This window comes from Desmodus rotundus, chromosome 1 (genome assembly GCF_022682495.2).
Source record: "Desmodus rotundus isolate HL8 chromosome 1, HLdesRot8A.1, whole genome shotgun sequence".
NCBI lineage: Eukaryota > Metazoa > Chordata > Mammalia > Chiroptera > Phyllostomidae > Desmodus > Desmodus rotundus.
This window is the reverse complement of record NC_071387.1, coordinates 184698768-184842946: the sequence shown is the minus strand read 5'-3', so window position 1 is coordinate 184842946 and position 144179 is coordinate 184698768. Positions and strand designations below refer to the sequence as shown.

Here is a 144179-nt window from a genome sequence, read left to right as displayed (position 1 = left end):
CAACCCACGTCGCTGCATTGTGATGCTGTAAGTGGGCGAGGGGCCCAAGAGAGAACAATGGCGCTTGCTCCACTCTCTGCTGGTTTTCAGTCACTCCCTCTGCTACCCACAATCAAATTGGGCATTTCTGGTGCTGCTTCCTGAGTGGGTGGGTGAGTGTACATTCTAGGACCCTGTGGGTCTCTCCAACTAACTCTCCTGTGAGGTTGGGAGTTTCTCCTGCTGCCGCCTCAACCCCCACAGGAGTTTTCAATCAGTGGTTTGAGGCTTTCTTTCCCCAAGCTGGAACTCTGGGTTGCGCGGTCTGTCTTCCGGTCCACCAGCTGCTGCCTCGCCGACCAGCTGCAGCATGGCCTGCCCCACTCTACAATCTGCCACCTTGCTGATCCACCAGCCACTGCCTTGCTGCACGTCCTCTCTGCCCCGACTGCCTGTCTCCACCCCTCCTACTGGTCTGGGTGAGTGTTTCTTCTTTATCTCCTTGGTTGTCGGACTTCCATACAGTTCGATTTTCTGTCAGTTCAGGTTGTTTATTGTTTTTAAATTGTTGTTGTCCTTCTTTTGGTTGTGTGAGGAGGCACAGTGTGTCCACCTACACCTCCATCTTGGCCGGAAGTGATTATTAAAGTTTTAAAAAGTATATCCAAACTGCAAGTCTAAAGAGGAATCCTCCTCAAGGAGCCAGAGTCAGCCCCCATATGGTAATATTGCAGTTTCTCTTTCAAGAAAAAATCCTCCTCTAATTTTTTACATTTCCAAATAAGTGTGATATGAAAAAATAGTATGCAAATTGATAAGTAACCCTGCACTGGATGTATCATCTATACCTAAGGAAAGCAAAGGGTACAAAGGTCAAATAATACAGTCTCTTAGAAATAATAGCAAAAACAATTCCTGTCTTAGCTCAGTTGCCATAACAAAATACCACAGACTGGGAGGTTAAACAACATAAGTTTACTTCTAACGGTGTGGAGACTGGAATTTCAAGCTCAAAGCTTTGCAGGTTTGGTTTCGTCTGAGGCCTTTCTCCTTGGCTTGCAGACTACCTTCACACTATGTCCTCACCTGGCCTCCTCTCTGTGTGAGCCTCCTGAGGTCTCCTCCTCCTCTTCTAAGGCTACCAGTCATATTGGATTAGGGCCCCAACCCTATGACCTCATTTAACCTGAATTACCTGCTTAAAGACCCTATATCCAAATATAGTCATATTAGGGGTCAGGGCTTCATCATAGGAATTTGGAAGGGAAAACTATTTAGTCCATAACAGCTCTTTATCAATTAGAACACAGTTCATGAAAAAAAAAGAAGAAAAACACTCTCACGGCACTTTCCTATATAACTCAGGATCCAATCTCCTGGGTGTGAGGTCCTCTCTCCTGATCTTCTGGGTATTGGATGACCACACCACTTGGAGAAATCAGCTCCCTCAGACCCCAGGTCCTTGACAGCTCTGCCCTATTCTTTGAACTTTTTTCCTCTGGTCTTTTCAACTTTTCTGAACCATGTTCTCCAGCCCCTTCACCTTGTGTTGAAGATTCATCAGTGTTTGGGGTTTTTTTCCAGTTCTGGGGTCTGGACTCCTGAGGGCTCCATGGCTTCAGTGGGGCATGGCCCTTCTAGGGACACTCTTCAGTATCATTTTCCATCTCCTGGAGAGACGCCAGCCCCTGTCTCTTTCTGTTTCTGGTTAGGCAGGTAACTAAGTTCCTGTATGTTACCTCAACTATGTCTAGAGTAAGAATAATGAATGAGCAGGGAGCCCCAAAGATGCACAACCCTTACTGGTTCGGGTGGCCACCAGCCTAGTTTTTCCTTGGGTTTCTGGGCTTCCTAAGGCATTTTGGTGCATGCATATGCACAATCCATTATATGCTCCAGGACTTTCCTTATTTTACATTAAAACATTGAGTGGAATGGGAAGGGGATATGAATGTGACTTTTTGGGTCCCAACAACATTCTACTTCTTGACCTGGGTGCTTGTGGCACACAGGGGCTCAGTTTGTATAAATTGACTGTACACTCATGACTCACACAGCTTTAATATGTGATACTTCAATAACAAATTCCCTCCCCAAAACACACACAACACTCAAAACAATTTAGAAAATGACAAAAAAAAGTACCCATAATACCACTATATTCACCCTCTGTTCACTCCAGATTCTGTGCAAATGTATTTCTATTTTTATGCCCACCATCCCAATTTTCCCACTTAACATTATGTAATAAACACTTCCCTGCAAGCTGGATGTTACAATTTTAATGGTTTCATGTTTTACTCACAGTGCGGTACATTACACATGAGGGCAATATGGCAGTTCTCAGTGAGAGCAGAAGGCTGCTCTGAGGCTGACTTGAGTGGGTCTGGGGAGAAAGCCAGGCACTGGGGCAGCTCCACCTCTCCTAGTTCAGCCCCTGGGAACAAATAGAGAATTGAGGCTCACTCTGGGGAAATATGGGTCTCCCCAGGAAAAAATCAATTTTTTATGAAGCAGTGTTTAGTGTCTGACACTCTAGGATTTTAATCTTCTCATAAGTCACCTACTAGCATGGATTCCCACTGTACAAGAAGAACGTTACCTCACAAAGTTCAGGATTGTATGTGCTAACACGGAAAGGTGCTCAAACATCCTTAGATGAATGGCTGAGGAGATGAAGATCAGTAGAATCCCCTTCAGCACACTTGGGCATTGCATCAGAGAGACCTAAATTCCAATATCTTCTCTCCATCTCTCTCCATTTACTAAGGGCTCAGCCAAGCTCACTCAATTCCCAGTTACGAGAGTGTAGGCAAGTCTTTCACCTCTTTGCACTTCAGTTTGGGGTAATAAATGCCTAATAATAAAGTTGTTGTGAGAATTAATCTGTATATCTAGAGTGCTGGGACATTGCATCTCTGGATAGTAGAAGATAATGAATGGTATTTTGTGTACTATTTAATTCTCTCAGGCAGGATATTACAAGTGAGATATCAGCTTTGTTCTTGCTGTGTGACATTGAGAAAGTTATATAACATCTCTGAGCCTCAGTTTCCTCACAAGGGAAGTGACAATAAAAATTATTATAGGATATATCACAGGGTGTATAATAATCATAATCTTAGTTAATGGATGCTTTAATAACTAACTAAATAGAATATTCCAAATCTTGATATCACGCCTGGCACATGGTAAGTTTCAATAAATCTTTTTTGAATGAAGCAGGAAGAAATAAAACAAGAAAATAACTGAAAGTTTCATACCACTGATGAACACCATGGAAGCAACTGTGTGTAGAGGCACAATAATATGTTACTTTAACAACAAACAAGTCAGGGATCCTTTCACCGAAACAGACCATTTGTGCTCTTTTCTGAGTGTGTCTCGCCAGATCTTTAAAGCTCTCCGCCTGGTGAGGGCTCTTTGAGTCTGATGGCCTTTGAGTTGTTTTTTATCATTCGAGATGGAAGTCCTCCCCTCAGAAAAACAGGTGAGGAAGAAAAGCGACTGTCCTACTCTAACTGAAATCCCTTCCTATAAACAAAAGAGGAGCCAGCTCAGCTATTAAACCTCAATTCCATTTTCAATCCCTCCATCCTCTCTAATTCTTCCAACACAAACCTGTGCCAGATTCACCCTCCTAAAGCCCAGCACCAAACAAATCTTTCCAACAGTGTTCCAAATCCTCCAGAATCAGGCCCCCATTCCCCTCGCTGGCCTTACCTCGCACAAATACTCCATTGCTTAAGGATCCTGGAGCACTTCCCTGAGAGTTCTCATCTCTATGTCTTTTTCTTTTTAAGATTTTATTTATTTTATTTCTTAGACAGATGGGAAGGGAGGGAGAAAGAGAGGGAGAGAAACAACAATGTGTGGTTGCCTCTTGTGTACCCCCTACTGGGGACCTGGCCTGCAACCCAGGCATATGCCCTGACTGGGAATCCAACCCATGACTCTGATTCGCAGGCCAGCACTCAATCCACTGAGCCACAGCAGCCAGGGCTGATCTCTTCGTATTTGATTATACTGTTTTCTCCACCTCACCCATCTCCCTCTGCTACAGTTCTACCCATTCTTCAAGAGCTACCTACTCTTGGGAGACTTCCCCTATCTGTTGTGTTTTCTCTTTCATTTCAATCCAATTAACTCTCAATTGTTCCTTTCTTTGGATACCTAACTATAATGGTTATTTTTGTGTTAATTTTTTCCCCATGTCCATACTCCTGCAGGATTATCATTTCCTTTTGGGTCAAGGGGACCATGACTAGCCTGACACTTTGCAGTGTACAGGGGCAAATACTTGTTGACTTCAGGTCAAATTATACTTACCTGGATCCAGCAGCCATTATTTTAGTCCAATGATTATTTTTAAGTGATTCATTAAAAATCACTTTTAATGATTTTAAAATCCAATTCAAATATTCATGCAGCATTTTTTGTCTATATACTTTTTAGATGGCATGAGCTATTTTATTTTTCCTCTGAACAAGATTTCCTGCCTGCTACAGGGGCAAAAACAGCTCATACTACCTGAGGTGGTACACACGGAAATGATGACCACATCCATCCAAAAGAGGGTCAAATAACAGCAGCAGGTCATTGTATGTGAGAGAGAGAGAGTTTGTTCCCCAATGGACCTGAATCATTGTTCTCTAGTATTAGAAATGTTAACAATGATTATATTTCTGTCAGAAAACTCATCAACATCCAAGGAATCTCAGAATTCTAGGAACTTTTATGGGAATCTTTAGGAAAGTGAGAATTTAACTGGGTTAGTTTCTATTAAGGCCTGTCTGTGAAAGCTGGACCCTTCTTGATAAAACCCACAAAATCCACAAACCAGAGCAAATCTCACTGGGAAGGCTTCCTAAATTAGCTACATAAATGAATACACTTGTATCAGAGAAGCCATTTATGATGGTAATAATTACCAATTACAACTAATTTCGAAAACACTTTATCCAAGAAAAACTAAGGAAACCCTTACCCTTATGAAAGATGGCCTCTCTTACAGGGTGGTAGACTTCATCATTGCAGAGCAAAATGCACGTGAGGAGTGCGAGTCTGCATGTATTTCTGCATTAAATAAATATTTTTTAGAATTCTGCTTTAACATATCTATTGGTTTTTTAACTTTTTCACTTTGCACTTTCAAGTGGTTGTCACTTGAGAGTAGAGATTAGAACATACATTTATCTTTTCACAACCTACTTATTTTTAATGGTATGCCACTTCATCAAAAACATAAAGAATCTTACAGACTGACAGGCTGATGGATCCCTGTCCTCCACCCTATGCTACAGTTGTCATATGTATTACATCTCTGTACATTGCAAATCCCACGATACTGCAATATATTTTTTGCTTTTAATTACTCATGTATATGTTTATTTCAAATATCTGTGATTTGGAGAATACACATTCCCAATTAATTGACCCTTTATCTGTAATGAAACATCCCTCTTTTAACATGGTGGTACTTTTGTTGTGATGTCTGTTAGCTGACACAACCTAGCTGTCCTGGTGTCCTTACGCTGTCTTCCATGGTGCGTATCTGGACACACATTTACTTTATCCTATCTACGTTTTATGTTTAAAGTACATCATGCCTTTGGGGGACTGGGTTTTGTTTTTTTCTTCATTCTGACAATCTCTGCCTCTTAATCAGAGTGTTTATTCCGCTTACAATTTAGTATATTTTTTATATAATAGGATTCAGGTCTGCCATTTTACTCTGCTTTCTGCTGGTCCCATCTGGTTTTGGTTCCTCTGTCCCTTCCTTCCTATTTTTTTGGTATTAATTGAATACTTGTTAAAAATCTCTGTATTCTGGTCATAAATGTCATCCCTGGTTCCCTGTCACCCTCATTGTCTCTGGCTCTCTGATTCTTAAAATTCTCTAGCTGGAGCCATAAAGTACATCAGAGTCACAGAACTGAGGGCATTTACACTCTGTGTGACCTAGTTACCTAGTATATTCAGCTTGTCAGCCCAAGAAATATCTGAGCACCTGCTGTGCTCCATGCACACACCATCACACGGAGTGCTTTCTTCCAATCAGTTAGTTCTGGGTCTCAGGACTGAGCTCAGACAGTGGATATTTCACAAAGCTCTCCAGGTTATTTTAACAGGCAGCCAGGGCTGGTAACCAGTGAATTCATTAGTCTTTGTTCTCAGCAAAGGCCACAACATTCCAGAATCCATCTTGTTCCTGATTTCCTCCCCATCTCCTTTTCCTCTTTTCCCATTCATCCCAGCTTTCTTTGGGGATTTCACTCAAGGAACACAGGGGTAGAGTATCTACAGTCATAGTTTTTAACTGGGGAAAATCCCCTCACTCTTCAGGGAACATTTGGCAATTTCTGAAGGCATTTTTGCTTGTCAATCATGGAGAACAAGTAGATAAAAGCCAGGGATGCTTCTAAACATTCTACAGTAAATTAGACAGGCCCCTCCCACAACAAACACAGGTAGGGGACAGAAGGGACTGTGCTGAAATCTGAGCTCCAGTCCAATGCATCAGTCACCAACTATGACCACTGGAGCCCATCTGCAAAGAGTTTGCTTGTGTTCCAGATTGACTAGCTGATCTGCTCTTATCAAAATAAACCAGACATGAGGAAGGGCTAAAAGCATAAAAAACTGAAATTCCTGAGAGACCAGGGGTGGCAAAAAAAAAAAAAAAAGGAGAGTGATTGTTATTTGCAAAGTTCATAAACTCAGCAGGTACACTGTAGCTATGAAAGACCATTAGCCATGAAAAATTAATTCTAGTTTGCATTCAGTAGTAACTGACATTTAAAAAAAAAAAAAAAGAAGACTGAGCAATTTTGAACGGCATCATCCTGGCCAGTGCCAGCTGTTTGACTATCTGGGAGAAGGTACTGTCAATCACTGAGTCTCTGAAGCAGAAAAACAGTAATTTCAGAGAGCTTGCAAATCACCCAAACAGCAGCCTGTTTTCAGTTCTTTTTTTCCATTTAAAGGCATTCAAGAATCAGCTAGATGGAAAGCACTTCTCTGAAAATTTGAAGATAGGTTTATTGGTTTTCTTCAGACCAAAAGAGGGAAAATAGGGTTGTGGCCACAAAGAAAATGAAGTGTGCATTTCTCTCACTCCACATCTAATGAATGGAATAGTCAGAGAGTCAACCTCCACTGAGAAGGGAAAATGAGCTGTACATCACCCGGTTTACAGGCTGTAAGTCATGGGTGCCAGAGCCAGAGAAAAGGATGCCGATTCCTCAACCAATAAAATTAGCCGCCTTTTAGAGAAAATGTCTATGTCCACTAATACAGACTGAAAGTATTGCTATGAAGGCAGGACATTTAATTCATAACAACCACGAGCATTCCATTGCCACATGGAGCTTCTAAATTAGCGGGGAAGAAACTTGGTTTTATTTTGAGTCAGGATCTTTCTGGTTTGACAAGTGTTAACAGAAGCTAGAGAATATTTTATGAGGAGCATATGGTGGTTAAGGTATCACCACTTGAGTGAAAGTGTGAGCCCCTTCCTATAAAGTAAATTTTAAAGAAGAGTCAAAAACTCCTTCATGCTCTTTGTATCTCCACAATGGAATGCACCTAAGGAAAAACTCTGAGTTAAAAGCAGCTGGGAGCTGTTTTGTTTTTTGTTTCTTTTCTGTGTCCAAGTGCATGGTGTCACTTTCTGAAGCTTTTTGTTCTCATACCATCCTACCAGATTTCATTTGTTCTTGAGACTACAACAAAAGAAAAAAAGAAAATTGGTTGGATATCAGTTTGGTGCTAAAATGCCCACAGTCGTCCACATTTATAACCATCCTAAAGCGGAAATCCATGGATGCATCATGTTACTTGGTCTGACCTCAACTCCACTGCACTGATTCTGGGTGTTCTCTAGGTCAGAAGGAACAGGACCCAGAATTCCTGGATTCTTCTTTCTATCTTTCTTCTTAATCCTCATCCAAGGACATGATCATTGATTTCTGAGAGTGGGGAAGGGAAGGAGAGAACCATCGATTGATCGGTTGCCTCCCATACTCTCCTGACCAGGACTGAACTTGTAACCTAGGCATGTGCCCTGACCAGGAATGGAACCTGTGACCTTTCAGTTTACAGGATGACATTCCAACCAACTGAGCCACACGAGCCAGGGAAATTACCTGATTCTTAATCCAAAATTCAAAGTGAACATTTTTCTCTCAGCTCCCCCTTGGTTGAGAAGGCAGTTGGCCAGAGCTGGTACTAAAGATGGGTTCTTCCAATCCAACCTAAAACCTGATGTGGGACAAAGAGCCACCTTGAGGAGGTGTTCTCTGGAATTAGTTATCTACCCTGTGGCCTTGGAACCAAATTAAATCAATCTGATCTGGGTGAAAGTCAAATCCAGCCTTGGGCACATATAGGGTTTTAGATAAATATTTCGCCCACAGGTAGATGGAAGAGTGTTGGATGAATGAAAAAATAAGCAAATTAATGGGCCAATGGATACTTGAAGGAATGGGGAGATGGCTAGATGAATGGATGGCCATAAATAGGGACATAAAGATGGGGCAATTGTATGGTTACATTGTTAAGGGACCACAGACAAGAGTGCTTAATTCTGTTTGGCAGAGGGCAATACAGAAGACTTCAAGATAAAGCCATTAAATGTTATCAGAGCAGATCTTTAACAGACACAACATTTGGAGCTTTTGAAGAAGAGGGACCAATGTGAGAAAAAGCAGAGTTGAAGGCATTGTCAAAAAAAGATGATCAGTGGCAGAAGATAAAATAAGGAGAGATGAAGTTTTTTACAGGAAGGACAATGTGCTGGCTACTTCCATCACCACTTGAATAAATTCTGTTGTTTTTTTAACCCTTGCACAACCATATTGGCATTGCAAAACCATCCCATTGGATTCTGCATTTCCTTCTGCAAACACTTCTATATCAGCTTATGTTCCAAGTAGTGGGGGACCTGTGAATTAATTAACAAGAGATTAACAGAAGAAAAGTTGATTTCGCATGAATGCAGGAGTGCTCTCCGAGTAGCCCCTTGAGGAGTCAGGGGTAAAGCTTTATAAGCCAGTTTGATGAGACTCAGGAGGGCTGAGGAGTTTACAGCTTCAGTGGGAAAGTGTGGATGGTTCTGACAAGGCCTGTAAAGATCAAGAAGACTTGTATGACCTGAGATCCCTGTGAGGAGAATTTAAGGTTCAGACCATTGAGTCCTAAGGGTTTTGTTATCAGAACTGTACTATGCCATATAAGTTATTTCCATTCATTTCTGTTTGGGACCCAAGGAGTTCCCCGGGAAGGATGATTAACAGGTTCCTTGGAATATTCCCACAGCAAACAGCAAACTTGCCATCAACTACCAGTGGCTACAAGTGATTCCATTGCTCCTGAAAACCAGCTCAGGGGGTTATTTTTACACTGCACACTTATTAGAAATCAGCAAATAAGAGGAGACGAGGGTGGCAATATTTATTTTCTCAGCCTTTCAAGTCTCAGATCATTCCTTCCATTCTGCCAGAAACCTCGGGGAAGCACATCTGTCAGGAGCCAGTGACAAAAATCCCCAAATAACCAAAATGTCTTTTTATATTTGTGTCACTTAACCTGCAATTCAACAGCCTTTTTGAGTGCATCAGCCAGCACTCACAGTTAATTGTGACATTCCACTGAAGGCACACGACACAGAGCCTGTCTGTTTAAAAGGCCATCCCATCCAGCAGGTGTGCAGGTTAGTCTGTCAGATGACAGGGCTTTGCCCAGCCCAGAGACGGTGGTGTCGGCCTGTCCCTCGTATTCTGACACCTTCCCTGGCAGCAGGTGTGTTTCCAGAAGGGAGGATGTCTGTCTGCATTGCTTCTATTTTCAGCTAAAAAATGAAAAGAAGTTCTGACTCAGATCTGAGTCGTCCTCTTCTCACCCTGATCATGCCCCGCTCTGCCTCACGTGACAGCAGATGTCTTTTCTGATCCAAATGTTTGAAAAAATGAAGCGAGTGTTTAGAGCAGTTCTCAGTCATCTGACAGCAACGTTAGGGGCATAAGACCACCAGGCATCCAACCTGGGGAGGGGGCTTCTGATCCCCCATAGGCACCTGGGCTTCCTCTGCTTCTCTTCTTGGTGTCCCAGAGCAGGTCATTCCCAGGTGCCTCTGCTTCACTGCCTTCACACCCATCACTCCCTTCATTTGAGATGAAATATTTATTGAGCAGCTGCTTTGAGTAAGAGCAGGCCTTGACCTCTTGCAGAGCTGCACTTCCAGTTTGAGAGACAAGACAAGCACCTTTGAAATATTTAGTAATGATACAAAGGCCAAAACAAGTGATTCAGAAATAATAGCAGCCATTGGTACAGAGAGGAGGAAGATCGATAAGTGGACAGGAGGGGATTCCTAGCAGATACCAGACTGGGATACACTTAATAGAGACCAAAAGCAGGGGAGAGACTGTGGAGGGAGGGGCACATAGAACAGGCCAAGATGAAAATGAGCAGATGGGGTTATGAAAAAGGCTTGGGGAAGCATCAAGGTTATCTTGAGCCCGGGAGAAATATGCCTGGATACTACAGGAGGAGGGATGCTGTGGAAACAGTCCGATACCCACAGGAGGAGCCTCCTTCCTCACTGACGGAGGCCCACCCCTCACTTCTCTCCTGCAGAACCTCTCACATGACCTTCTACCTCAAAGCTATTACTGACTTATTTCCTCTGAAGATCTAGAAAAAAGATCGAATAATTTAATTAGGATTAACTTAGGCACTTCATCTTACTGGGGGAAACTAGAACTCAAAATAACCCTTTAGGAATAGCCTGACCAAGACAGAATTATCCTAATGGTACAGATTTGCTCCAAGGCTCTCAGATGAAAGAATTCATGTTCTTTATTCTCCCTAAATCAAATTACATGTAGTTAAACAGAATAGAGGGGCTAGAAACAAACCCACAGATAAGCGGTCATTTTGCTGACAGAGGTGATGGTACAGTCATGAGGGAAAGATAGTCCTTTTTGTGAGTGGTGCAGGGTCAATTGAATGGTTACATTTTCAAAAATGAATCTTACCCTATCACATCATACATAAAAGCCAATTCCAGGTAGTTATATACTAAAAGATCACATAAGATGATATCAGTCTGACCTTGGAAAAGGCCAAGATTTCATAACATAATACAACAGCACACTGACAATGAAGAAGAAATTTGATAAGTCGGAATTGATTAAAATTAAGAGCTTTTGTTAATGCCCCAGCTGGTGTGTCTCAGTGGATTGAGTGCCAGCCTGCAAACCAAAAGGTTGTTGGTTCAATTTCCTGTCAGGGCACATGCCTGGATTGTGGGCCGGGTCCCCTGCTTGCGGCGTGTGACCAATTGATGTTTCTCTCGCACATTGATGTTTCTCTCCCTCTCTTTCTCCCTCCCTTCCCTTCTCTCTGAAAATAAGTAAATAAAATCTTTTTAAAAATTAAGAGTTTTGTTAACTAAAAATCACGTTTAAGATAGTGAATATGAACTCATAGAGAGGGAGACAATTTTCAAGGCATATACCAGTAGCTAATAAAGAAGCTGTATCCAGAATATGTAAAGAACTTCAAATCAATAAGAACAAGACAGGCAAACCAACGGCACAATAAGAAAAAGATGTGAACAGGCAACTCATTCATTAAGAGCATAACCAAATGGCCAATGAACATATGAGAGTCACTCAAATGTGCTAGTGATCAGGGAAATGCTCACTGCAAGTACCAGGAAAGGCTGTCATATCATCAGAATGGATAATATGGAAAAGATGCAGGGCCATGTGTTAGCAAGAACGTGGAACAACTGCACTCTTGCGGAGTGCTGTTGGGGGAGCAAATTTATACAACCATGTCTGACAGCCATCCGGCACAACCTGCTAAAGCAGGCCACGAACAGACCCATGACCAGCAACTCCCATTAACCCCAGTGTTTACCAAAAAGAAATGAAAGTGTATTCACACAGAGATTTATATTCCAATTTTTATAGCAGCTGTATTCATAATAGTCAAAATCTGGAAACAATCAGAAGTCTACCAATAAGAAAAAATAAATAAACAAATTAGGGTATATTGACCTGATGGCACATTACTCAGCAATAAACTAAGTACTAATGTATAGAGGTAAAGAAATACACATATGAGGATGGACATTGCTTTGTATGGCAAAGGAATTCTGGAAATAATCTAAATGTTTATATATTCTTAAAAAGAAATGTTAAACAAAATATGGTACATTCATTCAATGGAATAGCACATGACAGTTAAAAGACATAAGAAAAAATCAGATGTGTTAATAAGGAAAGAATACCAAGATAAATAACTGGAAAGTTCAAGTACAGAATAACATGTATAGCGTTTTCCATTCACATGAAAAGTACCTATTTTATATGGGAACACTTTCTGGAAAGAACAGGTAACTGTGGTTAGCTCTGGGCAGGGGCAGGGGCAGCAGTTCGGTGACCAGCTGCCACCGAGGCCAACCTGGTCTGGAGTGAAATGCCTACTCACTTTTCTTTGTGTGCCATTGGTGCTGCCTGAACATTTGTATCATGAGCAAATCAGTTTCTTAGTTTAAAATATTTAATTAAATGAAATGTAAAATTCTCTATAATTACTTTTTTTAGAAAAAGGACACAGTGGTAATGCTGGTCAAATTTAATACTTTGCATTCTAAGATGTGGTAAACTAAATAATGGCCCCCAAAGTATGCAACTCCTAACCCCTGAAACCTGTGAATGTCCTCCACGGTGAAAACAAAGGGACTTTGCAGATCAATTAAGTTAAGGGTTTTGAGATGGGGACATTATCTGGATTAGCTGAGTGGATTCCAAGGGTAACCAAGGACCCTTATATGAGGAAGGCAGAGGAGGAGAAGGGGAAGTAATTAATAGCAGATGTGGGGACTGGGGTGATGCACTTTGAAGACGGAGACAGGAGCCACGAGGCCACAGACGGGGGATAGAGGGGCCACTAGAAACAGGAAAAGACAAAGAAACGAATTCTTCCCTGCAACCTTCAGATGGAGTATGATTCTGCCCAAATTTGATTTCAACCTGCTGAAACCCCTTTCAGACCTCTGGCCTCTAGAACTATAAGAGAATACGTTTGCATCATTGCAAGCCAAGTTTGTGGTAATCTGTTACAACATTCACAAGAAACTAATACATAAAAGATTTTCAAATGCTAGAAAATCTTCCTAGACATGGCTATGTGGGCAAAGCCTTGCCACGCAGAGAATCCGACACCTGATATAAAACTAACTCCCAAGGCCTGGCTACTGCGAGATCATGCCGCCTATTTTTCCATGGTGGGGATTTTATTTCTACGGCCCATTTCCTTCACCACCAATGTTTAGACTCTGGGTGCAAACTTTTGGAACTCAAAGATTGAATTCTGCCGCTGAATACAATTTCTCTGCTCAGGAAACAATTCAACCCAGGCTCATAAATCAACAGATACACACAGCGACTGGAGATCAAACTTTGGCCACTGTCTGTGACAGGTTAGATCATTAACAAATGTGGGTTTTAATGAGGTTATTTTTTCATATCAACTAAAATCCCCTCTGTGTTCAGACTGAGATCTCCTTGTTTTATCACCATTTGCACTACAAGTTAATGAGAAATAAGGGGCAAAATCTTCAAATATGTGGGAATTAAGCAGTTGTACATTGCTAAAATTACTCATTTGATGGAATAGATTAATTTGAGGGGTGCTAATCACTGTCCAATTTGGAACTTTTACCCTAACATAAAGTTGTCCAGAGGTGCAATACCTACACACATTTATCCAAAGCATTTTCTCAGGTGTTATGGGTGGGGCGATGCATAAAACGGGCTAGGATTTTCCTACCAACTTAGTTTGTAGATTCTCTTTTTAAAATGCCATGTTTTAGCCACTTTAACAAAAGTTGAATCTAGGAATGAGAGAGGCTTAAAAAACCAGACTTGCTAGTGATGAATTTTACCATTTTCTCAGTGATTAATTTTCCAGCTCGCTCTCTCTCCCTCCCTCTCTCCCCCTGTCATGGGTGGTGTAGTATTTGCAAACTTCTCCCAGAGGAATGAGGACATGTGACTTTCCGGGCATCCCCTCTGGAAAGGCTCTGATCTTTATAAAAGGGAAGCAGAGGAGTATGTGTAAGGCAGGGTTAACGAGGGAGAAATTTGCCAAGAACTTCTTCCACCAACACTTATGACATCCGCTATGAGACTCAGGACAGGTGTGTTGACAAGTTTTGTGCAAGAGTTTTAATTTTAATGCAGCTCCCACAGATGAAATAAACTTCTCCTGCGTCTGTTCACCTTCTAGGGTCTTTATTGTTCTTATCTCCAGAGCGAGACCTTTATACTCAAGCTAAACCCCTATACAGGGCCACTTAATATTTTATTAAATTTATCAGGGTGACATGGGTTAATAAGATAATATAGGTTTCAAGTGCACATTTCTATGACACTAGATCTGTATTTTGCCCTATGTGCCCACCACCCAAAGCCAAACCACCTTCTGTCACCGTGTATTAGGCACCCCCCTCCACTCCCAGCACTCTCTGCCCTCTGGCAGCCACCACATTGCCGTCTGTGCCCACGAGCTTCAGTTTTATATTCCGCATATGAGTGAAATCGTATGGTTCTTAGCTTTTTCTGACTGACTTCACTTAGAATAATATTCTCAAGGTCCAACCATGTCATCGCAAAGGGCAGTGTTTTGTCTTTTCTTATGGCCGAGTAGAATGCTGCTGTGTATAATCTGCATGTTCAGACACCAGTCTTCAGCTGCAGACAGGATGGAATGAGGTCATGCAGCAACAACAGCAGCAGCAGCAACACTTGTATCCTGGCCTCGGAAAGTCTGTCTACTTAACATGCTTCAGTGGGCATTGTCGACACTATTTCTGACAGAGAGAAGTATTTTTCAAATAGTTCCCTAACGTACAGGGCTGTACAAAGAAGGAAGAGGAGGAGGAGAAGGAGCAGAACTGGGGAGAAAGCTGTGCTGAGGTGAGAAGAGTTGTTAATGCTGACTCCTGTTTCCTGATCCAATTCAGCAGGGCGATGCTGAGGGGAAATCCCGTGGACACCGGGGTATTTCCCCAACACCCCAAACTGTTGACCCTTGACGCCTTCATGGTAGAAGCTATCAAAATAATCACAACCCTCTGACCTGGCTCTGGTCAGGCACCCCCTTCTCCCCTCCACACACCCACATCCACGCATGCCCATCTTCCGCAACAACAGACTCAAAGAACTCATTTCAATCTCACTTCCAAGAAGACTACATTTTTTTAAGCTCTGTTTTTCCCCAAAGATTTCCTTTTCCTTTCCTGTTCCCAGCCCTAAAGTCTTTGTTCATGCAAGCTTGTCTAATGATAATGCCTATCATTTATGAAGCTCTTATTATATACCAGTTACCATACTACAGCGACATCTCTTTCCACCACCCAGCACAGGAGGCATAATTATCTCCTTTTTGCAACTGAGAAAACAGATTCCTTAGATTAAATTTACTCAAAATCAGACAGTTTGCAATGGACGGGCCAGTGCTTGCTCTGTCCTGAAAATGCGGGCCTTCACCAGATGGCTTGTATGGAAGAGTTGATACACTCGTGCTGCCCGTTGATTTTTTAAATTTTTATAGCATTTTTGTTAGTTCACTTCTGAATTCACACTAAACTTCCAACAAATTGTAAAGCTGTAGTTAAATTCAAGGTGGGAAGGAAGTGGGGGTGGTGGGGAAAGAGAGGGGGAGGAAAAAGTTTAGAGTAATTATTATTTTAAACCCAGAGAAATTCTACAAAGGATTCGTTTCTACCCAACTTCCCCTAAAATGGATCACTAATTCTGCTATCGAAATGGATCACTAATTCTGCTTCCAAATTCACTGGATGAAAGGGGAATCATCTGTTGTAGGTTTTCCCATTGACTTTACATCTCTGAAGCAGAATCTGTGAATTTGGCAGAGGATCTATTTTTTTTATGGTTTATTGAGCTGGGGCAAATGGACTACAGCAAAGGAGAGCATTAAATCAAGGCAGCGGCCAAACTCCAACAGCACTCCGCAGCAGCCAGGAGGGTTCGTAAGTGCTGAAAGACTCCAGTAGGACCAAAGGGGCTCCATCTGATTCTGGCCCCTGATCTCCAAGGGCCAAAAGGTAAAATAACTATCTGAGAGGAGAAGTTTCTGATTGACCACCTTTTTTGTATATCCACATAAGGGAAAACAGCTGCTTTGAAGAAATTTTTATATTCGGTTTAGGAGGTAGGTTTATAAAACAAAGAACTCTGATAGAAAACAGAATAGTAAGATACAAGCTCTGAAAACTCTCCAGGGGGCCAAATGAAAGCCATGAATCAAAGGAAATAGAGGAATAATCTGTCATGTAGATATTTAAGTATCGCTTCCCATTGGCACCAACCCCCCTCACTGGGGCCACACAGAGTATCATTAAAGGTGCTGATGAGCAGGAGAAGGATGGAGTGATGCTGAGAAGGTGCTCTCAAGGCCTGTTTTGAAAGACAATTATAAGTTGAAAACATAATGTAATTACTAACATACTAAAACATTTGACAAAGTATTTTCACTTGCAGTATAACAGTAAATTCATTCAACCTGTTATGTGCAATTTCTGATGCATGCAGCAGCTTCAGCCCCTCCCAGGATTCCCATTCTGATATATACTGTGGGTTCTCTCCCAGGACACTCTGAGCCAAGGATTTGGGGGCAGTGATTCATTGAGGTGGGCTTGGTGTGGGTGGGGCCAGTCAGGGAAAAGCAAAAGCCAAGCAAAGGGGCAGATTCAGGTGAAGTTGCTGACTCAGCTTGATTCCAAGACGGCTCTGGAGAGCACATTGTACCTCAGGGTTGGTTCCACGTTTCAGCAAAAGAGAGCGGTTTTTGTATGAGGGGCATCCTTGTGGGAGGTGAGGGAAGCTTAAACATCCCACAGCATCCATCTTTGTTGAACAAGGAAGGCAGGTGCTGGGGGCCATCATCTGAAGGTCACTGACAAGACTTAGCTTTGAAGGACAACATAGCTGACAATGGGGCTGCCAAGCTGAGTAAAGGTCCTCCCTCCTGCAGAACTCCTGCTCGCCCTTCAACACCCTCTCCAGGTGTTAGTGACACAGTCTCTGATAACTGGCAACCCAGCTGGGGAGCCTGTTCTTTTCTGCTCCTCCTCCTTGTAATATCCTTTAGAGTAGCACTCGTCATTACAAGCAAAGGCCTCTTTCCCCTGGAGACAACAAGGCTCTGTATTAATAAGTTTGAGCCCAAGGAGCACATATTAACACATCTCTCCAAGACCCTAATTATCCCCAGGGAAGCAATGGGGCAAAGCTAGCCCGCCAGCTGTGGTTTACTAATGTAGCGCTAAATGACTGCCAGATACACTCAACTTTGTTTGCCAAGTCCTTCTTCTGAAGATACAGAGGGAACCATATGAACAAGTTCCTAAGAAAATTCTATTTCAAAAAACAAAGAGCATTGTTCAGAGAATAACACATTATGCATCAAGAATTTTATAAAGAAAGTTTCTCAAAAACTTGGGCTTTTCTTATTTTCATAGGTAATTGGGTTGTGGTCACATCTATTGTGGGGGTGCTCTTGGGATGTTGGGGTTTTCTAAAGAATATAAAACACCAAAGATTAAAGCTATCGCATGGGCAAGGAAATTCTCTCACTTTCACTCCACACTTAGGTGTACAGTCCACTGATGTTCAAAGAGAGACACATTTAGCAAATAATTCTGGTCTTTGAAGAATTTCTTTTCAATTATATCAGGCAAGTTCACAGATGTGTTTTACCAGGCACACAGAGAAAAGAGATCAATTCCACTGCTGAGAGAGAATCTGGGTCAATTTTATAGATTCACACTCACGTGAAATCCACATAGGTACCAATTTGGGGAGAGATTAGTTAAAAGAAAAATTATACCAACTATCAAAATAAGTTAAATTGATATCCGTTGACAGTTCAGTAAATGGAAAATGTCCCAGGTCTTTACCCAAATCAATTTCTCTGGCGTCCTACGGAAGTTGCCATGGGATTCTAGCAGTACTTAAAAAACAATCTTATACAACAGTGATCCTCAGGAAAGGAAATAAAGACTGGCGGCCCAATTTTCCATTTTTGCTCATTAAGATTCCGATCACTCTCACCTGAACAAGCTCTTTCATTTAATTCACACTGATTAATCGTAGCCCAATCACTGAAAACTTCGCAGTTCTGGGAAATGGGTTTTGATTGTCTTCATAACGTACCTGGAAGGTCACCGGGGAAACCGAGCACAAGTGTTTCCTACGCACTGCGGACGCAGGAAGGCATGTGGGACGACCTCAGAAATCGTAACCTCCAACAGACCTTCTTTGTGTGCTCTTTCCTCTGAGAGTGTTTCTCACTATTTTCTTTTCCTGTCAATATTTGTGTAGATGTTAGCTACACCCTTACCTCTCTGTAAATACTGCTTTTCTCCAAGGCTCAAAGATGAAAACAAAATTGCAGTCAAAGCTGTGACAATTTTTATCCTCCCTCTATTTGTAGAAAAGATGGGACTCGCATTAAAATTTATCAAACTTCCAAAAAATTCAGTCATCAAGATAATGTCTTAGGCAGCCATTTGTAAAAATAAAAAATGAGTATAAAAAAACTCATGATAAATAAAATATTACAATTTAAATGACAGGCTCACATGCCTCACCCAAGTCCCTACCCTGTTCGGGGCTCCATGGTGGTCCTAAGTGGACATCCAGTGCCTCCAGACACGCGGTGGGATTGTGCTTCCTGGCTCCCTGGTGGACCTGGGTAGGGCCACATGACCCGCTCTGGTGATGGGTTCTGAGGACGAGTGGTGAGTGCCTCCTCTGGGCAGGAGCATGTGATTGCCAGCTCTCTCCCTTACAAAAACCAGCAACTTTCCAACAACTATATTGACCGGATCCCTGAATGACTATGTTAAGCAGAATCCATCTATAAACCTGCAATGGACATGGAACATGAGTGAGCAATAAACCTTTGTGATTTCAAGATTTGGTAGGCTGTTTGTTACAGCAGCTAACCAAGACTTTCCCGACTGATACATACTATAAACAAGGTTCCCACTATGGAAATCATCAGTTTTTCAGTTGACAGAAACAAAGCTGTCTCCAACATCCAGTACTACAGCTTCTTGCCTTGAAAGAGCAAACTGCTTCTTCTCTTCTTCCTAATTTTCCTATAGATTTTATTCTTAAGGCTGAGGGCTTTGTAAATGAACAGATACAGATTTGAAAATTTGTTTCACTTCTTTCAAGCACCTAGGATTTAACACAGCCAGACCCATAAAATAAGGTTAGGAATACCATCCACATAGGACAGTTATGGAATTAAATGTGATAATACATGAAAGTACCTGGAACAGTGTAGATAACTGATGCATTTCAATCTAATTGTACTCAACTCATACCTGAGATCCTTGTTAAAATGCAGATCACTACATCATGCCCAACTCGGGACCCAGTATGCAGGAGTCTGCATTTAAGCAGTGCCCTTGGGTTTTTCAGCAGACACCACTTAAGAAGCTGTGGATTCTTCCCTCCTGATATCATTATTTCTAGACATATGAGGGGGGACCCCATAAAACCAGAATTTTTTATAAAAAATTGTGCATTTATTCTTATGTGTTTAAACTTCAGTCACATTCAAAGTGCTCCCCATTTGAATGCAATACACCTATTGAAACTTTTTTTCCACTGCTCAAAACAGTTTTTGAACTCATCAATTTTGATTCCTTTTAGTTTTTTGTTTCGCCTCTTCCACATTGGAAAACGTTTTCCCTTTGAGGACTTTTTTTTATCCAGGGTAAGAAAAAAAAAAAAGAATTGCTCCAGGCGAGATCAGATGAATACGAAGGGTGGGGCACAGGCGTCAAAAAACTGCTGAACACTCAGTGGGGTGGGCAAGTGTGTTGTAAATCACCCGTCATGAAATGGGCAAATGCATTGATTCTTCAAAAAAAAAGTCACTGAAGCCGAATGCAGCCTCTCACAACAACATCAGCAGGTATACTGACATAGATGGGTTCCTAGAACACTCACCTAGTGGGGGAAGCTTGTATTACAAGGGGCCTGCCCTCCAGAAGATAATTCAGGGTTTTTTGAGGGGTGCCCCCTTGTACACATCAGGCTGGGCTGTGTAAATTCACTTACTTCTCTAAGCATGAGTCTGGGAGGAGAATCACTATAAGTCAGTCTGCAACAACCTAGAAAACTGGAAGAAAAACCAGCATGGGTTTGAAAAAAAAATTCGGCCAGGCTATCATTGTCCCTGACCAATCTTCATGCATTTAAAGTAAAGGTAGATTAAAAGTTCCTGAGATTAGCAAAATGAGTTGTATGGTTTGGTTGGGTGAAAATTCTCATTCTCATTAAGAAACCCACAAAGCATGTCCATACAACTAAAAAGGTTGTTGCCCACCTATTTGGAGCAGTGTGCTGATACAAAATTACCACCTTTCTACCTTGAACAAGGAGAATGAACATCCTGATGGATCTGAGCAGCAAAGGGGCATCCCAGGATCTGCAGACTTTCCTTAGAAAGCATTACGTGAATCTTATTCTCATATGGGTAATCATATGCCTGACATCATTTAAACAAACCCACCTGGAATATATAAAGAGGACAAGAACTGACATCTATGTGGATGTGGCACAATAATCATGACGAGACATGGGGCAGCAAACTGGAGAGAGGAGGTGCTATGAGTTAGGTGGATATTGGAAATGGGGAGCCAGAGACACCAACTTAAGTGATGGAGAAGTGGTACTGAGGAGCAGTAGAAAGCCTTACTGCCAAGTGTTGGAGTCATCACATTTCATTGGCCACTTCAGTCAAGATTAACTACAGAAGAGTCCGTGACCCCAGATACCCTACTTCTAGAGACTTTCCTTACAACTTGTAACTCAGGAGTACAGGTTTCGGGGGCATTTGGAGATCTTCTAAGGTTTAAGCCTGGGAAGCACTACCTGCTCCAAGAAAAAAGTGGTCCAAATATCTGTGTCCACTACCTGTAGAATGCACTATGTGGGCCTCTCCAACTGTCCATGTTGGAACCATGGTCATCCTCTGAATTCTCCTTCCTCAGAGCTTCAGCTACCAGTGTGTCCAATCATACTTTGAGATCCCACCAGGAGCCTGCAAAGGAATCCTGTAAGTTCAAAAACAAAACAAAACTTCGTTCTCAGTCCTTGGCATGTAGATCATGCTGCTCAGCATTGCATATGCACCTGGGCTTTTACTGTAACACTGTCTGCTTACTGTAAGAACAGCAGCGTATGACTGGGAACCTGTTGAGACAAACAAAAATGAAAAGCTCCTCTCAGGAGCGTCTACTGAGGGATTAAAGTCGTGTTACTCACATTGCAGTGTGGTGACCAGCTTAGCACGTTAACATGGGCTTTTGGGCAGCTCAAGCAAATCAAGGCACCTTTCAAGTTCAGGGGGAAGGCCCACCAGGTACCCCTGTGCATGAGGGACTAAAAAGCTCCAGAAACAGAGCTCAAGTGTGTGGAAGAGAGAGCCAGGGTATAAAATCTGGATGAATGGGTCAATATGAGAAGTAAGCATGCTTGTGTGAAAATTGTCTCTGTGACTCTAGGTGTCCCTTAACCGAGGTCCCCATGGACTCATGCCTGAGTCCTGGCTGGAGGACCACATTAAAGGGCAAGTGAAATGTAAATGAGCTATTTCTGCAATATCTCTGTACAACAGTGAGAGCATAAAGCGTAGCTCTTAAGTATTTCTGCTCAATGAAAGATGCCATAAACAAGTACAGATGGCCCACTCAAAGAAGATAGTTTCACTTTATAAAACAAGGGATTAATGTCTAGAATAAACAAAGAAGTTCTTTAATTTTTTTTAAAAAAGATACCAGTTGGTTTGCAAAATGGGAAGCACCAATAACCAACAAGTACAAGCGGAGATGCTGAGTGATTAGCAATGAAGGAGAAAACAAAACAGTGATGGAATACTAACATCAGGATGGCAAAAACCCGGAAGGGAAGACCTTGCCTGGTGTTGGAAAGGGCGTGGGGAGACAGGTGTGTTGCTGCTGGGTTTATGCAGCTCCTGGGGAGCAATGTGTAGGACTCGTGGAGCTAAGTCTGAACATGCCTGGGGCTCAAGATCCACTCCCAGCTGTCCATTCTGAGAAATCATCGCATGAGTCCCAGGGGCCACGTACAAGGATGTCCATTAAGGTTTTGCCTGTGGTCACACAGAAGAAGCGGCACTAGGGAGGTGACTAGTTAAATGTGGTGGCACGCACTATGAAATACACTCATGAGAAAGAAGCAGCAGGTTGTTAAAGAACTTATGTAAAGCAGACTGGGTGAGTGAATGGAAAGCATGAGGAATAGACCTTGGGTAGACAGGGCTACATGGGAAGGGAAGGAAAGTCTGTGAGTTCATAGAGCAACACACTTCAAGTCTTCTAAAACACACATTAACACACACAAAGCAACACCACACATTCAGTGTGACACAGTCTTAATTGGAGTCACTTAGAAGCAGAGTCTGAGACAGGATTCAGGGCATTCAGGGCTTTCAGGGCTTTCAAGCCCTAAGAGGGCTTTCAGGAGAAAGGGGGCAAAGAAGTGGGATAGGCAGGGGAAGGAGCTCACATAGAGTGTGGGCTTGGGAAAAGTCCAGAAAGATCCCTAGCCTTTGGGGGCTCTGTGGCATAAAACACACCCCAGCTTAACCCCACTGTCAGGCAAGGGATGGACCTTGTGTACCTTTTATCTGCCAGTCATTGTCTGGGTCACCCCTACCCCAGGGGTGTGTAAGTCTCAGCTAGGAAGCTCCCTGCAGTGAGTGACTGTCACCACTCGGAGCTGGGCCAGCTGGAGCTGTCAGCAGCCACCAGCAGTAGGGGGTCAGGTACACCCACTGGGAAGGGGTCCGGGAAGGACACCATTAGCATCTCCTGCAGATACCGACACTGATTGAGCAGGTCATAGTAGGAACATGTGGAGGACAAGGAGATGGAGAGAAGGTGGGTGAGGAAAGGCCGCAGCTCAAACAGAATGACAATGAGAATGTGCTGGAATAGGAATATGATTAACTCAATCCTGAGCCTCAAGCCCCTTCTTTGTGACTGGTACAAGAGAGGAAGCCACAGAGAGGGATACGCCTAAGATCTGTTATAAAAAGAGAAGGATGGACATCCTGCCCCCTGCTGGTGAACTGCACAGCACAACGTAGGCAGCAGAGGGGTGGTGTTTCCGGGGCCAGGTTTGCCTGTGAACAAAGAATCAGAAGCTTCCCAATTCTCTCTCTGAGAAGTAGAATATCTGTAGCCACAAAACATGATCAGAGGTGACTAGAACAACAAAAGCAGGGAAGGTTCAAAATTTGCTTCCGTGTAACTGGCATGGAAAAGGCAGAGATGAAATGCCGGACTTTGCTGGGCAGGGAGCAAGCAAGGTTGCGAACGGTAAACCCTGGAGAGTCAGGAACTGCAAATCAGGAGGCAAGGGGTGTCCTACAAAAATAGACTGCTGCACAGCTGAGTGAAAAACTCAAATAGAAACAAAACCGTGTGTGTGTGTGTGTGTGTGTGTGTGTGTGTGTGTTGGGGGTGAGGCTAGCTGGGACTGTGTATTGGAAGCTCCTGCTGCTGCTAGTGGCTCTGTTTTGCACAGATAAAGCAGAAAGCACTTCACAAGCCCATGACCAAATGAGTGTGCACACAGAGCACACACATACGCACACAGAGCACACACATACACACACAGGTGCACAAGTGTGCATGAGAATGTCCTGCTCCTCTTTTCTGAGTCACACTTTGTCTCCTCTGCCCAGTAGAATGGCTAGGGGACCACTCTGTCTCTTACAAGCTTCCAGGCAAACACCTCCTGGGCCTGAGACACAGACCAAAGCCCAGAAACCAACCTTTTCAAACGCACCAGCCTGGCTTCCTCCACCATCAACCCATCACACAGACCCTTTCCATTTTTGCCCAACCTCAGAAATCACACACGAAATTAATTTCTGCTATCCTGTTCCGGCACGCTTGCCCTCTCAGACCATCAGTCCTGCCCAGATGCCACAAGATCCCATCAACCACGTAACTGAGGCCAGGGAGTCGCACCGGGTTGTCCTTGGATCAGTAGAAGCAACACCAGAGAGCTTGTTAGAAAGGCCAGTTCTCAGGCTCCACCAGACTCACTGGATCAGAGTGTCTGGAGTTAGGCCCAGGAACCTGTGTTTCAGTAAGTCTTCAGGTGATCCCCCTCTGTGCTAAAGGTTGAGGATTCCTGCTTAGGTCATGCCTTACTCAGAAAGCAAAGAGTGTCTACCCTCTGTGAGTCATAATCTGGTGTCTCAGTTCACTTCCCAGGAAGCCAAGCCTGAGGCCAGGCAGAGGAGGACTGGAGAGCTATACTCGAGAATGGGGAGGAGGGAAGCAGGACCAGCTGGAGGACGCAGACAGGGGCACGGTCTCCCCTCAGTTGGACCCAGAGGCAGCCCCAGAAACCAATAGCACCACAGAGCCAGTCCCCTCAACGCAAGGGTAGCAGCTTTGGTTTCCCAGGTCCGTCAGAGGCTGTGGGCTCCCCTCCCCACGCTCTGGGTGTGGCCACTCCCATTCCATGGAAAGCAGTCCCCAGAGAGGAGAGGATATCTGGGCGAAGATACGAGAGCTGGTGCACTTACTCGTCAGGGACACAACTGGGCTGTGCAGTCAGGGGCAGTTCGGGCAGCCCAGGCTGGGGACTAGAGGGCATGGCTTCAGTTTCCAGAAGCTGAGCTAAGAGCTGGGTGTGGATCGGGCCGGCAGTAATGACTACTCAGTTCCAGTGAATCAATCACAGAGGTCCCCATTCTGGTCAGAGGTCGGCTCTCAGGCCAGACGTGTTGTCTCCTGGCTACAAATGCTACAGCAGAGATCACCCCAGCGGAAAGGTTAGGGAGGAAGGGATTAGGAATCCTGAATTAACTAAGTATTTCCCCCAAAAGACACCAGGTTTTAAACCACGACTGACAGAATTGCCTGGAATCAGCAAGATGAAGTTCTCCGCCATTAACAGAAATGAGGACTTGTGAGCTAAATTAAACTCAATTATAAAACAATAAAGAAAGTTACATTTCTACACACCGGAGTTTTATGGTTGTGAAATTTGTACCCACCATACAAGAACTGTAATTGCAATTCAAGGCAATATGTGATACATGCCGTATCAATCGTAGAAACAAAGTGTTTTATGATTTCAAGAAAGGAGAACATGTGCTCACTGGAATTTTAGAGCCTGTCTCTGTAACTCAGTCTTTCCATATGGGTTACCTGTCACCTTTCCTCAAGTCCGGCCTCCCATAACTGTATTAGTTATGATTCTTGCTTCTGCAGGTGACAAAATCCCTAACTCAAACCAGTAAAAAAAAAAAAAGGGGGGAAAAAATGTATTTGCTCACAAAACTGAAGTATCCAGAAGGAGTGCTTGATCCAGGCTCAAATAATTTCATTGGGGTGGAGTTTCTGTCTCTGGATTTCTCAGGTCTGCTTCCTTGGCACTCAGTCCTTGCTCCAGACCCAGGTGCTCAGATTTCTGCCACAGTCCCAACCCCCTTATCTTTTCATGTGCATGCCAACAGGACAAACAATTGTGCTTCCCGATCATAGCACAAGCCTGGACACTGCATCTCCTCAGCTGCGACCGGTGGAATGTATGTCCCGTGACAACCAGAAAGGCAATTACTCTGCTCAAAAGGATGGAAGGTGCTGATTGGCCTACGCATGGAGTCATTGTGTAAATGACCCCCAAGTTCATTGTGAACTTGACCCCAAATTCATCCTTGGAGAATGGCAGGGCAAAGGTTCCACAGGGCAAGAAGAGGAAGCTGGGGCAGAAACAAGTGTCCAGTATTCTCTCTCCAATGACGGCACACAGTCTTGTCACTTTTACCTCTGAGACAGACTGAGTCACCCTGGGGCCAGCAGACACTCCATTTGTTTTTCCACCCCAGGGCTGTGAGTACAGATGAGCTATTTCGATTAGTTAATCTTATTGGTGCAACTAATACAAACCAATTTCTGTTAGTCTGTTTGGGCTGTTTTAACAAAATACTTTGTGCCAACCTCAGTCCTAAGCACCTTACTCAGAATAGCTTATTTAACCATCCAAATACTTAATTAAGTAGACGATAATTTGTAAATGGAAATCTTTTTATTTCCCAACAATATTTTAAAGGCTTTGAGCCTCACTGTTCTTTAGGAGTGTGGATTGGGGAGCAATGAGTTGAACCTTGGATGTGGTAGGCACAGGATGTGTTAAGAGACAAACTTACCAGTTGAAGAAAACTTTCTCCGGGCCCTGACCAGGTAGCTCAGTTGGTTAGAGCATCGTTCCAGTACACCAAGTGTGTGTGCTTTATCGCCAGTCCAGGCACATAGAAAAATCAACCAGTGAATGTGTAAGCGTAACAACTAATTGATGCTTCCCTCTCTCTCCCTTCTGCTTTCTCTAAAATCAATAAATAGGAAAAAAGGGGGAAAAAAGAACTTTCACCATTTTCACAATCTCTTTTCCCCTACAACTTTTAATAAAATTTTCAAATATACAGAAAAGTGTGAAAAATAGTACATCTACATACTAAGTTCAAGAATACATGTGTGTGGCACATGTGTGTTTGCTGAATCACTTGAAAGTAAGTTGAAAATACGTTGACATTTTATCCCTGAGATGCAGCATGTATGTCCTTAAAATAAGGGCAGTCTCTTACATAACCACAGCATTGTTTTCACACTGAGAAAATGAACCATCAAACTGAATGCCGCTTGCCTTTTCCTCCCGTTGCTATTTGACCAACAAGAAGGCAATAGAAAAACATTTTGTATTTGAGTCCTAACAATCTAATATTTCAAATCTTTTGGTTATCTGTAAATGCTATAATTAGCTTTTCTTCTTGCTTGGAAAGTCTTTTCTCCTTTGATGGGGAAAGAGACAATTTTTTAATAAATACTTTCAAGGTTGGAACTCACTCTCTTAATAAGGTAAATGGGGGCATACCCATGGCTTCACTGGGGAAACTAAGGCTGAAGTTATAGATGAATAGTTTTAGCCTCTATGGATTAGAACTCTGGATTTTTAAAAAAACAAAAAAACTCCAGTTAAATTTAGAGCTAGTCATTAATGCAGAGATGCAACCTGCCACCAGGGATTTCACAGTCTAATGAACGAGAAACCACACACAAGTCCAAAACGTAACAGTTTGTACAGGGGCCTTCAACCTCCATTTCCAAGGGTGTGCACTGGCTAAGGATCCAATTACTTCAGTGAGCTAGTGGCAGTGTGTGGCTCTCTTTTCCCATTTATGAAAAAATCACTATTTTTGTGGACCACAGAAAACTGTAACTTTAAAAATCTTGAAAAATGGCAAAAGAATATATGTACCCTTATGTTCATTGCAGCATTATTTACAATAGCCAAGATTTGGAAGCAGCCCGAGTGTCCATCCGCAGGTGAGTAGATAAAAAAGCTGAGGTACATTTACACAGTGGAATACTACTTAGCCATAAAACAGATGGAAATCTTACCATTTGTGACAGCATGGATGGATCTGTAGAGTGTTATGCTAAGTGAAATATGCCATTCAGAAAAGACAAGTACCATATGATTTCACTTATATGTGGAATCTAATGAGTAAAATAAACTAACAAAATAGAGATAGACTCATAGATACAGAGAACAGACTGACAGCTGGGTGAAAAGGTAAAGGAATTAAACAAACAAAAAAACTCATAGACACAGGCAACCGTATAACGATTACCAGGGGGAGAGGCAGGTGGGAGAAGGCAGATGAAGGTAAAAGGGTGACAAATGGTGATGGAAGGAGACTTGGCTCGGGGTGGTGAACACACAATACAATATACAGGTGATGTGTTATAGAACTGTACACCTGAAACCTGTATAATTTTACTAACCAATGTCACCCCAATAAATTTAATTAAAAGAAATAAAAAAGAGTGTACAAACTTTGCTTCATGTTTACTTCCTTCAAGCCAACTAGTGTTTCAAGACTTCTCATGCTGCTATAGTTTTCTAGAACTCTAGATTTTCCTCCAGGTATTTGGTTATGCTAGATTAAGTTGTCTGACAATTTTGTTGTGAATGACAGAACTTTTTTTATTACTCTGATAATAATGACTAATAATACTTTGTCTATGAGACAGGAGTAATGTTTGCTTCTTCAGTTTCAGGTTTGGAACTATGTTTGGTCATTCCCAGCTCTGTGGGTAGAGGAAAATGTTCTGTAACATACAAGAATACTCAAATAACCAAAAAACATGCAATAAACCTATTGTTTTAATATTCAGGGAAATATTCATTTTTGCTTTCATGGAGAGACTGAACTATTAATGAAAGCAAGAGGTGTTCCAGAGGGAAATAATGGTCTTTGTTAAAAAAGCTACCACAAGATGTAAATTTTAGAAAATAAGAACTAGATTTTAAATGTGCTTAAAATATCTAATGTGAAACCAAGCTGCTACGGGTTGAATTGTGTTCTTCTAAAGTGCCATGTTGAAGTCCTAAGTTCCAGTACTTCTGAATGTGACCTTTTGAGGAAATAGGGCCTTTACACAAGTAATCAAGTACAAATGAGGTCATTAGGGTGGTACCCTTACCAAAGGAGGAAATTGGACAGAGTCACACGCACAGGGAGAATGCCATGTGAACATAAAGACAGAAATCAAAGTGATTCTCCTGTAAGCCAAGGATTCAAAGATGACCAGCAAACCACCAGAAGCTTCAACAGAGGCATTGGAACAGATTCTTTCTTGCAGCCTCAGAAGGAACCGGGCCTGCTGACATCTTGACCTCAGACTTCTGACCTCCAGAAGTCTGAGATGATAAACGCCTGCCATACAAGCCTCCCCATGTGTGGTATTCTGGTACTGCAGCCCTAAGGGACTAGCCCAGGCCAAGATCTTGAGCTGATGCATGAGGTGGGGTGGAAGGAGGTGATGTTTTCTTAGTGACTAGGTTACAACTAATGTTAGTATAAAATTTCCTTTGGGGAAATAAAAGGGTTCCTATATTTATTTAAGGGATCTTTTCCCTTGAGGTTTTGGCTATTTTATTTTAAATTAAATTGTGTGGATGCCCACAGGAAAATTTAATTAGAGAACACAGGTGATTAGCTATTGACCACTGAAATATCAGCAATGATTATATCTTTCTCCTTTGGGCACTGGAGTAGAATATTGTTGCTCTGCTCCATATCTCATCTCAGAAACATTCCTGAACCACAGTAGAATCTCCGCTCTGTTCACGTGCTGTGCGTCAAGCTGACTATGAATTCTAGACAGCCCCAGGGAAACCTAATAAGAGTTTTCCATTTCCCTGGTTGTTTGATTGGTTTAGCAACTGACATATAATCCAAGCTAGTCCAATCAGAGCATCCCCCAGAACTTGCCAACATTGTCAGAAAATACAATGCTCTTTTTATCAGATATTAGAAGTCCTAAGGTCAATGGAGACTTCTGTGTGGGGATGGAAGCCTCAGTGAAAATGATGGAGCCCAGCTACAGCAGGGAATATGGGGTCAGTCAAAATTCTTATTCCCTGATAAACTCCTACCTGAATTCAGAAATAGTCCTTGGAATTTTCACTTATGTGAGCCAAAAACTTCTTTTTTTGTGTCTCAGGCCAGTTTCAGTTGGGTATTTGACACTTGTAATAACACGTGTCTTTGTGCATCTGCAAAATAGAATCTTTTCTCACTGTTTGCTCCCTCGCAGCCTATGGAAGACTTGGATTGGTCCTGTGCCAGAACTTTTTGGAGCACAGTGAGCCCTCCATTTTTATTCTACATTGTCGGAATAAAACCAATGTCCAAATTAAACAACTGACCCTAGGATGGTTTTCTCTATAACGTGGGATGGTCACAGTCTACTCACCAATGTCATTGTGGCAGGTCATGTTTCCAACAACGGCTGCGTGAATACATGTGTCCCCATATCTCTTGTTACAACACTGTTGCTTGTCTTTCCACTGGGAGGTGGCATCTGTGTTTCCTCCCAAGTAAACTGGTGAGGCCAGGACTGCTCCAACCAAGACAAAATGATGGGAATGGTTCTAGGTGACTTCGAAGGCTGGGTCATATAAAGAATGTGGCTTTCCCTTGGCGCTGACTTGGATGTTTGCCCTTGGAACCCAGTTACCTTTCTGTGAAGAAGATCAAGTAAGGAGATGCCTGTGTGGGGAGGAGCCGGGCCCCTGGCCTCCAGCCAGCATCACCCCCCAGACCTGCGAGTGAACGAGGCTTCAGATCGCTCCAGCCTTCAGGACTTCAGACGTTGTGGAGCAGAGACGGACTGTGGCTGCTGAACCTCATCTGAATTCCTGACTCACCGAAGACATGAGCATGACAAATGGTTATTTTACAATGCTGAGTTTCAGGGTAACTTATCACACAGCCATGGTGAGGTCTGTTTGCAGGGTGTCAGAATCTCCTTCCCTGTATGTTTCCAGTCAGGGTGTGCCACAAAGGAGATATTCTTGGAAGATTGGGAAGGTGGCAAGCATTTGTAGCTGACTCGCATTGTCAGTCCAGGCTCATTGCCCTGAGGCAGCCCTGGGGCTGCATCTGCTATTTTGAGCCAGGGTGTGTTTTTCTCCATGATGAAGGGTCAGACTTCTTCAGGACACCTCTGTCACCATTAAGGTCCGAGGCAATAGGAACTGACACATGACGGGATCTAGTCTGCGCTGTGAGCACAGCTTGACATTGCTCCCTTCCAGTCTCTAACCATCTTCTCTGCCTGACGGCTGCACAGTAGACTTCAAGCTCCAGCATCAGACTCCGGGACAACAGCTTTACAGAAGCTACTTATCCTGCTCCCACAACTGCATGAGGTCAAATCCTTGTCTATAATATGCAATATATTATGTATAATGCCCAATATATAGTGTGTAATTTTATAACTTAATATGTACAGCATAATGTAAAAAGTACAATATGTATGCTATAAGGCATGATATATGGCATAACATAAATGACATGTAATATTTTACAGGTATATATACTCACACAGACATATATACATGTATGTATATACATCTCCTAGGTTCTGTTTATTTGGTCGAACTTTGACTGATACACAAAGGACCGAAGAGCCAAGCTTTCTTCTTCTGTCTTCATTTTATCCCCCTCCCATTTGTCATGCGACATTGCGCAGCCACTTGCCCCTGCTTGTCATCGCTCACAGCATCCTGCACCTGTTCCCTGTTTACATTAGCATTGCTGCAGTCCTCACTGATTTGCACATCTGAGTACGTTCTGATGATGTAAATAACCTTTAAATGCAAGCTGTGTCTGAGAAAAACTTTCCCAATTATATAAGAATAAACTTATGTCCAGATTGGACCTACAAATATTCACATTAAGGAAAGGCTTCTTTCTCATCATTCCTTGGATGGCCCTTCATCCAACTTTTTAGGCCAAGATGTCTTAGTGTGTTCAAACTGCTACAACAAAACGCACTGTAGATTTTGTGGCTTAAACAAAAGATGTTTATTTCTCACAGTTCTGGAAGCTGGCAAGTCTAAGGTCAGGGTACAGTATGGTCAGTTCCTGGTGAGGATCCTCTTGCTGGCTTGTGGACCACCACCTCCTTGTGTCCTCACGTGGCAGAGAGAGAGAAGGCTCTGAGCTCTTTCTCTTCCTATGATGACACCAATCCCTTTGGGGGCCTTCACCCTCATGACCTCATATACATCTGATCACCTCCCAAAGGCCCCACATTTAAATACCTTCACATTTCAAGTTAAGTCTTCACCACAAGTGGACACAAATATTTAGTTCATAACACAAAATAAGAAAAAAATCCAATTAACCTATAAGGACTTCTGCAAAAGGAGTTACATGTTTATGCATGGTTGGGTGTGTTTGGAATTTGACAATTGAAAAGTACACTTTGCCCCTGGACACGCACTAGGAAGGGCAGACTTGAGGGGGACTGTCAACAGTTCCTCCACAGTCCCCACGGCTGATGGAAGTGGCCCGTTCATTGGTCGTTGCACGTGTTGGGGCTTCCAGTGTGTGCTGAGAAACTCCTCACCAAGAAGGAGGCTAAGGAAGCCAAGGACACTGGTGGATGACATGCCGATGACCCAGAGTAAAACATGGTACCCCTTCAGAGAATGACAACTGTATTCTCTTCTAGTGGAGGTTCCCTCAAAGGGAGAAGTGCTTCCACAACCCAGGATGTTATATTCTTAGTCCCAGACATAGCAAGGTGCATCAGTACACACAGAACATAAACTAAGTGGGTCGAATTCCTCTTTCCACCCACATGCATCTAAGCATTGACACATTGGGGTCAAGTGCATATGGCATACATATGTCTGCCTGACTTTCAGTGCCCCCCTTCCGCCAGCCCTGCCTTCACCCATGATGGTATTTCCAAATCCCCTGGAAACAGTTAGATAGACTACATATGGCCACATGACCCAAGCTGGTCCAATGAGATTATTTTTCTTGGGAGTTTAGATTTTCACTAAGAGCTTACTCAAGTGATGTGTGTTACTAGAACAGTGTTATAGACTGAACTATGTCCCTTCCAAAATTAATATGTTGCAGCTCTAACCCCCAATGTGACTGTATTTAGGGATACGTCCTTTAAGAAAGTAATTAAGATGAAATGATATCGTAATGGTGGGGCCTTCATCGCAGAGGGCTGATGCCCTAAGAGGAAGAGGAAAGGACACCAGAGGACTTTCTCCGTGCCTGCACACCAGAGAAAAGGCCTGTGAGGACACAGGGAGAAGATGCCATCTGGAAGGAAGCAGCTCCTCTCCAGACACCGGATGTGCTGGCACCTTGATCTTGGAATTCTCGGCCCCAGAAATGTGAAAAATAAATGTTGGTTGTTTATATGCTCCATCTATTAACCCCTCTGAGCCCTCCACACTTAGGAGGCCATGGGGATGTGAGCCCAGGTTGTCTGATCCTACCCCCTACTCTTCTGGGGGGAACTTTGAAGGGAAAGTCAGCGTGTGCATTGCTGGGGCCTCACACTCTAAACTTCCAATTTAAATATCCGGAACATGATTATAATCTAGCCATGAGATGAATTCCATCTGTGAGCTGTATTAGCTGAATAACCTTGTGTGAAACTTTTAACATTTCTGAACCTCAATTTTCTCATTCTTATTTATCACCCAGATTACTATGTTGATCAAAGAAGGTATATGAGAGCACTTTATGAATTTTAATGCACTATATGTTATTGGTTTTATTCTAAATGGCCAATTCTCCAAATACTTACAGAGAAAAACTAAATAGAGAGCCATTAAGAATTTTACTCTCTAACTCAGCATGTGCAACAGGCCTCCGCTGACTGAGGGCTAACTACAGGCCAGGCACTGTGTCCAGCATTTTCATGTATTATCTCAATTTTACTTTCAAAACAGTCCTATGAGGTGCGTGTTGTTGTTGTTCTCATTTTAGAGATGAAGAAGTATATAAATACCTCATCTAGGACCACAGAGCTCAGACCTCAGCTGTGGGGGGCCAGGCTTTGCCCTCAAGTATGCAGGAGTCCACAGCCAGCCTTCTCCCCTGTTTGCCTCCTCTAAGGTTTGAGTCCCCTGGCTGTGCATGTAGATTGATAAGAACATGATTCATTTTACTAAATCTCTGTCTCACAGAGTCACCCCTCCAACCACCTCAGATGAGTGACAACAAACATTCACTGCTGAGCACCAGGGCAGTTGTGTGGTTGTTACATGCCATTGCTGTGGCAAGAGAGAAATGCTGGCCCAGGACCTTCCAACGAGCAGCCAAAGGGGAGAATCTCTGCTTTAGGTTCATCTGGTGTCCCACACACATCTCTTTATGCCCACTGCAGACAGGCTAACTCATACCCAACACCACCGCATATACCGTCCTTCAGGCTCTTGGTCTAAAGATTACTTCGTCTAGAATTATCGTCCCTTCTGTCTTCTCTCCCTCAGCTCCCCACCCCTCCGCCTCCCAGAGCAGCTTTAAGGCTTCTTTTCTGTGCTCTCAGGGCACCAGATACTTCTCACAATTAACACTTCTTCTAATCTGTTGCCTAGCAGAGGAAGAAAAGCTTTATTCATAGGCGGTGCCAGGAGAATTCCTTTGAAGAGAGCCTGGCTTAGTCAAAAAAGAACTTTTGCTAAGCCAAGGGGCTGAGTACTAAAGCAAGGCAAAAATTGGAAAGAGGGTGTTTAGGGAGAAAACGTTGGAAATGACCAAACTGCATGTTTGTATCTCTGCAGAAGAAGCATTTAGGACAGAACGGGGTGGGGGAGGGGAGAGGACGTGAGTGGCAGGATCGCTAGTAACGATCCCTGAGGGGGCACTTCAGAGTTTACACTGGGACTTCCACACACAAATTGCTCAGTGAATATTTAAACGGGATAAGGACTACCTTATTATCTGTGTTCCCTTGATTAATTGGGGGAAAGTTCTACATCCGGTTAGTATTCTGTCTTTATATGCAAGCTACAGTTATTCATCTAGACCAGTGCCACGTCTAAGTCAGATAATTTGAAATGACAGAATGTAGTATTACTTATAAAAAATTGTTTATTATAGTAAAGTATCACCAACTCAGACCTGCTGACACAGTTTATAATCCTAAAGAAACTTTCTTAAGGTGGCTTGTTTTTATTTCTAGATAAGATCCATTTGCAATTATCTTACGCGTTATACACATAAACATAACTTCTAACATATTTGATGAGTAGGTATTGAATCTGAAACTTACTTCTTATATTGAAATATTAATGGGCATTACCTCAGAAGAAATGTTTGCTGAATTAAAGAAGCATCAGTTGAGTTCCAGTCTGAATGATAACAAATGGTAAACTGACGAAGTCCAAGGGACGAAGGTGTGTGTGTTTCCAGTCTGAGTCATCCCGACTGGCACTCAGTTTACGTCTCTGTAAGTCAGCAAATATTTTCTTCAAAGTTAATGTCAATATTTCAGCATGAGGGGTAAATTTCAAATCCAGGAGATCTTGTCCTTTCAGAAATTATGATTCAGATTATTAACATAAAATATATAAATGAAGAGTTATAGTCTTTACATATTTTTATTTCTGCCAGTGGAAGAATGTCAGTATTCAAGAATTGGGTCACATTTAGCCCCTTGAAAAAATTGCGTTCCTATGTTCATCAAAAGACCTGTTCTAGAATGTTTACAAGAGAACTATTAATAATTACCAAAAACTGGAAACCACCTAAATACCCACCATCTATAGAATGGATAAACACAGCTATTCTAAAGTATTTGTCTATTAGCTGTCACTCTATTATAATATATTCTTTTATTTATAATAATAATATTGTAATAGGATAATAAAGCCCCCACAATGGAATATTATGCAGCATTGAAAATGAACATTCTACAACATGGATGAGACTCCCAAACATACTGTTGAGGAGGAGAAGCCAAACACAAAAGATTTTATTTATATAAGTATTAAAACAGACAAAGCCTGCACATGTCATTAGAAGTCAGGCCAGAGATTACCTTTAGAAGGAGTGGTGACCAAAAGGGGACATAAGAGGGGTTCTGACGTGCTGGAAACTTCCTGTTTCTTTCCAGGGGCCCTGAATACATGGGCATGTTCTATTAAAAACTTATTGCATGAAATTTTTCTGGATGCAGGGTATACTTCAAGAAAAGTATTTTTTTCTTTAATCGGTGTAAGAAAATAATACGCAGATAAGAACAGTACAGAACTTGCTAAAGAAGAAGTTGTTTTAGTCCACTGTCTTGAAGTTGCATTAGAATTCCGCTGATAAAGAACAAGTTTAAATAAAAGACTGTAAACAAATGCTAGGACAGCTTTCAAGTGCTAAAGAATGGTAAGGGAGGCCACTCATCTGGCTTTGCCAATCATTAGAGACCCAAACCCAGACACCCTTTAAGGAACTGAGCGAGTGGGGCAATAGAAATCACTCTACCTCTGTTTTTATTTTTATTTTTGTTAGCTTATTTGTTCATTAGATACCACATATAAGTGAGATCATATGGAATTTGTCTTTTTCTGACTGGCTTATTTCACACACGTGGAACAGGCTGACAACAGAGGGGAGGGGGGACTGGATGGGAAAGTGTGAAGGGATTAGCCAAAGGGCATATGGACATTACTCATAGACACAGACAGCTGTGTGGGGACCGCCAGAGGGACAGGAGCTGGGGCATCAGTGGAGGTGGACAAAGGGAGGAAAATGGGCACATCTGTAAGAGTGTCAACGATTTTAAAAAGATAGAAAGAAAGACAGGAATCACTGAGCATGGTAATACACTTGACGTCCAGGGAGGAATTCTGCATTTGCAAATTATATGACCCCAGGGAAGTTGCAATCCTGCAATTCCCTTATCTATCAAATGAGTCCAAGAATACCTACAACAGGCTTGTTTTAAGAATCAAATGAGAAAATGTGTGGGAATAGGTTTGTCAACTGCAGGGCACTGCACAAATGGGAGTTACCAGCTTTGAGTGGTGTTTTCCCCCCATCAATTTACATAAGCCAGCCACAAAAATGATGTCACTCCTGACCACAGTGAGGCTACAGTCTGAATATAGGGGTGTGTTTCTGTACTTCACATAAAAAATATCCATCCAGAGCAACCCAGTGCCAGAAACTGACATGCTGTTTTGTTCTTTATTTATTAAAATTTTATCTACTACACAAGATCCAACAATTCAAAGCAACACCATCTTATTTCAGAATAATCCTTCATAATCCTTCAAGTAAATAAGAGATTGCCTCATTATCTAGTGTTGTAAAACTAATTTTACCACTTAGTGATCAGCTATTGCTTACACCTTTCATTTTTATGTGACACCTAACTCCAATCTGGTCTAATTTTGGATTCACAGATATAAACCTCATGTAACACTTCACTTATCTCTGAAATAAAGTTATTGCTCAAGTTCTAAATTCCTTTCTCCAACACATTATTGTTTGTTGAAATATTGATCTTACTTGGAAAATTGGAATATTATCTTTCAAGTCCTTTACATTAAAATGCCATTTGTTAATTTGCATTAAGTAGCTGGTATGATGGGCCCACTGAGAATTAAGTTTGCTTCTAGCCGTTACTAATTATTAACATTTTTTATCCTTGGCCTTCAAGTATTTGTTTTGATACCTTACTTTTCTAGCTGTTCCAAGTCATAAGTCATCAGTGAGGAAGCAATTAAGCCACCAGATTGTCCTAACGGCATTCATCCTGGGAGATCATTCGTACTATGAACTAGAGTTTGTGTTTTAACAACTTGGTAAAGACCAATCTGTTTAAATGTGGATAATTACATTACAGAGACTTCCTGATGTTATGTGTGAATATCCACAGTCTTATGCTTGACTTTGGATTTCTGGCCATGAGGATAACTGGGAGGATGGGGAGGGATGTCTGTTCCTTCCTCAAACACAGAGAAATCTTGGGTAAATATTACAGAATGTTTACCAGTACATAATAAAGTTCAAAAGTAAAGGGAATTTTTCCACGCAGCCAGAAACTAAGAGGGAGCTTGTAGGGACATGATGCCGTGAGATGGATATCTGGTACATGAGCACAGGGCCACAGTTTTAATGCCCATGTTGGCAGAGGTGCTGAGGTCTTGGACCCTCGGGAGCTAGAGACAGAGGTCTTAGACCCTGTTAGCTCTACAGCAAGTCAGCCCCTTTGAAGCTCTTCTGTCTCCAGCAAAAAGTTAATCTGTTATCAGAAGCAGGGTAGTATTAGTAACCTATTAATGTTAACAAATTGCCCCAAAACTTCTCTACTTAAAACAACATTTATTATCTCACAGTTTCTGTGGGTCAAGCATCTGAATGTGATTTATCTGGGGGTCTCTGAATCAGGGTGTCAACTGGGGCTGGATCTGCTTCCAAGATCACTTGTGTGGCTGCTGGCAGGATTTAGTTGCACATGAGCTGTTGGCCTGAGAGCCTTGGTTTATTATTGGGTATTGGCCAGAAGTCTCTCACAGCTTCTCACCACTGGGGCTCCCCGTTGGCAGCCAACTTCCATCAGAGCAAGCAAGCAAGAGAGTGAGAGAGGACAAGAAAGGTGGAAGCCAGCTTTAGCTTTCTGTAAACATAGCCTCCCATCATTTTGGCTGCATTCTATTTGTTTGTTAGGTCCAGCCCATGTTCAAGGGGTGGGAATTACACAAGGGCATGAATACCAGAAGACGAAAATGATTGGGAGCCATCCTAAAAGCTTCTCAACACATGGTTCTTCATCTGGCCCCAAATGTTCTCACCCAGGAGTGGGATTATTAGACCTAGAACATGGGGGGAGGCAGGGCAGGTCTTTGCTGACCAAAGACCCAAAGCTCTAAAGAAGGAGTGCTGCCCAGCTTGTATTGGTATCTCTGGGGTGAGGCTGCCATGAGTGGTGTGTGAAGAAGCTAGAAACTAGAACCACGCCATCCCTGAGACGATGAGCCTTTGAGAAGGTGATGCTTGAGGAACAGCGAGCAGACAGGAAGTGGTCTCTTCTCTCTCCTTTTGTTTTCCATTCTCACTCTGAGCCCCCTACTGGCCAATGCTGAAAGACAGCTAGATGGGAACGGAAAGATGTGGTTTGCAGAATCCCAGTCCTGACATCACAAAACAGAGTCTAGAAGGAAAGGGTTTAAAGCTGAGAGCCCATAGCTTAATAACCAACACAAACAGCAGTAAGAGACATCTTCCTACTGGCCCAAGAAAGTGGCCAGGAGGTTTATCACTGCCTGGAGATCTGGGTGAAAACAATATTATTCTCCAGTGAGCAATCAAAACAGTAATTTTGTATACAGTATAGGTGTGGAGTCTAAATAATATCCAAAAAATATAGATAGCTCAAAAAATAACACCAACAAATCCCAGACAAGTAAACCTCTGTGGTTACCAGCAGGAGAAAATGCAAAAACCCTCTGTCAGGTTCCTTCTATATCTCAGGGCCTCCCACAGAAAGAAAGAGTTTTCCACTAAAGATGAGCTCATTATCAAAAATTAAAAACCAGAGGGGGAAATGATTCACCATAATAGTGAGTCAGCTATCACAAAACCAGAGGAAAAAAAAAAGAAAACAGAATCAGCAAAGTCAAGGGCTTGAGAGATTAGAAAAACAAAGTATATCTGTTTAAAATCACAGAAAGATAAAAGAAAATAATCATAATGAAAGAATAAGGAAACATGGGGGAAAGAGGCATATTTTTCTAACAGGTAAAATAGAACATCCAGAAGAGCAAAATATGTCCATTAAAAATAAAAACTCAAACAGCAGGTTAGACTGTTTGAAGAGAGAATTAGCCAACTGATGACTCTAGAACTGAACAAATTATCCGTAATGCAGCACAGGGAGATAAAGAGTTGTCTTTTTTTTTTTTAAGAGGGTTTCCAGTTAAACATGGAGCCTTTAATATAAATATTTATTACCCCTCTTTCCTGAAAATTCCACCAAAAGGATAGTGGTTAAAAAAAGGCAGAAACCCAAAAGGACAAATGGAATGGGAGAAGACATGCAGTAATAAAAGGTTAGTAATAAGTGTTATGCCCAGAGAAAGCTCAAACCTAAGCCAACAATGGCAAGCCATAAAGCCAGAAGATTTATGCTGGCGTGTCTGAGAGTAGAGGTGTTCGCAGAATTCTAAATAGAACTGGCTGAAAAACAGTGTGTAAAGGCTGGATCCAGTTCCCCTCTCATCCCTAGCAGGAAGTATTCTGTAGAAGCTGAACCAGATAGAGTCTGGATTTAGCAAAACCCAACTAAACTTTGGGCCAGGCCCATGCTAGAAATTGAGGGGGTAAGTGAAGTTCTGCATACTGTAAGGTGAGGCCCCACACCTTCCTGCATTTAACTTTGAGGACATTAGCAGCCAAATTCCACCTCTCGGGCAGGAAAGTGCAGTATGTCCCCACTGGGAAACTGAGCAACTCAAGAGAAATTTCTACCCTTTGTGGTATAAAATACTTTTTCTCCACTGTCTGGTAATTTTTGGCTAGGTTCATTTTGAAAAGCGATAATTAAAAAGTTGATTGGAAACTCTGAGTGTCAAAAAGAAAAGAAAACAGAAAAGGAATGCTAATGAAACAGAATCAATGAGTAGAAGCAAAAAAAAAAACCCAACAACAACCTTATTATTAATACTTTCAGTTACAAGAAAAGACAACACATGCATTAAATAAGAACAGAAGACAATTAAAAAGAAAACAACTGGGAAACAAAAATAATCTTTTGGAAAATAAAAATTTAACAGTAGAAAGGAAAACTTGCATGGAAAAGTTGAAAGATAATGGGAGGAAGGAGTGCATCAAAGAAGATATAAAAGAGAACTAACTCCTCATCTTCTCTAGTAGTAACGAATACATGATAGAGAAACCTGGAAATCCAATAACAGCAGCAGCATATTGTAGAAATACAGAGGTAAATATTAGAAGAAACAATTAAGAGTTGGAATTGTGTGTTTGGGAGTAGGAATCTAGTGTGAGGCAGGAACTATTTATCTTGGCATAAGTCTGTCAAACCATTTGGCTTTTAAACATTGCATATGTATTACTTCAACAAAAATTTTTTAACTACCTATATACATATATGTGTTTGTATATACATGTATGTATGTGTAGATATAGACATGAAAACATCATCAGGAACCATGTAACATACATAAGATAAGAAGGACCAACATATGACTAGAAAATAGTTTCAGAAGAAGAAATAGAGGAAATGAGTGAGATACAGTATTTTTAAAACATTAGTTAAGAACTTTGTATTTTTAAAGAAATACATGCTGTTCAGAATAAAGAAGCTCTCCAAGTCACAAGCAAGATAAAGCTAAGGGCACATATTCTAGTAGATCAATTTCCCTGTGTTTTGTGTTTTACTTCATTGTGAGCTCACCCTGGCTGGGCTGTGGAAATGTCCCTATCGACGGATTTTTAACATTTGCTAAGCAAAGCCTGATGCAGAAAGTGTGATAATGTAATGATACAAAGAGTTTGATAATAAAATATAACATAATAAAATACAACATATGATACAATACTATCTATTGAAAGTTTAAAAGCAGAGGGATGAAAAGATAAATCAAGCTAAAAATAAGGAAAAGGAAGTTGGCGTGGCAATGGTAATGTAAGAAAAGTAGCCTTAAGCTTTGATCACCCAAGAGCCCCAGGAGATGGACAGTATTCACAGTTTGTCATCCAGCAAGTGTTTGCTGTGGCCTGCAGACAGGTGGCTGCCAGGCCATCTGACGAGCCCAGATGAACTCCTCAGCCTGAGCCAGGTCTCTCTACTTTCTCCCCTCTGTCTGCAACGCTGAAATCTGTTTCCACATGCAACACTCCCCTGAAGCTGTACAGAGTGCTTTCGCATTTGCTTCCCCTGTGCATCCCAAAGGTTTCCTGCCCTGGGGTCTGTTTCAAGTTCATCTCTTAGATTGGGAATAAATGCAAAACACACGGGAAATGATGTCCTATGTATAATATGTGCCCTTAACTTTATCTTGCTTTTGACTTGGAGAGCTGCTTTATTCTGAACAGCATGTATTTATTTAAAAGTACAAATTTCTTAACCAATATTCTTTAAAATATTGTATTTCTCCCATTTTCTCTACTATTCCTCCAATAGCTTCAATGTTGTTGAATAAAACAGCCACTCTTCATTCTTCATCTGGTCTGTCCTCTCAGTGGTATTTGCCTGTGCACCTTCCTGTGTTTTCCATGGTCCTGGTGTGACCACTCTCTTCCCACTTTCCACCCTACCTCTCCTCAGTCCTCTTCCTTGGATCACTGGCCTCTTGAATGTGTTTCTCAGAGCTCCCTGAGCCCTTCACACTCAGGGGAGGAAGCCATGCAAACCCATGGCTTCATCTAGCACCCAGTGTTGACATCTTCCAAATCAATGGTCAGTCTGGGGCTGCCCAATGAATTATCTTTTTGGATGTTTCAGCATGCATAAAACTGAATATTTCATTTCTATACCCCTCAATCACCTTCCTGCACTCTCCCCCACAGTCCCCCATCCACCCACCTCCCAATTTCACCCCCTTATGTCTGTCACATGGAATGTTCTATCATCCTTCTGGGGACATCAAAGTGAGTGGTCCAAGAGTTACTCCTTCATCCACCCTGCCTTAGCCAAGCCATTATTAGATCTTTAGAATATACCTAGTTATATCTCTTATAAATAATATATAATATAAATAAAGAGCATTAAAATTTAAATAATTGCACCCAACAGAATAAGAATTATTAAATTTTTAAAAGAGCAGGAAGTGGGACTTTTATAAATAAATATGAAAATATATTTTAAAGCTATAATAATTAAGAAGCATGATATTTGTGCAAGAACTGGATTAATGGAAAAGGAGAGATGGATCTGATGCAGATCCTAAAATATATAAAAAGCTATCAATTATTCAATAAATAGACTAGAAAAATCAGGTGAGGAAATTCTCATACCATGATCCAAAATAGATTTCTGATGTATTCATGAATTAAATATGAAAGAGACATGAAGAAACTAAAGAGAATATGAGAAAAATTTGTTTATAAGAAGAATGACTTCTGATCAACATAAAAGCAATTGAAGAACTTTCAACAACATGATGGCATAAAAATGTAAAGCCAGCGTGTCAAAAACTCAGTAACATAATTCACACATAAATAATAAACTCGTTTTGAAAAAGTAACAACCAAAGGCTAAAATATATCTGAGCTCTGTATTTAAAAGACCTGACCATGGGCAGCCTTACCAAGGTGAGGGTGTGTGGGGAACCGTTCCAAGTGTGGGAAATGTGGCTCAGCCCCGACTCGAAGAAGCCAGTAGGAAGCGAGGTTGGCGGGCAGGACCCATGTCCATAGATAAGTTCTCCAGTGGGAAATCAGGCCTGCATTGTACCTAGACTGCTATGAGACTTGCTCTTGGTAAAAACTCCCTCACCCTGAGGCAAGCAAATGTTTACTGAGTATCTTTATCTTCCTAAAATCTGGGCTAGACCTTCCAGGTATAGAACCTAGCCCTTTGGACCACTTCTCCCTTTACATTGCAAATGTCCTCCTTTGATGTATTCAGCAACACCCTCTCCTGTGTCTGCAAAGATAACCACCCAAAACAAACCTTTGCATAGTAAAAGAGGACCTTCTTTGACTTTAGGAGCCTGGAAAACCAATAAAAGCTTGTCAAGGCAAGGGTCTTGGTGCTCCCCCTTTGAGCGAGTGGCTGAGGTGCTCAGAAGCACTCTCCTCTTGAGAGAGTGGCCACGCCGCCCCTTTTCCCCCACAGGACCTCTACCTCTGTAGTCTGTGTGTATGTGTATTGGAATACTGAAACCTCAACAGTGGATCTTGCGGGTCGAGATCTGCGTCAAGGGTGTACATTGAGAAGCTCATCTGTATACGTCTGTCTCCAGTCTGTCTATTGGTCACTGGCCCCTCAGAGCAGCCATGCTTTAAATGCATAGGAGAGTGAGGCTGGAAGGAGCCTTAAAAACTATGAGCCAGTTTCTCTTGGGGGTTCTTCCATCCTTTTGTAATTAAAGTGCTAAAAAAAATTTAAACAGGCTTTTGGATAAATGCTTAAGACTTTTCAGCTTTAAATAAAACACAAACAATCAAAATAGCAAACTGGGGTCTCTTTCATTGAAAGCTGATGCGGTGCAGTCTTTCTCAGGCCACAGATGGCATCAGTGGTGCTATATCAGCTCTAGACTCCCTCTTCTCCACATTATTCCCACTGTCTACTTCCAGTTTTCCTCACCTGTTTTCCTGGCTCTGCAGAAGCTTCCTCCCAGTTCTCTCCATTTCCAACAGGAGGCCCATTAATGCACACTCAACATTGTTTCCAAGTTCATAGGCACCATAGTGATTAAAGGCATGGACTCCAGAGCACAATGTAAAGGTTCAAATCCTGGATCTACCTGAACATCCAAAAGTGATATGTTTCTGAGACACAAATTGCAAGCCCCTGCTCCACTATGAACCCTCTCATTGGTAGTCCAGCAAATGGGCCATCCATCTGCCCCATAACACTCTGTCAATTTACTAAATTCGCTGCGGCACCCAGGGGACTATTGAGCAATAAGCAATATTATAATACTCCAAGAGGGCAGAGACTTCTAGAGAAGTCTGAAACAGAACCATTTTTCTTGGTTTGAAATAATTAGATATCTCATTTTTTAAGAACATGTGTTCTTAAAAAAATTAACTTGTTTTCTAAAATAAAATCTGGGTTAAACTTAACCATTTTCAGTAGACCTTTGAGGTTCTCAAAGCATAAAAATGTAGGATCCAATCACGCAGTATCTAATACTTGTACAGCACCACTAAACCTATGATTGTGTTGTGGTTTCTACATGTTCTTTTTGCAACACGGTGAGTTTGATAGCTATCTGAGCTGTTAGCACTCTTAGATGAAGAGATTTAGGAACAGAGCGTAAGCTAATTGCCTCGGATTACGTGACCGAATAGTGCCGAGATGAACAGCACCTTGGGATCCTCGTTAGAGTGGTATCCATCATGCAACCAAGAGCCTGCGTGGACCTGAGAGGCATTCTCCCCATGGACTTCCTGGCAGTCAGGTCTCCGTTCATTTTATGTCAAGTTTTCAGACTCTGCTACTCAACAGAGATGGGAAAATAAGGAGCTTGGGAAATTTTGAAAGAAATGGATTTCTTTCTAATTTGAAAAGTGGAACCTAACAGAAAAATCTCAGGGGGGAAAAAGAAGAAGAAAAAGCAAGGGGAAGACAAATCAGAACACAATTATTCAGACAAAATCAGAATTTTTAAAAAAAATTTCAACTAGAATAAGTATTCCTAAATTCATAAAATTTAGGCCAGAATTAAAGCACAAAAACCTTGAACATTTGCAAATAGGGTCACATTAAGTCCACAGAGCAGTTACAGATACCAGATCCTGGGGAGAATTGGCAGGAAGAGGTAGAATTAGAAGACAGCTGAGGAGGCTGCTCTTTTTTTAAGGCTTCCCAACTCACTACCTTCCACACTCATCTTTGCTGTCACCCTCTGTGCAGAGCCTTGATGGGGAATATGGCCCATGGTTTTCATTTCTCCATCCCAGACATTGGAAACAATGTGTTACAATGAGAAGAATACAGGATAGCAAATCAGGAGACCTGGTCCTAGATCCCCTTTCTGCTGCTGACCAGCTACATGAACTTTGACAGTGCATTCACCTCTGGGGCACATGATCCTCCTTAGTAAAATGACTGTGCTGAACATTAAGGTCACTTTTTGCCTTGAACTTCAATAAACCAGTCCAAATGAAGAAGAGATAGATAAATCCCTAAAGCTTAACTGAGATCCCTAGAACCACTAGCTTTTCATTTCCCCTACTTTCTGTCCAGGAAGTGCCTTTATTTCCCACTTACCCCCAAACCCCCAAACCCCCATTAAAATGTGATACAGTTTGATTCCATCATTTGGACTTTGTCAAAAAGCCTTTTATACTAAACTCATTATATTTATATAGCAAGCCTTTGAGTCTACAATTATCCAAATGGATGGAGTTTCAGCCAAAGCCAAGAGTAGGGATTTGATGTGGAATCAGAATGTCCTATTAGTTCTTGCTAAGCCTTGTCCTGTGGGTGATCTGGTTGTAGTCATTTCAGAAAGTCTGCAAGGTTGGATCAAAACAGGAAATATGGAGGATTGCCTGCTCTCTCCCTTCCCTACTCCTCCTTTCTCGTAATCATTTCTTTCTATAAAAGAGGTCTGAATGGATAGGACATGTGGGAAGCATTCTGGAGACTTGGGCATATGAAGAATCTCTTTGCCACTGGAGCATGAACCTGCAAAATACATCATCCCGGAGGCCCACCCATTTGGGAGGCCACATGCAGAAACCAGGCTTGTGTAGAATCATCTATTGCAAACAAGTAAAACTTACTGCAAGGGAAACATGACATCTACACTAAGTTATTTAGGCTTCACGATAACTGGGAATAAACAATAAGAAATCTATGGTTTAGCTGCATTTGTTTGGGGACTTTTCACTTTGGTAGCCCTCTTGTTTCTTCAGCGGACAACCTTCCTTGCTCTTAAATCTCACTCACACATGCTCCAATACCACCAAACACACTCGGGGAATTAACTCTGGGCAACAGCAGTTTCCTTCTCCTGAAAATCTACTTCCCCTGATCCATGAGATTTCCTGGGTTCTGTCCTGAACCCCAACACCCAGCTTTCACATGCCCATGGCCTCGCAGCCTTCTTCTTCATTTTCTTACCTGGAGAGCCCCTAACAGCTACTGGTGTTCAGGGCTCTACCACCAGCACAGCGAGTGACGGCTTGGACTAGGTGAATGAGAAGAAAATGGATCTCAGATGAGGAAGAGAAGGGAAGACCTCAAACGTTTACAGATGTAGAATGTTGATTTCTCTGGGCCTTCCGGTGCTACTACTCTTCTTTATCTTATGTCTCTCATTTTTCTTCTGAGCACAATGGCTGAAAGTAAACTAGGAAAATATACATAAAATAAAATGAAAACACATGAATAAGTACCAAGAGCATGGAACTGAGACTCCAACTCTAGAATCTAATGATTCCTTTGGAAACTGTTTCTCACAGAAGTTCCTTTTAGACCTAGTGGCTCAGCTACACCATGACATTTAGAGCACCTCTCACTGAGTTTGTCTAAGTAGGTAGGAGACAATGGGGATATGAATTCATGGCCCAGGAAAGGTAGACTGATGTGCAGGACAACCAGAAAGTCAGAAAGAAGAATGGCGCCAAACTTCAGGAAGTTTTCTTCACTGAAGAGTCAAGTAACCAGGTCTAGATTTCCCTGTTCTGTATCATCTTGACACCTGCAATGGCAAATATGTCTTTGGATGCTGCAAGTTGTGATCAACAGAGATTTTTAAGTAGCCAGCAAACAAGACTTCCTCCAAACATGGGTTTCTTCCTCACTCTAGAAATAGAATTTCAGTGTATCCATTCTAACAGCAGGAGAAGAGGGGGAAAGAGAGAAAGAGAAAGTAAATACCCAAGAAACAGAGCCACACACTGTGATGCTTTCAAATAAAGCAAAAATATCGACTCTGTGTATTAATCAAGGGGAGGAGCAGCCGTGTGCAATTTCCCAGATAAGAAGTAGTTATGGTTACTGCACTTTGGAAAGCAGGAGCTGAGGGGAAGTGTCACATTAGATAACTGCAATTTAAGTCAAACAACAGCTTAATAAAGTGTCAGCAGCTCCCTCACAGTTTTAAAACAGATGGGCTTTGCTACCCAGGAAGAAAGAATTTTTAGACACACTGTGATTTGGAGAGTCTATCGTCGCCCTTGACTGAATCATTAAAATTCTGAAAAGCGTGAATAATGATGAAATCTCTCCTTCACTTCCGAAACTTTGGTGCTATATGTCTCATGTGGTCAACAGTGTAAAACCATTGGCAAATTATGATACGGGGAACGGACATTTATATATTTGCAAACTTTGAATAAGATTGTAGCCAAAGCATTTTAGAATCTTCTTATCTCTTCGTGAGCAGGTGTAGAGGGCACTAAGAAGGTGGCTAACATTTTAAGGTCAGACCAATGAATCATGTATTATGGCCACATGGGTATGTCGACACATGTGTGCACGTGTGTGCAGGTGACTTCAGCTATGCAATGATTAGATGTTCTTCCCGTCACACCCGGGTGAGTAACTTTTTCCAGTGTGTCCAGAATTTTCCCAGGTTTAGCACTGGAAATTTTCAGTTTCCTGGGAAATTCCTGATCCTAAGCAAACCAGGAGAGTTAGTTACCCCTTGGCCTTAATGCTTTCAGATGCTACAATAAATTACAGTAGAGTCTTTTTTTCCTTTTTTTCCCCCAGCTTTATTGAGATATAATTGACACAATGTTTTTTAAGGTGTACAAGGTGTTGATCTGACCCGTTCATATATTGCAATGTGATTACCACCCTAGCTTTAGCTAACTGCCCTATTGCTCACATAGTCACCATTCTTTCTGGGGTGAGACTATTTAAGGTCTACTCTCTTAGTAACTTTATATAGCACAGCATTACTATCTATCATCCCTGTGCTCTGCATTTGATCCTCAGAACTTATTTATCTTCCAACTCGAAGTGTGCACTTTTTCACCAACATCTCCCCATTGCACACTCCCTCCCCCAGCCCCAGGTAACCACCATTCTACTCTGTTTGTATGAGTTTGGCTTTTTTAGATTCTACGCATAAGTGATACCATATAGTGTTTGTCTTTCTGTGTCTGACTTATTTCACTTAGTGTAGTGTCCTCTAGGACCATCACGTTACCCTCAAAAAATTACTAATAGAACCACTGATGCTCCAGCAACCCCACTCCTAGGTATACACCCAAGGAAACGAAAACACTGTATCAAAGAGATATTTGTACTCCCCACATCGGCCACAGCCCCACTCACCACACAGCCTTTTCTCTTGATGGAAGACCCTGGTCCCTTAAAGAAGCCATGAGAACCCCTTTCTCTCAATTCTAACATAAGACCCTGGCATCTGCCTCACTTTCCATTTAGTACTGGAAACTAAGCCATTGGAGATGAAATACATTGTTCATAAACGCTATCCCACAAACACACGTAGGAGTGAATAAGGCTTCCAGGTGTTCTTTCCTCACAGGCCCTGCAGGGTATTTAAGAGGACTGATTACAACTTTCCCTTAAAAAGGTGGAAGCAGCCCTGGCCAGATTGGGAGGCCTAGGTTCCTGTCCTGGTACTGCTCTGACTAGCTAATTAACCTTGGATGAGTTGCTTCACCTATAGGGTTGACCAGCCAACTGTTTGACCAGCCAGCTGGTGGGTTGGGCTGTGTTTCTGCTCCTAGATGTCTGACTTCCTGTATCATCTCTTCCCAGCTGTGTGGTGTTAGCCCTGCCTCTCTCTAATGAGCTTCATAAGCTTGTGTGTCTCAGATATTGGGCAACAAGAGGCAATAATATTAGGTCATTTTATTTAGGCTACTGACAAGTTTCCATGTGGATGATATGGTTAGTGAACAAGAATTGACTAGAATATTTATTCCCCTAATAATCAAGATTAACATCGCTCCCCAAACTCTGAAACCAATTAGAATTTCTGCCACATGTAAAAAAGTTACTAAATGACACTACAATTTTGTGTTTAATTACTAATGAAAAGAGAACAACATGGCATCATTTCATCAAACCAATAATTTAGTTTTATGTGATAGACGAAACTATGCTAGAGTTATAACCTGTCTCCTATAAATAGAGAGATCACACATATTTTTATTATGAAGTTGTGTTCTTCTTTCCCATTAAAATTTGAATTTTATTGTGGGGGGTATTAATCCTAACATGGCATTTTATTTGGAAAAATAAGCTCTTATCATACCAACATAGAAATAACTTAATAACACAACACTGTATTCATTGAAGCTTATCATCAAAGTTGCAGATTCTAACACAACAAAGCTTTGTCCCAAATCAAAAGGCAAATCAAACTCATCTCCTTCATCTTTACTTTTTGACTCAGGAAGTTCCTGTCAAAAAGCCCAATTCTTTCTAGCTTCACACCTTGTGTGTTAAAGGAGCAGTAGGTCAGTAATAATTAATTAAAAGAGTTACTTAAGCAGAAAAGAGAAATTTACTGAGCAATATCCCACTTCTTGGTGAAAACCTCATCCTGGGCAATAGTGTGTCCTGAGCAAGTGGCTTTATTTCTGATTTAACAGTAGGGTATTTCTTAGCTTCCTCATCCAACCTGCTTCCATTTTCACAATGACTGAACAAATGCAATTAGCTCGTAGTGAGCCAAGTAATGGTTTTCTTAAAGGATTGGGAACACTTTCTTAGACTCTAATGTGTAAGGTTGCCTGCTGCAGCTTTTTCCAGCTGGGCTCCCATTGGTAGCGACCACATGTCTTTTCCTAGCATACCAAGACAGCAAACAATACCAGCGGTTTGAAGGGCTGGTTGAGAGTTTGGATGAGGGTGGGGGGAGATGTAGGGCCTCACTGCCGTTTCTCAATTGTGAACTTTACCTGGAAGGAAAGGATCTAACACACTCAGGCATACCTACTGAATGCTGGGTGTTGCACTAATGCTTTTACATGCATGATGGAACTTTAGCATCCTGGAACTTCAGTTCTATCAGAGCAGAGACCTTATCTGTCTTGCTCACCATTGTATCCCCAGAACGTATGAGAAGCTGTATACTCTTGGGTAGATCCATATTTAACTTCAGTTCCTACACAGAAAAAAAAAGAATTCTAATTATTTCATAATCAATGCAAAACTATTTGGCAGGCTAAATTCTGCATGCTTTGAGTGTACTTTATTCTGGGTAGAATAAAGTTAGTTAATATAGCAGTCATATCTGCAGTCTTATTTCTGAAACTGACACCACTACTGCTTGTTTTGTAGCCCATAGGAATTTACCCAAACAACTTTTTTTATTTAAAATAAAATTTCTCAGCCTTGTTCAGTGCAGCTCAGTTGCTTGGAACACCACCCCATGGACTAAGAGACTGCAGGTTTGATTCCCAGGCAGGGCACATACCCAGGTTGCAGGTTTGATCCCCAGTCAGGGTACATACCCTGGTTGGGGCATGTATGAGATGGCAGCAAATTGATGTTTCTCTCTCACACTGATATTTCTTGCTCTTGCTCTCTCTCTCTCTCTCTCTCTCTAAAAGAAATGAAAAAAATGTCTTTGGGTGAAGATAAAATATTTTAAAATAACTTTTTAAAATCATTTCTACATTTTGGCTCCTCAGAGGGAAAAAAAATCACTATTATTAAGTAGATATTTTTATACAAATAAATCAAACTTCCTAATTGTAATGATATGTAATATTGAATCTCACAGAATTTTTAAGTTATAGAAACTTGACCAGTAAAGAAACCATAATTCCTTGGAAAGCTTCCTCATTTGTAGACTTATCACAGCAAAACAAACAAACAAACAAAACACTCAAATACAAAAGCAAAAGACAAAACTGTGAACCCCCTGAACCATCAGCCTCCAAACAGGGAGGTATGGGGGCAGTTTTCATGGCACCTAGCACGTAATAGACTGTTAATAAGCATTTATTTTTTTGTATGGGTAGATGGATGAATGAAGGGGTAGATGGATGGATGGATGACTTGCATCGCCATGTAAGAAGCTTTGGTAGGCAAACGTGGAGACATAGGTAGATACGCTTTGCTTCCCCACACAACCAAAAGAAGGATAACAACCAATTTAATAACAAAAAACAGAAAACCAAACTGTATGGAAGTCTGACAACCAAGGAGATAAAGAAGAAACTTTCGTCCAGCCAGGTAGGAGGGGTGGAGATGGGAAGCTGGGGCAGAGAGAACATGGACAAGGCGGCAGCTGGAAGACCGGGGAGGGTGAGGCATAGATGGTGGATCAGGATATCCCACATCCTTGTGCAGGTAAACCGAGAGGATCAACTGGGGAGCAAGACAGACTATGCAATGCAGGGTTCCAACGCTGGAAACTAAAGCCTCAAAACCTCTGGCTGTAAAAACCTGTGGGCGTTGAAGCCATGAGAGAAACTTCCAGTTTCACAAGAAAGTCCGTTGGAGGGACCTATGGAGTCCTATAAGCCCACCTCCACAACCCACCACCTGGGAATTAGCACCTGAAAGGGCACAATGTGCTTGTGGAAAGTGAAGGAAGTGACTGAAAGTGGGGCGAGAGTCGAGCAAGCAGCATTGTTCCCTCTCTGATACCTCCCCCACAGATAGCACCACAACGCAGCAAAGAGTGTTGCCCCACTCTAGCAAATACCTAAGGCTCTGCCCCTTACAAGATAACAGGTGTGCCAAGACAAAGAAATATGGCCCAAATGAAAGAACAGATCAAAACTCCAGAAAAAGAACTAAGCAAAAAAGAGATAGCCAACTTTTCAGATGCAGAATTCAAAACACGGGTAATCAGGATGCTCACAGACATGACTGGGTATGGCTGCAAAATAAAGGAAGAAATGAAAGCTATGCAAAATGAAATAAAGAAAAATATACAGGGAACCAACAGTGAAGGGAAGGAAACCAGGAATCAATGATTTGGAACAAAAGGAAGAAATAAACATCCAGCCAGAACAGAATGAAGAAACAAGAATTCAAAAAAAATGAGGAGAGGCTTAGGAACCTCTGGGACAGCTTTAAATGTTCCAACATCTGAATCATAGGGATGCCAGAAAAAGAAGAGGAAGAAAAAGAAATTAAAAACTTATTTGAACAAATAATGAAGGAAAACTTCCCCAATCTGGTGAAGGAAATAGATTTCCCAGAAGTCCAGGAAGCTCACACAGTCCCAAAGAAGTCGGATCCAAGGAGGAACACACCTAGACACATCATAATTACATTACCTAAGATTAAAGAGAAGGAAAGAATCTTAAAAGAAGCAAGAGTAAAGGACACAGTTACCTACAAAGGATTTCCATAAGACTATCAGCTGATTTCTCAAAGGAAAACTTACAGGCAAGAAGGGGCTGGAAATAAGTATTCCAAGTCATGAAAGGCAAGGGCCTACATCCAAGATTACTCTATCCAGCAAAGCTATCATTTAGAATGGGAGGGCAGATAAAGTGCTTCCCAAATAAGGTCAAGTTAAAGGAGTTCATCATCACTAAGCCCTTATTATATGAAATGTTAAAGGGGAATAAGATCAAAAATATGAACAGTAAAATGACAACAAACTCACAATTGTTAATAATTGAACCTAAAAACGAAAACAAACTAAGCAATCAGCTAGAACAGTAATAGAATCACAGAAATGGAGAACACAGAGAGGGTTATCAGTAGAGGGGGGGAGAATGGGAGGAAAAGGTACAGAGAATAAGAAGCATAGTTGGTAGGCACAAAATAGACAGAGGGGGAAGTTAAGAATAGTGTGGGAAATGGAGAAGCCAAAGAACTTACATGCACAACCCATGGCCATGAGCTAAGGGAAGGAATGCTGGAGGAAAGGGTGGAGGGGGATAAAGGGGAGAAAAAATAGGTCAACTGTAATAGCATAATCAATAAAATATACTTTAAAAAATTAATTAATTAAAAAAGAAGCTATGGTAAGCAAAGGATGTGTAGTTCCAGGACTATAGAACATTAAAGAACAGCTATTAGAAACCAGGGTGAAGATCCACTGGTTTAACAGAACACATTATCTGAGAACAAGTTAGCCAAAATGGAGGTCATTATTTATGTCCAGTAGGGGTCATGGACTTATTCTAATCTGAAGATTCAAAGAGATTGTGCATGTTCACATAGAACAGGGAGGCAAACTCAAGCAGAATACAGATGGGCTTTCTAAATTGGGATATTTTAAGAATTGGAAATATTTTAAAAATATTTTAAGGAAATATTTTAAGATATTTTACAGAGCCCAAGGACTGTTCTATTGGCTTCCCATTGTGGACTCTGCAACACCCAAATAAAGCTTGTGTGGGTTACCTAGAAAATTAGGTGACTTCATGAAGTATTTTCTTGGAGATAGCACAGTCCAAGAACAGATTGCAACAGAGAGTGACTCCCAAGTCCTTGTAGTCTCAGTTTACAGGTACAGCCAGAGCTGGGTCTCCTAAAACATGATGCTTTCCTGAGTCTCAGCCAGAAGGCTAGGACTCAAGTCCTGAAAATACCTAACACTGGGGTCAAAGGTGAGCAGAACAGTCATTTGACCCAACACTCTCTATTCGACCTTGTCACATCTCCTAATCAAAGTGAGAGAGTAGGTTCTGCATGGAACATTTCTGCCCACTGCCTTAAAAGCTCCCACCCCCAATAATAGTTGGGAGGTGGAGGTGACCCAGGAATCGTCTTGCTTTGACTAACGCTCTGTCCTAGCGGCTTGGCTGCGACAGAACTGCTGAGCTGGTTTTTGCTCTGCCTCAGGTGTCACTGGTGACAGCTAGTGGGGCAGAGGTTGCTGAATCTTTATACCTGGCAATGAGGTGAGAAAAAGCACATGCACAGCTGGATTTTCTGATCACAGGTTGGGTTCGCAAAGCTTCGGGTTGAGGAGGGAGGGAGTCATCTTTGAAGGTGCTAACTGAAGAGTCCAGCTGGAAATCAAAATCCATAAAATCAAAGAGGGAATTCCATATTTTGTCTGCTTCCAGATTTCTCTTATTTCAAGTGATTAAATGAAACAAGTAGGAATTCCTCCAAAGCAAAAATCATTGGATTTAAATAATTTAAATACAAACCCTGTCTTCTCTTTACAGCTTGTCTATAAACTTCTTGAGAGTAGAGACCCTGTTTTCCACTTCTCTTACTCCTCCCAGTACAATTTCTGGCACCGTGCACACAACAGGGAGTGAATAGCCGCTTTTGGTAGGAGTGAAACAATACAGACCTAACACAGAGCAGCTTCCTAACAAACAGACAATGTACAGGCCTGAAAGGGGGTGTAAAGACACACATAGAATACAAATTTGCAACTGAAAAATTTGGAAGAAAATTCCTCTAGTAGATAGAGCAAGGTTAGGGCAAGAGGACCTGGGTTCAGGTCCGGTCTCCACCACCTTCTCTCTACCTCTGTGTGACCATCAGGAAATTTCTCCATTTCTCGAGCCTGAAGTATTGACTTTGCAGGGTTGTCATGACCCCATGACACCACAGCCAGATTACGCCAATCTGCTGCTCTAAAACCTGCCTCTAATGGCTTCCTATCTTGTGCCAAGGAAAAGCCTACATCCTTACAGAACATTCTCCTCACCCTGGCCTCAACCTCCACTTTCTAGAGGAGTAGAGCTGAGATAGATCCTATATATCTTCTTGATCTACTTCATTTATGTTCTGTTTTCCTCCTAGAATGTAAGCTCAATGAGGTTGAGAACTCATAGACTTTATCCACAGCACTTTGAGTGGTACCTGGAAGTCAATACATATTTGTTGAATAAATGGATGGATTTCTAGCACAGTATCTGACACATAGGAACTTTTCACTAAACAGATTTTCACTGTTGTACTTATTATCTAGGACCACCAGGATAAGCAAAGCTAGGTACTGTGTGCTTTAATCATATAAAAAATAATAATAATAAGCCTTTCTAGGAACAAAATCATAAAAATGTTTAGTGAAGTGTTTTTATATTTTTGAGACCTCATTTCCTGGGTTGGATTTTTTTGTACTTAGTCCTAATTATACTCCAATGTTCTTATCAATGAAATTATAAAAGGGAAAACAGAGAAAACAAAAGTATAAGACAAAGGAAATCAATAAAAGGAAAGGGAGACATAGATCATGTAGTAAAGAGCAGCCACAAAAGAAGCCCGAAAAGTAAAAAGGTGTAGGAATCTGTGGGGAGAGAGCATTTCCAGATGCTGTGTTCACATACAAGAAAATGGAGTCGAGGAGGAAGGAGGATTTGTCAGGGAGAAGCAGAGAGGTGGAGAAAATTAGCTGCACATTTTTGCAATGCTGCCTCCAACACTACAACTTTGAGAAGCCAGTCTGAGCAATGGAAAAGCTCTGTTTTCTCTCCTTGCAGACACTTCTTTCCCAGTACATTGCAGCAAGTTGCGGCAATTGCACCGACTTCTTTCACAAGATTATAAGAGAGATGCTTTTGTAGAAACTCAAATTTCAAACATTTCTTCAGAGTTGCTGATGTAAAAAAATGTTCACTTCATTATTACATATTTGGAAAACCCAAGACACTCTAAGGAAAAGATATTCTGACAGTAAAAAGACTTTTGTAAGGTAACAAATTTTCTAATTAACAAAGAAAAATGAAGACCCATTACATATTATAAACAAAAACTAATAGGAAGATATTTATGATAGCATAAAAGGGAAGAAAATACATAGGCATAAATCTTAGAAAAGAGTGCCTGAAACCCATATGAAGAAAATCATAACACACCCCCAAAATACCAAAAATAGACTGGAACAAATCGGAAGATACTCTACATAAAAGATATCAGCTCTCACCAAGATAATATATAAACTTAATGTGATCTAAATTTGAAAAATTATCAGGATTTTTTTCTCTTGGCCAGACAGGTTGATTATAGAGTTCATTTGGAATAACAAGCAAACATAGCACCCAGAAAAAGAAGAGGAAAGAGGGGGAGAGGAGAGTGGCTGGACCAGTGAGAGGGTAAAACACACTATGAAGCTTCTATAATTTAGAAGTTTTTTATATTGGCGCTAAGTACACAGACAGGATACAGAATAGAAAATGCAGAAACAGACTCACGTGAATACAAAAGGCTGGTGTCCAATAAAAACAACATAGTCAGTCCATGGGGAGAAGGTGTACTTTTTCATAGGTGGTATTGGAATAACTGCAGAGCCACAGGGGAAAAACAAAATTGAAGCTTTATATTTATCCTGCACACCAGGATAATTGCAAATGGTGTACAGTTAAATGACTGGGGAGAAAACCAACATAAGACAGGAAAAGAAAATATGAGTGAATTCCTTTTAACCTCAGAGTGAATAAACTTTCCTAATTGTGACTTGAAATCTAGAAACAATAAGTGAAAAGATTAATTTGACTTTTTTTAAAAAACTTTTTTATTCCAAAATAAAGCATAAGTAAAGTAAAAAGACAAACAATAGACTAAGAAGAAAAATAACATGCATCAGACAGTCAAAAGCCTTCTTGCCTCACAAGGGACCAACTGTGTGCTGTGATTCATGCTCCAGAGCTTCCCGTGGTCTCCAGCCTCCAGCAGAGCCCACAGCACTGCTTAGGGCCTCCTCTCACACACACATCCCCCATTCTCTGCTGATGCTGGCAGTGCTTTCTCAATAAACCCCTTGCACAAGCTTCCTGTCTTAGTCTCTGCTTCCGGGGACCTCGACATAAGACAGTCCCCATCTAAGTATGAAAGTATCTGGGTGGTTGGAGACTTTCATGGTTCCCACTGTCCCTCACACACACAGGCAGGTCCTGGCCCCACCCCCTTCTCCATATCTCCAGCTGGACTTCCTTCCCCTCTGAGAGCTCATGGTTCTGACAGCTGGGACACTGGGGCACCCTCAACATCCAACACCCCCAACACCGTCAGACAGGCTCCAAGGACATGAAGTCTCTTCCTCTCCACTGGCAGCCAGGCAGAGCCCCAGGGACACCAGCAATGTTCTTCTGCCGTGAATTTTTATGCTGCTGCGATGCCTCCCTACCTTTTTACATAGCTCCTCCATGCATTGCAATGTGCCGCTGTGTTGGGGATGCCTCGAGATCATTATAGAATCTATTCAGGACCTTGTCAGAGAGCCTCCCTAATGTGACAGATGAGAGGGGAGAGAAGAAAAGGAAAAGAAAGGGAGGAAAAAATCTTACTGTTTAAGATTCACTAGGGGAAAACTCCGCCTGTCTCCCTGAGAGATTTCACGTGGCTAACAGCTCCACCACTCGCTTCTCCCTTGCAGTAATAAGAAGAAAGGTGTTTTGTTCCCAAAATTTTGCAGGCATTTTGGGGGGAAGGTAGTATTTTTGTGTTTTGTTTTGTTTTTTACCTCTGCCTGGGCACCTCGCTCTAATGACAGCCCAGAAGGCAAATGGGGAGGGAGAGATTCCGTAAATCAATTTGTCTTCGATCATGTTCCAGCAGGTCTGGGTACAACTTCTTACGGGTTTCCACATGTTTGCACAGTGGATGGTTTTCAGGGTGCATGTTTGTGCTCACAAGCTGCGCCCTGATGGACACTGCTGCTCGCCCTCTATCAGAGCATCTGAAAGGCAACTGAACGCAGAGTGGAAAGGCTTCAGACACCCCTCTGCGGGTCGGCTTTCCAAGGCGAAGCTTCTGTGGAGTTATCTCCAAGGATCAAATGTTTTCCCTTCAGAAAATATTCCAGAATATCCCTCCAAAGTGCTGCCTTAAGGAGCCTATATTTTAAAATGTAGCTGCAAAACTGGGGAAGCAGTTAAGTCTCCCACCCAGGGTTTCACATCTTCCTCTGGGGCTTCCCAAAATGGACATGGTTTCCACCCATCTTTCCTATTTTTAAAAAAAAAAATTTTACAAACATTTTTCTTAATCCTATTTTTCAGTTTGGCCTGTCGTTTTTGTTCCACTCTCGTCTCTGTGACAACTCGCCACTTGTCTAACCACGTTTGCTTGAAGATGGAAAGATGGGCGAGAGGTAGAATTTTGCAGGACAATCATGAATGCACCTATGTAGAAAGTGGAGCACAGTAAATGCCCATCATGAGGATATTATGAAGTGACACAGGGTGAGGGGAAGAGCAATCAGCTCATCTGTGGATGTGGGACAGCACATGGCTTTTTAAGGGAGGTGATACTCAGTCAGGGTTTGAGGAATGGACATGACTTCTATAGTTAGAAATGGGAGGGGTGTGGTATAGGAACACAACAATGTTTTCCATGAAGGGAACAACGCATGCGAAGGCAGAGGCTGGGAAACACGGGCCAAGTTCACTGCATGGCAATCAATCCAGTGGGTACACAGAGGGTGGGCACGTGAGCCATGAAGACAGTAAGGGTAGGTTAGCCACAGGTCGTAAGGTCCCGCAAAGGCCTGGGGGAGAACTTCTGCCTTAATGTTAGGAAACCAGAAGCCACCCTGGCTAGTGTGGTTCAGTGGATGGAGTGCCAGCCTGCTAACCGAAAAGTCGCAGGTTTGATTCCCAGTCAGGGTACGTGCCTGGGTTGCAGGCCAGGTCCCCAGTTGGGGGCGTGTGAGAGGCAGCTGCACATCAATGTTTTTCTCCCTCTTTTTCTCCCTCCATTTTTTCTCTCTGAAAATAAGTAATGAAATCTTAAAAAAAAAAAAAGAAATTAGAAGACATTATGAAGTTTTTGAACAAATGAGTGATCTGATTATAGGTGGTCTGTACTAGTTTGCAAAGGCTTCCATAGCAAAGTGCCACAGATGGTGGCATAAACAACAGAAATTTATTTCCAGAGTTGTGGAGGCCAGAATTTCAAGACAAAGTGTCCACAGGGTTGGTATCTCCTGAGGGATCTCTCTTTAGCCTCTCTCTAGCCCCAGATGGCTGTTCTCCCCGTGTTTCTTCACATGGCCTTCCCTGTATGCTCATCTCCAAGTCCCAATTTACTCTTCTTATAAAGACACCAGTCATACTGGACTAGGGCCCCTGCATTGACATCATGTTAATTTAATTACCTTTTTAAAGAACCTATGTCCAGGTACAGTCACATTCTGAGGTACTAGGGTTAAGATTTCAACCCTTAAAGAGGATGGAGACAGAACAAAGAATGAAGACAGTAGAGCCTGGGAGGCCAGTGGAGGCTGGCCCAGTGGGTCCAGTGAGAAGAAATGAATGACGAGGAAATGAAGACTTGAGATTTTGTAAAGATGGATACTTAAGACTTGGCGTTGCTGGACATTGGGGATATGGGGTGGGGGATGGGAGCGAAGAACCAAAGATAGCCCCGTAACTCTCCCTGAGCCTGCTCGAAATTGACATGAACCTTTACACATAATAGCTCATCACTTGGAAGGAAGGAAGGAAGGAAGGAAGGAAAGTAGGAAGGAAGGAAGGAAGGAAATAAATAGTGAAAGAGATAATATGAGCAGGGACTAGAATGAAATCAAACTTGCTTTTAACAGTTCTTTTGTATTGCTTGAATTTTTTTAAATTATGTGTGCCAGTTTAAAAAATCAAAAACATAAATAATTATGGAACTTCAAAGGCTTTCCCTTTGGGGCTGGCTTTTCATATTACTGAACTCTCTTTCTGTGTCCTGGTCATGTAAGCTGAGGACGCCATCTGAGAAAACAACCCGGGAAGAAATCACAGTGGTCAAAGATGAGGTCAACCATGGCAAATTGTTATTTAGAGAGAGCAATTTGATGTAAGAAGGATTAACCTTGGATTAACTCTTCCAAAGAGATGCAATTACTGAAGGTCCCTCCCTCTTCACCCCAAATAGTTCATTACAAGGGGGCTTCGGGCTGTTGAGATGATTGAATGAAATGATAGCTAGAAAGTTCTTGACATCCTACCTAGCGCAGAGTACCTGCCCGATACATGCTAGCTATTCTCACGGCACTGACATCTTATCTTCTATGTATTACTTTTTGAGGAGCCTGGGCCCGTGGTTCACATGCACCAAAGAGATGCAGCTGTTCTTGGTCAATATTCCAACAGCTCTTCCTTTTCTTCTTGCCAACAGGATTCCAACTGTGTTCTGAGATTAGAAGACCTTGTGCTTCTGGGGACCAGACTCTCTCAGGCTCCAGGAAGAATCTTGATTGGTCTAAGGCAGTCTCTGCCATTTCACTCCCCTGTGGGTGACTGATTTAAGTTTGGGGAGGGGATGTAATCATGGTCAAGTGCAATGGGAGGGAGATTCAACTGGGAAATATCTGGGAAATTATTCCCTAGTCTTCAAAAGAGACATATGTTTTTATCTGTGTCATCTAGGTATGCCTAAAATTGTAGCAGCCATCTTCAAACCATGAGAGAAGCCAGCATAAAAGGAGAAACCAAGTCACCAAGGATAGCAGGGAGGAAAGGTGGGGTGAATTTAGTCCTAGACGATGTTGTTGAGCTACTGATTTGACAAATCCTGGTACTGGCCCAGCTCAGGATTTCTCATTAAAGGGGTAATAATAATCTTAACCTTAGTAGCTTGTGCATCCCTCGCAGCCAAAAGCACCCTAATCAGTATAAACTCTGGTTCATGTGAAAAGGTTCACCTGGTGCTTCTCTCACTGTTTTCTTCACCCAGAGTCAGGATAGAGTTTCAGGGTCCCTGTGCAGAGCCCTGTAGCCCAGCACTCTCCAAGCCAGAGCACATTACATATCCCTGAAGCATCTTCCCCCTGGAAGATCCTGAAAAAACAAGTACAATTTCCTTGTAGCTAAAGCCCACACATTTCCCGCTGACTCCCTCCCAAGCTGGGCCTTCTGTTCTGGAGTGATGAGCATCACTTTTCCCTGGACTCCCTCCAATGTTTTCAGCACCCTGGTGCTCATGTTTCTAAACCCCAATGCAGAATTCCAACAGTGGGCTCATCAGCTCTCTGCAGACTATTTTCTCTGTGTTTGCCAGGCTTCTTCTCTGATATGACTCACAATGCTTTTCCTACTTTATCTGCTGGTAAAGAAATGAGTCAGCCTCCCTGCCCTACAGCCCTGGGCTGTCTGCCATTCTTCCCAGATCCAATCTCCCGGCTGGATGTGAAATGGTAGCAATCGTAACAAAGCCTTACATTGCACAACACAGTCTTGAGAGTTTGCAGAGCATCTCCACACATGCCGCCAAATTTAGCCCTCGCAATGGTGTATGAGATAAACAGAGCACACAAAATTGTTCCTATTTTGCAGAAGACGAAACACATTTAGAGAGGATGACTGGTTGGTTCAAGGTCAAACAGCAGATAGCTAGCACAAGTGAAAAAACTAATCCAGAGTTAGACAGGGTTTCTCTCCATCTAACTCAATTCTATTCCACATGCAAGTACTCGGTCTTGCCTCTGTGCTCAGCACTTTGGGGCTCATCTGGGATGTCCGTGAGAATGGGGACTGGTGTAAACGTTCCCACTTAAAGAAGAAGCAGTTCAAATAGATGCCAAACAGAAGTGCCTGGAATAGAGTCACCTCTCACTGTCTATTTGTTGGGTAAACCTGACATGGTTCCAGGAATTTGATACACTCTGCTCTTTCTTCCATTAGAAAGATCCCCTTTGGTTTGTTTTTTCCTTGAACTCTGTAATGGGGAATAGAAGGCAGGGAGTAGAAGGTGTTCAGTGTCTAAGAGGCAGACCAATACATGGCCTTAACACGGAGAGCAGAGGCAAGCAGGGACTGGAGAGGAAAGCATATGGAAAAGGAGGCTCATAATGGTACAGCTAGGATTTATTTGATATTCTTAATAAAAACTGAAAATATTAGCTAGGTTTACTACTGACTGGGCTCAGGTGTATCATGATGAGTCTGTGTGTGTGGGGAGGGATATGCTCCAAAATCTAGTGTCTTAAAACCATAACCATTTATCACTTCTGAGTTAGCTGGACGGTTCTGAAGATTTGGGCTGGGTTTGGTGTTCTCAGCTCATCACACTCCTGTGTCTGTGCTTAGCAGGCAGACTGGCTGGGGGTGGAATGGTCTGGGGTGGCTTTGGCTGGGACAGTTGTCTCTGTTGCACATAGTCTCTCACCCTCAGACAGGCTAGCCTAGGGCAAAGCAGAGAAGTGTGAGAGGGCAGAAGTGCATGGAGTTTCCAGAGACCAAGCTCCGACCTGCCACACTGTCACATCCAATGCAGTGTGTGGGCCAATGCAAGTCACAAAGGCAGCCCACACCCAGGAACAGGGAAATAGATATCACCTCTAGATAAACAGAGCTGAAAAGTCACTTGATAAAGTGCTTGGAGAGAGGGAAGGGCAGAGAATAGGGGCCCATTGCATGGATTGAATTCTGAGGACCGAGAGAAAACTATTTGTAAGACTATCTTGTCCTTCCTCATGGAAAATAACCACAGGTCGGTCCTATGACCTGTGAATGCTCACTGAGTAGGACCAGTTGAAAAGCATCATTTGAGACTTCTCTGGTCATTTTGAGGTCAAGGAGATGATTTTGCATGAGAGAGGGTAGCCGTCCATACACCTAAAAAAAATGAAATTGCAGACCAGGAACGATGGATGGCTTTGGTCGCATTCAGGGCTCTGCATACCACCTGGGACAATGCCCTGTGGGAGGCGGGAACACTCACGGTATCCAGGTGCAGAATTTCACACTCACTGCTTGACAAGGGCTCCACACCCTGTGTGTTTGCAATCTCCACAACACCTGACAGCGAGGAAAATTCTGAGACCGGTTACTGAGTTTTATTCAGCATGCTTTTGAGAACTCTGATTGAGAGAGCAGATGTCAGGCTCCTCCCAGGTGTATCACATGAGAACCTCTCCTGAAGCAAAGAAAAAAAGAATCATCCTTCCACACTTTGTGCGACACAGAAGAGACGTCACTATCACCAAGAAGGGCTCTGAGACCTGCAGAAGAGTTAAAGCTTGATATCTTCCTGGTCAAAACTAATACGTACTGTTATAAAAATACAATATCTGAAATATATTATCTGCATGTACTTTTATAATTATGCAAATACCAGTAGTCAAATTTTTATGAATGCTAAAGACCAGATTGACCTAATACATGAATAGTAAACAATTGGGACAAATACAGGCATCTCTCAATGAATCCAGTCATGTGGATTGTTCTATTATGAAGACTATTTTTATGATTAAGAACTGCTACCTTTAGAACAAATGTCGCCAGGAGAGAGATGTGGAATCAGCCTAGAACCCCTGCTAACAGTCGAAAATTTATGGAATTCATTAACTTGTAAAATTCGCGCATCTTCCTTTTTACTACTGGCAGGCAGCAAAACGAGAGCCGAGCTCAGACGAACAAGCGATTCCCAGGAAGGAAAGGAATAGAGCGGAGACCTGTTTGATCAGTGCAGAGGTAAGACCATTGAAGCAGCCTGCTCTGGGAGAGGAAGCCAAGGAAGACAGTCACACAGGTGAGCCGGCAACCGTGCCCTTGGCTTTGTCCATCTGCTCTCACGGTTTGAGCACCTGCCTTGCACAGGGCATCCCCTCAGAGATGAAAGTCTCCTTCTAGCCCTGTTATAGTTCTGTAAAGTCTGGACTCTGTTGGGAGAACAAGAGGCCCCGGCCCCAGCAGTCACGTGTTTTCAGGTCACTGCTCCGATGCCCACACTTACATGGGACCTCACAGCCCCACTGTGGATCCTGGACATTTTTGCATCTGTCCTCAGACATGCCCTCTGCTTCTTCTGCAGCTCCTCCTGGTGGCCCATAGCAATGATCTCCTGTCACCCCTCAAGGGATTTTCCTGTACCCACCACCCTCCACCCACCCCCACCCCCTGCATGGCCCAGTCAGTCGGCACCCTCACAGGACAGGCCTGAGCTTGCCTGGTTAAGTCTGAAGTCTACACTCCCAACCTCTACCCTCTTTCCTCTTTAGCTCCCCCAGAGTAGAACAAGGGGCTGGGTCCTGGGATGAATACCTTCCTCCAGCTTTGCCTGCTGTGTCTGAATGGGGGCCATCTCCTAGATCCAGCAAAGTCAAGGGCGTGGGGTACAGTGAGAGGTAAATACCCCAGAGTGGAGCAGCCCCCTGCAACAATGGATTCCACACCAAGACCCTCACCTGGCCTGGGAAGGTAGCATCTTTATGGCTACATTTGAGATACAAAATCAGTTGAGCAGAGAGTCACATTCAAGATCACAGAAACTAGCAAATGAATTGAAAAATTGCTTCTGGCCCTCAGCCTGAATAAGAGTGTGGCTGGGAACCTGGAACATCCTTGGATTCCAATTCTATTTCTGCCACTTGCTGGCTATAAGATTTGGGGCAAGTTACTGAAGGTTTGGGGACCTCAGTCTACCCAGCAATGAAATGGGAATTTGAAGAGCCTATCCCAATGGATCCTTGTGAGGTCTGAAGCAGCTATTATGTATAAGATTGTACAGCAATGGAGGAAAACCAAAAGCACATGTAAGGCTGGAACAGCCCAGCCTCAGAGTACAAAGAGGAACCGTTGCTCCTGCCCACTTCTCTAACTCTAGGTGGTGACTCAGACCTCCACCCATAATAGCCTAAGCAGTAGCTACAGAGGCCAGACAAAAACCAAGAGCTGGACAAAAGCTCACATCCCTGAGGTCAGTCTAACTTTTTACTGGTGAGGAAGAGGGAGAATGCCAGAAAATCCAAGGATCACCCCAAAGCCCTGATTTATGGCCAGTTTGTAAACTCCCCCGACCACAGTGCCAAGGAGACAGGTGGCATCAGCTCTCCCTCCTTCTCCATTCCCTGCCAGCTTTTCTAAACATTAGGTTTAATGGATAGGAAGGAACAGAGGACAAGAGGGGGAAGGATGTGATAGGAATTCTGATCTTTGTGTTCTGCTAGAGAGCATTCTTCGCTCTCACAAGGACATGCACGGCTCTGAGTAGCTGTTTGCTCCTTTGCCTGGACTAATGAATGTCCAGATGAGTCTGATGGGCTCAGGTAGGAAAGGAAGATGCGTGAAGACAGAAGAGAAGCTGTGCAGGAGGGCACTTGCTGCAGGAGCTTCAGGGAGTGTGTGCGCACAGGCATATGCAGGAATACACACATACAGGCACACAGAAACACAAACATACACAGGTGCACAAAGACACACACACAGGCTCTCACTCACGGGGGCGCGCACACATGTAGACACAGCTACCACTCTCAGCTGAGTGATGGTGGAGGCCGCAGCAGCCAGAATGTCCAGCTTACTCATCTGTTGGTACAGTCCCAGACCAGGGTCCAGGACAGTGACTTTCTGTCCAATGTTTGCAGCATGTCTTCTAGGGTTTGCATCACTGAGATTTGACACCATCAAACTGGAGAGCTGTAAGTGTTTAACAATGGGTCCTCCGGGTTAGGGTTGGGGGGGGCCCTGATTTGGAGGGGTTACCAATTTCTGTGGTGTAAATACTCTCTCAGGGTTCATTTCAAGCCACCAACATGATGTCACAGAAAGAGAAGTTGGGAAAAGACATTGACAATCAGTTCTGGGGAGAGCACTGGCTGACTCAGGTTCTAAAATGTCACAAGTGGCTCTGACTCACAGGAATGGCTTTCCTAGTCAAAAGACCACAACACCAAACCCCAGCAAGAAAGGGAACCGAGCACCACCCCAGCTCCTGGCCAACGTCGATTAGTTTAGTGGACAATACTCAAACAGAATGGACAAGAAATCTTGGGAAGAAAAAACTTCTTTCTGCCCTTTGGAAAAAATGTATAGTCAACAAATGTAGTTGGTTTTTTTTTTTTTTTCCTGTTCAGAAACTGGCAGAATAAATATTACTGGGTAAACTCTGGAAGACATGACCTCATAAAATTTTTGTTTATTTGGTTGGATTTGGTTTAAAATAATTTTGAACAGCCTTATATCACACTGAATCACAAACAAATTTACTAGAAATGCACCCTAATTTAAATGAGGCCAGTGGGGAAGGATTCTCTGTCTCGTGTGTGGAGGACAGTTTTTCACGGGGGCTTAGGGTCACTGAACCCTCAGGAATGACGTCTGAAACGGGCAGAAGCAAACTCTGCATCCCAAGAAATCGCTAAGTCCTCTGCAAGCGACAGCCTTGCACCGCCGTTCTGCAAGACCCTCATCAGACAACTTCTTTTCATTCCTCTGCTTTTGCCCAGTTGTTTGCAGCTCACATTGTATTAGGTTTTCTGAATGTAAACCTGAGATGACTCCCAATGTAAACAGAGAAAGTGTCTGTTTCAGCCCATTTGAAAAAGTGCCCACTGGAATAGGGGAAGAGAAAACACATTTTTGTGTTTATCCAAAGGCAATGGAGCCTCGAACAGTAAGTTACAATTATAATATTCTTAAGGAAGGCAAAATCTTCAATTGCAAGATATACTGTACAATTGGTTATCTCTATACCATTAAGAGCATGTCCTATCCGAATGGACTAAATATATTCCGATGGCCAAGATCCTTTACAGAACAGCCTGGGCAACAAGGACATAAAAATAGAGCACCTCCTCCCAACACTAACCCCCCAGCAGAAAGCTATAAAGCTATTAGGAGTGTGAGTTTAGCATCTCATTTTCCGGAAGCTTTTTAATAAAGCTGTGGGACTACCAGAGCCTGGATTTAAACAACACAGGCTTCAGGACTCACCTAGACACCAGAACTCAGAAAGGTGAACTTCCAGCCACATTCCCACCGTGAAGGAGTCAGACCAAACCCGAGTCCTCCAGCTCCAAGATCAATTATCATTCCACCAGGTCAAAAGGGCATGGGGAATCACATTATGAATTCATATTTTCCATAGCATTCCTTTAAAAAAGAAATTGCCCCGTGTAAATTTGAAATATACAAGCCTTCCATTCTATGCACTTTCTAGAAACTCGTATGTTTAAGGAACTGAGGTGAATCTGCTTTTCCAGAAACAGGGATAGAAAAGGGTTAGAGAAAAGCGCAGCCTTGCCTTCACCAGAAGGCTGAGGTATAATGATCCCAGGATCTTTGAGTTGATCCCTTCCTCCACCATGTTGGAGCTGTGCAATCTTTGGCAAGTTATTTCACTACTCTGAATCTCAGTCATCCTCATTGGAAAAGCGCAATAAGAAGCATCATCGCGTGTAATAGGCATCAGGGCTGAAAACATTCAACAAAACAAACCTGGTGTGTGGTGAAGGCTCAGTGGTTGTCTGGCCATTATTTCTGCATTTTGTTGATCCAAAGATGCACATTTCCCCACATTTTAACATTGCTTTGGTGCAGCTGAGCATCTATGGCATCCTAGCCTTGTGTCAAATTTTAATGGCACATCTCACAATCAATAGAGTCTTAGTTTTATGAAATACGGTGTTGTAATTATCAGCACAATTATCGCCAAGGAGATCTGACTGTGAAATAATTATAAGACTGCTTCCGCGAGCCGTGGACAATACGCAGCCTTATTAGGTTATAACAGCATGACACAGATTTCCCAACTGGAAGACTCTCTGGGGAGCCTTCCTGCAACGGTTAAGATGGATGGATGTTGCCTTCTTGCAGTAATGGACTTCCTATAGACCTGTCTTACTTTAAGCAGTCTGAAGATATAAAACTCTAGTTTTCTATTTAAAAAATTAATTAGGAGGTAATACTTTAAAATAGAAGACCTTTAGAAAAGTATCCACTGAGCAGTGTTTCTCAACTTTTATTTTTATCATTGCCCCTACCTCCCTGGCAAGCCTTTTTAGGCATTTATGTCCTGCTCACTCCTTGATGATACTTTAATATTAAAGACATGCTGTATTTCTATTTATGTATTATGTGTATATCTGTGCTTTAGACTTAAAAGCTGTGTAAATGATGTATAAAAGAGTATGATTTCTTCACCCTTTGAATGCAGTATCACCCTCTTTGAGAATGCATGCTTTAGAGACAGATCTTAAAGGGCATTTGAAATACAATATGACAGACATTTTTGATTTTCACTCAGTTTTTTCATGTGTCAACCATGGAAAAGGGGAAATACAGTAGCTTGTTTGATACAATACCCAGGGCAGGTTTCTCCCTCCATGTTCATCACCATCCGGTGTCTGTCTAGTAGATTTTTAGACCAAGTACTGAGCAGCACACCAGGGAGGTGGGACACCTGAGAGCCTAATTTCACTTTGGAATTGAATAAAACTTACCTCAAAGTTATGTAGACCTTTTGTGCCTAAGCGTTTACCCCATGACAAGTAGGCACGGATGACAAGTAGTTATTGTGGAACTACTTTCACAATAACTCTGCTATATTTTTTTCTTATTTCTCATTGTTATTTCTCCAGTGGCTGAAATCAGCATCCTGCTCAACAGTTTTCCTGAATCTTCTCTACAGTTTCTCCCCAAGAGCAGGATTCTCTCATCTCTAATCTCACTGGCCACAGTCAGGCTGGAGTTTCCTGGGCCCCAAGGGAAGGCCAGCCAAAGCAGCACAAACCACTGCTTCCTGCTTCCTGTTTCTGCGTTTAGCTGACAGTCTGAAGTGGCAGGAATGATGGGCTCCTGGTGCCTCTGCCGCAGAGGAGATGGGAGAAGCAGGCTGAGTCCTGGTCCAGGAGATGGACAGAAGGTGGCACACAGAGATGGGACATGTTCTGCAGAGCTGAAAATCTTTGCACAGATGGAGGAAGAAATAGAGGATAAAGAAAAGGAAAGGGTAATAGGGGAAGCCCCAGCTTCTGTGAAGGTAACAAAGGGAGAGAGCCAATGGGAAAAAAAATGGGAAGGAGGTGACCACCTCACAGTACAGAACTCCAAGGAAGTGGTGGACTTCGGTCCTGGCACCCCAGCCCATGCTTGGAGCAGCACAGTCCGTAGCCTGGAAGCAGCTGCGATGGCAGCAAGTTAGCTTGATTCCCCATCCACTGGCCTTAAGGACTGGTCCAACCCAGAGTAAGATGTCAGAGTGAGCTGGAGGCTGGGCTCGAAGCAGCACCCACACCCCAACCCCACTGCCCAGAACATGGACAGGTTAGTGTGCTGATATCTGAAATATTGTTTAAGGGGACCAGGGCCTTTCACCCCACAATACAAGATTGATTGCCTAAAATATTCAAAACAAAACATAATCTGCAAGAATTCTTGCCTTAATTACATCTCAGTGTAGGGGGCCTGGGACATTCAATGAGGCTTTCAGCTCTGTCCTGCCCTTCCCAGGGTTTGAAGGCCTTCTGACCCCTTGGAAGGACAATCCTATCCTGTTATGCATCCCATCCCTGGCTGCAGGGCACCAGAAAATTACACCATCTTTATTCCTGGGTAGAGGTCCCAGCCTAGTGCCCTGACCCTGGTTTTCCACATGAGCATAAACAAGTAACAGCCGCCCTTTTCTCATCCTGATGGAGAAGGTCCAGTTAAAGTGAGGTGACCGGGGCTGGGGCATTGCTTGGCAGAGGAAAGGGGAGAGGAACAGGAAACCAAAACCCTGCTCCTCTCCGAAATTTCTCCAGGGCTCTGCTTTGCTTTCATCCACTCTCACAATAGAGGGAGTTTCAAGAGGTCATTTAATACCTGATGTCCACAATCACATGGGCTCAGTGAGAACACTGACAAGAGCCACTTGTAATCTTAGGTTGGTTCATGGCATATTTAATCACTGTAATTCTACAATTGGGGTAAATTCAAAATTTACTTTGCGGAACCTCACCTGGCAAATGGAAAGGAGTGATACAGATGACTTAGTAAGGATGTCAGATGTGCCAAGGGAATGTAGCTCTGCTAAGGAAGTGTGAATTAGAGGCTGGAAAGGTCAGAAGTGGAGGAGCCTGTGGGGAGGAGGTGTACACACAACACACACACCCTGTTTTATTTCCATCACTGCGGTTATCATAACCTCAATATACTGCAATGACTTACCGCATTTGGCTGAGTATACTGCAGTCCTGAGCATGGTGAGCACCCATGTTTTTGGTCCGAACTTTCAGGAAATAAATCTTTCGTTTTAACTTTTTAATTCAATTATTTATTTATTTATGTTTAGAAACAAACCCAATTATCGTGTTTATCATATTCCAGGGTATTGTTTTCCATATGGATATTGTTATTGCTTTCTAGAGTTACACTTTAAACACATAAGCAGAAGTAAAAGAATTTAAAACATTTATATAGATACAGAATTAGTGCTACCCATGTATAATGCGCATCCTTATTTTTCCCTCAAAAATTTGGGCCAAAGAGCATGCCAAATTTGGGCAAAATATGGTACTTGTTTGTCACCTGTTGACCCAGCATTAAAATGTCTGTGAGAGCAGGAACCTTGTCTGTTTTGTTCAACTCCAGGGTCCCTAGGACCTACAATAATGCCTGGACCCAGAGCCTGTGACTGTTTGGGAGGGACTGAAGGAAGGAAGGCTGGGCACTTGTCCCTAATAGATGCTGAAGCCAGCCGGGCTGTACAGCCACACACATTTTGGTGATGTCAGTCTCTTCAGTAGGTCAGCAGGCCAAGTGTAAAACCACAAATTTAGGAGAATAATCATCTCTTGAATTCTAAATTGACCTAAAGAGCAACTACGTGAACTAAAGTAAAACAATAACATGGAGAAAAGGGAAGTCTCCCCCAGGTTTCAGATACACTGGAGCCTTGCAGTCACTAAGGGCAGGGAAAACAAACACACAGCAATGACGGAAATCTAGTTGCTGCCATGAGGAGCCAAAAGGAGAGGAGAGTTTGGGGTTGACAGAGGCCTGTGAGCTGGAGACCCTGGATAGTCTCCCAGCAGTGGGACCCTCAGTCTCCTGGAACACTAGGGCTCCTAACTTTGCCCTGGTCCAGGCAGCGGGAATACATTCTTTAGGTTGAATCAAATATTCATAGACTTTTGGCATACGATGTCTTGACCTATATTCCAATGTGGGGGGAGCAGAGACTGTGTGCTGTGGCTTCATGGGATGCCGTGCCCAGGGAAAGGGGAGATTGGTGAGCTCCCCTTGGTCATTCTCACCAAATGAGAGTGGGTGAGCTAGAAGCATGATAAGCCAGCACATTTGGAGCAGGACTGTGTTCAAGCCCATTCCCAGTCTGCACTGTAGACAACACCTTAAGGGGCTCATCAGCAAACTGGAAATCTCTGAGAAGATGGGGCCATGGTGGTCAGAGGACTCCGGGTCTGTCACCCAAGGAAGGAACAGGGGTGTGTACCCTGGAGGACCTGAAAGGACCCCTTATAAGCATCTGACATAAGCCACTCTGGCTGTAAAAGGACCAAAAAGTTAGACCAAGAGATAGGGAAGCACATATTGACTAAACGCAAAAGGGACTTCTGTAACAATTAGATTTGAATGTACAGTAGGGAAAGCATGGCTTCTGGAATCATGCTAACCTGGACTGAAACCCTACCCTTCCATCTACTAGTTGTGAGGTCTTGGGCAATTTACCTAATTTTTTTAAGTCTCAGTTTTATCATCTCTAAATTGGGAAGCATAATAATTTCATCAAATGTTGCTGCAATTGGTGAAATTAAATACTGCATCTAAAACACTTAGCACAAATAATAAGTACTCAATAAACATTAGCTATGATCATTTTATTATTATGGAATACTCATGACATTGTCACCTACTAAGGGAGGGGGTCCTGCTATGGGTTGAATTGTGTCCCCCCGCAAAAGATATGTTGGAATCTCAACCCCCAATACCTTGGATTGTGACCTTATTTGGAGACAAGTTCTTTGCAGAGGTAATCAAGTTTGAAAAAAGGTAACCTGGGTGGGCCCCAATCCAATACAACTGCTGCACTTACAAGAAGGGAAGTTTGGACGCAGACTGACTTAAGGGACGGTAATGTGAATGGACACAGAAAAGACTGCCTCATCCAAGCCAAACAGAGGCCTGAAGCAGATCCATCCTCGCAGCTCTCCGAAGAAATCAATCCTCCCAACGTCTTGAACTTGGATTTTGGTCTCCAGCACTGTGAGACAGTAAATTTCTGTTGCTTAAGCCCCTAATCTGCGGTACTTTGTTGGGACGACCCTAGCAGACTAATACGGTCCCCCGCTCACCACACACATCATGGCCTCCTGTGGGGGATGAAGCTGGTCACCACCGATCTATCATCAGTTATGAATGTTGACGCCTGGGTCCCACTGCCAGAGAGTGATTCGATTAGGCCAGGACAGGACCACAGCTCCACATTTAAAACGGGGGTGTCAAACTCACTTGCACCGGGGACCACATCAGGCTCACAGTTGCCTTCAAAGGGCTGAATGTAACTTTAGGACTGTATAAATGTAACTACTCCTTAACTAGGGGGCAAGGAGCTCGGCGCTGCCGTTAGATTGAAACAAGGTCCTGGATGGGATAAAACAAGGTGAAGGGCCGGATTCGGCTCGCAGGCCTAGCATTTGCCACCTGTGATTTAAAAACATCCCCAGTTACAGCTGGGAGATGGCCGGTTTAGAGGCATTGTGAACATGCTTCAAAGCACTTTCAGGTCTTTGCTGTCCACACGAGAAGAAAAGGTGTGTGTGCACACCTGTGTTTGTGCCTGTGTCCACATGTCCATGTATGTGTTGTTCTAAGCATATACACTTAATCAGAAAGTATCTTCATCTCAAGATTCCACAAATGCAAATAAGAAAAGAAAGGTAAAGAATACAAGTTGGACTCATTTGTCTTTACCAAATTGACCTCCATCTAGACCTGGGAGGCCGGCAGCAGAGTCCTGCCCCCTGCTGCCCTCAAAGCTTCATTCCAGGGGGCGCAGAGCTTCCGCTGACTCAGCTGGCCACCCCAGCAGCTGCAAGGAGCCTGCAGGGCAGAGAGGCTGAAGTGAATCCAGCCAGGGTGACCCAGGGACAACTGCCCCTTTTGAGGACCCACTGCTCACAGCTGCTCTGCAAGGCTGCTGCCAGTGCTGGAGCTGCCAGAGCTCAGAGTTGGTCCACAGCATCAGTATAGATCAAAGCATGAATTTTTACAATTCCAGACATATTTTTGTTGTATGGTAGTTTCATTTTCAAGGAAAGAAACAGCAGCTCAATTACGAAAAGCCCAAATCATAAAACATCAGTTTGATTTTATTAAATTAAAACATCTATAAAATGAATGCATCATAAACAGATTTATAAGAAAGGTGGTAATCTGAGAAAATGCATTTACCACACTCATAAATGACTGGTATAAAGAATTCCCACAATGCAATATGAAAAAGACAACCAAAACTCAACAGAAAAAGAATACAATATGAAAAGACTATTAAAGAAAGGAAAATCAAATGAAAAAATCCTCATCCTCATTAAATATCAAGAAACATAAGTTAAAACAATGAAAAACAGTTCTTCATTCATCATGGCAGCAAAAATGTTATCTTCCAGCACAGGACATGTGAACAACAGACTCCTTCAGGTAGCGTTGGTGGCGTGTGAAGTCACACAGCCACTTTGGGGGACATTCTGGCACTGTTTCACACTACAAAAGGTGTATTGACTATATTACCCAGTAATTTTGCTCCCACTATTTCCTTAGAGAAATTCTCCAACATGTGCACAAAGAGAATGCACGAAGATGCTTATGGCAGCATTGCCTTGGTGTGAAATTGGATAATGTGTGGAGGTCCCCCAGTAAGTAAGTGGGTAAATAAAATGTGGTAGAGTCCCAAAGTCAGATCCTACATGGCAACGTCAGGAAGTGAACTGGCTCTACGTGTATCATCAACATTGGAGTGAAAAAGCAAGTTGCAAAATAATATATATTATAAACATATATACATACTATGCAATAATATATTATTCATATATGTCCAGCCTGAAACTATTTCTGTAAAATTTTAGAGTGAACCATGCAATACCATATTGCTTATAGAGACACAAACGTGTGTCAATAGTGTGAAAACACAAATACCCAATTCACAAGATTGTTGGCATCAGGGTGGGAAGGGGGGTTTTCACTTTATCACTTTTTATGTTACTTTATTTTTATAGTATTTAATTGAATTTATGGGGGTTACATTGGTTAATGAAATTATATAGGCTTAAGGGGCACAATTCTATAGCTTTATCACTTTTAAAAACACAAATTTGAAGTAGATGTGACAACATGTTAACAATTGAGAATTCTATAGAGTCCATATTGACAGTCACCATCCCAGTGGGGAGCACACAACCTGTGACTTCCCCTGTTGCCTAGGATCATGTAACAAACTGTGTGACGCCTTAATCAATGGGATGAGGGCAGCAAGGCCTGTAATTACCGGCACTCTTTCCTTTGCTGTCCCAACGATGGATCCCTACCCAGTCCCCACAGTGGTGGCGCCATTCATTTCTCTCAGTTAATGGCCCAACGAAAGAGCTGGGCTGGCCATGAAAACCCCATTTGTCTTGGGGACACAGGTGATGTAAATGAAAGAAAAAGCTCAAATAATAATGATTAAACTGGAAATGAAGATCGAGGGAAAGGCGTGGTCATTGAAGGTTTTTCACGTCTCGGTGCCTGGAAATGAAGAGTCAGGCGAGTCCCCAGTTCAGAGAAGTCTGAAAATGTACGGCGTGAGGACCGGAGTCGGTGCTCCTCGCTGGTGTGTTTCAGCGTTGTGAAGAGATACTAAGAGTTCTCATGACAAGGGAAAAACTTTTCCTTTTTTCCTTTTTTGGGGTATCTATATGAGATTATGGATGTTAACTAAACACATTGATCACTTTACAATATGTGTCAGTCAAATCATTATGCTCTACACACTAAATTTATACAGCATTGTTTGTCAATTACATCTCAATGAAATGGCAAAAAAGTATAAAAAGAAATTCGATGGACTCTTTTTACCCATAATTCACCCTCAGAAGCAGGGAAATACATTGGTCCAAGTGCTCTTCCCTTTCATATCATTTACACAGCATTTCAGAAAGCCAAACACTTGAATCCACTGCTCTCTAAATGCAGATTTTCTTACTCTTCAGAGGTGGGCGATAGTAGGCAAGAGTTGGCAGCCCCAGAGGCAGCACCACAACCCCCCCCCCAGGGAGGGAGGCACAACCATCTCCATGGCTTTTGCAGGACTTGCCCGACTTGCTTGCGTGGGAATCTGTCCTCAGACTCCTTCCTGGCTTCCTGGGACCACACAGGAGTTATTTGTAATCACAGCACACAAATACACATAATCTGTCAACATCTTCCCCTCAGCTGTGATCAAAGATTAATTTAAAGAGATTTAACTTTAGAAAGGAACATTGATGTGATGTTCATAAATCAAGAAGCTAAATATTAGCTCTCACAAGTGTTATAAAATCAGCTAATGATCTTTTGTGCAGTGAACACAATTCTTAATCATTAATTCCATTACGTACAGCTTCTCCTAAAAGGCTTCAGCCCGTGCATCTCAACATGCAACAATCGTTTTCTAATAAGGAGCTATCAAGAATTCAAAGACTGTTGTGGGGTTTTGACTTATTGGTAGGCTGTAGTTCCCTAAAAATTATAGGGGAAAATTGTATGGCTGATGGTTCTTGAACTTTGGTGTGAACCTGCATCCCAGCTTGCTGGGCCCCAACCCAGAGTTTCTGATTGAGCAGATGCAGGGTAGGGTGAGAACTTGCATTTTTTTACAAGGTTGCAGGTTACTGGTCTTTGGACCAGTAACATCTTTAAGAACCATTGCTCTGGCAAAGGAGTATGCAAACTTTGGGTAAAGGATCAGATAATCAACATTTAGGGTCAGCAGTCCATACCATACCTGTCGCAGCTATTCAGCTCTGCCACTATAGCATGACAGCAGCAGAGATAATAGGTAGATGAATGCACGTAGCTGTGTTTCAATCAAACTTTATTACACAGCAGGTGGTGGGCTGGACTTAATTGGTGCACATAGCTCTCGCACCCCTTCTCCAGAGGACTATGGACTTTCACCACCTGCCTTGCCCTAGCTCCTAGGGCATGAGCAGTACCTGGGGGGATTAGGCATATGCCAAACCATCCTTCCCCACCCCAAGTTTCCTCCTGAAAAATCTTGCTCGCACAGGGAAGCAAAAATGCCATGACATCTGAATTGTATCTTTCAAAATGTGTCCCAAGGAAATCTATGTAGTATTTGTATAGAAACAACACACATAGTAACATTGCAAAGCTTCAGAAACTGGGGAGTTAGCCAGCATTTCAGTTTCTTTCAGAGGAGAGTATCAGAAGCCTATCTTTGTCACTTGCCACCATGTACCATTTTGGCCTCCAATAGACCAGAAGGTAAACTCTAAGAAAGCTAAGATGGTATCTCCAATTTCTAGAAAAGTGCCTGGCATAAGGTATAACCTCACAAGTCTTTGTTCAATGAAATAGTCTATAAAAATCAACAAACCCCTTCCTTGTCTGGAGATTTCTAGATTTACCCTCAGAGCCTGGCAGTCAACGGTGACTTCATCTCCCTTCCACTACAACCCTGGGTGATAGGAACAAGACAGAGAATCCAGGAGGAAGGCTGAGGTCCAGCCCAAGTCCACCAGGACCGCCTCACATGAGCACATGGTGAGGACAGGATCCTTTCCATCCCTCAGCTACAGTAGCAGCACCAGCTTGCTACTGAGAATCTCGAGGACCACTGAGTCCTGCAGCCAGCTCAGTGACATTTGGGAAGCAGGGGACGAACAGCCAGGAGGCTGGGTAAAAGCAGAGACCCTCGGTTTGTGGAGAAGACCTGCAGGGAACATTGGGTCTGATGGGACAGAGCAGACTGTAGTATCAGAAAGGAGAGTGGCCAGGGGGAGAAGGGCAGGGGAGAGTAAGACTTCCTGCTGTGCTGTGAATCCAGCAGAGGCATTGCTTCTTATTTATGTGCAGCTTGCAAGTGTGCAAGAAGAAAAACTTGACCCACGAGGTCTGAGAAGCTTCTGACCAGCAAGAGAATTACGTAAGATATATAATCTACAGGGATGAGTTAAATTAATACAAGGACAAGGCCAGTGAGGCCATTTTGTACCTTAAGTCATTAATAGTCAGCACTTTTTATGAACTAACACTATTCCCCACAAGGAGTAGGTTTAGTACCTGATGCCATTTTCTCAACTGTATTTTACATCTTGGTGTTACACAAGGAATGGAGTTACTAAAGGGTTACATTCCCAATGAGGAAACAATAGACAATAGGAGTGTCCTCATCTCTCAACATTAAATTCTGGGAAAAGCTGACAGAACAGATAAGAATGTTTTATGATAAATAACAAAGATAGTCAAATTTAATGTTACTTGAAATATTCTCACACTGATTATTCAATTAACAGGGCTCATAAATGTTCTATCCATTTCAGCCTATCAACACTCAGAAAGACCAGTTAGAGATAACACCTGAATTAAATAATGAGGCCCAAGCATGTTTAATGCTTCTGAATTAGATCTCCAATGGAGATCCAAGTGAGTTGAAACAATTACAGCTCTGGCCAGGCAGCTCAGTTGGTTATAGCATCGTCTCTATACACCAAGGTCATGGGTTCGAACTCCAGTCAGGACACATAAAAGAATCAACCAATGAATGCGTAAGTAAGTGAAACAACAAATCGATCCCTGTCTCTCAAATAAATAAATAAATAATTTCTTTAAATTGTAGCTGAGGATAGTAGGGTTCTCCAGAAGCAGAACCAATTATAGATAGACAGGCAAGTGGGATGGATGGATAAGAGAGAGAGAGAGATGATAGACAGATACAGACAGTTTTCCTTTAAGGAATTGGCTCATGCATTTATACAAACTGGTGAGTCCAGAATCTGCAGGGTAGGCCAGCAGGCTGGACCCAGGGGAGACTATCAGTCTGAGCTGGAAGGAACTCTGCTGTCAGAACTCCCTCTTCCTCTGGGAGGTCAGTGTTTTTCTATTGAGGCCTTCGACGAGTTGGATAAGGCCCATCTGGGTGGGTAACCCACTTTACTCGAACTCTGCTGAGTTAGATGTTAATCTCATGCAAAAGATACCTTCACAGAAACATCTAGAATAATGTTTGACCAAATATTGGGGCACAGTGTCCTAGCCGAGTCAACACATTAAAATAAACTGTCCCAGGGAGTCATCCTCTGACAGCGAGCTGGAGGAGGTCAGTTATTGGTGCTCTCCTCCTTCCTGAGGCTGCAGGACCCTCCCTGAATTCTGTGAGCTCCTCCAGTATTTCACACATATTCCAGTAAATACTCAGAATTCTTTTCTCTTTCTGAAAAGGAAAGAGAGAAGAAAGGAGGGGAGGGGTTGCAGAGGGCAGAGGAGGGGAGAGCAACATCCTTCAGTGACAGGGAGCAGTAAATAAGCCAAACCCACCCCTCACCCACCCCTCGCCTGGCCCAGCATGTTGCTCTCCCGTATTTGTGGGAACAGTGTCACACCACGGACCCTGCAGGGAATTGCTTGAGTGTAACTTCCCTTTACCCAGGTGCTCCATGGTTCTTTGTTAAGGAGATGAATAGTCACGTTGTAAGTCTCCGGCAAGCTGCTGAAGCTTGTATATTTTCTTTTATCTTTGCCAAGGCCAAAGCCAGTTTATTAATTTATATCCATGAAAAACCTCTGAACAGTGCCCCAGAGGCCTCTTCCAAACCTGAAGGATGCTCCTGGGATTTCTTCTTATCTGGATTAACAGCAATCGTGTTTCCCAGCTTCACCCTTTTCTAAAACTTGAGCAGGAACAGAACGGGCTTTCCTGCAAAAGCGGTGAAGACTAGGGTGCCGAAAGAAGTCACCGTTCACAACCTTCTCTAGCCTGCAGCCGCCACACGGATACTTCGGCCTGAATGAAATAATTAATCGATTATGTGAAGTCACTTGACTGAGAAGAGAGGTAGTCTAAAAAGAAACCCAGGTAATTTCAGCAGGGAAATAGGCTTTCAATTTGTTAGGGAAAGTATTTGCCATCTATAACCCCAGAAGAGTGAGAGAGAGAGTAAAACTGAGTTGGGAAGTGCCCAAAGGTATCCTCCAGAGTCGTGGCCAGGTATATGCTTATTAGTATAGACTCATCCATTATTAGGCAACTTCAAGGTTACTATGATACAAAGAATTTAGCCCGTGTACACACTGATTCCTAATAAAAAGCTGGACACAGCAATAAATTAACTTGAATCTATAAAATAACCGTACTAAAATCCTGTCCATCAGCAATGCAGTCTATAGTCAACATCATTAACAGGAAGTCGTCTTGGCAGAATGTCCCATTGACATCATGAGAGGAGAATGCCACTCACTTCTGTGGCCTTCCTCCCGTAAACCCAACATCCCCCTCGACAGTGAGGGAAATGTCAGACAAACATACACTGAGGGACACTCTACAAAAAGGGGGGCGTTAAACAGAATCCTTACCTTTTTTTTTTTTTAAAGACTAGAGGCGACACGCAAAGGAAGTTTTAAGTGGTGATTCTAATGCTGGTAGGGTCATTGAGGAGCAGTGGCTTGCTTTCTCCTATGGACATTCTTACTTAGGTTTTCCGAGATGTATTGTTTTTGGTTTTTTTAAATGTATTCATAAAAAATGTTTCTTACTTGAAAGTGATCAAGTCATCCATATGGCCTATTGAACAAAACCATAACGTGAAACTTCAGAGGGAAAAAACAAATAACCAACAGCCTCCTGTTTAAGATATTTTGCCGTTCCCTGCTTAACAGTCTCTGAATTTGTTTCTATTTCCGTGAAAAATGCCATTAGACTTTTGACAGGAATTTCATTGAATCTATAGATGGCTTTGGATAGTGCGGACACTTTAACAACATTAATTCTTCTGACCCATGAACGCGACGTATCTTTCCATGTGTTTGTGTCTTCTGCAATTCCTTTCCTGCAGTTGTCATCATACAGGTCTGTTATTCCTTGGTTAAATTCGTCCCTAAGTATTTTACTGTTTTTGAAGTAATGTTGAGTGACATGGACCGTGAGGGCATTGTGTTGAGTAAGGTGAGTTAGAGAAAGACAAACACCGTATGATACCATTCATATGTGCAATCTTTTGTTTAAAGAAAGCCGAGAACTCTAAAAACAGTAGGACGGTGGTCATCAGGGGCCGGGGGATGGGGCAATTGAGGAGATGCTGTTGAACGGCAGGAACTGGCAGTAGCAGTGACATCAGTCCAGGAGACCTGCCGCGCAGCACAGTGGTTACAGTCAACAATACTGTGTTGTAAACCTCACAGGTACTGAGCTCCAAATTTAATTGTTCTCAACACACACACACGCACAAAACAAAAACGCGATACTTTCGTGATGTGACAGAGGTGTTCGCAAAGGCAAAGGTGGCAATCCTATTGCAATATATAAATGTATGGATGAAATCGACATGGCGTACCCCTTAAACTTACACAATGTTATATGTTAATCATATCTCGATTTTTTTTAAAAAGCCCTATGAAAACAGCCCTTTGGAAAAATGGTGCCATAATATCAAAACTCTAAGATTGCTCAGGCTACTTTTTAGACGGCAAACAGCATAGCAGGAGGGCTTTGTGGATCTGAAACAGCTGTGGGGAGTAGGGAAGCCTGGCCGGTGAGTCGGCCTAGCCGAAGGAAGCCCCTGAGAGCCCTCCCGCGACCTGGGCCACTGCTGGGGCCACGCCAGCTGGCATGGCAGTCCCACATGAACTTTTTAATTCTTACTCCTAAATTAGTAAGTGTCTAAAGAATGATCTAAAGCAGCAATTGTCTAAGTGTGCTTCAGGGACCCATGGGGGGTCCCTAGACTTATTGACGGAGCCTGTGAGACCAACACTTGTTTTTAATGATACTGAAGTATTATTTGCTTTTTTCCACTCTCATTCTCTGGCAGGTGTACATGAAAGTTTTGTAGAGACTACATAACACAAAACTGCGAGACAATGAATGCAGAAGAAGCCCAGATGAAGATCCAGCTGCCTCTCTTCAGACGGACCTCACTTAAATCAGGACCTCCTGCTCCTCCGTGACCTTCCATGCTCACCCATTCCTCAAGTCAGACTGGACGAGCCACTGCTTAGGACACAGGGACCACCACTGTGTCCCACCTCCGTGCTCCTCCCCTGCTATTCTTCTGCAAAGAGCACCTTCCTCCTGCCTCCTGTCAACCAGAAAGTCATCCTGCTCAACCTTCGAGGCTCAAATCCATATACCCCACCCCTTGAAACCTGCTAATTTTCACCATTCCTAAAGTACCTTCTGAAAAAATTTTAAGGGAGAGGTAAAAATAATGTCCTAGTACCACTGAATCCTGAATAAATTCTTTTTTTAAAAAAGCTAACAAAAATATGTTATCAATTTTAGATTTTAGCTCCCTTGAGATGGCTTTATGTTGCTGAAAGCCACTTTATTCTTGACATTTTTGTCATGTTTATGTTTTATACTTAGAGCAATTCACGTACTCCTGTAAGAAATTTTATACAAGGAGATAAATGCTAAGACATAATATTGAATAACTACTTGAATCCCTGAGTACAATCGGCATTATTGCCTCCACTTCGGAGCTCCAGTCAGGGTGTGGAAGCAGCCCGCACGAGGTCCAAGAACGACTCACAGAAGAGCCAGAAATAAAATGATCCCTACCCCACCCTGATTTCTCTGCTAAAACGTATTTTTCATAAATAACTTACATTGTGTTTATAATCTGTCAGAAATCAGTAGTCACAATTGTAATACTCTCATCGTTTTTGCAGTTTCTAACTCCCAAATAAAGACAAGAGGAATATTTTGCCACAGTTCAGGCTGGTTATGTTTTTCTTCAAATACCCTTAGCTAAACATAACCAACCCATGTGACTAAAATTGACCTCCACGTCCTTGATGAGGTGTTGAATTACCTTTTAAAAATGCCTCAAAGTGCTTCTCAATTACCCTGTGACTGACTGACAAGTCGAAGGCCAGTGAAACCGGAAGGATTCCTTGCATATGTGTGCAAGATGTGTGATATTCTATTATTTTCATTTGACTTTGGGATGTGCACGTGTGGATATTAAATAAGTTATATTTACTATGATATTGTTTAAAACATCCATAACAAAATAACAAATAACCTGGATGTTTCAAAGCAAAGTCCAGAATAACTGCTGTCCTTCCTTTCTGAGCAATATCAACACTGGGAGAGAATTCTGTGTAATTAATAGGAATATAAAAATTCTCATCCATCAGACAACAACACAAGAGAACAGAATGTATGTGCCAGCCTGGAATAAGAAAGCAATGTTCATCAAACCGGTTGATAGGTGGAGTTATTTTAATAAGCCATGGACCAATGTGTGTATTTCATGAATGTTGATAGAATCTCCCTTTGCAGTGATAACAGTACATTCCACAGCACATGATGGTTTACAAAGCACTTCCCAATGTGCAACCAGGGCAGTGGAGAGAGCTAGTTCTCTCCGGTCTCCCCACACTGGCTACCGCAGCCTGTGCTTGCCCTCTCACAGGCTGTGTCTCCATCAGTGAGGGCAGAGAAGCTCTCGTGCCTCAGGATCTCGTGGGGAGTGAATGGGATTTTGCAGAACTATACGAGCTTGTGTTCAGTACTTAGTTCTGAATTCTCACACCACCCTGTAGGAGGTTAAATAAGGAAACTGAGGCTTAGAAAGTTTCAATGATGATGCCAAAGTTATGAAATTCCCACATGGAAAAGACAATCTGCATTTTCTGTTTCTTCTTGGAATATTTTCTCCAGTGCTTACAGCATTCACATTAAGTAATATCTTTGATTCAGCACCATGCTTTTCAGCACCATTTGGGATTAGAAAACAGCATACATAGCGAAGGAGAAATGGCTCCCAAAACTCTGCTTAGAAGGTGGCCAACAGTGGGGAATATGGGTTAGGGCTTGGAATCCGTCTTCTGTCCCAGGGTACACTCAGCAGAGTTGTGCCTCTCATAAGTCCAATAAGCCTTTCTTCTCCTTTTTGTTTGCTTTTTTTTTTCCTTGGGAAAATAAGTGAACCTGCCTCACTTTCAGAGTTATAGTGAGCTTCAAATAAGATTATTCACTCAGCAATTCTGACAATATCTATTGAGTGTGCACATCTGCAGAGAAAAGCTTCCAATGGGTGGCACCTGACATTTATCCTCCGCATCTAAGACTGGTGGGGTTGGGCACACCCACACCCACACCCAAACATGCTCGTGGATGACAGTAAATGTTGTAATTACTGGCCATATGTATTAATGCTATTTACATACTGTGTACTCTATTTTTCATTCTCTGTCCTTATTTACTGTTCTTCCATTAGGTAACAGTTGTGAGAACATAAATATATCTATGCTCCAGAAGTACTGAATACTTCTGAGAGACCGAGACGCACAAGGTCTCTCCCCAGTAGGACTAGCATTCAACAGTGCCAGTCAGAGAAGAAAGTAACACCAGGATGACAGATACGGAATTTCAGATGGAGATTAAGTGCTGTAAGGAGTCTAGTACCCGAGCTTGCTTCTTCAGGTTTGATGGTCAGGGCAGGCCCTTTGGAAAACTCATTTTGGAATGAAGAGTCAGCCATGCAAGAATCTAGGGAAACAGTTCCAGATGGAGGGAATGGATAATACTAAAGCCCAAAGAAAAGAATCAGCTTGTCACCCTCAAGGGGACGTCAGAAAGGCCACTGTGGCCAGATGAGGCATGAGAGAGGAGCACCTAGAGGCAGGTAAGCCCCCACCACGCAGGACCTGGTAGGCCACTGGTATTAGGAATTGCATTTGGCCACATGTGAAGACACCATCCACAGGGACTGAATCTAATAGGGGTTTGTTTTCCACACAACAGAACAGCCTCAAGGAGAGGACCACTGCTCTGCAGAGCCTCCATAGAACCTCAAAGTCCCACCTGCCTCTGGTCTTTCTGCTCTGCCACCTTTAGCATAAGGCTTCCACACCTGTGGCTGCATCATGGTTGCAATATGATCGCTCTGCCTTCTGCCTGAATTAAAGGTTGTACAAATAATGAATAATAAGCAGGAGGAAAGACAATCCTCATAGCCAGAATGCAAAATTTCCCCAGATATCCCCTAACAAACTTCCACTTGCATTTCAATAACCAGAACTGTGTCTCTTAGCCATCCCTAGCTGCAAGGGAAGCTGCGGAATATGGTGGGTTTTTGTTTTCAAGCTACATTCCTTAAATAAACTACAGTATTTTCTTCAGTAGGAATATTAATTAAACAGGTGCTTCACACTGTAATGAGAAGTTTGGAATCTATTCTAGATGGGAAGGTATTTGTGGGTTGGTGGGTGAATCAGTTGTTTTGTTTTGAACTTGTAAAACCAGACATGGCTGTCACATAAGTGTCCCCATCACTGCACTCCCAGAACAGGTCTCAGGCAAAGATTCAGTCCTCTCAGGCCTCCGGAGAGGGAAGCCCAGCGGTGTCTGGGGCCACTAGGGCCCTTCAATAGTTTGGCTTCTTCCTCAGAAAACTCCTTCTTTTATCCCAGGGTTCCATTGCAATGTCATGTCATTAAGTGGAAGATTCCATCACTTGTAACATGAAACTTTAGGTACTACTGGGGGAAAACTGTAGCCAAATTAACAACACAATGTTTTCTAACACAGAATTTTTATTTTATACTTCTTAGAAATCTAAGTTCTTTTAAGACCTCACTTTTTGATCATACAGCACTACTGCACATAGATTAAAAAATATTCACAAAATGAATTGGTTAGGTATTCCTAAAGCTTCTTTGCATTCAGAATCCAAGTTGGTGTCTGTAAATTTTCTTGCTCTACTCTTCCAAGTCTGCTGATCATGCATTATCTCTTAAAAGAGTGTACCACTATGGACTTTGGGATTTTCTTCTAAGCTGCCGATAATGTGTCTGCAAGTTTTGATGGGTGTAAGACAATGGTGACTGTATCATTACTGCCACCTATCCTATCATTAATGATATTTAAATGTGAGGGGAAAGTCCAAGATTAATGTATGATGTGTGCATTCCTATATGCACCATGATGCAGAGTTGGCAATGCAGTGTCAGACATCCAGGTACAGAGGTGAAGGAGGCCAGGGTGTAATATGAGTCTGAAGCTTAGGGGAGAGGCAGGGATAGAGAAATGGGTTTGCAGATTTGGCATCCATAAGCTTTTGGGTGATAGTCATACCCACAGGCCTGCATGTAACCACTGAAGCAAAATCTAGATAGAGAAGAGGGCTGATGTTGAGTCTTGGGTTACTCAAAGGTTCAGAAATCTAGAACAGGAGCCAACCAACCCGAAAGAGTTAGTAGCCAAGCTAACTCCAACAGTGGGTGTTAAGGCAGTTACGTGGCATCCCTGAAACTAAGGAGGAGGGGGACTATCTGGTAGGTCAAGTGCTGCTGAGGTCCAGTAGGGTGAGAGTGGAAGGGTGACGACCACTGGGCTGAACAGCATGGAGGTCATGAGCAACCTTAGCAAAAGAACTTCCCATGGTCGGGGCTAGCCTCTGTGCGTCTGCCCGGACGATAACCAGATGGATGGGACTAGGTTGAGGAGTGAGAGGAGGTGAGGTGTTCAACCTCTTTTGGCAGCTGTGTTGTCAAAGTTACAGCCAAGCGAGGTAGTGTGGTGTGTGTCCTTTCCAAAAGGTGTTAGGCTTGTTTGAACGCTAACTCAGCAAGACGAGATAGATGGCGCAGGAGAGGTCAACTGTAATTGCAAAGCGCTTGAGAAGGCGAGAGGTATGTGATCCAGGGCACAAGCGCTAAGGGTCAGCTGTGGACAGAATCACCATCCATCCAACAGAAAAGATGGCAGAGAGAGGGCACAGAGGCAACCCTCCGGGAACTCTGTCCACGTTTCCAGGCTTCACAGCGCTGTCCTTCTCAATTTTAACAAATCCCCGCTATCCGCAGGCTCCAGGTCGGTCCCACCTGGCGCTGGGCCTTATTTCCGCATTTAATTAGTCACTCCGAGTTTGAGCTGGGCGAGGACTACTGGCAGACGGTTCCCTGATCCCAAACCTCAGCCCCGTGGGTGACCCTCTACGGCGGCTCGGCTTCCCCACCGTGGTCACCATCTACCCGGCAGGGTTATTTGAGCGCGGCCCACGGAGTGGCCAGGCTGCGGCCGAGTCTTTTTCAACTTCCTACCCCAGCGCTTGCCAGCCTTGACACCCACCTCCCCTAACCGCAAAGGCCCCGCCCTCGCCAACGCTTCCGACGTGGCGCTGCTGACTGCGCAGACTCAGTACACGGGGCGTGCAGGGACCAGAGGAACAGGCCGAGCGCAGTGACGTCAACGCGCAGCCGCGCTCTGGCAAGGCCGCGCCACGTAGGCGCGCAGCGGCCGCGCCCCCTCCCGACGGCCAGGGCCCGCCCGCGCGCGGTCCCGCCAGCCCGCGCGCGCTCCTGCCTGGCTACCTGGCTGCCCAGCTGGCCGTCTGGCGCTCACACTCGCGCGCACATCCCTCCGGGCCCGCGAGTCCTCTGCCACCGCCGCTGCCGTCCCATCCCCTGCGGAACGCGGCTGCATCATGTCTTCGCCTCCCGAAGGGAAGCTAGAGACGAAAGCTGGACACCCGCCCGCCGGTACTGACTCGTTTCCACTTTCTCTCCTCTAGCGGGTCCCGAGGGCGGGCTCGAACCACCGGGCGCGGGGCGCCGTGCGGGGAGGCCCGGGCTCATTGCCCTGGCGCGAGGCGCTGGAACTTGCCAACCAGCCTGAGACCTGTCCCCTCGTGGGGTTTTCGGTGAAACTGAGGCCCTCGTTTGGCAAAACCCGTTTCTTTAAAGTATGCGAAACATCGGAAGCCTGTGCCAGTTGCATGCAAATTAGGATTACTTGAATAAGCCCAGTTGCAAAACTTCCAAAAAAGAATGGGGGCGGTGAACACTTTCTTAGAATGCACAGATGTTTTGGAAAAACGAGTAGCGAACACAATTAAAAGTCTGTTTTTAACGACAGGGTGGTGATTACTTGCAGGTTGACAGCATACTGACAAAAGAACCAAAAGAGTGGAAATAATTTTTGTCATTAATCACTCTATATGACTTTTTCTCCAGTTTCTTTCACATCCAGCTTTTTCTCAGAAGTGGAGTTTGTGTGTGTGTGTGTGTTTTCATTTGTGTTTTTTCCCCCCAAATTCTAAATTCTGAGCCAAGGAAGTTTAAATCCAGGCAAGTCGCCTTTCTTAGAAAATCTGACTCTGAGCAGCCCTATGTCCCTTCCACCTCCTCCCCTTTCTGAGAACAGTTTCTGTTGGCTCCTTTGCTCTGTTCCAGCCGGTTGGCTTCCTTTCTGCTCACCTTTGGAATGACAGTGATACATGTGGAAAGGACACTGGGAGAGAACAAAAGATACCTGGGTCCCAGAAGACAGGTCACTTAAACGCGGGGGCTCCTCTTTGGGTCTTAACTGCACACGTTAGTGTTATAAACTCAGTCTTCTAATGACAGAAGCCGTCGTGGAACCTGGCTGCTTTGTGTGGTACAGTTGTGCCACCTTCTTGTTACAGGAAAGAATCCTGTAATCTCTGTCTGCTGCTCCCCCTGCCCCCACCCCAATAGTGCGCTCAGTCTCTGCTTCACAGAGCTGCCCTGTGAATGTGGTATATTCCAAAGTAATATTTTTCCCTCGTGAAAGATCACAACAAAAAAACTAAGCTGGACTAGGGAAGAAAAATGGCTGATGCCTGGGTACTTAGGAGGCATGAGATTTTAGAAAATAATTCTGCTGTAGTAGAAAATAGGCTTTGGGGGCCTGTGTGTTGCATTAGTTTAAAAAAAAAAAAAAGTACCTCAAAGAGATTTCCTGTAAAGATAACCTGACCTTTAATTCCTCCCTCAACGGGTCCTGTCCAGCTGCCTGACGACCTGGGCAGCACTGCAGGAAGGAGCACCTTTCTTTACACTACCCTGTCCCTGGGAAATGAGTGGCAGGCAGTAAAGAGTATATGTAGGGGTGATACCAAATCAAAGTAGTAGTAACTAAATTGCATATGGAGACATATCTTATGGAGATTGTTAAGATCACAGAGATGAACTGGGCATTTTATGTCCCTGGAAGAAAGTCTATGAAGGACTTTGGTTTTCTTTGAATTGTAAACAGCTGGCCTGTGTGAATTACAAATTAAATAGTTTATTGATGTTAGAGGAGAGAGGAGTAAACTTATTTGTACTGGTTGTAGCAGTGAACTTGGGTTCTAAGTTTTGAGACCCAGCACTTCGCTAGGGCTTAGTTTTCCTGATCTGCGAAACGGGAGGTTTGAGCCAGATGATCTCGGAGAGTTACAGAGCAGGGCTGCTTTTGCCACTGTGACCCTCACTGGAGCTCCGTCCCTTCCACTCGTCAGGGTCTGAGTCCAAGGGCAGTGAATCCACAGACACATTCTAAAGTGACTTCAAGGCAGGTCCTTTAGCCTATGGAGTCCCAATCTGCTTAAGGAGCTGTCACTGTCGTCCCCCATTTTCCAAGGCCGGTCATATTTGGCCGGAGTTGGAGGTGGAACCTGGCATCCTGGCCCAGAGGTACAAGTTAGAAAAGGCCTTTGGTCAGCTGCACTATTTTGCTTCAGATCCCCTTTCCCTGTGGAACAGAGGCCCCTGTGGGAAAGCTTTTTTTGGCAAAAAAGCAGAGAGTATTAGGGTATTCTTATTTACTCTGGCATGGCCAGAGAGTAGGCAGTTCTGCAGAGTTGATGTTTAAAAAAATAATAAAGGCAACCCACTATAATAAAGGATAATCATCAAGGACAACCAAGAACACAGTTCATAAATCAAAATTACAGCCTTGAAAACTTTGGGTACACCGTCATTAAGTGCTTAAATTGGAAGACACAGACTTGTGCTTAAATCCTCAATCGGAGACAATAAAATTCTCTTTCATGACTATCTTCAGTTCTCTTGTGTTTTCTCGTTACTGCTCTCTGAACCAGGTATCCTGTGCATTTCCACATCATCGTGCTTACCTCCACCTGTCTATTTCTCTTCTAGCTTCCGAGGTTGGGTCTTACTACTGTCTTCATCCTCAGAGGCTGGCACAAAGTACTCAATACGTAGCTCCCGAGTCAGTTTCCTTAGAGCCTCTTAGCAGGTCTCACTTCCCCATAGCTCGTGGGGCCTGCAGCGTTCTCTGCTTCTGGGCTGACTCCAATGTACGGTTAGGCAGCATTATAATAGTGCAAATAGTAACTAACGTTTGCTGAGTGTTAGATACAGTGTCCCTGGTATAGGAGAGGAAAAATCATTTTCCCTCCACCTGTAGAGGTTCTTGGCTGAAACAACCCTCCCCAAACTCCAAGGTAAAGACATAATAATAAGCCGAAAATAAAAATTTAGTAGCAGGAATACTTCCTCTATCCAAGGGAGAGACCAGGAAAACTATAACTCCCTGAAATGGCCCAAGCCACCACCTTAAATACTGCAACTGAAGACAAGAGGAAAACACTGGGGGTGGTGAGGCAGTTACAGGAGGTTTCCAGGAAAAGCCAGGTGAACCAGGGTAAGGTTGTTACGCAGATTTAAGGTTCTCTTGTGGTTTAGTCCTCCTTCCCTTACTCGTACTGAGAAGGAGACGCTTACAAACGGAGATTTCCATTATAAATGTAAATGTTCCTTACAAAAGGGTAGCTCCTCAGTTTTCTGAGCTTTTCCTTGTCTGCTGTTTCTTAATCAGCTCAAGATAAACTTTATGCCAAAAAGGCATCATTAGGGGGTGGCATATTCTGCTCCCCTTCACTGGCAGTGCCCTAAGCCCTTTCATTCAATTAGCCACCTTGCAGTTGGCATAACGAGGACAACTCTGTTTTAAAAACTGACCGAACCATTCAGAGTGTCTCCTTTCGGAGCCAGTAAGTTCAGGGGGAGCAGCGTGTAGGTCCTTTGCCTCTTGGAACCTCAGCAGCCCTTCTCAACGAGGCGCTCCATCCCTCGCCATGTGTCTCCCCCCATGGTGTGAGATTAGTGAGGCTGTTCCCAGAGCTTCTGCAGAGTGTGGAGGAGAAGTGCTGTGCAAGTACAGAGCACATTACTGATGAGTGGGGACGGCGTGCCACACCACATCCTGGCCCTCTGCTCTCAGCCAGTCCCGTCCTCTGTGAAAGTAATCAAGCCTTAGTGATTTCCGACCTCTCCACTGCCCTCGACTGCAAAGTGTCTGTGGAGAAACGGTGTGAGACCACTGGTTCCGGGAGAGTTACTGCAAGCACAGATTAGCAAAGGTAGAATTAGTGAGGTTCTGCCCCATCTGATAGTGCTAGGATGCCTCGGTAGAAGGAGGATGCAACTATAAGCCACATGATTACTCATTTCTGCCAGTCTGCTTGAGTTGGTGGCAGTGATGTGGCTAACATCTCTTTGTTAAATACATTTTGCTGGCCCTGGTCTCTTCCACTTCCCAGGGAAGCCAAAGCCCTATGTCAGTAAAGTTCTCATAAATCTAGTATGTGGTAGTGTTGAGCATTAATAGTTCTACGTATGGTTATGAACCGCATGCACGGACCATCCCTTCTAGAACTGAGTCAAATGGAAATATAAAACTTCATTTATTGAAAGTAAAAGGAGAAATAGACCACTTTACCTTTTTTAGTAATTTCAAAATAATTCAATTTTTTGTTATATTAGTCAGACTCAAGAATGCATTTGAAAGGTTGTGGGTGATAAATCTCCCCAAATTATCTTCTGCAGCAAGGTTTTTATGTTCTCTAGGCCACTCTATTGCTAGAAATGGAAGACTAATTAGTTTTTATTGCAGTAACCCTATAGTCACAGGCTTGCCCAGCATGCCCTGCTGTCCTCAGCCCTCCATGATCTGTGCCTGAAGATACAGGAAGGAGGTCCACCTTTGCCCCGGCCATGCCAAGAAAAGAGACACTTTTAGTCACTGCCTTTTTTTCAGAAGCTTCCCGTCAGAGTGGACGGTAGCATTTCTAAGGCTGTTTGAGATTTCATCTCTGTTCTCTAGCACCCTTTCTTCTGCACATGCCCTCTTTCAGACAATGCCCAGGGCACTCTTACTCAGTTGTGTGAATGCTTCCCCCTTCCCAGCTTTAGAAATCTTTCTGGGTATATAGGGGATATTCACTTTTTTATAAAATACTATACATTAGTTACAGTTACATTGTATTCACTATTGTAACAAACAACCCAAATGTCAGTGGCTGAACAAGTCAAGGTTCATTTCTTTCTTGGGCGGCACCTTCTGTAAGTCCCTGGGCAGAGGTGCAGGCCCCTCCTGGTGCTCAGCTCTGCCATCTCGATGTCCGGCCTCTGCAGAGGGGACAGCAGGTGTAGAACACGGTGCGAGGGCCTCACCAGGGTGGTGTCCTGACGACCACACCGGTGAGGGCTAGCCACCCACGTCAGTGGAGAGCCATGTGGGGAGCACTCTACAGGGTGTCACTTATTCCTCCACAACCCCAGGAGTCCGCCGTGTCACCCACATTTCACATATGAGGAAACGGCAATGAGGAGACATCCATGCACCAAGGACTCGACAACTAAAGGAGAGACCTTTAGTCGTTAAAACCCGTTTAATAAGAGTAGATGCAAGTTGAGCCTTTGCCACGAGCCAGGTCCCACTGGAGGGTGCACATGTCCCATCTCATCCAGTCCTCTGCGGACCCCTGAGCAGCAGGGGAGAGCATTGTCACCCTTCTCACAGCAGGGACTCTGTGGCACAGAGGCAGTTAGCAGCTCTCCCAGACACATAGACACGCACACGCACGTGAGCACACAGGCAGAGCTGGGATTTGAACCCGGGAGTCTGGCTCAAGGATCGTGGCACTTCTGCTAGGAGGAAGCTTGTTATTCTTTAAATTTGAAGCTCTCTTTTGAATAACAACCGCAACAAAAACCCGAGATTTTTTTTCTAATGTCTCTCATAGAATATTTATATTTTCAAATATTCCACAGAGATTTCTGCAAAGTAATTCTGCCTTTGCATTTCCACAAATGAAGAGTTCTAGTGACAATGATAAAAACCCAATAAATATGTGCTGTCATATTTTTTGGCAGGATTGGTATTTAAAATAAATCTGTCTCTGCCTTGAGTTATTATTATTATTGCCACATTTTATTGCTGTATTAATCACTATGCATGCTGTGAGGGATGAATGAAGTGAATTGTTTCCATCGACTAAATTAAAGGAAGTGCTAATGCAGAGCGGCCGAGCTTGGACACGTGTACTTGCTTCAGCAGAGGAGTGGACGGGCCCCTCCGTGTGAGCTTCAGATGACAGTGATTTCAAATGTCACCTTGGCGTGGTTTTCTTTGCGGTTACTTGCACAGTGCTTTTTACTTTTAGTTCATAGGAAACACCTGTGAGGTATAGTTTTAAAGATTTATGTCTGCCAAGTTAAAATGATTCAGGGATTATTTTTAAATGGGCAACTATATTAGTTTTCTCAGGCTGCTATAACAAAATACCACAGACTGGGTAACTTAAGCAACAGAAATTTATTTTCTCAGCAGTTCTGGAGGCTGGAAGTCCAAGATCAAGGTGCTGGTAGGTCTGGTTTCTCCTGAGGCCCCTCCTTGTCTTGCAGGCCGCTACCTTCTCACTGTGTCTTTGTGTGGCCTTTCCTCTGCGTACCTGTGTCCTTGTGTCTTTTCTCCTTCTTATAAGGATACCAGTCCATTAGATTAGGGCCTCACCTAGCAGCCTGTTTTTAACCTGATCACCTCTTTCTGAGGCCCTATCTCCAAATACATTCACATTCTGGGGTTATTGGGGTTAGAACTTCAACATAAGAATTTGGAGAGACCACAGTTCAGCCCATAATAGCACTCTTAATCAACTTCTAATGGACATGTGATGGAGGTGGGATACCTGGGGGAGAAAAATGAGTTTAAAAAAAAAAACCATTTAGTGGGACAATTCTTTCTGCCTCCCCCATTTGGGGGGAAAAATCATTTCAATAAAGTGGTAAATTATCTTAAACCTGCTACAGAATTTTATTTTCAGTCTATTTCTTAAGGCTTGGTATGCTGCATAACTGGGAAATTTTGATAAGCCACCTTCAAATGTTTTTTTTTATTTGTTTTCTTTTTTAAATCTGAGCCCAAAGTGAGGGAAATCCCAAAACTGAGGAAGCCACAACTAGAGAAGAAACTGAAATGTGTAACAGTATGATCTTTGAGCCCACACAAGGCAGAGAGTGGCCTGATACCCCTTCCTTTTCTTATACAGACACCAGTCATACTCTTGTAAGTTAGGGCCCACCCAAACATCCTCACTTAACCCAAGACCGCTGCAGAAAGCGGGGTGCTCAGAAGCCAAGCCCATGGAGAAAGGGGGGGGAAAGAACTGTGGCCAGTGGGATGGTGGGAAAGCTGCTCCGACTCACCCTGTGTTCCTTGAGGATTTGTGAATGCAGGCCTGCCTTGGACTGTGGGTTCAAGTTCACACTGTCTAGCAATTCCTGAGGAATCTGACTAGAAAGGGTTCCCAGGCACCTGTACTCCCGGTCTCACAGAGTACCTATAGCATCTCTCTGAAAGGGTGTGGCCCGAGTGCCAAGCCCCAGGGGATCTCCACAGCAAAGCCCTACTGAAAACACACCCCCAATCCACAGTCCCTCCAACAAGAGGCAGCAGACAAAAACAGACAGCACATGAGACTCCCAAGAACCTCAGATAATAAAATAATTGGATAGACAACTGTAAGACAAGTATGTCTACAGTGATTAAATGTATAAAAGAAGTAAAAACATGAGAAATGAATAAAACCCTGCTTTGCCCTTTTCTAATGGATACCACTGGGTACTACTGGCTATGAAGCGGGCATCGTGGGCTTCCTGAAGTCACAGGCCAGCACACTCTCCCAGGGAAATTGAAAACTAAGAACCTCCAAGTGTGGGAGCCTAGGAGGTGATTCACATTCTTTTCCTGTTCTTCAGGATCATGAAGGAACTTGGTCTGGACTTCCCTAGTGCAGCAGGGTCCGAGCAAATCCAGAATGGCGGAGGCTGTGGCCTGACAAGTTGTCTGTGTTGTGTGATGGGCACAGAGCTGTGGCAGAATGCGGGCAGTGGCTACCCTGAGGAGGGAGGGCGAGCCGTGGCGAGCCTGGGGGCCCATGTGTGCCGGTGACAGGGCTCTGCTTCCTGCAGGCACTCAGCTGTGCAGCACTACCCGCACCTCGGCCTAGCCCATCGGGGCTGCTGTAACAGACTGCCACCCACGGGTGGCTTAGGAGCACAGTTGTTCAGGCCAGGAATCCAAGATCAGGGTGCCGGCAGATCTGGGGTCTGATGAGGATCCATTTCCTGGTTCTTAGACAGAAATATTGAAGCACTTAGACAGAAATATTGAAGCACTATGTTTTTTCTGGGTCCTCATGTGGTGGGATGGGCAAGGAAGCTCTCTGGAGTCACCTTATAAGAGCTCTAATCCATTTTTGAGGGCCCTCCCCTCATGATCTAATCACTTCCCAAAGGCCCCACCTCTAAACACCTTCACACTGGGGGCTTAGGATTTCAACAGTCTCTCTTCTCACTTAAACTTCTAGATCTTAGAGTGCTGCTTCTATCCCCTTTTTGCAGGTGGAACTGAGGCTTTGAGGGGCTGAGTCTGCAACCACATAGCTGAGGACATGGAGGAGCTTGCCGATCCCAGAGCATGTGCTAGTGACCACATGAGGCTGGCTTTTGGGTACAGGGCCAGCACTTTCAAACTCTATTCTGTGGAATACTGTAGTCCTAAAGGATGATAACCTGAATTACTGGGATGGGGGGGGGTAAAAGTTTGATGGTACATTAGGGAAGGAAGCATACTTTGTGCACTTCCTAAGGCTCCCTAAAGGGTGAGAAAATCTGGCTTGAAGAAGCCCCTTTAATTTTGTTCACCCCAGCATTTCCCACACTTAATAGATCCCAGAATCTATTTTCTTTTCTTGCAAAGCAATCAATATATTAGCCATTAAGGAGATAAAAATCAAACTACAATAAGATACTACTTCAGATGCTCTAGGTTGGCTATAATTTAAAAGATAGATAATAACAAGTGTTGGTCAGCATGTGAAGAAACTGGATCCCCCAGACTGGTTGGAATAGAAAATGGTGCTATGACTTTGGAGTTCCTCAAAATGGTAAATAGAGAGTAACTGTGTGACCCAGCTATTCTACTACTAGGTATGTACCCAGGAAGATGAAGGTTTATGTTCACCTATCCACACAGAAACTCGTACACAAGTTGTCCATGGCTGTGTTATTTTTAACAACCAAAATGTGGAAATAACCCAAAGGTCCATCAACAGATGAATGGATAAATTAAATGTGGCCTCTCCGTGCAATGGAATATTACTCGGCCACAAAGAGGAATGAAGTGCTGGCACATGTGACACCAAGGATAAACCTTGAAAGCATGATGCTCTGTGAACGGAGCCAGTCACCACGGCCACACATTTCATGATCCCATTTAAGTCCAGAGAGGCAAATCCAGATGACTGGTTGCTGGGAAGGAGGGGTTAGGCAGTGACCATTCGTGATTTGGGAATTCCACGTGGGGTGATGAAAATGTCCTCAGGGGGATAGTGGTGGTGGTTGCACAACCCCAAGGACACTCAGAAACCACTGAATTGCACACTCTCAATGCGTGAATTGTATTGTATGTGAGTTATATGGCCCAGCAGTTTTTAAAAACTAAATTGACATCTGCCAAGACTGAAATGTCACAGCACAGTTTGGGAATCTTAGCTGCCACCTGAGTAGCCTCTGTGACTGGCACAGCAACTGTTCTGTGTCACCTGTGGCTGTATCACCCCATCAGAAGCATTGCTGGAGACAAATACCATATGATTTCCCTTACATGTGGAATCTAAAGAACAAAAACAAACAAAATGAAAACAAACAAACTCATAGAGAACACAATGACGGTTGCCATAGCAGAGAGGGTGGGGGATAGGCAGAAAAGGGGAAGGGGATTAAGAAGTACAAACTTCCGGTTATGAAATAAATCACAGGGATATAAAGTACAGCATAGGGAATAGAGGCAATAATAGTGTAATAACTATGGTGACAGACGGTTACTAGATTTATCGTGGTGATCACTTTGTGTCAGGCATAGAAATATTGAATCACTATGTTGTACACCTGAAAATAATATAATGTTGTATGTCAGCTCTAATTGAAAAATAGAAAATAATGCAGGACTACTCAGATTTTAAAAATCGTTAATGTTTGAGAAGGTATTACAGGCAGGGATTCCGTGGGACCTCGTTGCATTGAGAGGACGTTCAGAACCTAGAGTAAGCGGCCACTTCATCCACATGGTTGGTCCTCCGGTTACACTGCTGCTTTTATGAAATACAGTGAGACCAAGAACAAGCAAGAGCCCTGGGGAATTTCTAAGTGCGTCTGGAGTAAAAAGAGCGCTGAGTGCCGTATCACGCTGACTCTTCTGCAGCAACACTAACCCATCAGTCCTTGTCGGTGCCAGGTCGTCTGGACTAACCTTGGCCACAGGGCAACCCAGAACTTTCTAGCTAGTTCCCTGGGTCCTCTGGTATTTCCATTTCCACGCTGTTCACAGCTCCCCCATTGTTTGTTTGTTTGTTTTTTTTCCTAGTGAAAGCCGGTGGAATGCGAATTGTGCAGAAACACCCACATTCTGGAGACACCAAAGAAGAGAGAGATAAGGATGACCAAGAATGGGAGAGCCCCAGGTGGGAGAGTGCGGCCGAATCTCGAGCACGTCACAAATAATCGTTACTGAGTTAAACATTAATATTTGTTCTCTGCTGTGTGCTCTGCTCCTGATAACTTCTGGGCTGGTTGGGCCCCTGCTGTGTACTTTTCCTTTCCTAATCAGTGAGGTGGGGGTCCTGTCCTCAGCCGGGGGTGGGGGGGTGGGGGGCACCGAGAACACGCCCTCTTTCCTGCCTGTGTCTGAGCACAAGCTGTTGACCTGTGGGCAGCATCCCGGAGACCTTTGAAAAGGCCATACTAGTTGAATCTTTGGGGTGTGTCTGGCGTTCTGCACAGCCAGGGTAGAGAATTGATGATTTTTTTTTATTACTTTACTGTTGTTCAATTACAGTTGTCTGCATTTTCTCCCACATTTGGGCTTTCCCAGTTCTTGAACCAAATTGAAAATCAGTGCAGCCACACCCTGGTGTCCTTAAAAGACATCTCTGTCCCCAGCCCTCTGGGTCCCAGACGCCTCATATCCCTTCATTCCCCATCTCTGTTTATTAACTGTTTTCCTCAGAGGTTCTAATGTCAGGTCTGGTTCAGGGACCTCGGTACCGATCCATTTCCTCCCGGCTCGTAATACGCAAACATGCACCACTGAGGCATCGCCTCTCTGAGCTCGTCCACGTGGAAGGAAGTGGACACTAAGCTCTCTGCCTTACAGCTTGTCCCAGAGGGTGTCTCCGTGGGAGGAAGGAGGAAAGTGGGGAAAGGCTGTGGAGAGCAGCTAACCTGGGTTTCTGTAGATCAGACGCACTACTGGATTCTAGTCCAGCGGCCCTGAATGGGGGTGGTATCTCCGATTTACATACGGGAAACTCAGGTCCAGAGAGCTGTGCCTCACAGGTTAGCGGGCAGGAATTTAAACCCTCACAGGGTCCGGAGCAGGGCAGGTTTCCACCCGAATTGCTCCCGCAAGCTCATGCCCCTGAAACCACTGTACAAGTTCCCGGTGGCCCCGCGCAGGCCCCGCGTAGGCCCCGCGTAGGCCCCGCGTGTCCATTTCTGTGTGTGCCGCAGCTCTGCGTGTTTCCTGTGGGTCTTCAGATGGCATGAGTTGCCCTGCAGTCACTTGAGGGGCGAGCAAAATTCGGGGTGAAGTTTCTGAGTGATTCTGGCCCATTTTAAATCGTGAGATCAGCAACGTGAAGGTTCAGCCTAAGTTCTGGTTTTAAAAGAAGTGGTTTAAAGAGAATTCTTTCTCACTGACTACTTTCTCAAAGCTGTGTTTGGAACATAATAGCACCAGGAAGTCCTAGAGGGCCATAGTCCTGTGTCTGAAGACCTTGGGCCCTGCTTTATTTCAGCATTGAGAAATTCTGCTTTTCTGTGTGAGTTTAAATGGAATAAGGTGCAAAGAGCTTTTTCCTGTGTAACGCAGTGTCAATACAGTGAGAGATAATAATTTACTAGCATTTTTAGAAATAAGGACAGAACAGCCCATTCATTTTCTTTCCATTGATTTTTTTCATGAGGCAAAATGCAGCTTTTATGACAGATGCGCCATTTAAATAAATTTGCCAGAGAATGAATGACTGCAAGAGAAAGGAGCAAGCACTCACAACTCTAGAGTCAGCATCTCACTCATCAGTAAGGTCTGCTCCCTGTAGAATCGAGTATTGTGGAGCAGGCTGACCACAGAGTAGGGTCTGCATACGACACGAGCAAGGGTTTTTTGTCGCCTGCAGCCAAAAGGCTATAATGTTCCCTGCGGGTATGTTAGCTCTTGTCCTCCTGACTTCGGCTTCACTCTTGACCGCTGAGGGTTAAGCCACTTGGCACACTGTGGACAGATGGGGTCAGCTCTGTGGAGTCAATCTGATGACCTCTGCTGCCAGCATAGCTCCTTCCCACGCTGCCCCAGGCCTACTGCTCTGCCTGACGGTTTACCTCCACTGCTAGGCTCTCCTCACCTTCTCGTGGGCCGATTGAATAATTGTAGTTAGTCATCATCCCTGTATTTTAGAGTGCAGTGAGTCTGGCCCTTGATTTGCCGGAATGTTTGTGCAATCGACGTAGACCGTCAATCTGGATCCCCTTACAAAACCAGGCAATTGACGCTGGGGTTGCCCAAACCTTTTCCCCACTCCTCGAGCCCGTAATCCTGCCTGTGCCCCTCACCTTCAGGGGGCGGTCTAATTGTAAGTTTGCAACACGGTTCAGGTGACTGGAAATACTTTTTCTTTGCGGAATTTGTCAAACATTTAATTATTCTCTTGGAAATGTCATGGTATGTGACTTCCACATCCCCATTTCCCTAATCCTAAAGCTTTGTATGTTTTCATGTTTGGATCCAAAGTGTTCTCTGCATATGAAAATAAGCACATAGTTTCAGGTGCCAATTTCCTTCTTTGCAAAATATTTTACTTTCTTTTCTGAAGTTTTTAAAACTGGCTTTGTGTTTACCATCTCTTCTCTGGTGGCTTCGTTCCTCATTAAGCTGATCATCAAACACTGATTACAGCGAAAGAAAAAACTGGAGCATTAAAGAGGTTATTATGTGACCAAACATACCAAAACCACAGCTCTTCCTCATCATTATTTTTATTGCAAATATTTATAGTACTCTTAATCCCTTTAATCTTATCACTTTTCAGCAATTTACAAATAATTTCCTGTTGTCAAATTGTTTTTGACGTGCTACATTTTTTTAAAAGGGGAGGGCACAGCAGAAATTTGAAAAGATTGCCCAAGAATTTATGTCCAGCTGACATAGTTACCTGTGGCTCTTCATGTACAAGAAGAGTGATAGCATTCGCTGTTATTAACTAATGCTCTCCTTGAGTGGCTGCTAGTTTCTATCGCAGAACCAACCCAGTTAAGGAAAGCTGGGATTCCCCTCAAAGCCCTCAAAGGCTTTGTCGAGCCAGTTGCCTTAGGTAAAGGAGAAGTTGCAGACATAGAATGGATGTCAGGAGTCAGTAGGAGCCACTAAAGAAAGCAGTTTCATGTTGAATGTGCACTGAGGTCCTGCCACAAGTCCAGTTTGGTACAAGATAACAAGCAGGATAGGTGGCAGGAAGAATACACTAGAAGCGGAAGGGGTCAGGTGTGGATTGGGGTTGGGCAGCAAAGTGGTGGAAGTAAGGGGATATCCGGAAGGGTAATAAGGACGGGGAGGGGGCAGCCCTTCTCTCTGAGCTCAGCTCTTTATAGCTCTGGTTAGGACCATGGCCCTCTCTCACATACCCAAAAAATAAGCATACAATTCAAACCACCCAGCATGTGGGAGAGACCTGTGATGGAATACAAATAGTAACAGATGAATCTAACTGTAATACAAATGGTTACTATAACCAATTGAAAGGAGTGGAAGAAAAGACCTTAATACAAATGGTTACTATAACCAATTGAAAAAGATGGAAGAAAAGACCTTGATACAAATGGTTACTATAACCAATTGAAAGGAGTGGAAGAAAAGGCCTAACCTAAGTAACTTGGGAAAACAGTATTTTGGCTGGATACTATAGGGCTAAAAATAAAAACCCACAAACAAACAAAAAATATACAAAAATTGTATACTCCAGTTAGGAAATGTGTTTCTTACAGGAGTTATGTATGTATGGGCTTAGCAGTTCTGAAATTGCTTTATGTATATACTAAGACTGAACAAATAAATAAATAGATTGTGGGTCCTGAACTTGCTCACTGTCAGAGAAATGTTCCCACAAATAGAAAAAAAAAGACTAAAATGAACTTTGTGGTGTTGAGTCGGAATTGAAGTATTAGTCTGAACTCAGTTTTGGATGAATGGATGGGTGGGTGGATAGCAGATACCTACAGATTCATACATACACACAGACGTAGATCTAGATGGGGAGGAGTAGTGTACATGTCCTCATTTCCTAGCTGTGTTCCATGAGAAGACCTAAAAAAACTGATCCCGCATAGCCAAGAGCATCCTGAGGGCCCAGATCTGGGTTTCTAAACCCATTCCCCAATCAAGGGAACCAGGGTTTCCCGGAGAAGTGATTAATCCAGTGTCAGAGCAGGAAGAATACTGGACGAGCCTGGGACGACTCGTGGTGCCGGAGCATGAGGAAGTGCACCAAACAGGATGGGGCTTGTCAGAGCAACGCCAGTGCCGGCCTGCAGGAGCTCCTGGTGACCCAAGCTGGAATGACCCAATACAGCAAAATCAGTAATGGCAGTACTGGGTTCTAACCCACAGAGTAAAAATAAACATCCCTCTGTCAACCCTGAGATAAATAAGAAGGGACAGCTCTCTGTAGAAGAATTTTCAGTTAATAAATGTAGAAGGAAGGAGGGAACTAGACCATCACCAAAAGGCAAACGGCACAGTAATGGTGGTAGACAAGGACCACCGATGGGTGCTGTGATTAGTGGGTGAAAGTTTAAGAAAAGATGGGATAGTTGCACAGTCTCATAGAATCTCTCCCAATGTATTTATTAATTATACAACAGAGAGTGTCGTTACTATGGAAACCACGAAAAGGACGCCTGTTTCTGTGTGAAAGCTGAAATAAGAAGGCAGAGCATCATGTTCGACCTCACAGGGAAACCAGGCTGCTTGTCAGCTGTCTTTTAAAGGAGAGGTATCCTTTTCCCCAGGATGCACACAGAGGCCAGTGCACTGGGGATGCTGAGTGCCAACAGCTACCAAGCCCTGTGCTATTTTGGGTGCCCTCTGTCAATAGGCAGGCCCATGGCGAGGCAGCAATGGCTGACCGATAGCTGGAGTGTGGCAAGCCACATACCCCTGCCCTGGGCCCAAAGCACAGCCGTAGTGGGTAGGGCACTGAGTGACAAGGAGTATCCTTGGGAAGGGGATAACTGGTTGCCACTTGCCTGAGGACTGAGATGCCTCTTCCGGGGAGAGGCTGTCCTGATGACACAGCAAGATCCTCAGAATAGAGGCTGTTGAGGCGTGCTTTCCTGGCAGCAGCCTCCACTGCCTCGGTAAGAAGGCTGGAGGACTCCAGCCACCGTGCGGCAGCCCTTGCTGTCAGGTTTGCCAAGCTGAGACATAGATCAGTGTTCCAAGTCCGCAGGCAACATGGGGCACTGATGAAGTGTTACAACTGTATACCAGCAAGAGAGTGGTGAAAGTCCTTGTTTTGCCCGGGGCACCTTGGGCAGCAGATAGCTGGCTCGGGCCCTCGTGTTCGCTGTGGCAGCTGGAGTCAGCTGGGAGCCTGTAAGATGGCATTGGGAGAGGCTACCCAGGGCGGGCGGGGATGGGAACACATGTCCACCTGCACTTACAGAGCCTGCGGTCCTTCCTAATGGCAGCAGTCTGGTCTCCTGCTGTGCAAAGTCTCAGACAAACCTACTCTCACCTGCCTTGCCCCATTTTCGTGGGCAGGACTTCCTACCAGACTGGCTGCCTTCCCTCGAGAACCAGTGTATCCGTTTCCTAGGGCTGCCATAACAAAGGACCACAAACTGGGTGGTTTAAACTACAGAAGTGTATTCCCTTCCAGTTCTGGAGGCCTGAAGTTCAAGATCAAGGTGTCTGCAGGGCCATGCACCCTCTGAAGCATGAGGGAGGGACGTGTTCCATGCCTGTCCTGTAGCTTCCAGTAGCTCCCTGACTGTAATCTTCACACGGCATGCTCCTGTGTGCGTGTCTGTGTCCAGTCTCCCTTCTGATGACAACCCCATCTTAACTAATTACACCTGCCGCAACTAACTCTTATTGCCAAATAGGGTCACATTCTGAGGGACTGGGGGTTTGGACGTTGCCATAGGAATCTGGGAGGGAGGGCACAGCTCAGCCCATAACACGCAGGCAGCTCCTCACGCTACCAGGCATGGGTTGGCAGTGCCCAGCTCCATTGACATGCCAACAGCAATGGCAGCATAACAATTTATTTACGGTGAGGCTCACATGGGGAGTGACTCTTACCTCCGTGCCAGCAGACGGCGGCCCAGGTGGAGCTCTGCAGCAGTCTGCCTTCCCAGCCAGGTAGCGGTCCTGTGCCCAGGGATGGGGTCCAGACTTTGGTCACACAACCCATCAATTTAAAAACTGTTTTGTGCCTGCGCCCCCAATGTAGTCATATTCATTTTTAAATTATACATGCATACTGTCCTACCATTACATAAATTATAAAATGGATACAAAGTAGATACTAATGTATCAAATACAGTTGAAATAAGCAATATTTCAATTCCTTGCTAATCATTATGACTTTGTACTATCAGTAACTAATATCTCAAGGTCCCTTGAGGTGAGGGTTCTCATTAATGATTTAGGTTTAAATCTAAATTTCTAATGACCTTCTTGGTGATTTCAGGGTTTGTAGGAGAGGTAGCTTCTTGTCCAATGTGATTAGATGTGTAATGTGGCTCATGAAGTACTTAAACTAGGAGAAGCACAACTTTTCTCTTTTATGATTGTTCACTTGGGCTTGTACCCGTGTTCACTTCAGCGCCCATGGTTTATTGTGCAGGAGTATTTCTTAAGTCACTTGTCCATTTTGTAAAAGTTAGTTTAAATTCATTCAAAATACATTTCAGTGCAGTTCTAGGTGCTTGGGATAGATTTCCTATGCGCATGGACAAAACTGGAGAGTTTAATTCACTATTCCACTGGTCAGACAGCGTCATGCATGTGGAAAACACTGAAGGGGCACAGGGGCCTGGAGGTGGCGACCCCACTCCTTCTTCCAGACTGTTCCTCCCCTGAGGGCATTGACAGATGTTCTTGTCCACCTGCAACCAGTGAAACAGCCGCATAGCAAATAGTGGGGAAACTTAATTCATTCCATTTCATTTTGTTAGGTAACAAATAAATGTAAGAAGAATAGATTCGCATGTGTATCCCGTTTGTCCTCTCAAGCACAAAGAACTACTCAGTGGTGGCTCCAGCACCAGTTCTGTTGTGTGCAGTGTCCCATGTCCTCTAAAGCCTGTGGCCGTGTGTCTATTAGGGTGACCAATGAGAACACGGCCATGTGCGTGTTAAGAAGTTTGGCCCAGGACCACCCGAGGAGCACAGAGCATGATCTGTGTGACCCGCATACTTTGTGTCCCGGAAGCTGTGGGCGTGAGCATTGTTGGGAACTCAGTCTCTGAGTGCTCCTTTGTGAAGATGGGCACCAGAGGCAGGCACAAGTCTGGCAGGTTTCGAAGCAAAGGCTTGCCGCTCCGCGAAGGGAGGGAACATATGGGCATCCTTATGTCACAGGAGCCAGGCTGGACTCCTTCAGTTGGGGTGAGAAGGGGATGAGAAGGAAGGTGCTGAAGACTCAGCTTTTCTCCAGTTGGCACAACATCTGGTTCCAGAACGGATGTGGAAACCAGGTGTGATTGATGAGCTGAGCACCCCAGTCCTGCTGCCTTCCCTGGCCTCCAGCCTCCTTACCAGACCTCACGCTCCCTTTGCACAGGGAGAGCTCCTCTTATCAGACGGAAAGAGGGCAGGAAGGGAATGGAGCTATCGGTTTTCCCCTCCCGACGCTGCTGTGCGTCTGCTCGGGAGGCAGCCTCTTGGAATGGATGACTCTTTTGTTTTTATGGTGTTACTCAAAGTGTTGCACTATTTATCAGCAGTGTTTTCTTATTACATAAACATGTGAACTGAATTTAAATCGACTCTCCAATGGTTGGATTTTATAGAATGAGATATGTAATAATAACTCCATAGAATAATGCTACATATAAGAATAACTGCATAGAAACAAGAGCCCTTTATTGAGTTTATTACATCATATTTACTATGCCTGAAATTTTTAAACTCTCTATTTAAATGAACTCCATTGACTTCAGCTGTCTCAGAGTGCAGAGCACTCAGAAAATACAGTGCTAATCCTGCCCATCCGTAGGGGACGTGTTTCAAGACCCCCAGTGGATGCCTGAACCTGCAGAGAGTGCCGAACCCTATAGATGCTATGTTTTCCCTCTACGTACAGACTTAATTTATAAATTAGGTATGGTAAAAGATTAGCAATAATAACTAATAATAAAATAGAACAGCTGTAATGTAATAAAAGTTATCTGAATGGCTTTGGGGCCATCATTAAGAAAATAAGGGTTACTTGCCCTGACCTGTGTGGCTTAGGGGGCTGGGCATCGTCTCACAAAGTGAAAGGTCGCCAGTTCCATTCCTGGGCAGGGCACAAGCCTGGGCTGTGGGTTCAGTCCGCCATAGGGGCTTGTACACGAGGCAACCAATCGATGTTTCTCTCTCACATTGGTGTTTCTCACCTTCTCTTTCTCCCTCCCTTCCTCTCGCTCTAAAAATAAATAAAAATAAAATCTTAAAAAAACAGGAGTTACTGGCACAGCAGCCCTGTGGCACCACAGCAGTCAGTCTGATGGGCAGGATGGCCGCTGCGTGACTGACAGGCGGGACACGCACACAGCGTGGAGACGCTGGACAAGGGGTAGTTCATGTCCCAGAGGCACACGGATGGGGCAGAACCCTTAGTAAGTAGAGATCCACACATTTTTTGTGTGTTAAGAAGAAGTCTTTGTCTCCTTCTGGGTATATCTCCAAAGGAACTGGAATAGAGGTCTCAAAGCGATATGTGCACACCATGTTCACGGCAGCACTACTTACCATATCCGAGAGGTGGGAACAGCCTGCATGTCTGTTGTGGGTGTTTGGATAAACAAAATACGGCACACCCAAACAACAGAACACTGCAACCTCAGAAAGGAACGGACTCCTGTCCCATGCTACAACTCGGATGCCAAGTGACATAAGCCAGTCACAAAGGGACAACACCACGTGGTTCCACTTACATGCAGTATCTAAAGTGGTCAAATTCGTAGAGACAGGAAGTACAGTGATAGTTGCAGGGGCAGTGGGGAGGGGCGAGAGGGAGCTGTTGTTTGATAGGCCCAGGGTTTCAGTTCTGCAGGATGAAAAGGTTCTGGAGGTCCGTTTCTCAGCAATGTAAATGTACTTGACACCCCACTGAACTGTTCAGATGACAAATTTTGTTATATGTTTTTTTATAACACAATAAAGAAATTGTTTTTGAAGAAGCAAAAAAAGAAGCCCTCACTGCTGTGGACAGCAGTTTGGTGGTTCCTTAAAAAGTTAGGCATGGCATCACCATATGACCCAACATTCCACACCTAGGCATGGATACCCAGGTGAACTGAAACGGTGTTTGAACAGAAGCTTATATATGAGTGTTTTCACATCGTTATTCACAATAGTAAAAAAGTGGAAACAGCCCAAATGTCCACCAGATGATGACTGGATAAACAAAAGGTGGTATATCCATAGAGTGGAATATTATTCAGCCATGAAAAAGAATAAAGTACCGACATGTTACAGCATTGGATGAACCTGAAAAGCATTATGCTAAGTGAGAAGCCAGACACAAAAGGCCACATATTATATAATTCTGTTTCTACAGAATGTCCAGAATAAGCAAATTCAAAGAGAGAGAAACAGATTCCTTGCAGGAGAGGGAAGGGGGCATGACTGCTTAACGCTTTCTTTGGGGATGATGAAAGTGTTCCGAAATTAGATAGGGGTGACAGTGGTATAACAGTCAACGTATTAAAAGAGCCACCGAATTGTTCTTTTAGATAATTCAAATGGTGAATTATACATGTGAATATTACTTCAGTTAAAGAAAGAAGTCCTCGTGCATGAAAAGTTGGGAAGCAGGGCCATAATCCAACTCCACATTTTCTTAGCTGGGAAAGTGGGAGTGCAGTCTGATGAAATGACTCCGGAAGACCATGGCTGCAACCCTCGGGGGACCCCAGGACCCTCATGCAGAGGTGGGGAAAGGCACAGTCTCCACTGCAAACAGCCCAAATCCCCGCTCAGCCTGGATCAGGCAGCCAGGACACACACCTTCTCCTGTGGAAAAGGCCCAGGGTAGCGCTGGCTACAGGCGAGTGGGGTCCCTCGGCTAGTCCAGGTCCATGTCTACACCTCTGAGAGCTCTGCCTTGCTCCTGGAGTAGCCTCCTCCCCAGGTGGGTGGCAGGTTGGCCACAGCAGGTCCAGCTTTCACATCCAAGCCTGTGGTATCCAGAGGAAGATACGAGCATCCCTTCCTCAGTATCTTCTGGAGCAAGAAACGCTTTGCCAGAAGCCATCTAACAAACTCACTGGCCAGAACTGGGTCATGGGACTCTAACACAGACATTGCTGAGAGGGTCTCAGACCTATGGTTTGCAGCAGTGTGGATGTGGAGAAATCAGGCACCAGTACCGTAGGCCATGTGGGCCGTGTGGAGGCCAGTCCAGAGAAGTCTCCTGAAGCAGGGGGAAGAGCAGGCACCCAGGCCTACAGAGAAGAGGAGTGAAGACCAGGGAGGGCAGCAGAGCCAGAGGTCAGAACCTCAGCCTAGAACCTGGAGAGCAAGGTCTGTGAACCACAGCACAGGGCTCAGGGTCCCAGACCCATGAGTCCGACAACAAGAAATCAGAATGGAGGCCCAGGGTCTGAGTAAAGACTGGTACCCAGCCACTGTCGCAGAATGATTCCCTCTCCCCAAGGGCTCTCATAGAAAGCCCTCTTAAAGCCATCCTCAGTCTCCAGACCATGCGTGTTTGTACCCAGATACGGACATAGTAGTGGCCATACACATTCTGAATGAAAAACTGAGGGCTTTGTAAGACCAGATCTTAAAGGTTAGTCCCTATGGGCACCATCAGAACTAACCAAAGAGCACTGGTTATGTTACTAGAATTGCATTGCCCCCCCATTCATCTAGTAGATTTTTTAAAGACTCTATTTATTTATTTTTAGAAAGGAGAAGGGAGGGAGAGAAGCATCAATGTAGTAGACTTTTGTAGAACAGGGAGTGTTTGAGCCCCAGTGATTGTTTGGAATGGCAGCCTTTACTTGATTTCCCAGGGCCCACACATCCGAGGGTTCCTTGCTCATGGCCTTCATTTATTCATCCCGTACCTGAAAGCACCTACCATGTTCCCAGCACCCTGCACACCAGTTGGGACACAGTGAACAAACAAAGCCCCTCTTCCCACAGAACTCACCGTCAAGTGGGGGCACCAGATGGCGCGCGCGCGTTGACAATTGAATGTGTGTGTGCTGTGCATGTAGAGGCGGCAGTGCTGCAAAGGAAAACACAACAAGAAAAGGGCCACGAATGTTCCTCACCTCCTAGGAACACTGCACGTGGAGCCCAACCCAACAATGTTCTTACCCCTGGGGATGGCCGCCAAGGCCCTCCGCAGAGTGAATTGGCCCAAGGCGTTCACAGCGGGGCAGAGAGGCAGTGAAGAAGGCTGCTGGGGCTGCTGTCGTGGGGCACACCTGTCAGACAGTGGCCTCACAAGCCCACGAGTCTGTTTGAGATCATGAAGTCACGCTCGTGCTTGATCGCCAGGATAACCGAGCCCTTTTGCTCCCCTGTTGATGTGGGGTCACTGGAAAGATGAGTTTTCTGCTGAGGGCAAGCCAGAATAGTATCTGTGTGGAAATGGCTTCAAGAATTGTGGTCACACCTGAGACTAAGGTTTTGCAGATAAGGCACAGTCATTATGGGCTGTCTGGTGTGCTGGTCAGAAGGTGGTAGGCTGTGGCCTCCCTGGCATCCTACCAAGCAGCGCCCTATGGGGAGGACTGCAGGACACTAGGGAAAAACTGTGTCATGGGTCTTACAAGAACTTGGTCAGAAGGTCAGACTGCCACCACTAACTTCTTACTCTGGAGAACTTTGAATTTATGTCAGGACTAAAGATTAAAAATGAGAGAGAAGATTATAAATGACATCTGTTAAGTGTTCCTTTGTAGCAGGTTCTGTCAACATAATGATGAAATGTGGAGCATCTCGGGCCAGTCTAACTCAATGTAGACAAGTAATTGCTGTTAACTTCTTTTGGGGGGTGGCGAGGGGGGGCCTCATGAGAGATAGGAGATGAAGGGAAGGAGTGCTAAAATGATAGAATAGAAATATACAAGTTTGGATATGGGCACCTATTTTTAAGACAGCAGTTGCGTATAAAGTTTGTTTATCATACGAGTTCCCATTTGTTCCATTTGTTTAACCACATGCCTCCCTACAGAGTAGCTTGGCCTCTGCAGCTAAGGGTAAATTTTGCTACACAGGGAATCAGTACAGCAGACACTCTGTTAGAGAAAGTGTTGTTGATGGCCTGCACTATTGGTAAGTTCTGTGGGTTGGGGGTGGGGGGGGAAGTTGTACAATTAACAACGTGATGTTGTTAATTAACATGGAAAAGTTGAGGCCCTCTTGTAGGCAGACACATAAGGAGACTGGACTGGTTGGGGAGCAATGTAAATGCGCTTTTTGGAAAAGGCAGAGCAAGTGATATGCTGATGCTGGAGGGAGGGAGGGTTGGCTCTACCCCTCCCCCCTGCCCTCCATGTCTCCCCTGCTCTTCACTCACAGTTTGACATAAGGGCTCCATGTGCAGGGGTGGCTGTCCATGTGGGTCCTGGCCAAAAACTCCTATCTTCAGGCAACATATGTTCCTCCTGCTTTGCAATTAATTTGAGCCTAGGAGTTTGATGAGTATATCCTTTTACCTGGACTTACTGGCAGGTCAGGTTTCTAAATAACATTCACGGGCCAATCAGATTATAAAAGAGTAGGACTACTTTAACTTCTTGAGCCCAGAATATACCACTCTAGACATCAATTTGTATCTCATTTCCTGGAAACTCTAGAAAAACAAGGCAAAGAAATGGAGTGTTGGTCCATCAAAAGTCTCCATTGTTGGTCTTTTTTTGCCTATCCCTTGTTCCAAGTCTGAATATTTTCTCCAACATTTCAAATGCCTCTGTATTTATGGGTTTTTTTTAAAAAAGCAGTGATAATTACAAACCTGATACAGACTGTGAAAAAGAATGAGGAACAAACAAATGATAAAAATTTCAGATTTCTGTGAAGTGCAGCACAGGGAATAGAGTCAATAATATTGTAATAACTGTGTAAGGTGCCAGGTGGGCCCTGGAAATGTCAAGGGGATCACTTTGTAAAGTACATGATTGTTCACCCCTGTGCTGTGCACCTGAAACCAATACAGAATAACATTGAATGTAAACTGTAATCAAAAAGTGAGATTTAAGAAAGAATAAGAACAAATAACAAAGAAAAATGTCAAATTCCCTATGAAAAGAATATGAACAAACAATTCACAAAAGAGTGAATATTTGTAAGCAAATATTATTGGGAGTAAACAAATACAAAATAGAAGTTTACTTTCTGGTGTCCAAAAAAAGGTAAACTAAAATTACCTCGATGTTATGTTTTATTGCCTGTTAATTATGTATAGATTGGATATCTCAATTTATATTTTTAAAAATGTTTCAAATTGCCTATAGATAAGAATATATTTTCTCCCCAAACCTTGATGTCCTGATTTTCCAAATTCATTATTTTCTCCCAGCTTTATCAAGCTATTATTGAACATAAAACATATGTAAGGTTAAGGTGTACAGCATGATTTGATCCACATACACAGTGAGAAATGGTATCACCTTTGATGATTCTGACGAGGTGTTAACTGATTTAACAAGGTCAGTTAACACCTCCATCCCCCCAAAATCATTACCAGTAACATTTTTTTTAACAATGGTAACATACAAGATTCACTCTCTTAACAACGTTGAAGTATATAATACAGTACTGTTGACTATAGTCACTGTGCTGTACATTGGATCTCCAGAACTTACTCATCTTACAGCTGGAGGTTTCTACCCATTGGCCAACCTCTCCCCATTTTCCCTACCCTCCAGCCACGGTCAACCACCATTCTGCAGTGTTTCCATGAGTTCAGCATTTTTAGATTCCACATATTGCATGTGAGAACTTACAGTATTTGTCTTTCACTGTCTGACTTACTTCATTTAGCATAATGCTGTCAAGGTCCATTGCTGTTGTCACAAAAGTCAAATTCTCTATCTTTATGGCTGAATAGTATCCCACTGTGTGTAAGTACCACATTTTCTCTCCCCATTCATCCACTGATAGACACTTTGGTTGTTTCCATGCCTTGCCTGTTGTAGATAGTGCTGCAGTGAACATGGGGGTGCAGGTATCTCTTCCAGATAGTGATCTTGTTTCTTCCGATACAGTGCAGAAGGGGGATTGCCAGATCACATGCTAGTTCTGTTCTTAATTCAGGAACCTCCTACTGTCTTCCACGGTGGCCAAACCAATTCACATCCCCACCAACAGTATGCAAGGAATCCCTTTCTTCCACATCCTTGCCAACACGTGTATCTTGTCTTTTTGATACTAGCCATTCTAACAAGTATGAGGTGATATCTCATTGTGATTTTGATTTGTATTTCCCTCGTGATGATGCTGAGCACCTTTTCATGTACCTGTTGGCTATTTGTATTGGTTTTGTTGTTGTTGTTGTTGAGTTGTATGAGTCCTTTATATTTGGATATTAACTTCTTATCAACCATATGATGTACAAATATTTTCTCATTTGTAAGTTGCTTTTTCACTTTGTTGGTTGTTTATTTTGCTGTACAGAAGCTTTTTAGTTTGATGTGGTTCCTCTTGTCTTATTTTTGCTTTGCACTTGTTTTATTTTTGCTTTGCTTGCTTCTGCTCTTGTGGTTGTATCCAAAAAATTCTTGCTAAGACCAAAGTCGAGGAGCTTTTCCCCTGCGTTTTCTTCTAGGAGTTTTATAGTTTGGGTCTTACATTTCAGTCTTTAATCCATTTTGAATTAATTTTTGTGAGTGGTATAATGTAGGGGTGCAATTCCATTATTTTGTGTGTGAATATCCAGTTTTCCCAGGACCCTTTATTAAAGAGACTATTTTTTTTCCCTGTTGAATGTTTTTGGCTTCCTTGTCAAACAGTACTTGACCACATATGCAGGAATTTATCTCTGGGCTGTCTCTTCTGTCCCATCGGTCTGTGTTTTTATGTCAGTACTGTACTCTTCTGATTATAATAGCTTTATGCCATAGCGTGAGGTCAGGAGGTGTGATGCCTCCAGCTTTGGTTTTTTCCCTCAGAACTACTGTGGCTATTCAGGGTCCTTTGTGGTTCTATACCAATTGTAGGATTTTTTTTCTATTTCTGTAAAAAATGTCATTGGAATTTTGATAAGGATTTCTTTGACTCTGTGGATTTCTTTGGTAATATGGACATTTTAACAGTATTAATTCTTCTGATCCATGAACATGAGACATCTTTTTAATTATTTGTGTTTCTTCAATCTCTTTCATCCATGTTTTATTGTTTTCATTGTACAGATCTTTCACCTCCTAAATTTATTCCTAAGTATTTTAGTATTTTTGATGCTATTGTAAATGCAGTTTTAAAATTTTCTTTTTCACATACTTTGTTGTTATTGTATAGAAATGTAACTGACCTCTATCTGTTGATTTTATATCCTCCATTTTTTCTGAATGCATTTATCAGTTCTGTTTTTTGGCGAAGCCTTTAGGATTTTGTAAGATCATATCATCTACAAACAGAGACCGGTTTTCTTTTTCCTTTCCAAGTTAGATCCCTATTGTTTCTCTTCGTTGCCTGATCTGGCTAGGACTTGCAGTACTGTGTCCAATAGGAGTTTTGAGAAGAACATCCTTGTCTTGTTCCTGATCTTACTGGAAAAGCTTGCAACCTCTCACCATTGAGTATTACGTGAGCTCTGGGTTTGTCCCAGAGGTCTCGTGTCTTCTGCACACGTGCACACACACACACAGTGACAAGCTCCCTGGTTATCTGCCTAGTAAGGTAAAGCCTCAGATCCTTCTCCATGTCCACTTTTACAGGGGGCACGAAGGGCAGAAGGTGGACAGTGATGTGCTTGGCTAAGGAGAAGTGGCTGAGCAGCCACCAGGAGAATCTGGGTGTCGTGAGTCCTGGGGCGCCATTACCATCCCACGGCCCATCTCAGCTCAGTGACTGGGGAGAATGCAGAGCCTCTCAAGTTTTGATGCTCTTGCCAAGTGCCCCGGGGAAAACTGTCAAAATGCAGGCTTTGCATCAGTAGGTCTGGGGTGGGGCCTGAGACTGCATTTCTCAAGGCTCCAAGGGGGGTGTCACTGCTTGTTCCTACCACACTTTGAGCAGCAACACTCCATGCCAGTCTCTGTAATGTTGGTAAAGTCTATGTGCTTTTCCAAAAAGGGTCAACACTGTGCAAAAGGTAGAAAACATTGCATAGATAATTTAGCCTTTAGTTGTTGGTAAGTAATTAAAACGTTTTAATTGACCACATACACACACACACACATACATACATACATACATACATACACACACTCCAGAGGGGAGGAGAGGGACAGTGTAAGTGAGAACTGTCCACAGGGCAGGAGTGAATGTTTTCTTCATGGCACTTTCATCTGTTTTGAACGTGTCTGTCACTCAGCCTGTTGAGTTTACGATCTGTCTGATCTTGATTGGGCTGTGGCAGTGAGAAGTTTGGAAAGTTGTCCCTGCTATCGAAATCAAACAAGCAATTCGGCATCATTCAGAAAGTCTAGCAGCCAAGTAATAACAAACACAAGCCACCATTAGACCAGCTGCTTTACATATAGTCTTATTTTGCCTTCACAGCCCACAGGGTGGCTGAGGATTCTATGGATGAGGAAATCTGCTGAGAAAGGCTAATGACATGCCCAAGGTCATTCTGCTAGGAACTGACAGAGACAGGCTTTGAACCCGAATCTGTCTGTTTCCGAAGACTCTTGCCCCTCTGCTGCCTGCTGCTTGTATTCTGGCAACCAGCCTTCTTTTCCCAAGGAGTTGGGGAGAAATTATTGAAAAGAGAGCCTTAAATTCTATTTTGAATTTTAAAGTTCAGAGGCATATTTTCTGCACCAGGGTTTTATTACCACTCACAGACACTGGTTTCTCTCCAAGCTCATTTAAAAATGAAGAGTTTCTGTGAGTGTCTTTCTACTCCGGCTGTCAGCTGGAGCCTTGTGGTATTACAAGGCACGGTGCTGGGGTAGCTCTGCTGTGGCACGGGCATCACGAGGGACCCCCCCCACCACTACCCCCAGCACCCCAAATCATGGCAGCCACTGCTCCAGCTCGTCTTCGATCTCTATGTGAGGAGTTACAGAGCCAAGAAAATGACTGTCCACTCGGGAACCTCCAAGCCCAGTGAGTGGGAGACCTGGAGGGCAAAGACAAGGTCCAGCTCAATTTCAGAAGCCATAGAGTCGAGATTCCCAAAATCAGCTGCAAAGAAAGGAAATCAGACCAGAAAAGTACAATAAGAGGAAGTTGGCATCAGTATAAAACCAATGACTCATGGCTACTAAATTCATTATGACTTTAAGTGGAAAAAAGAAATAATAAGTCTTAAATAGGAAGGGTGGTACCTTGTAGGCACAAAACAAATAACTGTTAAAGAATGGAAGAGTCTGCTTTCATTTTGCCAGAGGTTCCAGGTGTGATTATAGATAGAAATAAAAGCAAATCCCCTCCAGCTTTGGCAAGGTTGAACCTACAGGGTGGATTTTTATGAGAAATGCTTTTGTTGCCTTTGTTGGGTCAGAGGGGGCTGAGGGGAAAGAGGCTCAGATCAACAAGTGTCCGCTGAACTGCTCCCCATCCTGGAAGGAGGGGGGAATTCTGCCCCGAGCATCCTCCAGGTCTTCAGAGCTGGAGACTTTGTGCCCAGATGGCTGTCATCCCTGGATGAGAGGCATTGGGAGTCCAGGCCTGGGGGTGAGCATGAGGGCTCCTCCCTCTGAGCCACGGAGTTGGTGTCCCTTAGGGGGCTAGGAACCTGAAAAGAGAAATGTCTTCCCTTAAAGTTTGAGTGTGAGTCCACTCAGTCCAGGCCTTTTGTCTGTTAGTTTATCTGTTAATCTTGTCAGCTTTCTTTTTCATCCCAGACCACATGTATGACCACAAAATCAAGCAATTTAGGTACACATCATCCCCAAGGGTCAGCCTTCCATTGTCAGCCTGAAACGTGGATAAGTCAGTTTAGCGTGGGAAAGTCCCACACTTGGGGGACAGAGTGGGTCCTCCCGGAGTCCCGGTCTTGAGCTCCTGGGTGGTCCCAGGAAGGCGCTAACCAACCTTCAGGCCTGTCTCCTCATCTGTAACATGAGTTTTGTAGACAAGACTATTTCTCTGAAGGGACTTTCATGGTAAATACAGAAGGAAGAAAAATGAACACCTACAGGCTTTGAAGAGACGTAAAATCACACTTGAATTCGTAACAGTCACACATTTACAGAGCTCCTGTTATGTGGCTGGAACGTTGCTAGACTCTAGGGGAGATGACAGAACCTGGGTGAGCCCGAGGGCAGGTGGGCCCCTCCTCCCTGGGGCCGTCTGCATTCCATGGTGGGAGGGTGATTACAAGTCATCTCAGGCTTAAACGGGGTCAAAGATTCTGTCCTTTTAAATATTGTTAAAGTTTTTGCTAAAAATTATTGCGTGACGTTTTAGTAGCACCAGGCAGTTCTTTGCCTGTGTTCTGTGGATTGTACTTCCTTATTTTTCAAATCCCTTTGAATTTTTTCCTTTATATTTTTCCTGATTTTACTTTTGTGGACTCATACTACAGCTTTCTTGCCATAGGGAGTATGAAATCCAGTTATCAAAGTGTTAAATTATGATATCTTTCTCTCTCTAAGGGTTTAATGACAAGATTCCATGACAGGTCTAATCACTGCTGTCACTTGGAAGTAACGGCAAGTGCAAACAGCATTCCCAAATACCCACAACAGTAGTGATGTGCTGTGGGAGCCACGGGCACTGCCACTGGAGCCGCGGCCTGTGGCCTGTGGCCTGGGGAAAGACGATGCGAAATAGCAGTTAGTCGTGAATGGAAATAAAGTTACAGGCTTTGTTTGCTTGTTTTTCCCCTGCCTGGCTCACGGATGCGCTGATTTCTGTTTCCGGGACCCCGGGGTTGAGAACCCTCATCCTGCTCCTCTTACAGCCACGTGATATCAAACCTACAAGGGGAGACCCCAAAAACGGAATTTATTTGTAAAAATTTGTGTGTTAGTTCTTACATGTTGAACTTCAGTCACCTTCAAAGCACTCTCCATTTGATGAAATACACCTATCAAGACGTTTTTCCCCACTGCTCCAGTTTTTGAACTCGTCGATTTTGATGCCTTTTAGTGCTTCTGCTGTTTTTTGTTTCACCTCTTCCACATCCGCAAAAGGTTTCCCTTTGAGAACTTTTTTCATCCGGGGAAACAACAAAAAGTCACTTGGGGTGAGATGGTAAATAGGGAGGGTGGGGCACAGGGGTTACAACGTTTTGGGTCAAAAACTGCTGAACACTCAGCACAGTGTGGACAGGCACACTCATATCAATCATCCGTCAGGAAATGGGCAAACATGTTGAAAAGTCTTCATAAAAAGTTCACTGAAGCCAAACGCAGCCTCTCACAACGCCAGCTGGTGCACTGACACAGATGTGTTCCTAGAACACTCACCTAGCAGGGGAAGCCTGTGCTCCAAAGGACCTGCCCTCCAGAAGATATTTCTGGTTTTGGGGGGTCCCCCCATACATGTCTAACTGTGTGTGTCATTTTTGCTCTGATTTTCCATTATATCCAATTTCATTTTGAGAGTCTGGGTTCCAGCGTGACCGTCATGCTACCGTTCCCCACGTGTACCCCCATACATGGGGGAAGAACACGCAGATTCGTGGAAATGATCCGAGCACAAGTCTGCATGGCTGCCAGTCCTAATTCCCCTTCTCATCTTTCAAATGTAACGAGAGCACGCACGGGCAGAAGAGCCGACTTCCCTCCCACTACCACTGTTCCCGGATGCGGATGCGGATGCTCAGCCCTCAGCCCTCTCTGTGCTTGTGCACCCTCCCTCCACTAGAGGCTCTGCCTGTCGTCCTCAGCAGTCCTCAGCCCAGGCGGGACTCTGCTGGTCTCCAGAGTACAGCACGGGGGCCCAGGGGCTTCACCTCCCCTCTGCGGTGCGGAGGGGTGCAGTCCCAGCTTTGAGACCTGCTGCCTGTGTGATTGTGGGAAAAACATTCTTAGAGCCCAGGCTCCTTGCAATAAAATGGGGGTAAAAATAATGCCTCGCAGGGTGAAAAGACACTGACTTTGCACAAGGTTAGGCCCGGAGCCACTCTGGCTTTGGCCACGTACCTGCAACACCGTGAGCCTCAGTCTCCCGTCTGGACGATAGGGCAGGAATCCTGTGTTCGGAGGCTTTAACGTGCTAAAGGCTGGTTAAGGCTCCTGCATGGTGCTTGGCCAGTAGCAGCCTCTCAGGGATACCCACTCGCTCTGCTCCACCGGGGGCCTCAGGACTGCGTCATTTCGGGTGGACACGGGGAGAGGAAGGGAGATGGTTCTTACAGTGAGTGTGTGTGTGTTCAAGCAGATTAAAACTGTTTCCTTGCCTTAGTTGCCTCAGCATGTAGTAGTACTCTTTTTCTACTCATCTGTTTTCACAGGTGGGGGCAACTGGACCCCCAGTTGGGGGGCTGCCCCTCTCCCCAAGAGCACTGTGACCTCAGAGCACAGCCTGCTCTCAGGCGTGATTACCACATCGGCACCTCCCCAGGGTGGGTGAAACACAGGCGGCAGCTGGGCCCCGGAGTTTCTGGTTGAGTAGGTCCGGGTGGGCCCAGGAATGTGCATTTCCAACCGGTTCCCTGATGAACAGCCGAGTGGAGACCACACATGGAGCCAGTGTCTACCAGAGACATTGATAAATTCTGCGCGGCACAGACAACTAGCTTCCCATTCGAGGGCCTCCTCTGGGACCTGTTACAAGCAGCTAAATGTCAGCTTATTTTACATTGGCCACATTTTCAATGCCACTGTGAGATATGGGAGCACTTTTTAAAGCCTGCCTCCTTAGCATGCTGGTCCTATGAAGTACTCTCTAATTTAAAAAAAAAAAAAACAGTCCCCTGGTCAGAGAAGTTGGGTAAAGGTCCTTCTGCGGTCCCCTCTAGGGAGTTCCCAGTGCAGCCCGTCGCCTGGCCAGGGAGGCTGCGCCTCAGAGAAAGCCACACAACCCCTTGTAATCCAACATTCGCCAAACCCATTTGCGTCCCTCACACAGCGCAGCGGGACGCTCACGAGCACCCTGGGTGAGGAGGGGTGACGCCTCGGTGGTGGGATATCTTTGGCACATTATCTTCCTGCCTCAGTCCTCTCTGGGAGTGCGTGCTGTCTGGGGCTTGTACTCCGGGCCACAGTGACACTATCTGAACCGGACGGTTGTGGGACCCTGTGAAATTGTGCTTGCCCTGTTATCTGCTACCCCAAGTAATAATTGGCCTGGCGTGTTAATAGGAAGGTGTGTATATATTATGAATAGCAACCCTAAAGGCACTTGTAAAGTATAAACTCGTGCAGTAAAATTTCAACTTGTCTTAATTCTAGTGAATGGTAGTGTGTTATATTTTTTAAAATTCCAAATCATAGAACATTTATAAAGAAATGTGGTATTGTTGCTTTTGTGACCACACTGTAACCCAGACTTGTCTAATTACAGTGTTGCCAGTAAAACTCCTCAAAGAGAAGACCCAATTTAATGCATAAGTTAAAATTTTCTGTAATAAATATATCAGTTATTTGTGTAACATTTTCATTGTAGGGTGTTACGGGTTTCTTCCCAAAAGTTTTTTTTCTTAAGGGGTTTTTAAGTATATTTCCTACCATATTTATGTTGCTTATTTTCTCCTTTCTCCTAATGAATATAAACTTCAAATTAGTGAAATCTGACTAAATAAGGTTTTAGTCCTTTGGAAAAATTATTCACCCAGTAACGGACACAGGCCACCCTCCAGGGCACTGCATGCCTGCTCAGAGGACATTTCATCATGTCAGGGGCCTAGCTGTTTGTCTCCACGCCCCTCCTGTGACCGACCTGCAGGGTAGGATGGTCACTTCTGTGCCTTGTTTATGAGGATGGAGAGAAATGGAGCCTCAGGCAAGTGTATTGTTTACTGTGTTCCCCTGGAGTGAACCGTTCTCCAAACTGCCCGTGGTGACCCACTGGCTGGTCGTAGAGTCGGTTCAGTGGGTGGAGACCAGTTGTTTTTTTAATGGAATAGGATCAAGCAGAAAATATTACTGTGTGTCCCCCAGGTGTGAGATTCCGAATTGTTTGTTCTAGGAGTGTCTGTGTGTGTCCGTGTGTGGGCACTGAGTCACTGTGTTAAGTGACCCAAGTTTTTCTTGTGGGCACGGTCAAAATGTGGGAAAGCCATTGGGCAGAGAAATTTTAAGTCATTTTAGAGTACAGAAGAATTAATAAGTTAAGATTAAACTTTTCCTTTCTAAAGTTATGACTTGTCTTACCTGCCCCCATGGCACTTCTGTGCTCTGGCAGTGCCCTGTGTAATCTGCCCACTGCCTACAGTGAGGGGCAGCCAGGCTGCAGCCAGCATCGCCCGTGGGAGTCCTTCGCACTGTTCCAGGATGACTCTGCTCCCCAGGGCAGCGTCCCGCTCTAGGACCCGACAGTGTTGGAGTCCCTCGGAGGTAGTGATGCTCAGGGTAGCAGCAGCGGCAGACTGGTGCGATTCGTGGGGAATTTACAAGACAGAGTGGACTGTGAGTGGGGCTGGGGCCACCAGTGCAGTATGCCACCAGCGCCCCCCAGCTGGCACCATGTTAGGTGTTTTGAATAGTACACTTGAAGTTGTTCAGGCGCAACCCAGTGCACCCTATTGAGAGGAGAGGAAACTGCCCCAGTCCCTTCTCTGCTGTGGCCCATGCACCCTGTGTGTCTGGTGCACGTCTGCTTCTGAAGCTCCCTGGACACATGCCTGTCTGTGCTCAGCTAACTGCTCGTCTCCCAGAGCTCAGCCAGAACCTCGCTGGTCCTGCCGATCCCCCTGCTGTACATTCTCCTGCAGCACCCTGTGCTTCCCCGGAACAGCTCTTTGCCAAAATGTAGGCCTTCGGTGAATTTCTCATCTCTGTCTCACATTGGGTGCTGCTGCCTCAGACACGTGCAGACTGGCCGGCTGCCTTGGAGACAGACCATTGGCTTCTCCTTAAAGCCAATCCCTGATGGCTTCTCCGGGTGCATTTTGGACTCAGCCTGCCCTCCCTTCATCTTAGAGTTGTAGGGATCCAGATCAAGAAAGGAGAACTCACTTGGCCAAGGTTATGTGGTTAGGGGAAGAGGGGGTGGTTTGCATTGTTCCTGAAGAAGAACCAGAATACTCCGTGTGCATTGGGGTTCCCTGGCGCTCTGACCTCTCCGCAGTCTGGGCCTTACCTGCTCCCTCCACGCCTGACCTCTGACCTACAGCATAGGGTTTGTGTTCACACTCCCGTCAACCTCTTAGGTGTAACTTAATGTATTATATTAAATTCAGGTATTTCATGGCCCTGGGTACTGTTTTGAAGTTAGTAAAAGTGTGTCTTTGATAAAAAATCCCCTCATAATTTTGTCTCACACATTGTTATGAGAAATTCCTCCTAGTAAAATATTTCACAACTACCTTGTCATTAATTAGTAACATGAGTTTGTCTTAACAAGTCTGTCTCTCTCTGTGCCTGATTTTCTTATAAATCAAATATTTGGTAAATTCACAAAATTGTGCCTTAGCCACAAAAGATTTGGATTTGAAAAGCATCAGCTATTGTTAGGGGCCCAGGCTTGTGAGTTTGGATCCTGGCTCTCCCCTTACTAGCTGTGTAGCCTTGGGCAGCTCACTAAACCTCTCTGTGCCCGAGTGTCCTCCCTGTACATTGTGATGGTTGGCAGTACTTCCCTGGTCAGGCTGCCATGAAACTTACATGAATTAATGTGTGTACAGCACCTAGAATAGTTCCTGGCACAGAATAAGAGAAAAATACTAGCTCTTATGAGCACATGTTTTTTTTATTACTTTGTTTATAAAGATTTTATTTATTTACTTTTAGAGAGAGAGGAAGGGAGAGAGAGAGAGGAGAAGAAACATCAATGTGAGAGAGAAACATTGATTGGCTGCCTCTCCTATGCACCCCAACTGAGGACCAAACCTGCAACCCAGACACGTGCCCTGACCAGAAATTGAATCGGTGACCTTTCACTTTGCAGGATGATGCCCACGCAACTGAGCCACACCAGTTAGGGCTGTTATTACTCTTGATCTCCACTATTTTACAGTCAAAATCTACAACTGAAAGGAATGCTAAAACTTTCTAAGTGGATATCCCTGGTCATCACTGAATAGTCCAGGGTTTGGAGGTTACTGTGGTGACTTTCCTGACCCACCTAATAACACATGCTTGAGAAATGCTTCGTTTCCAGGACGCTCACAGAACTTCAAGGGCAGTAATTGCCCAGGTGAATGTCACTGTATTATGGCTCATGGAACTAATAATCCATCAAGGACACTTGGTCCAGCTCTCCCACCTGACCAAGGATTTCATAATTTCCAGAATTTCCTGTGGAATTATTTCATCAGGTAATTCTGCAGGAAATCAGAGCCCAAAAGCATGAGTTCACTTGACTTTGACTTGTAAAGCCACTGCTCTCCTGCCATGACCTTCCTCATGAAAGGTCATACCGAGTTGGTGTTGGAGTCTTAGACCGAAGTTGAGTTTCTCTTCCTCTATCAGAAATGCCCATGGTCCACCAGGCTTTGCACAGGTGGTGCATGCAGATGAGGGCATTTGGCCCTCGGTGGGTGGTCCTGCTTTACCATTAATGACAAGACAGCTAGTGTTGTAAGCCCAGTATATACAGCCTTGCTCAGGGATAGCAGTGAGGCGAGTGCAGGCTGTGGACACCCTACCCCCACCCCCCGTGGCTCTGGGGTGACTGGCAGAGGTAGAGGAAAAGGATGAGGATGGAAAAATGGATTCCCTAGACTTAGCCCTCCTGATAATTCATTGGGATTTCTCTGTCAGCCTTTGAGGTAAAATGCTCTCCAAATGGATAAGCTGCCTTCAACTCCACGTAAAATCCAGAGCACAGTTGAAACTGCCTTTAATCAGTGTCCCAGGATGTGTCGATGTTGACAGAGTTCTAGCCAAAAGAGTTCCATGTGCAAATGCATTTAGGGGACATGGGTTAAATGAAGTTACCCTGGTTTCCTTAAGTCCCTAATACACTAAGGGGCAGTGGAACCTCCAGGCAGAGGATACAGGGAGCAGTGTTTCCAAAACTCAGTGGACGGAGGTTATCCAAATCACGCGGCAGGGCTAGAGCTGGGCGGAGCATATTTGGGGGCCATGGTCCTGAGGGTCGTGTGTGGCGGGTGTAAGGAGGACAGTTTGCCAGAGAATCTGAGGACCAGATTCTCACCCCGACTTCACTTGCTCCCAGTCCTGTGACCACACGGGGCATGGCCTTCTGTGCCACTAAGCTGCTTCTTCAGCTGTGTAAGAGGGGGCCAGAGTGCCCACCCCACACACCTCATGGAGAAGGTCCCTGGAACCTGGACAGATGAGCTCTGAAATCAGGGAAAGGGCTGCCTGCAAGTATAAGACATACTATTGGTGCACAGTTCTCTCAACCCAGAAAAGGCTGTGGGGGGAGCTGGCTACTGGGGAGAAATTCCCTGTTTACCTGTGTTTTATTTTGTCTTGCCAAAGGTTTTGCCTAAATACATGAATGAAATTCTACTGTATATAGATAAATATATAGAGTTGACCATACTCTGTGTAATCCCGTAGTAATGCTAGGATTTTTCTTGCCCCTTGACAGCTATACCAGCCTGTTTAGTCTAAACCCATCCCTTTTTTGGTGGCAGATGAAGCAGAGGTCAGAGCCTCAGAGGAGGCAGGAGGCAGAAAGTGCCCAAGTGTCCCCAGGGCAAGCCAAGCGCGGCCCAGAGGGCTCGGAAAACTGCAAAGGTTTTCATATTTTCACACTAACTCCTATATGCTGGCAAAACCTGAACTGATATGAGGCTATTTATAGTCCTAATTTATCCTGCTTAGTGTAATCTCCAGACATTTTGCTGTAGAAAATATTAATGGGTTTGAATATGGGCTGCTGCCCCACCACACCCCCCCCCACCCCAGGGTGTCAGTTAGACACGATTTATGCAATGTGGTGCCTTTGTAAACTTTGAGAAAATCTGAATTCAGAAACCTTCTGACCCCAAGGGATCCGGGGAAAAGATCAGGGGCTCTAATGGAAACTCTGAGTCACAAAGGTACATGTGAAGGTCAGTGTCACCCACACTGGCCCAAGGGGTTGAGGAACAGGCTGTTCTGTTACTGGCTTCAGGTGAGAGGTTCTGCACCCTTGTGACTGCTAATCACTGTCCTGGCACCTGGTGAGGAGCCTCACGGGTGCTGCAGCACCCCCGCCCTCTCCCCTCCCTCCCAGAGACAAGCCAGTGCCTGGCCCATCACAGCATGGGGCCCTGCCTCTTCTCTGCCAAGTCTCCCGAAGGCTCCCTCGTACCCCCACACCCTGGCTGCTAAGAAAGAAGCAGCTGGCATCTGCCCTGACTGGTGTAGCTCAGTGGATTGGCATTATCCTGCAAACCAGATGGCTGCCAGTTCAATTCCCAGTCAGGGCACACGCCTGGGTTACAGGCTGGGTCCCCAGGGCGGGCGAGAAACAACCGATCGATGTTTCTCCGACACGTCAGTGTTTCCCTCCCTCTCCTTCTCCCTCCCTTCCCTTCTCTCTAAAAATAAACAAATGAAATCTTTTAAAAATATATAAATAAATAAATAAGAAGCAGTTGGCATGCACCCCAGAAGCTAACTACCTCCAAAAGCCAGCTGTATTTTGTAAGCCTCAGAAATTTTGTTGTGCCAGTCCATTATAAATTATTTAATTAACACCGTATATTTATTGCAACAGCTTAACAGTTTAATAATTTACTCCTCCGATAGGGATCCTTTGGGATATTTCTTTTAATTGTTAGGGAAAAGAGTCCTTTTAGAGCTACTGTCACTGGGCTACTCCCTCCGTGCCGCTTCCTGAGTTCTGAAACAGAGTCCCACAGGCTGTTCCTAGGTGCCACATGCCTGACACACGGCAGACTGACCACCCCACCAGGAAGCCGGTGCTTGTGCCCTGCCTGTGCCCCAGGGCCACCATGGCTGTGGGAACCAGCCAGCCCAGGGACTCAGGACACTGGCAGTTAGTATCCTGCACTGGGTTGCGTGGGTTATGCGACATTATAGGGAGCTAAGCATCATTAATACTGTTTCTAAGGGGAAATACATTCTACGTCCAAACAAGTGACCACCCTGCTTTGGGAGCACTCGTCTTTGTGAGAGGCGGCCCTCCGCCCGCTGCCCTAGGGTGTCATCTCCACCCAGTGCTGTTCCTCACTTGTGCTCTTAGGTGCTCATGTTCAGTGAAAGTGAACGGAAGCTGGTGCTGTTTCCAAATACTAGCAAATGACCAAAGCCAGGAATCAGGGATGGCCTTAGGTAAGGAGGAGAAAGGTTTTAAGCGAAGACCTGGATCCTTCAAGCATTTGAGAATCCAGCTGAAAAGGCAAAGTATGGTAAACTCATGTTGGGGTTAGGCACAGTGGCTGCATAATCTTTACCGTCTCCAAGCTCCAGACGAAATGCCTTGGACGTTAAGGTCCCTTTTGCTAGGAGTTGACTGTTCTGTCATGAGTGAAGTCACACTGTATAAAAAGAGGACACCAGTTTCTTTACCAGTTTGGCTGCCTGGGAACCTGGGTTTCCATCTGGTCCCCTTTACTTTTGAACCATTCCAGATTTTTAGAGAAATATGGCCAAAGTCCTGCAGAGGAATCCAGCTCTTATCGGTAACTTCCAGGAATTTCCAGGAATTAAAGAAGATGGATGGGTTTTTCTGTTAAATTTAATTCAGATTCTCAAAAGTGGTTTCAATAGGGCGCTCCTCCCTTTCTTCTTCATCACTTAAGATTCAATGCATGGTCTCATCGCCAGTCTCAAGTTTGACTTGAGACGAGCTGAAGCAGTACCTCTTAGCCTGACCTCTCTCTTAATTGGGAGAAAAACGGTTTACTAGTCTTCAAGGTCAGTCAGTCTGGCTAACCCTGGAGGAAGAGCCCCTGTTCTGGGGAACTCCAGGTTGTCTCCTTACCGCCAGCAGATCCAGCCCAGCCAGATGGGGAGGTAACAAAAATGAATCCACACGTCTCTGATCCCTCCTTTGCAAGCCTTTGGGGCTCTCCATGCAGAAGGAGTTAGGTGCCTTTCTAAGATGTGAGCCCCAATCTATCACCCGGCTAATTCACTCTCTGTGCAGACCATGCTAGTGACACTCATTCGGTGCTGATGGCATTTGTTGAGCCTCTCTGTGCACCTGACACTATGCCAGGAGCTAGGGACACAACAAACTCAACCATTGTCCTTAACCTTGAAGGCGTGCAGGAGCCTGCCTGTAGTTCGATTAAGTGGGAAGTTCTTATGAAAACACAGCTGGGGAAAGGGTCACAGGGTCAGGGAAAGCAATGGAAAGATAACAAGTGAGCTCGCTCTGAACTAGTGTTTGCTGACTGGCTAAGGCCACACAGGCAGAGAGAGCACCAGCATTTCTTCTGTGCACTAGAGTGACAACTAGGACCATTCTAGAGTTCTCTGTCTCAGCGTGGAGTGGCTGTGTGATGTGTTGAGGCTGGTGTGGCTTGGGGAATGAAAGGAGACACTGTTAGTAATTACACAGGGGCCGAGACCTAAACTCGGACAGTCCCCTAGGAGTCAGGGCCACATGACCATCCCAGGGTAACTGGTCAGAGAAGTGGCAGCAGGGGTCGGCTGCATTTTCCCCCGGTAAGGATAGGAAGTCAAATACAATGCCATCTGCCATCTCAGTGATTTTGGGGGACTGAAGTGCAGAAACAGCGTGGTTACATCACCGATTCTCATTTCAGGACCCCCTCACTGCCCTGTTACCGAACTGCGAAGAGGCGGGTTTTTCCTTATGTTCAAATCAGCACCTTTTTGAGGCAAATGCAAAGCAAAGCCAACAAATTGCATCTTGATTTTAAGAACTCCTCTTTGGGGTTCTTTGTACGTGATAGATCTTCTTTTAAGACAGTGTCCTGAGTCAGTACTCCCATCCCATCTCCGCACGCCGTGCTGAAACAAGCAGCACAGCTGCAAATGATTTTTTTAAGGATTTTATTTATTTATTTTTAGAGAGAGGGGAAGGGAGGGAGAAAGAAAGGGAGAGAAACATTGACATGGGAAAGAAATATCAATTGGTTGCCTCTCGCTCGCCCCCAACTGGGGACCTTGCCCGCAACCCAGGCATGTGCCCTGACTGGGAATCAAACCTGAGATCTTTTGGTTTGTAGGCTAGTGCCCAATCCACTGAGCCACACCAGCCAAGGTGCAAACGATTTTTATCTGGGTGCCTCATTCACATATCTCACAGGGAATACTGCACTCTTCGTTTCCTTGGGAAAGCCTCCTTGCAGAGAGAGACTGTGCACCCACTGGCCCCAGGCAGACTCCATGCCCCACACCTTAACGGTTTCCTCCTGGGTGTCACTATTCCCTAGGGCCCTTTCTTCTGGTCTCCAAGTGACAGCTCAGTCATCAGATGCTTTAACCCAGGTGATGGAACAGTGTGGGCACAGGCCATTGACACCTGCCCCTCCACAGCCAGGGCCACATGGCCAGGGTTTTCTGAAATAGTGTGGTTTCAACTATTCTGTCCCCTTGTCCTTGCAAGGACTTCTACTTGTCAGGCTGTGTGTTCTGTTCTCCATAACAAAAAGCAAAACAATAGGATTATCTTACCTATAGCATGTGAGCCAGAGAAACAAGGGCCCTGGGTCCATTAGCAAGGACGTCAAGCTTGTCTTGAATCCCAGTCCACACTGCAGAGCCCAGCCCCTCCTGCTGTTATGCTACAAGAGGGCGTACCCTTCTGTGCAGGTCACACAGGGTCTCCAGGACCCAGCCCACTCAGTGGCTGGCACCCAGGGCTGCTTAGTAAATACTTATTCAAGGCGCAGGTACAGACACGGTGTTGATGTGCTGAGATCCCATCTGCGGACCCACCGTGCCCCGGGCACTCCTGCTGCCCTGGATCTCAGCTGCGCCAGGATGAGCTCCCCAACCAGAATCAGCTCTTCAACTGAGATATTTTCTTCTTGCAATCTAACAGAACTCCGCTCCCCGTAGGGCCAGCAGGGGTTACAAGGGGCGGGGAGAAAGGCCTCCAATTCCTCTTTCCCCCAACCTTAGCTGACATTCTAAGTCATTTACATCTGTTGTGGAGCCTCACCACTGTCACCAGCCCTGGAGGTTTCCATGCTCCTCTGAAATGTGGCCGTGCTGTTCTTACACTCTCCGTCACCCTCTTGGTGTAGGGGGGCCTTAGGTGCAGACGTATTCTCCCACCCACGGCGGAAGAAGGGAGGCTCTGGTGTGGGGATTTGTTCATGTGTGCCATCGCAAACTGAGCATTGTAAAGTATCAGTTCTCCCTTGATTTCTTAAACACTGAGTTTACATTTAGCCCTGACATCCCTCAAAGCATTACATGTCCAGCCAGCTGAGAGGTCAGCCTAGGATGTCTCATCCTGGTCACCCTCTTTGTGGCTGTGTCCATGGGACTATATCTCCAGGTGCGCCTTGGCTTGGTAGGGAAAGCCCAGGTTGCTGCTTGTTCAGTCCTTTCCCCTGGCAAGGTCCATGGGGTCCGAGTGTTGCCTTGGGTTACGGATTGAAGCCGTCCTCCAGACGCAAGGATGTGCCTCTCTGCTCTCGTTTTTACAAGCATGATAACGGCCATCCAGTTAATGCGGGTGTAGCCTGGATCAGTTTGCTTCAATTTACATGCTAACCTCCTAAGAGTTCTCTCCTTGAGTCACACCTTGTATGTGCAGTGTGCCTAACACATGGCGCTCACTTGATCTTCCTCCAATTCCTGTGAGCTCCGGAGGGGTAACTAGCTCCTTGTCTCAGATGAGGACACTGAGCTCAGAGTCCAGCTCAAGTGCCCATGGCCACCTGGCTCTCCGAAGACGTGTTTTCTCTGTGGCCCTGTTCTCTTTCAGCCCCACGAAACTGCCTCGCTGCCATTGATGTATCTGTCTGGCTTTTTAAAAAGCAGATTATCTGACTGTCCCCACGGTTAGCAAAGGAAAGAGCCCTAAGGAAGCAGACTCCCAAAGGGAACACTTGGCAGGAAGGAGGGCCATGAGAGCGCCGGGCGTGGGGTCCAGGGCAGCCTGCATCGGGTGTGTGTGCTTTATGTCGTGCTCCTGCTCTGCTGTTCTGCACTTGAAAGCTGTATTTGCCAAGTTCAGAGACAGTCTCGGGTTCTCCACGTGATGTCAGGAGCAGCCCTGGGAGAATTCTCACCCCTGCTGGAAGGTCTGCCTGTGGAGGTTCTTCCCGTCAATAAGGACACACTCAGTTTTCTTGCGGTTGCCACGAACACCGGCCACATTGAAACTGGGACGGTTTCTCTCTGTTTTCCGTGTTAGCTTCTGGTAAACCTCGTTGGCCTCTGGGACCAGCTCTCCGATGCCTTTTGTCTTCACCCAGCCCCTAACCCAGAACCCTGTACGGAGGAGAATGCTGAGTGCTTGTCTGTGGGCAAGAAAAAGAGGATGACTGTGATGAGCAGTGCAGACAGGTGTCCCTGCAGCCGCTGAACAGGCAGAAAACAGGAGGCCCTCCAGATGTAATGAAATGCTTTCTAATGTCAGGCAAGCTTGGCATTTAAAGCTATTGACCTACGGTGAATACATAAATGAAACCAACTAGTAAACAAGTAAACCCTAGGGCCCTGAGTACTAATTTATCAGGAAGTGAGCTGGTCCCTGGAGACGAGCAGAGCATCTGAATATTCGGCAGTCAGTGGATGAAGACCTTTCCCAGAGGTCAGAGTGCATTCCTCACCCCCTCAGGTGACGGACGGTAGTCTACAGCCCAGTCCGTCCTGCTTGCTCCTGTGCCATTGCAATATCCTGAAGTGCGGGCTCTAAACGGAAGGGGGCGGGGCGGGGGCGGTTCTTGGGTTGAATGGAAGTCATCATCCTAACTCACTCACAGGTTTAAAAAGTAAGCAGAATTGGCAGTGGGTTTAGTTTTCTACCTACTTGACTTGGCTCCTCTTTTTCTGTTAATTCCTGAAAGGGATTCAGGGCACAGTGTGGTCTGAGGAGAGACCACAGAGCCAGGCAGCAGCTGAATGTAGATCGGGAGACCCCTGAGGGGGACAGCTCAGGGGACAGCCCCGGGGGACAGCGTGGCACGTCTAGCTGGCTGATGGGGGGGGGGCTGGCCATCAGCTCAGCAGATCCCTCCCTGCCGTGGGTTTGGAGGGTGGGTTAAGAACATAATTACTGGTGAATCCAGCAACAGAGAAATCCAGGCGCTCTTGTTGGCCGCTCCAGGCACTCGGCGTTCGCCTAAGCTGTGTTTAGTCCTCCCAGGACTTTTGACGTTTGCTCCCTCAGAGGGACCTCACTGAAAGTCCTCGAGAGCCAACTAAACCCGGCATCTCTCCTCTTTTATTGCTGGATCCTCCACAGACCCACCCTAGCGGTAGCTGGTCCCACTTGAGGCCAGCCACCTGGGCTTCCAGAGGGAGGAGTAGAGCCAGACCAGGTAAGTTTTTGGTGTCTGTGATTTGATTTAACATCGGTATGTACTTCTTCGTAATAAGAATTCTATTAGCACTTGTCTTGTCAGATTTTTTCCAACTTACACAACCATTTTTCTTTTTAAAGCTGTACTACATGTCCTCTAGAAAGTACGTCCTTTGTACGCTCACCCACAGGCCCCTCCTCCCCAAATCATCCCACTGTAGGACAGGATTCTCGACCCTCAGGACAGCCGGCCAGCTCTGCTTTCACCGTGTCGGTAACAGTGCTCTGGTGCTTTAGCACCTGTCTGGTCAGCACTGGCACTTTAATTCAACTGGAATACGAAAGGAAGACGGTGAAGCAAGTGTGTTCGGAGACAAAGAGGTGTTGCTTACGGAAATGAAATAACATTTAGAATTTCTAATACATATATGATAGTTACACGGGCTGTGCGGGAAAACAGGGTTTCTCTGTGTAAGGAGCTGACTGAAAAAACAGGCACTTCCTAGGCAGAGCCTGGGCGCCTCTCCAGATACCACCAGCACTGCCTGATCGAGCATGTTTAGAGCTGGGCCACCCGGAGCCAACGTCTTCCAAAAGCATAGCTTTGGACCTAACCAGCAGGCAGGCTTTTTCTGTTCTTTTTCCAGCCTCTTCGACACTGCCGCATGGTAAAACACACACACACACAATTGTTTTTTTAATTTTAAGGCTTAGCCCTTACCTGTACAGACAAACTACATTCTTCCTAAGAGGTATCTTTTCTGGAACATTTAGCAACATAAAGGAAGAAGTCCATTTTCTTGCCCTGCACAGTTTTCTGGGAGTGAGGTGGGCATGGGTTCACATGCTTTGGCACTGGGACTACCTTTTCTCTCTGGGGTGCCCTCAAATCTCGCCCCCTGGAACCGTATGGAGTTAGAACAGGAGTGAGGAAACTTAAGACAGATACCCTGTCATTCCTCAAAGATGCTCTAAGAAGCTCTAAATTCTAGTCTTTAAAGAAAAAGATTTCTTAAGTTATACTTTAAAAGACAAAGTAGCAACTTCTGCACTGTCCTTATACAGGCAATTAATTCAGTACTTACCACAACTAAATGTGATTGTGTCCATGGAGGCTGTATTCTAAGCACAGTGCTTGGTTTCACTAAGCTCCCCACTGTTCTGCAAACTAAATTGTTCCCATTTTATAGATGGACAATAAGGCTTAGAGAAGCTACTCATTCAAACTGAGATGTGAGCCCAGAGCCATTTGTCCCCAAAGCCAGTCCTCAGCTGCTTGGTTACATGGCTTCTCTCTGTGCTGCAGAATGAGGGGGATTTTCCAAACCACGCAGGTGCCCAGCCCACCCACGCACTGTCAGGAAGGGTGGCCTGGGTTTCTCTCATCACAGACTGCGACACTCTATATTGTGTGAATAGGGGCACTCCCCCTGGCCCAGAATGACCTCTATATATTAAATCCATAAGGTGCAAGATAAGTAATTAGAACACTTACCTGTATTTACCTTTGTATTTATCTTTGCACCCAGGCAAGGAGGGAGAACACAGTAAGGCCAGAAGGGGAAGGAGCAGGGAAAAGCCACCAGGCACATGATGAAATCTTCCTGCATGTAGAGTACTAAGAACAGAGCAGCCTTCAGGAAATGGGCCTGGAGGGAAGATGCCCAGGCCTTGCCAGAGCAGGTGGTAGCTTTCGTTATACATTCCGAGTGTCTATGGGACTCACCGTTTACGCATAAGCCGTACTCACCCGTCCTACACATTCGGTACTGGGTGTCAGCCCTCTCTGCCTAAATAATCGGGTGAGTGAAGTGTTCACATCCAGAGCAGCAATAGTCAAATGTCTGTGGGTAGAATGTCATCTAGAGAAAACCGTTTTTAGAAAAGAAGAGCATCCTCCCCTACGAAGACCGGGAGCCCCACTCATCTCTGGAACAGTCTCAGAACAGCCTGGACTAAGGTCTGTCCTAAAGCCACAGCCCCCTTGGGTCATCAGGGCCGAGTGAGGGAGCAGAGACAGCTCCCTGGCCCAGAACAACTGAGGTCCATTCCTCTTGTTCCAAGACCAGTTTGAACACGAGCTCAAATGCTCTCCCTTAGAAGAGTATCTTTGCTAAGCTCTTTAAAAAAACATAAACTCCATACACCAAATCTAGAAGGAATTGGGGTCCAGATTATTTTCTCTTGGATTTACAGTGCAAAGCACTTGAGTTGTGTTTTATTTACCTTAAGTTAGACTCACTGGACAATCGTATATTATTTAGGGAAAGGGAGACATACTCGTCCTGTCTGCGGGGGACGTCTGCGCTCAGTGTTCCTCTGCATGGCCGAGCTGGCCAAAACTTTGCCAGCCTGAGAGCAACAAGGACCAGCAGTGCCATCTTGTGGGGAAGCTCTCAGCTTCTGAAACCAGCCGAAGAAGAGGCACAACCTTGACTGTCTAACTGAGAAGAATGACATTGCAAAGAAATGTCTGGACACAGTCAAGTGCGATGTTCCCCTCTGGTCACCAGCCACGCTAATTATTATTTTGGTGTCTGGAAAATTAATAACCCAAATAAATGAACAGCAAACCAGAAAGCTAGCTCAAGAACTAAAATGGCTAGAAAGGATTTTTCATGTATTTACTAGAAAATGTATGTAAAATCACCCCAGGTGGGAATATATTTTTTCATGAATTCTGTGAAAATACAAAGCCACAGGTGTAGGGCAAAGTCAAAAAATCAGTAGCAGAATCTGTTTTTAAGCTGCCATCCTAAAGGCAGCTTATCTCTAAGAGCCCTACTCTGTCCTCACACAGGGAGGGTCAGCAAGAGGATGGCTTTTCCCAGAGGTGCATCACGCCAGCTGGGCCGCACCCAAGTCAGCGGCCCCACCACTGCAGGAGAAGTCTGCCCTGAGACCTCACTGGCTTCGTGCTGACAACAGCAAGTTAAGCCGCATGCCTTCCTTTTGTGCACTGTGCCCTAGCCTTGGGTCCCTCTTCCTGTTACATGTGTGTGCACATGAGTGTGCACATGTATACATGGATCTCAGCTTAATGTCACCTTTCCAGGATCTGTATTGACCCCCCTCTACATACTAGTCTCCCCAAGTATATTTTAGCAAAGCACCCTGCTCATTTCTTTCCTGGCACCGATCCCCATCTAAAATTTTACACATCAGCACCCGACTCCTATGCTGGCGTGAGCTGCTGAGGATGGTGGCTGTGCTGCTCCTTCCTCTCTCCCTGGCTATGGGAGGGGCTCGGTCAGCACTGGCAAGCCCTGTGGGTGATGTTGTAGCTCCTCTGGGCACAAGGAAGCCCTTCACCAGCAGCCCATCAGCAGGGCTGGATTTGGGGAACCAGCATGCCCCTCTACCCCCTTGTGGCTGTGCACAGACACCCTGAAGGCTGTGAGGCCCAGGAGCAGCCCGGTGCCCCTAGTGAGCAGGCTGCAGGTTCAGTGGGGAGCTTCTGTCACTGGGCATCGGAAAGTCAGGCGCCTTCTCACCCATATGTGAGCTGCCCGTTGGAAAATGAAGTAGAGACTCTGACAGCTCTCTGGGCCTGTGTGTGAGAGAGCTGCTCTCTGACTCATGGGCAACTTGGACTTTTAGGGAGATTTTTAGGGGAAAATCCCTTTATGAGCACTCACATGCCTTCTTACCAGAAGCGGAGTGGGTGTTACTTGACGACCAGCTCCCAGGCCCTATTTTCTGGATGACTCAGTGCTACCAATGACCACGTGGGAGGGGGGACGGACTAGCCAAGGTCAGACTGCTCAGAGCTGGGCAGGCAACACCTCACTTCTGCCCTTTGACGGTCCAGGTCATGAAGTCTAGGACACTCAAAAGTGTCAAGTACTGTGACCTCAGTCATTTTTCCCTTGATTACGTGTTGGGCTGGTAGTATTTTAGATATACTGAGTTGAATAAAATCTATTGACATATATTTCAGTAACTGCTGTTTTGGAGTTTCAGTTTTAAAAATATGAATTCCTTTTCTCAACTTTGAGGACTTCCACTGAAAGATGAGATCGTCACCCTGGTCCTGGGGGCGTGTGCATTCCCCGGGGTCACATGTTCACGAGCATTTACTGTCATTTCCATGCTGCCTGGCTGGAATGCCGGTAAGGCATAAACACCATTTGTCAAGGAAACATAAATAACAGGAAATTTTTGTGCAGGACAGATGACCCTGGTGAGACTCTGACGTGGTCTTTAACAGGTGAATGCTGGAAACCTACGTGCGTCAGTCACTCGGGGCTGCTTACGCCAGGTGTGACACAGCTGCAGTTTCTGCTGACATACAGGAAGTGTTACGCAGGTTCTGCCTCACTTGCAGTTCCTTTCACTTTAAATAAGTGTGGTTTTTAAAAACTGGAGAGGCCTAAGGATATGGGGCAGGCAGGAGTGATACTTCCCACTGTCTCTTTCCTGAGAGAAAGTAATGTTGCATCTTCAAAACAACAGCTGTCAGAATGATTTTCATCAGATTAAATAAATCCTCAAAACCGTGATCACAGTTTCCAGAATCTTGGAAATGTAGGTTATGCTTTGCATGGAACCCTAATGGAATTTAAAATACACATGTTTTTGCAAACACAGCTTCACAAGCAGACTCTTCACCAGGTTTTCTCATTTGTGAATTTTGGTTTAAGCTCGAGAAGGTTAGAAAGAGTTTTTACTATATAAATGGAATAAAGAAACATTGACCAGTTTGAGATGCTATTCACTGTGGATGGAAAAAGGAAGTGACGCAGGGCCCATTGGCGACGCCCCATGGAAACCTGCCCTGCAGCTCACACCCACCAGGGCAAGGGATGTGTGAAAACCGTATCCATCAGATGTCACACAAGAGACCAGCCTCCTGGCGTCTTCTCACAGGTGCTGCCCTACGTCCTTACCAGCGACTACGGCCTTTTCAGTTTTAGAAAAGAGAAGACAACTTTGGACAGTCTGTGGGGGGACAGTCTGTGTCATAATGACCTTGAAGGAATGATCAATACGGATTGATATTCATTGTTTCTTGATGCAAAGAAGCATATTCTTAAAATTATTCACCAAATCTAGAGTGAGATCGGCGCTCCTCGAGTTCCACAATGCCACTCAAGGATGACAAGAAGAAGAAAGATGCTGGGAAGTCTGCCAAGAAAGACAAAGACCCAGTGAACAAATCCAGGGGTAAGGCCAAAAAGAAGAAGTGGTCCAAAGGCAAAGTTCAGGACAAGCTCAATAGCCTGGTCTTGTTTGACACAGCAACACATGATAAACTCTGTAAGGAAGTTCCCAACTACAAGCGTGTAACCCCAGCTGTTGTCTCAGCGACTGAAGGTCCACGGTTCCTTGGCCAGGGCAGCCCTTCAGGGGCTCCTTAGTAAAGGACTTGTTAAACTAGTTTCAAAGCACAGAGCTCAAGTAATTTACTCCAGAAACACCAAAGGTGGGGATGCCCCAGCTGTGAAGATGCATGAACAACAGGTCCCACCAGCTGTACATTTTGAAAAATAAAAGTTTACTAAACCAGTAAAAAAAAAATTATTTGCCAACTCTAAACCACAGTGAGATACCACTGCACACGCACTAGACAGTAACAAGTGTTGGTGAGGATGTGAGCACCTGGAACCCTGTGCATTGCTGGCGGGAATCTGAAACGGCGGGACGTCTGTGGGAATCAGTATGGCGGCTCCTCAGTAAACACAGAGTCAACACGCAGCCCAGCAAGTCCACTTCCGAGTGCCCACACGGACGAACTGAAGACAGGGTCTCAAACAGAATGGGGTGCACCCGTGTTCACAGCATCATGAGTCACCATAGTCCAAAAGGCGGAAACAACTCAAATATCCATCAGCAGGTGAGTGGATAAACAAAATGTGCGCTAGCCACACAATGCTAGACAACTCAGCCTTTAAAATGCAAGGACATTCTGGCACGTGCTACCACATGGGTGAACCTTGAAGACATTGTGCTCGGTGAAACAAGCCAGACTCAAGAGGAAAACCTACCTGAGGTACGAGGCTTTGAACTGTCAGGACAGATAGTAGAACAGCATTACTAGGGCTTAGGGGAAGAGAGAATGGGGAGTTCCATCTATTAGATAGGGTTCCTGTTGAGGTGATGAAAACCCCTGGAAAGGGATCGTGGTGGTTGATGGTTGCACAACAGTGTGCATGTACTTAACGACACTGAATTGTACAGTTAAAAATGGCTTAAAAGGCACATTTTTTAAAAGTGTTCATTCGTTGCTGATCTAGCTGGGGCTTTGAAGCAAACTTGGACTCTGGAGGAGGGTTGCTTACCAGAACTGACACAGTCTGGAGTCTCCCCTCCAGCCCAGGCAGGACTGGGCAGGTGCAGCACAATTCTTTGATGTTTTAAAAAGAGAACAAACAAAAAAAGTGCTCTCTTGCGGCAAGAGCCTCTTCTCCACCACACTGGATCCATGGGGTTTCTTCCTTCGCTCTGAGCCCAGTGGGCGTTCCTCAGGTACTCTGTTCCTTGATGAGCAGAATCCAAAACGCCCTCAAAACTCAACAGCTTAAGTACTGAGGGGTCAGAGTGTGGACGGCTCGGTAAGAATGGGGTTAGTGAGGAGAATCATCTTCATGGGCCATGTGGACCCTTAGGTCTGCCCCCCCAGCCTCTGGCTCCCCTTTGGGAATGAGCTACAACCTGGGGTGGGGGGGGTGCCTCCTTTAGCCCCAGAGTCCAGGGTGTCCGTAGCTGTTTAGCAGTCATGCCATGGCACTCTCCTTGAGGAGCTTGTTGGAGGAAAGATGCTAAAATGGGTGCCGGGAAAATAAAAAATGCACCCGCCACTGGGCATCAGACAGCAAAAGTGAGGCTGCAGCTTCCGCCTGCACTTTCTGATGTCCAGGCCAGAGCAGGGTCCCTATGACTTCTCATCGTAACCATCCACACGTGCATCTCCCAAGACACACTCAAGTCAAGGCCCAGAACCCCCGAGTCGTGTTGAACGTAACCAACACCCAGGGCCAGAGTGCGGAGGGTCCCCTCCGAGGCCAGGGAGGCCATCAAGTGGAAGGGTGGGACCCCATGCCAGGGCCCAAGGTCTGGAGACCCTTCCTCCATGCACACAGAGGGGAACAGGTGCAGGAAACAGGCCACTGGGGTGGCCGCTGCAGGCTGTCGTTCTGCCTGTGATGGAGCCACCTCCTCGGAGCATTGTCTGCTGATTCAGTTACAATATTTCTATAGTTCTATTCGGTGCATAAATGTGTGTGTGTTATATACATAGTAATATAGAAATGATTTTAACTTTTTTTTGCTTGTCTGCTTTTCAGCAATACATTGAATATATATGTGTGTGTGTGTGTGTGTAGAGAGACAAAAAGGATTATATATGTACACACACATATATATGTATATATATATAATATGTGTGTGTGTGTGTATAAAATGACCAAGCTTCCTCAGCTGCCCTCTGGGGCTCACTGGGCAGAGGAGCTAATCTCCTTGATTGTGTATCTCTCTCTTCTGACTAGAGTCACTCCCCATGGGTGACTTTCTCATAGGTTCTTGCTGGCTGCTGGGGAGCATCTCTGTTTCTGCCTTCAGAGCCTTGACTCAGGTCACAACCCAATCAAAAGAGTGGAGACGGTGGCAGCAGTCACGCACTGCACTCGTGGTACCTGCAGATGGCCGGGCCCTCCTGGAAGGTGATGCTACAAAATTAGTTACCAGAACAAACCATCCCCATTTCAGGCTCCGCCTAGATTTTTAAAGGAACATTCAATAGTTAAGAAACTTCTGTGCTGCCATTTCCATATCTCTTTCTAAAAAAGTGAGAATCCAGAGCACGGTTTCCGAGCCTTGCACGCAGACCCCTCTGCCGTGAATACTGGGCGGGCCTCCCCGGAGGGGGGCGGGGGAGTGAGCAGTCACCGCAGATGTGTTGGGACTCACACAGGTCCACACATACTATGGAGGGGCTTACACTCGAGCTGAGCTTACTCATCTCTGCCTGGCTATTGATCCTGCGGCCAATTCACATCTGTGATAAAAGGGAAAAAATCCAGGCCAGTTAACCACACAACAAAGGCTAACTAAGTAAAGCCACAGTCGTGTGGGGACATTTCGGTACTTCTTAGTAAGAATTGAAGTTTCTTAATCTCTTGGAGTAACAGAAATTACTTGGGGGAATTTTGGGTGTTTATGCTAAACTCTTTGGGATTTAAACAGTGAACTTTCTGAACATGGGGACTTTGGCCTGAAGCAACACAAAGCTAAGGCAAGGGGTTTCCTTCAAAGGACCCAGCAGCAGAGTTGGTGGGAGGCAAGCCGGGCAGCCCACGGATGGATTCCGCTGTCTGCCCAGCAAGACCGGCCTGGAGCAAATCTGTCCACCTCCTTGAGCTGCCCCCTCACACTCTCCCCACTGGGCTCGCCGCATAGTCACCTATCACTCCCAGGTCTCTGTCCCTGCTCAAGCCATTTTGGAGGTGCATGCACCTGTGTACTACCTGGAACTGTGTTCTGATATGTTAAAACCGTGACACATGCAGCCATTTGAAAATGCATAGAAGAGCATACAATAACGTGCCCATCTGCTCACTGTGTCCTAAGTAGAGAAAGCAGATTACTAAACAATATGACCCTTTTTGTAAGAAAAGCAAAAGATAATAAGAACACAAGAGTGTCTACCTATCCATAGAAAGACTGGAAGGATAGCCAATGTGTTAACAGTGATTATCTCCAGGTGGTAGAATTACCAGTGAGTCTAACATGTCTTAGTCTGTCTGCTTCTCAACGATAAACGTGTGTTACTTCGGTCCCATAATCCATCCGCTCAGTTTTGGTGACAGTGGGTAAGCTCAGTATGGAAAAAGACATTAAAAATGACAATAGCTTTTCAGAAGGACCTTACATTTCTACCACTTGGGGTCCCTTAGGGGCCAGGAGCTTTGCATTGGCTCTGAATCTCACCCACTAGAAGCTGCTGGAAGCCACGGCCTCCATAAGGACTGTGGAAGGGGACCCTCAGCCTACAGGACAGGGAGCTTCTTAGTCTCCGAGTTCATCCAGTGTGACTTTGTTCTCCTGCTGCAACAGGCAATTGTGTCAATAATCTCCTGAAACCAAAACCCCTGGGCTTGCCCATAGTTACACACCAAGGATGAACCAAAGAACAAGAATAAAAAGAAAGTGTTTTCCGGAAGCTCACCTGCTGTTTGCTACAATCTGTTGCCTGAGCTCACCTGGGAGAAGGACTCCGCAGGTGTCCTGAGCCCAGGTGGTGGTTGTGACGAAAAAATAGAGGGAGAGGTTTGCTTCCCTCCCTCCTCAGCCACTGCTTATTTCCCCCCTAAAACTAGCCTCATCCGCCTTCCTGTCCCCTGCCATGGTCTGGTCCCCTTTTGTGAGTTGTTCTGCTAAATCGCCGTTTCCCTTCTTGTCTTGCAGTCCGCCTAAACCCACCGTGTTCATCTCCGGCGTGATCGCCCGGGTAAGCGCCTTCTTCAAACCTGGCCTCAGCATGAGCTCTTTCAGTTCCGTCTGTCTTTGTTACACGCCGTTCTTCTGTCGGGGTCCAGTGGTGCTTGGTCATCTCCGGCCCATGGAGCGCACAGTGAGGAATTACGAACAGTGCTGACGTGGAGCTCACAGCGGGAGTGGGTGTAGCTGCCTCTCCCCCTCCCTCACCTGTCTCCCTTCCCTTCAGTCACAGCTACCCCCGGCCAACTGCTGCTGGGAGACCAGTGAGCTGAGAATGCTTTTACAGTTCTAAATGGTTGAAAAAATCGAAATAAGAATTCTGTGTAGTGGCATGTGAAAATTATATGCAATTCGGGTTTCCGTGTCCATGGATAAAGTTTTCGTGGCACACAGCTGCACCCATCATACATGCATTGTCCATGGCTGAGCCGAATAGTTGAGGCAGGAAATATGACTCAAAAACCGTAAAATATTTACTATCCGACATGTTACAGAAAAGGTTCGCCAACCCCAGGACTACACTCAAGGCTTTTAGTCACACCCTTGACGTTCCGAGAGTGCCCTCTTTGGGTGGACCCAGCAATTTGTAACCTTGGGCCTCCCGCCAGCTCGCTAACTCCCATTTTGAGGAGGACGCGCTCACAGTTCTGTGGCTCACAGCGCATCTGGGCACTTAGCGTATGATGTATAAAGAAAATCCATCGCCAGGGACAGCTCACCACAGCCATCCAGAGACTCTGGGACAGACAAGTGACACACCCAGTACATGGGAGAAAATTAAATGCAGGCACCAATTCAAGGGCAAACATGGTCCATTGTCTGAGCCAGAGCAGCCATGGCTCCACCTGTCCCGGCCGCACAGGCACTGTTGGCAGGAGAGGGCGATTCCTCCCTGAAAACAGCCGGGCACCTTCTCCAAGATTCGGCAGATCCGCCAAGAGTCAGGAGCTACCGCACACTTTTCAGCCCTGCCCTGTGTGTTTCCTTCTTCACTTGCGGTTGTGGTGGCAAATCTGCATTGAAGACCATAGATTCGGTTCTGTCCAGCCCCCAGTTCAAAAGATTACAAGAACAGTTGTAGCAGAAGCAAGACATCCAAACACAGTTCCCGGTGAGAGACAGCAAGCATTCTCACATTCTGGGCGCTACGTGGGCCTCAGTGCCCCTTCAGCTCGCCCGTGAGTCTCAGGACCCCCATGGCCCAGGAGGCAGGCTTCTGCCTGCCACAGGTTCCCATTCCGTCACCCGTGCTGCAGGGACACGGTGGGCAGGGGGTTGGGGCTTTGCTCCTGCACGAACCAGCTATTTGGTGTTGATGAGCTCCTGCATTCGTTCTCCGTCTCCGTCTCCTACAGGGCGACAAAGACTTCCCCCCGGCGGCCGCCCAGGTGGCTCACCAGAAGCCCCACGCCTCCATAGACAAGCACATGTCCCCGAGAACCCAGCACATCCAGCAGCCCCGCAAGTGACCGGCAAGGACCCAGCGCCCTCTGCAGCCGTGCCTGTTCCCCACCACGTGGTATTTCCCCGGCAAGGAGAACTGCATCTTCAAAACACGGCTCCACTGGGAAGTCTAGGGCAAAGCCAAGTGCCCTTCCTTTGCCTCACATTTCTGTGTCAAAAACTAGAAATAGACCCCAAAGCTTGTTTCCAGGGAGTCCTGGCTGGTGTCTGAGGACCACAGTGCCATTAACAGAACTTGCCGGGTCCTGAGCAAAATGAAGTTGTTCAGAGTTTAGCTTTAGTTCTATTTCAGCAATTGACTAAAATTCCTGCCTGTGGTCTCAAAAACAAGAGGGCACGAATTTGGGGGGATCGCGTTGGGATTAAGGGGAAAAGCTCAATCATTTCATGGTTTCAGTACTAGGACAATTCAGTCTTAACACCTAAGACAGCATAAGAAACGCAGGTGTTAATTATGGGGGTGGGGTTCAAAAGACAAAGCTGGGAAGACTGAAACAGCAACCCTGAATGTCACTCCCTGTGTGACAAGGGATCCTTGTGCAGGGCAGCGCCAGGCAGTCCCAGGAGAACCAAAGAAAAGCTCGAATCATTGAAATGGCTCATTTATCCCACAAGTCATCTTGCCGAAAAATTAGAATGTAGGTAGTTTGCGCAAAGGTAGTACTTCTAGGGTGAGACCTCAGTGTGGATCCCGCACTGCCTCTTCATCAGGACAAGGTTCGCCAGAGAAACGAGGCAAACCTGCACTTTCCAGTGTGCGCCTCCAGAGCTGATTTGAGTTCTGGAAGTGATCACTGACCAGGTGGGGGAACAGACGTATAGCTAATTCTGGAACACTACAGCAAGAGCATAGAATGCACAGAAAGAGAATCAAATGCATAGAGAACCAGACATAAACCTGCCCTTTGTCTCTAAAGGGGGAAATAGCAATAGTGCATCCATTTGAGCCAGAAAAGCCTGTCTGTCAGTCAGTCCACCTGCCCAGAATTCCTTTTGCCCAAGTGCACATTTACCTGGGCCCACGTTCACCGGGCACGTCAGAGGGCCCTGCTTTCTGCACGCGTTTTCTGCCTGGAGCCGCCCTAGACTGCTCTCTGGCTCACAGCTGTGGAGTGCCCTGCTTTTCTGAAAAGCCAAAGGGCTCCTTTACTCAGATGTTCAAAACTGCCAGAGCAGATGCTTCTGGAGAGGGTGTGGCCCAGCTGCCCCACTCACCTAGAGTGGCATTTGCTACAGGCCAGCAGTGTGCGGTGAGCAGCTTGTACACCAGCCTCTCTGATACCATTATCAAATCCACAGCTGCCAGCTGGTAAAAGTGATGCAGATCTAGTCAGACACACGCCCCCCCTTGAGAATGCACTTGGCATTCTAAAGGCAATGTTTCATTTCCTACCCCTTTGACTTGCAGAAGCTGGAGTCTAACCTTAAAGGTATTGCATCATCGCATCTGGTGTTTCTTCATCTCTGAGATGTTGGCATACACGGAGGCTGGCTTTGGAATTGCAAATTCTGTGGACAGCAGTGTTGTGAGGCACACCAAGCAAAGAGCTCCCCCCTCCCCTGCCACCTCCTAGAGCCGCGTCTCAGAAGGGATGCTGAGAGCAGGCAGCGCAAGGTCAGGCCTGTTAGACCGTTGCACCCTACAGAAATTCAGACACATCGTTGGTACTTACTGGTTTTGCAGCCAGGACTGCCCTGCTGTCTCCCAGGGTGTGTATTTCATGTACTTTTAGCTGCATGTGGCACGCATCTGGTGCTCCAGATCTTTGAAAGCAAAATGTTTTCCTGAATGAGTTTATCAATTGTTAACTTCAGGAATAATACTGATTATAATAAAGCCCCTGCGTTTCTTCTCATGGTTTGATTTTCCTTATATTTCAGGGATTTTTCTTTTACATTTTACTGGGGTTGATAGATGGTTTCTATAGAAATAAGAACATTCATGCATGATGAGTATTTTCACAAATTGTTTCCCAGACACAAAGTCGAAGTTGGACATGTGGCACCTCGAGTCTAATCACCCACTTTCAAATGTCCTAAAATGGAAAAGCTTAAGGCAGTTGATTAAAACGTCTTACTTGGGCCTAGCAGCTGGCCCTGTGCTGGTTGTCCTTTGGGAACAGACTTAGGAAGGAATTATGAGCAGGAATCCCGGGGGTGGCTGTGAGCAGCTTTTGACAAACAAGACATCTGCCTTTGTGCAGCAGTCTCCTGTAACCTGTATGAGTAGGATACAAAAATAATCACAGCTATTCAGCCTCACGATCCAGAATCAGGTCACAGATTTGCACCGGGGCGGGGGGGGAGGGGGGGGGGTGGTGGCGGCTCCTGGTGTTTTCTCACCCAGTGAGGACCTGGGGTGTGTTCCGACCTGGAATGCTGACTCACATGCACACAAACACACACCCAAGCAGAACAAAACTGCTGCCTGTCCTCAGTCCAGGTTCTTTCGCAAGCTAGGTGTAGATGTGTGTGAGCCTGTGTGTGAGTTGGGGAGCAAAACTTCAGGGTATAACAGGCCCCCAACTTGAGCAAGAACCAGCCAGCTGTAGAAACGCCACACCTAGGCACCTTGAGAGAGGGCAGGGCTGCGGGGAGGGTCTGGGGTGGGGGTGGGGGAGGGAGACAGTGCCAGCCCCAGCAGGTTTTTAATTGATAAATTATTTTTGAAACATCTGCCGCCTGCCTTGGTGGTCTGGGGTGCTGTTCCGCTGTTCTGCAGCGTTTTCTAACTTCCCAGCTGCCGTGCTGCTTAAATGCTCCTTCTTACAAATGCAGAGTAAACCTTTTTCCCCAAGACTTGGCATCCTGCTGGCCTTTGCAGTATAAAAACAACAACGACGATGACAACAAAAGGTGTTGCATAACCCTCCCAGGAGGCAGCTACAGCCTTGTGCTCCTGAAAGACAGGGGGGGTCGTGGGTGGTGATGGTTAACCAGGACACATTTCCTCCACAGTCGTATTAGCCAGGGTTCTCTGGAGAAACCACTGATGGGATGTGAGTAGTAGGTAGGTAGGTAGGTAGGTAGGTAGGTAGGTAATTAGTTCTAAGGCATTGGCTCACATGATTTTGGAAGCCAGCAGGCAAGTCCAAAATCTACAGGATGGGCCAGCAGGCCGGAGACCCAGAGAAGAGCCAGTGTTGCAGTTCAAGTCCAAAGGCATCTGCTGGCAGAATTTTCTTCTTACTCAGGAACTGGGGCAGGAAGAGGTCAGTCTTTGTTCTACTAAAGGCCATCAGCCGATTTGATGGGGTCCACCCACATTATAGAGCGCATCGTAGTTCACTCAAAGTCCATGGATTTAAATGTAAATGTCAACCAAAACACCCTCACAGAAACACTTAGAATAATATCCGGGCACCGTGGCCAAATTGACACATGACATGAGCCGTCATCACACGAGTTCACTGCAGCTCGTTTTCTTCGGGCCCTCGGGGCACCTGGAATCTGTTCTCCTCTGACCACATTGAAGCATCTGTACGTCTCACCACGTTTTGTCCGTTTAGCTTCCTCTTCCCTGAACTGACTTTCTAAAATTCGATTACGGGCACTTATAACAAGAAAATTAATTTTTTTTAATTGTTTTCATCCTCCCCTACAATCCTAGATATTATTATAAATTCAACTGCCATGCTTTCAAAAAAATCGAATTTGTCAACTGGAAAAGACCCAGCATGACATAATCTGGAGGGTTTGGAACTCTACCCAGAAGCCCTGAATGAGCTTTTTGATTACATTTCAGCATTGTCATTCTGTGCTGTCGAGGGTCACCTAAAAGATCCCAACAGTTTGTAGCACAAAGGCTCAGGTTTTGCCCCAGTTGCCAGAAACCCGCCTGTGTCGTTCTTTACGTAGAGATGGTTTGAGAATACGGAATGTGCTTAGAGTTCTAGTAACGATCTTCATTATCTCTAGGGCGGCGCCTTCCACCCGGGGGTGAGGTTGCCCCCAGAGAACATCCGGCAATGTCTGGAGACATCTTTAGTTGCCACAGCTGAGGACTGGGGACAGATGCTAGTGGGCAGCGTCTACTGAGCAGAGGTCAGGGACGCTGCTGAAAATCTTTAATCCACAGGACAGCCGCCACCACAAAGAATTATCCAGACCAAAATGTTGACAGTGTCAAGGCTCAGAAACCTTAATGGTCCTGTTCTAGAAGTCCATGACATACAATGATACACTATCCATTAAAGGCCAATTCATCTCATCCTGGAATCTTGGGGGGAAAAATAATATATGTGTTTCAGTGGCGAGGACACTGAAGAGGAAGCAGCAAAAGAAACTCAAGCTGTGTCTGCATTTCAGTCCCTGGAGCAGAAAATAGCAAATTGCTATGATGCAGATTTGCTCCTCGATACAATGGAAATTTTTAGACAGAGCAAGCCTTTTCCTTCAGGGAGGCGTGCGACAGTACCACAGCATCAGAGTTGCTTTCCCAGCCAGCGATACAAAGAAAAGCAGA

General features: G+C 44.7%; 1 protein-coding gene, 1 long non-coding RNA gene and 1 pseudogene across 2 annotated transcripts; 2 read left to right on the top strand and 1 right to left on the bottom strand.

Moving 5' to 3' along the window:
• Positions 1-2253: 2253 nt before the first annotated feature.
• LOC128781174 (uncharacterized) lies at positions 2254-24213 on the bottom strand. The gene is made up of 3 exons (XR_008427072.1): positions 24101-24213; positions 21015-21154; positions 2254-2416 (listed from the first exon to the last, which is right to left on the bottom strand). It is a non-coding gene; the product is annotated as an uncharacterized lncRNA (long non-coding RNA).
• A 61924-nt stretch (positions 24214-86137) lies between these two features.
• On the top strand, positions 86138-141570 carry DAP (death associated protein). The gene is made up of 4 exons (XM_024578609.4): positions 86138-86376; positions 96353-96449; positions 138218-138260; positions 139606-141570. Exons 1-4 carry the CDS (start codon positions 86322-86324, stop codon positions 139717-139719), a joined length of 309 nt encoding a protein of 102 aa, XP_024434377.1. The 5' UTR covers positions 86138-86321; the 3' UTR covers positions 139720-141570.
• LOC123478479 (small ribosomal subunit protein eS25 pseudogene) lies at positions 128541-135912 on the top strand (annotated as a pseudogene).
• Positions 141571-144179: the final 2609 nt, after the last annotated feature.

What these genes read in the sequence shown, in the direction of transcription:
- DAP (XM_024578609.4), top strand. Translation starts at nt 86,322, where the DNA reads ATGTCTTCGCCTCCCGAAGGGAAGCTAGAGACGAAAGCTGGACACCCG. An exon ending in AGCTGGACACCCGCCCGCCG is followed by an intron (nt 86,377 to 96,352) that starts GTACTGACTCGT and finishes TTTTTTTCCTAG; the next exon opens with TGAAAGCCGGTGGAATGCGA. An exon ending in CAAGAATGGGAGAGCCCCAG is followed by an intron (nt 96,450 to 138,217) that starts GTGGGAGAGTGC and finishes CTTGTCTTGCAG; the next exon opens with TCCGCCTAAACCCACCGTGT.